The following is a 122416-nucleotide window of genomic DNA, read 5'->3' on the forward strand; positions in this document are numbered from 1 at the left end:
CTCTTAAGACCAGCTCATAATTTCCCAAATCCATATGCATCAAGTAATTTTCAGTTGTGTACTGAACATAGTGGATGATCCAAGAATAATTTCTGTTGTTCTTATTTTAGTAAGCAATTAATTTTGTTGCTCTCAAGCTGAAAAATCTTTTTTTTTTAAAGATTTTATTTATTCATTTATTTGAGAGAGAGAGAGAGAGCGAGCACATGGGAGGGGGGAAGGTCAGAGGGAGAAGCAGACTCCCTGCTGAGCAGGGAGCCCGATGCGGGACTCGATCCCAGGACTCCAGGATCATGACCTGAGCCAAAGGCAGTCGCTTAACCAACTGAGCCACCCAGGCGCCCGAAAAATCTATCTTTTGAGTGGCAACTAAAATATAAGTTGTATTATTTTATCCTCAGTTGGACTGCTTTAAGTCTGATCCACAAATGTATAGTCCAGGAGTCAGTCTAAGACTTGGGCAGAATTTGTATACAGAATTTGGAGCTTCTCATCCCTGACTCTCTTCTCTCCTGGAATCCCTCTTCACTTTCCCAGCAGTTATGATCTCTCTCATCTCTGTCCTCTCATTTTTCAGGCCAGAAAGAGTGGTGCCGCCTGTAAAAATAAGATACTCACACATGCCATTCCAGCCAGCCAAGTGTCAACTTCTACCCAGAATGGGTAGAATTTTCTTCATTATTTTCTTTGTCACTCACCAGTGCTGTATCTTTTTTTTTTTAATTTTGTCTGGAGTTATAATTATTATCTATAAGAGTAAGAGGTTACTTGGCCATACCAGAAGTCAATCTTGAGGTTATGAAATGTAGACCTGGTTCCTTTTGTTATTTCTTTCTTCGTTTTTCTTTCCATTGCCTTGATTATAGAAATAAGCTTTGAAGAACATAGTTTGTTTGATTTTTATTGTTATTTTAGTTGTTTTCATTTCTTTTTTACAAAGTGGATAGTTTCTCCCCTCAAACATATGAGGCAAATTACTAAGAGAACTGAGGTGTCTGGAGAGATTTTAATCAAAAAGAAGAAAATTTCATTCAGTAAAGTAGGAGATAATTCCAAATACATCAATGACACACCAGATTAAATGGAAAGGTGATTGATGTAGGAAAAGAGGACCAGGAAGAATTTGGCCAGAACTCACACCCAGGTTTGAACTACTCTAAGGTCGATGCTCTTGACGCCCCATGCTATATTGAGAAAGAATATTAAAACAAAAAATGGGAAAACACTATTTAACATGGAGGAGAGAGAGGGAGCCAATGCAGAATTTTTTCAAGAACATGAAGAAATCAGCGAAAAATATATCTTTAGAAAATGGTGCTGTGTCATCTACTAACGGAAACCAAGTTACAAGGGGGTTTCTGAATTCTAAACTTGAAATGGCAGTCTCTTGATGTAGAATTAGGCAAGGATCTTGAGTACTGTAGAGAAGGAACAATGAGATATATTAAATATATTTACAGAAGAATTATTTCTCTTGGATGTCATTTTTATTGCCCCTTATTATGATTTGCTATTATTGTGAAAAATAAGGTTAAGTATTCTGACCATCTACAAGAGCCTCTGGAATGAGTCCCAAGGGTAACTGCAGTAACTTCTTCTAATAGGAATATCTATTAGTTTATCAATAGAAAAACACTTTCTGACCACCTGTTTACACACATACTCTGCTGTTAAGTCACTGACACATTAAAGACCACATTGATGTAGGTTGACAGAAACAACTTACTGATCAACCTGAACAAGTGTTTGCATTAAATAATAATTTATACTATGCATAAGCAAAGGTAGGTGCATTCGCTATGGGGTGGCAGATACAGAGACTAGCAATTTCTTGTTTAGACAGAAAGATCTGACAAGGAAGAGCTCATTAGGGTCTCTGGAGAGTGGCTGACAGCTGAGGAGCTGTCGGCTCTGTCAAAAGACCTTTGAAAATAATTCTTGTTTTTGAATCAGAATTTTCTGAATCACCAGCAGGATGCCAGAAGCACATTGTTTGCTTCCTTGACTATTTCCTCATCCTTCAGTGTTATCAGAATTTGCCCAAAGCCTTAGCTGCCTTTGAAAACTTTTGTGCTTTGGCATGCATGCCCACAAAAAAACTGGAATTTGTTTTCTCGAAAATCCCTTTGTGTCCTTGCTTATATTCTTGCTAATTAATGTCAGGACTTCCTTTGAAATATATGGTTACTGAGAATATGTCATCGTGTGTGTGTGTGTGGTGTGTGTGTGTGTGTGTGTGAGAGAGAAAGAGAAAGACACATACATACAGAGAGACAGAGACAGAGAGAGACTGGGAGACTGGTTGACTTTGACTTCATGTCTCTAAGATGGACATGAAGACATAAGAAATAGAGTGCTGGACTTGCAAAAAGAGAACTTACTCAAATAACTGTTGTTCAAAAACATAAAAACAAAACAAAAAAATCCCTGCAGATTGATTCACTATAGTTACATACTTTAATATTCTGCCTCTCAGATCTTCCACTTTGCATAACAGGTTCTAATTTTCTATCCCAAAATCAGAATCTACTTCAAAATACACACATGGCATTCTCAGCACCAGCATTCCCAGACTTCATGTGTATCTAACTTTGGTGTCTCATCTTCCCATGCATCTCACCCCCTGCCCCCAACATACCCACTCTCAGTATTACCCTCACAGCAGTGTTACCAGAAGCACCCACTTTGTCTTGCAACCTTGTATTTCCTGACAGATTATTCCAGCATTTAGCTGGGGTATGACTGATTATGTTCCTAACTATGTTTATATGTCTTTTTGCGGGGGGAAAGAATGCATTAATAACAGTAACCATAAAAGGTGTAAGAATGACCATCTCCATTTTACAGTGGACAGAACTAAGACATTTTAATCTCTAGATCAAAGGGACATAGTCAATAAGAGATAAAATCTAGATTCCTACTCAGAACTGACTCCCAAACCTTTGTCTTGTCTTAACCACTCTTCTAGACTGCCACTCTGAAGCCTCGCTATCCTTAGTTGATTGTTGTAGCCTCCCTGAAGTTACAGAATATATGGGACTTTGCCTCCAAGATTCCGAGTAGTTCAAGAATTCCTCCTAGGTAACCCTACCACAGCTAGATGAATTCCTTTAATGAAACCATAAAACCTCTATCTCATCTTTAGTGTGTGGTTAGCTTGATTTTCCTTCACTATCTGACTATGTCAGAGGTGTGGTAGTGGCTGAACTACTGGTCAACCTAAAACAGATAAAATCATTATTTCTACATTATAGATGAACAAAAAAAAAAAAAATGAAGCTTAGTAGAGTCATGTGCAGCCAGGATCAAAGTCACGGTCTACTTGTCAACAAAACTACTTGAGGATAGGAAACTTATCTTTATGTTGCTCTGAGTTCCAATCCACACCCAGTATATTTGTTGACGTGAATTACCCTAAACAACTACTTTCAGTACAGTCTCTTTCCTGTGCCAATTCTCTCATGCTGAGCAGAAACCCCTATGTGTTCCAACACATTCTGATTTCTCGCAACATGTCCTTCATTTCTTCCTGTATCAGTCAAAATCTCTATGACAAAAGATAGCATACTCAAAGGTTTCAGATTTTTTTTAAGATTTTATTTATTTATTTATTTGAGAGAGAGAGAGAGCATGAGATGGGGGAGGGTCAGAGGGAGAAGCAGACTCCCCGCTGAGCAGGGAGCCCGATGCGGGACTCAATCCCGGGACTCCAGGATCATGACCTGAGCCGAAGGCAGTCGCTTAACCAACTGAGCCACCCGGGCGCCCCAAAGGTTTCAGATTTTTATAGAATTACTTTTTCAGGGATGTGAGTAGGGCTAAAAACACCATGTTAGATGGAGAAGTGCCCAGGAACTAGCAACAACAGGTATCTGTAATCACCTGCTGAGCCTAAAGAGGAGAGAGAGAAGGACCAGTGAAAGTTGGAGCCTTGGAAGAGGGGTTGTCCAATTCTCTCTCCCACTCCTCTATCTCCAATCAACTGCTGGGCCCTCTGAATCCAACCAAGAGCCACAGGATAAGGAAACTGGGAACTAGGATGATTCAGAGCACAGAGTGGGACAGAGAACAACAGAAAATGGATCCAGAGAGGCAGAGAACCGCCATGCACCTCCTATCAAAACCACCCTCCCAGTAAACAGTTTGGGCATTTTCTAGTAAAACTAAACATACGCATACCCTATGGTGCAGCAATTCTACTTCTTAGTATATGTCTAAGAGAAATTAGTGCACAAGTCCACCAAGCTACACGTACAGAAGTGTTCACAGCAGCTTTATTTATAATAATCAAAAACTAGCAACCCAAATGTCTACCAACAGTAGAACAGATAAACTGTGGTATATCCATAGAAGAGTATAAGCAATGAAAAAGAACAAGCCCCTGATAAACACAACAACATGAATGAATCTCACCAATATAATGTGAAGCTGAAAAAGCCAGACACCAAAGAGTACATACTGAATGATTCTATTTATAAAAAGTTCTAAAATAGGAAAAAAGCTGTGGTGATAAAAGTCAGAATAGTGTTTACCTTTTTGGTGTGTGTAGGAGGGAAGACAGAGCTGGGTATTAACTGAGAAGGAACAGGAAGGAGCCCCTGGGTGGTGGTTACATGGGTATACACACATGTAAAAAGTATTGAGCTGAACATTGAACACTGTTTCACTTTACACAGGTTGTATCTCAATTCAAGCAACAATAACAACCACCACTGCTACTATGATTACTCTTTCATGTAGCGAAGTCATTCAGAATTAGATTGTCTACCACATGTTAACAGCAAGTAATAATCAGAAAACACTATCTTCTGGTTTTAAACTCCACATTCCTCACTAATCACAAAAAAGAACAGATTATTGAAAAGCAAACAACAAAGACAAAAAAAGCTTTCAATTCCAGAAGATATTTGGGTAGTGAATCCAACTTTCAGAGATAACAGGAAGAGAGTAGGTAGTGTTTAATATTTTGAGGTGGGCAGCCCTGGGGGCCCCTCACATCATGCCTGACTGGCTAATGCCTCACAGCACTGTCCTAAAATGTTACTATGTCACACAGGGGTAAAGCTTCAGAGAACTGTGACAGATAATACATTTTTATGAAAAGTGGCCAGAAACCTTGCATGACTGATTTTCAAACATAATTTATTTTTTGCCTGGTAAATTGGGTAGAACACAGAATTGAGTGAAATTATACAAACCCTCCTGGCTTGCTGTTTTCTCATTTACTACTAGGTTGGTTTTCAATGCAATACTTACTAAGATTTCTAAACAGGAGTTACAATTACATGGCATTTTAATATCCTGACCCATAGATAAGAATTTAACAGGTATCTTTGCTATGCTGCTATCTCAATGGGTCTGATCCTATGGTGAAAAAAACCACACCCTGGGAATAAATTGTTCCCCACAAGAGTGGAATTAATGTTTCTAAGTACCATGGCTCCATTTTGTAAATTGCTTCCCCATGGTATGTTACTGGGCAACCAAAGAGAGATATATAAAATTGAAACACAAGAGAAAAGGCAACTGGAGTCGACACTACACGAAAGCAAAGATTTTAAGGTTGCTCTCAAGACCAGAGAGGAATCAGGGCTATTACTTACATGCAATTTGCATAACCCATGAACCCAGGGCCACAGTAGACTGTAGATTCACAATACACAGTCTTTCTCTGACCTATGCCCACTCTATCTGTGAGAACTTCACCCCAAATTCCTCTCAAATTCATATGGGAGTCCGCAGGAGTCGTGGAGGAGTACTCCGTGAACAAACCCGCAGGGCTACCATATGTCAATTTACCATTTCCCTCCTTTCTACCCAGCTCAATCTGGGCATGTCTCCTGTCGGGCCAGTACTGTTCTCTCAGCACTTATGTCTGTGCTACAGGGCGCTGTTTTCAGTTGGTGTAGTCTTGTGCACAATTTTGCTGCTGATGTGCCAGTTCTCTTGAAATGTCACAGAGAGATTTTAGTGAAACTGCTGGGTTTGTTTTTTTTTTTTTAGCTTCTCATAAAATATATGACACATACAAAAATATATACATATTCTTAAATAATACTAATAAACTGAATAAATAAAGCAAGCCTCCTGTACCCACCACTCAGCTTAAGAAATAATACTTAACCATAGGTTTGAGCCTCCTCTCCATCCCTAAGCCTTGTTCTCTGCTCCCTGCATTCACAACTAAACTTCATCCAGGACATATTATGTCAGGTATTATTGATTTTCAATGTGAAGGGAGATCTTTGTGACTTGCTTCAAAAAAGGTTAGCTAGGACAGAACTAGAGGGAAGCTCAGTCTGGAGCAGCAGGGAGGCGAGGGAGGCAGCTTGCCCTAAGCATGGATCCTGTAACACCACAAGTGGGACACTGAGCTTGAGGCCAGCACACTGGTGGTGAAGCCAAGTCTGATTAGGCTGCACATAAAACCTTAAGTCAGAAATGGTCCCAAGTCAGTGGTGTTTCCCAGCTACTTGTAAAAGCAGAAGTAGAAATAAAAGCAGATCCTCTATGGAGAAAGATACCTTAATTTAGGTGCATGGGCATCACAGGTATTAAAATCAAACAGTCAGTTCAAAACCAAAGGACACCAAGTACCCAATAAACAACAGTTATGGACACCTGCCCCATTAAGGAATGTTGATACTAGAATTATTAGGTAAAGAATATAAAACAGGTACATATGAAATGTTTACAGAGATAAAGGACACGAAACACAAAACAGGCAAACAACATGGATTATCCTTTTTTTTTTTTTAAGGGTTTGAACCTAGAGTTTTTAAATCTTTTTGTGTGTAAGGACATTTTTAACAACTATTTCCATTTCATTGATCTCTTAGGAGCATTCCTGTTTCTATATCTTTATGTGTCAGCTTTAATAATTATATTTTTCCACTAGATACAATATTAAAAGTTTCTAAACTTCTTGAGATAGAATTGCTCATATTTTTATTACATTTGTTATTTTTGCTACATCTTTAGTTACATGGTTTTCATTTATAGCACTGTTTCTTCTTTTTTTTCTTAAACTTTAGCTAGAGTTTTTAGTTTTTTCAAAGAATCAAAATTTTGTTTTTTGGTCTTCTCCATCAAATGTTCATGTCCTATTTTATGTTTCTACTCTTCCCTTTATCTCTGCCCTATACTTTCTTTTAGCTTACTCTGTTGCCATTTTCCAAAACTTTCCCATTGTACAATGTGCCAGGTATTAGATAAACTGACATTTGTTTTGCTTTGTCTATACTCATTGACTTATTAACAGTGAAGGGATTTCTAAATGGCTACTGACCAAAAGAAAGTCTACCGAATATCTGTACTGTTTTGAGCATTTAGGATTCATGCTAAAGAAAAATTATGAGTTGGTTCTTCGAGATTACACATAAAAATTAAAATACAAAAGTAGGCTCCTTATATATTAGCTTACAAACTCTTTTAAGTAGTGGCTATAAACTGAGGCTGATCATCAGAATAACCACAGGATATTTTTAAAACACACATTCCTGAGTCTTATTCTTAGATACTCTGAATGAAGTGGGCTCAAGTATCTATATATATTTAGACTTCTTTAGGTGAATTTGGATGATCAGCCTTGTTTTGGAGCCACTGCTTTGTATTACCTCTCAAGTAATCTTGTGATCTTGCATTCTTAAAATAAATCCCAAGTTTTCTCCTTTAGTTGTTTTTCTCCTTCATTGGCCTCAATATTGAAGTATATTTCACAAAGTCACTGTAAGCTAGTGCTTTAGGAGACAGGAGTTAAACAAAAACTCCTGCCTGACATCATCCTCCAAAACAAGGATCCCTTATTTTGTACATGATGTCCCTGACTATGCTTATTTCAGAATGAATGATAATGATAAGCTTGTGAAATCAACATGTTGGACCATGTTATTTCTATTTTATAAATGCAGAGTAAGTCAGGAATGCCAAATGGCAAGGTCACAATCCTTCTGTTCTGTGCCAACCTATTTGCTTATGGACTCAAATATGTTGCTCTTGAAACAGATGGCTCTCCCCACTCTGCAGGTTATTACATAAGAAAGTGAGGTGCAGTGGATTTGGTATGATTTCCAGGAAGACCAGAAGAATGCCTCTGACAAGGTCCTAAGTGTAGAGGAAAGAACAGAACTTCAAAGCCAGACATGTCTGGATTGAAATCCTGGCTCTGCCTGTTTCTGATTATGAAAACTTCAGTAACTCAGCTCATTTGGCCTCAATTTTCTCTTCTTTAAAAATGGAGATGATGATAATACCGCCATCATGTGCTTGTGGGAAATCTGAGTACTATGCATATAAGGTAACTGGCAAATAAACGGTGCACAATGAAAGATTTGCTTTTTTAGAATTTCACTTTCATCGCTAAAGAAGATTTAGTAAAACTCTGACAATAATAATTTTAAAAATGCTTCCATTAAAATATGTCTCTTTTCATATTCTGCTTGGTATTTTGTGTGCCCTGCATCCCTGTCCTATACGCAGGATGGTGTTTTCTTGACCTAAAGCTTCTGTATTGTTTTTAAATTTTTCATCTTTGTTTAAGCAAAATTTTAAGATGCTATTTGTGTCAAGTGCTTTTTGAACTGCACCTCAAATATTTTACTCTCTCCATGGCTGCCACAGTCAACTCTGGGCAGGTAAAACCTGTCGGCACTCTGCCTCAACTATACCCAGTTCTCTTACTTTCTGCCCTAAGACTTCCCCGACACGTGACATCAGATGTCTATGGAAACCTGATTGGTACCAATGCATGCATAAACCTGGAAGACCGGCATCCTATGTGATAATCCTTAGGTCAATGCAGAGTTGAAGACAGTGGCTAAATGCCTACTTTCCTGCCCCCCACCCCCCACTGACAATTCAGTCATGTATTCTACAGGACCCTAAGAGTGCCCCATTGGGACCAAGCCTCAGTTGCCCACAGCTATGACCAACTCAAAGATGCATCCTTATTCTAGAAATCCCTCCTTCCCCATTTCACTTTTCCTACTCTTCAGTCATGCCCCCCCCACCCCAAGATGACATCTTTAAGTAAACTACCTTCATAAAAGATGAGTCTCAGACTCTGCTTTCTCAGGTTTAGGTAGAATCACCAAGGCCAAACAATTTGTTAATCAAAATTGCTGAGTGCCTGAGCTTATAAATTACAGCAAGAATGGCTGGACTTTGTGAGAGTGTGTATTCTATCTCTCTAAGAAGTGTGTTCTGTTTTTTCTCCCTATGCTTTCTGCTCCTCTGAAGTAAGAGAAGCTGATATGTCACTCTGGTGGGATAGGGCTGATGTGCCACTTCTAGTGGGGTCTGAAATAGATTAGTCTTTGGGCCAAATGTGGAGTCAGGACCCTTCCTATGTAATACTCCACCTCTATTCTAGTAGAATTAGCTCTGAGACTCCTGTTTAACCACTTTACCCACGATATCACATTTACTCTCAAACCTAAGGTTCCCAAATCTATTTCCTACAACATCCTCTTTTGCCACCCCCTGTAAAACAAGAATATTTCCTCCCTAAAATTTTACTCAGTGTGGCTTTTATATTAGGGGAGCAATATTACCAAACACTCAGAAATAGAAAATGATGGTACCAAGTGGTACATTCTTGGCAAAATGTTCCTTTATCTTTTTCCACTCTCCTGCTAGAGGACATTCCAAGACCTGCTCTCCTCTCTCTCTGCGCTGATCCAGGGAGGGTTGTCTCTCTTGTGTTCATCTGTTTACATGTTAATAGGTGTTGTGCTTTTCCTTGGTGTATCCCTTAGGGGTGGGTGAGGAGAATTGATCTGCAAAAGAGTAGAGCCACCCATATTCTGCATATTTAGATCTGGCCTTGAAGAAATGACTACAGATGGGGTTTCCTTCGCTCTAAGCTCTATTATACCCCAAATATCTTCTGTTCTCTACCAAGGCCAGCTTTCTCCTTTAATCAGCCATATGTTTTTGCTGCATTTTGTTTTGATTTTACCACAGGCAATTTCTAACCCCCTCTCCCCTCTTCCAGAAGACTGAGGCATTTTCCCGTTTTGTTTGTTTTTTTTTTTAATCTTACGTCATCTCCCAATATGACCTCCTTTGTTCAATATTCCTTTTCTTTACTCCAGCACACAGAGGCACAGAAAGAGAACCCTGGAATCAGACTGGCTTGGGTTCTAATCTGAACTCTAGTAGTAATCATCTATCATCCGTGTGATTTTGAGCAGGTGTTTCTCCTTTTCACCCTGAGTGTCTTCCCCTATAAAATAAAGCTAACAATGTACATCAGGGAACCACAGAATTTGTGCTCAGGATAAATTAGACGCAGAGTAAATGTTCAGGAAATGACAGTTCGTTTCTCTCTCTCTTTCTCTGTTCGTAGCTGTATTTTACTTGAATGTATACTCAGTCATGCCTTATGGTTGTCCATGTCAGCTAAGCCTACTCTTCCCAGCCACCTCTGCTTCCTTTCTCCTATGTTTTACGTTCACTCTGTTTAAGAGTACCCCCTGGTCAGTTTTCAGTGAGTGTCCCTGGACTTCCACAACATGTATTTTTGTTACAGGACTTGTTCATTGCTGAGTAACAACAAACATTATTACCTCATACAGTTTCTGAGGGACAGGAAGCCGGGAGCATCTCAGCAGGTCTCACACAGAGTCTCAAACAATTGGCTGGGGCTGTGCGGCATCTCGAAGGCTGCTGGAGGCTGGAGGTCGTCAAACCGCACAGGTGAGTCCTGCCCTCCCAAAGCAGGGCGTTCCCAGGAAACCTTCGGGAAGCAAAACTGTCGTAAAACGAAGGGTGTTTCCCCGCCCCGCGCCCCCCGCCCAAGTTTGCGTCGCGCCTCTGCGCTGTTAAAAAAGACCTACGTTGGTACCTGTTTTCCCTGACGGAAAGAAATCCGAAGAGGGTTTTCACTTTTAGGGGAAAAAGCCGTTACTGTACGACTGCAGGTCTTTCGTAAAAGCGGGGTTGCCATAAGCAAGCTGTGTGACCCCCAAATTGTGGTTATCAGTTGCTTATTGAATTACTACTCACTGTGGGTCTACCGTCTGCCTCCTCCGACATACACAGGAAATCCCTAGCTTTGGATCACATTGTTCTAATTTGGGAACTTAATGGTTTGAAGTCTACAGAACCTAATGGTATTTTTGCCTGGTGGGAAGTCTACCCTGTCTCTGCGTAGAAACGACCTGCGGTAAAGCCAGGATTTTCCTCGTGGAGCCACTCTGCGTCCGTTCCAGCTGCTGAAAATGTGCCGCGCAGGTCCAGGACTCTGTGCCATCTAGTTGAACAGAGACAGCCTGGGCTTGCAACATATTCGAAGCTGATTTTAACAGGTCCCTCATCGGCTATGGGAAGACTAAGTAACTGTGATGCTGGCCGCTTTCTGTTTGCTTTTCCAAATCCACTTTTAAGTGTTCTGTGCTCTAGAAGACTGACCTGCATGTACTTGATCAGCAGCCTCCCTTGACCTCAGGCTTCTCACATAAGGTCTGGCCAATTGGAAGCACTGAGAGAGCGTTGAAAAGACCAGAAGACAGTGAGGTTGGGGTATTTATCCAGATCACAGCATTAGCTACATCTAATGCCAGAGGTCCTTTCCTCACAGCTATCCACCCCAAGTTCCTGAAGCCACGCCCTCTCCCTGCCCATTCGGACTTAGAAGAGGTGACTGCCATATTTATTAACTCCAGGTGCTTGATTATCACTTTTTCCCCTCAAACCCTGCCCACAACTTTTTAAATAGTCCTTTATTAAACTCTTTTCCATACTCAGTTTAAATGTGTCACCTAGCTACTATGAAGTGCCTGGTTTTAAACAGCTTAGCCTCCCAGGCTTCCTCCAGGTGTACATTAACTGTATAGTCATGAGTAATTAAAAATAATTGACTATTGAATTACCTAGTTGTTATCTGAATGAAGCTTAGTGACTGGCAGCAGTTTTCATTTCTAGAAGATCTATGTGAATAATCATTCACTGCCAAAAGCTATAAGACCTGAATATTAACTAATTGAGGGTCATCAATATTAAACCTAGCAAAATGCTTCATGATTTAAAATAATAGATAACTAGTATTAAGTGCTGTGTGACAAGCATTGTGTCAAATGACTTACACTTTTTAATTCCTACAAATTAATTTTTTCAAAATTTAAATTATTTTAGTCTTCATAATTATTGTGTGAGATATATTATTTTTTGCCATTTGACAGGTATGGAGACTGAGGCTTAAGGAGAAGTACCTTGCCCAATTCCATGTAGACAGCCACTGATGGAGCTTGTATTCAAACCCAAGCCATCACAATCCAGAGTCTACATGCTACTCGATTTCCTCCTCAGTTGATGAGAAGGTAACTAAAAAAAAATGACAAAGGTGTGTCTTAATTTAAATGAAAACTATTTGCTAATTTCTGTATGGTATAAATGGGCTCTTTTGAATTATAAATTATATGACTGCTTCTAAAACTTCTGTTTATTCCAAGCTTGTTAGTTGGTTTTGTGCAAAAAGGGAGCCAGAGCTATTGTGAATTTCAAGTGTGGGTCATAAGTACAAATAATTCTCAATTCACCAAATACACGCACACGCACACACGCACACACAGGAGTCTAACTCCTACAACTACTCAGCAATTCTTCAACTGGGAAGCAGTTGTCTTGGGTCTTTTTATAAATCTTATAAATAATGGTTGTGTTTACACAACCTGGAAATACTGGATTTTACCCTGAATGAGTCATTGCTTTGGAATAGTATAAACAGAGCCAGTGTTAAGGAAGATTTCTTTGTTAGTGAAGCTCTGAGCATTTAAACAGCTGTTTGATTTCAATCCAGAGGTGTTTGCATTTCATTGACAGATGGAGTAATTTCCGAATGGTTTTCAATCAATATATGCTAGACAAGTGGTTGAGAATTATCTCTTTAGGGAAGGAAAAAAAAATGCAATTTAACCATGGTGTCTTATTTATTTTTTTAGCATCTGTTTTTAAATAACTACCACAAAACCACATGTTGGGATGTGAAATTCTATGGAATGGTCCATATTTAAAGATGTTTATTTTCATGTTATTTGGTAGTTTTTGTTTGTGTAGTCTTGGTGTTGTTTTTGTTTTTATTTTTGTTTTCTTAAAGCAGAAGCACTATATGTGTCTAAAGCATGGTTTTTGCCTAAATTTATGCCCATGTTACTCTTGGCTTCTCTAAAAAGTGTCAAATTATATTTCTAAGTGTTATATATAATTCATATATTAGCAATAATGCTAGGGGTTTTTAAATAAAACCCACAAGACATTATTATTTATATTTTATATAGCCAATATTCACTTGGATTTACCCACATATTAATCATATTCTTTGTGCTTCATTTCTTCTTGCATTCATCTCAGACCATTTTCCTTTTGCCAGAAATACATTCTTTAGAATTAATTGTCTCAGTTGCTGGGGGAAAATTCTCTTTTTTTCTTTCTTTTTCTGTTTTGCCTGAAAATGTTTTTATTTCACATTCATTCATGAAACATAATGGATGGATATAGAATAGTTTGGCAATTATTTTTTCAGCACTTTTGTGGCATTATCACACTGTTTCTGACTTCCATTGTGGCTACTGGTAAGTTAGCTGTTAGCCTCACTGATCTGAATGAGAGTGGACTGTGTTCTCCGCTGCCAAAATCCCTTTTGGGGATAGAAGGAATTTTACTCGCAGATGCTGAGGATGCTACCAGCTGACAGCTTGTGGCTCTCAACCTTACTGGAATTTGCTCTCAACTGAGCAGACCCACCACAATTAAGTTCATGTTCCACTTTTAGAGGCTGCCTATATCTGAATATTCCTCTGACCCCTAAACCAGGTGACATGGGAGGCTGCCAGAGTTAGTGAGGGCCACAGAGGGAAATGGCTGTGGGACAAGTGATCTTGCCATTTGGGCCATTTGACTCAGCAGACTCCAAGTTAATAGATGCATCAAAGGTAAGAAAAGGTACATTGTGAAGTTTAAGGTAAGCCAAAATAGAAGAATCACCATTAGAGTTCTGAAACAAGGCAATATCGTTAGCAGCAGAAAATAATACATCTTTCCAAACCTGCTTAAATGTGCTGCTTGGCCCTGGCAAGAACTAAGTTCGTGACTACAAAGCACAAAGTGACCATGAATCCAAACGTTCCCAACAGAAGCCACGTTCTGCCTAACACACCAAACTGGGCAGAACAAGAAGTGATCAATCGTAGCTGAAAGTGAAATATTGGGGTCAAAGCCAAAGCATGGCCAGAGGTCAAATGTGAGGCACAAGGAGGTAGGCATATGTCACCCATCATGATCTTATTAGTGACAAGCTGTTGGAGAAGGAAAAAAGTCAAGTTTGGTTCACAGAGGGGCTATCTCATGACCTTGAATATGGGTCAGTACATGGGCAGAGCCAAAAATGGACTTTGGCCACAATGCATCCCTATTCAGTGGTGGTCTTGAAGATGAGGTCTATTAGGTGAAATTCCTCCAGTGGGGAGATCTTTGGGCAATGTGGCAAAAGAAGTGCCCTAATATTAAATGTGCGCGGACTAAATAAATAGTTTAGCTGATTAGTCAGAGATGTAGAAGAAAAAATATTAGAAGATCAGGGACAAAGGTCTGGAATTGAACTATGTGGATAGACTTTCAGGCTTGAAGAGAGACCCTTGTACCTTAATTACATCTTACCACCACCATACAATATCTTCCAAGGAAGAGGCACTAAACAACCAATAGAGAGAATGACTTGGCCTGCTGACATTGGTCAGCCTCAATCATCAGTTATCCCAGTGCTGGCACAATGGGTTTGTAAATGTAGAACATGGTAGGAGGGAAAGAGGTTATACCTGGGCCCACAGTCATGTGTTTCTATTCATCAAGGCTGCTGCTAAATATCCAACCTGCCAGCAACATTGACTGATGTGTATCCCCTTATAAAGGAACATACCTCAAGGACACCAACAATCCATTAGTGATATAAGTTGCCTCCAATGCTCCCCTTCTATCCGGGAAGGAACAAAGATTTATTTTGACTTCACAACACATTCGAGGTGTGAGTTTGACTTATCCACAGGGCCTCAGTCAGAACCATTGTTTAAGGTCTTAGAGAGTTCCAGCCACCCAAATGGATTTCTCACTGTATCAGAACAAGGAACCCACCTTATGAAAAATACTGTGGTATGATGGACAAATAAAGGATCCACTGGATTTATAACACATCACCCACAGGCTACAGGCCTAAGAGAATGATTAAATGCTGAGTAATCCAGGGGGTTGGGGGAGGCCTAGGGTCTGAGAAAAGAATATTCAGTGGGTCCATATTTTGTACCACAGGGCATGGGTAAGGCTGTGGATATCAATAGAAAATTCTGGTACATTCCCAAGGCCTTGCCAGTATAGTTCAGACAGATACAGCAAGGACAAAGTTCGTGCCAAAATACCAAGCAGAGGTAGTGGGAAACTGAAAAGGACGTGTGGACCAACCACATCACCCCCAGTATCATGATGTTTCTAACTTCCTGAGATGGAGGGAAACAGTAGGAAGATCCAGGCCCAGAACAGCCCTAGTAGGCAGTTTGAACTTTGAATTAATGAGTTTAAATCGTGAGTGGAATTAATAAGTTATAATTACTTGTCACTATTTAAACCAGAAGAGACCATACTGCTTTCCAGTGGCAAGATTAAGAGGCTTTTCACATCTGCAGAAATGGGGACAGCAGAGCTAAGTTGAGCTCAGGAGCAGAATAGGTAAAGGTGCACTTCTGCATGGCTAAGCTGTGATGATTTCAAAACACTCTGTGTGTAATCTTACATGTGGTTGCCCCAAAAAGCAGCTTTCAGAACTTCCTGGGACCCAACTCAGGATTAGCCATCCTGATCCATTCTCGTCACTAGGCAAGGGAGAATTTAAACAAAAAGGAAGAGATAAAATCATCTCATTTTTAAAAATATGAATCCGGTTTTTTTTTGGGGGGGGGTTGTGTGTTTTTCTGCCACCACCAAATGCCATTTAATGATTCACTTATAGACACGGACACTTATAAAACACTCTTAAAATTCTCCAAAACTCATCCTCATACGTTACTAGTGGGGATGTAGATTTGTTTAGCCATTGTGGAAGATGGTTTGGCAGTTCCTCAATAAGGTAAACATAGAATTACCATATAATCCAGCAGTTCCACTCCTAGGTATACCCAAAAGAGTTAAAAACAGGTATTCAAACAAATATTTGTACACAAATATCATAGCAGCACCACTCACAATAGCCTAAACCTGGAAACAACCCAAATGGGTACATCAAATGAGCTATACCCATACAACAGGATATTATTCAGCCACAAAAGGAATGAAGTAGGGGTGCTTGGGTGGCTCAGTCGTTAAGCGTCTGCCTTCAGCTCAGGTCATGATCCCAGGGTCCTGGGATCGAGCCCCGCATTGGGCTCCCTGCTCAGCGGGAAGCCTGCTTCTCCCTCTCCCACTCCCCCTGCTTGTGTTCCCTCTCTCGCTGTGTCTTTCTGTCAAATAAATAAATAAAATCTTAAAAAAAAAAAGGAATGAAGTATTAAAATACACACTACAACATAGATGAAGCTTGAAAACGTGCTAAGTGGAAAAAAAAACAGACACCAAAGGGCACAGATTGTATGATTTCCTTTATTTGAAATATCTAAAACAAATCCATAAAGACAGAAACAGATTTGTGGTTTCCAGAGGCTGCAGGAGGGGAGAAATCAAGGGTGACTCCTGACGGGTATGGGGTTTCTTTTAGGGGAATGAGAATATTCTGGAATTAGATAGTGGGGATGGTTACACAACATCATGGATGTACTTAATGCCCCTGAATTGTACACCTTAAAATGATTTAAATGTTAAATTTTGTTATGTATACTTAACCACATACAAAAAAAAAATCTCCAAAACTCAGTCAGTAGGTACTTTTCTTGTTCTCCCCAAACCACTTTAGGTATCAAGGAAAGTTTTCTGCAGTACTGACTGAAATGGGTCACCAGTTTTTCCCTGTGGGAGGCAACCCAAGACTCTGACTACACTAAGTGAAGTTGGTCAGCTGTTTTACAAGGAAAACACCTGGCACCAAATCCTGGGCTTTCTAAAGAACTGCTAGCTAAGCCTCTTCCCCAGGGTAAATTCAGGGAGAAGTGCTATGAGTCTGAGCTTGCCAGGTTCGTGCGGGCCACACCCAGCAGTTAACAAGTTGTTCGCAACTCTACTTGCCCCATCTTAATAACTAGTTCTTTTCCCAGCTTGTAGGTTCCCATAATCATGTGGCCACTCTAATGAGAACAGCGAAAACCACTAACAATTTGGAGACGAGACAGAGTCCAGAAAAGGAAGCAAAGTCATGAAAATATAAATTTAGCTTGAGGTGTTCCACGAACACCAAGCAGAGACCTAGAATTAGGGCTTGTTCTAAATTTCAAAATTGACAAAATAGTGGCTTCTCTGAAAGCAGAGTCATTTGGGTAAGGAAATCTCTCAAGTAGGCATCTGGATGAGCTCAAGGGAATTGATTAAAGATTGCAACACTTTCAGAATTCAAAACAAAAGATGTTGGTCCATCTGGTGACAACTGGTCAGGACAGTTTGCCATAACATAAAGCTGCGAAAACCGACCTGTGGGTAGCAAAGGAAACTGTAGCTTCCACTACCCCAAAATGATGGTTAAGTTTTTAAGTTAGAACCAGGCCAGCAGTCAGCAGAAAAAAAAAAAACCAAAACATATAAGTATTGGAGAAGTAGGTAGGAGCCAGATGATGTCAACCTTGAAGTCTGGGATTTCTTTGAAGCCCAATTAAAAGATATTGCAGAATTTTAAGCAGAAAAGTTGACATCATATAATTTATGTTAATAAAAGATCACTCTCTCTGGTTGTGGTGCAGAGGATAGGCAGATTGCAGGAATCTGAGGCAAGAATAATTGCCAGGACAGAAGATCAGAAGTTGATGGCTTGGACCAAAGGCGTAACAGCAGAGATCTAGACAGGTGAATGGATTCATAATGTCTTTAGGGGTAAAATTTATAAAACATGCTGATAGAATAGAATGTGTGGAAGGGGAACAGAAAGAGGGGAGTCGAGAGTTACTTTCACATCAAGAGGAAGGTTATAGCACCTAGACATTTTGTTGCACTAGGCAAAGCCAGTGTCCACCCTCTGGGAAATCTAGTGTGCATTTACCCCTTCATTCCTACAAGGTTGTGCTACCCAACCCAACTGAATCAATGCGGTATATATTTTTTTTCTAAATCTTTGCTAATCTGGGAAATAAAAATGGTTTCTCTATTATAGTTTTTAAATTAATAATGAGGTAAAACATTTGTTCATATAACTTGATCATTTGTGTCTCATATTTGTTAATTGTCTGTTTTTTCTTTTCTTACTGGTTTGTGAGATCTGACCACCAATCCCTTGGATGCCTTTTGTCTCCCTTAGACTTCCTGACATTGCCCTCCTCTTACCTCCTTGACAATTCCAGCTCTGTTGCCTCTATTTCTCCAATATCTGCCCTGGCCCCGCTCCCACCTCACCAAGCTTCTGTTCTCAGCCCTCTTCTCTTCTTTTTATGGTGTTCCTAGATGATCTCTTCTATTTACATAATTCAGTGATTTTCTCTACATTAATCATCCTAAAATCTCTATATCCAACCATGACCTCTTTCCAGATGTTCAAGCCAATGTTTCCCACTGTCTACTCTTCATTTTCATCTCTATGTCCCACAGACACATTCATTAAAACATGTCTAACATAAATCACAGGCACTCATTTCCTCCAGCCAACTTCTCCTTATTTCCTATTCCTATTCATAGTACCAACTCACCTCAATTTCTCAGACTATCACTTACTTCATTCATTTCTTCATTTTTTCAACAAATATATATAGAGCATCTGCTATTTTTTTTTCTCTTGCTACTATTCTATCCTTTTTTTTATTAACATATAATGTATTATTTGTTTCAGGGGTACAGGTCTGTGATTCATCAGTCTTACACAATTCACAGTGCTCACCACAACACATGCCCTCCCCAGTATCCATCACCCAGCCACCCCATCCCTCCCACCCCCCGTCCACTCCAGCAAACCTCAGTTTGTTCCTGAGATTAAGAGTCTCTTATGGTTTGTCTCCCTCTCTGGTTTCCTCTTCTTTCATTTTTCCCTCCCTTCCCCTATAATCCTCTGTCTTGTTTCTCAAATTCCTCATATCAGTGTGATAATATGATAATTGTCTTTCTCTGATTGACTTATTTTGCTTGCCAGGCACTGTGCTGGGCCCTAAAGTTTTTGCTCCCTAATCTCTTTCCCTGTATTAATTCTATTATTAAATCTTGTGAATTTTCTCTTTTTGATAACTCTCAAAGTTATTACCTCTTTTCTTGTTTTTGTTCCTCTTGTTGCCCTCATAATGCCTAGTCTCCCCAGCAGATGCTTATATCTCGTCCATAGCAATACCACATTCCTTAGTCCTCTCACCTGAGCAAGATGAATCACCCTAAAACAGAGCATTGACCACTTCACTTCCTCCCTCAAAAACCATCTTCGGTAGCACAATTACAAATAAAGAAAAAATCCCAACTCTTCAGCCAACATTGATGACCTTCAAACCATATCTCTCACTAATCCCTGCTCTCCATCCAGCTCTCTATGAAAGCACTTGAATATTTGGCTTTCCTCCAACTTTTTGTGTCTTATTCTTTATTGAATATATCTTTTTTTATTAAGATATAATTTATATACATAAAAATGAAAAAAGCTTACTCATACAATTTGATCAGTTTTGACAAATGTATACACTCATGAAACCCATACCACACAAATCAAGATACAGAATATTTCCGGTACCCAAAATTTCCCTTGTGCTCCTTTCCAATCAACTCCAACCCCAGCCACAGGCAATGCTGTTCTGATTTCTATCAACATAGATAAGTTTTGCCTTTTCTTGAATTCGCTATAAATAGAATAATATATAATATACTTTTTGGGGTCTAGTTTCTTTAACTAAACATAGTGTCTGTAGAATTCGTCCCTGTTTTTTCATCTGTCAATGGTCCGTTCCTTTTTTATTGCTGAGTAGAATACCATGATGTGAATATATCACAATTTGTTTATTCAGTTTCCTGTTGATGAACATTTGGACTGTTTCCAGTTTGAGACTACTATGAATAAAGTTGCTATAAATATTCACATACAAGTCCGTTTGTGGAAACATGTTTTCATTTTTTTCGTATAAAAATTCAGGAAAAGAATTTTGGGGTTCTATGGTATGTATATGTTTAACTTTATAAGAGATTGTTACACAGTTTTTCCAAATGGTTTTGTCATTTTACACTCCTACCATCAATGTATGGGAGTTCTAGTTTCTCGACATTCTCTCATATCTGCTGTTGTAAGTCTTTTTAATTTCAGTCACTCTAATTCTGGTGAAGTAGTAACTCAGTGTGATTTAATGTGCATTTCCCTGATGACTAAAGATGTTTACCACCTTCCATATGCTTATTATCAATTTGTAGATCTTATTTTGTTAAATACCCTTCAAGGTTTTTTCCAATTTTTATTGGGTTTATGTCCTTTTATTATTGATTTTTAGTGTCTTTTTATGTACTCTAGATACAAATCTTTTATCAGATGTATGGATTACAAAAATTTTCTCTCAGTCTGCATTTTACCTTTTCATTTTCTTAGCATGCCTTATGATTAGCAGAAATTTTTCATTAGACCAAGTCCAATTTATCATATTTTTTCTTCTAATGGTAGTGCTTTGTGGAATCTCTTTAAGAAATCTTTGCCTACCCAAGTAGGTATAAATTCTGATGCTTTTTATAGAAATTAATAAGCTGACTCTATAAGTTACATGAAAATAGAAAGGATTTAGAATATCAAAAAACTATCAAAAAATGAAAAGCAAAATTATAGGACAAAAACTTCCTAATTTTGCAATGCCTGGGTGGCTCAGTTGGTTAAGCATCAGTTTGGCTCAGGTCATGATCCCAGAGTCCTGGGATCGAGTCCCACATCAGGCTCCTTGCTTGGCAGGGAGCCTGCTTCTCCCTCTCCCTCTGCTTGTGCTCTCTCTGTCAAATAAATAAAATCTTAAAAAAAAAAACAACTACCTAATTTTAAGATTTCCTACCAAACAATAGTAATCAAGACAATAAAATGGCATTTATGTAAGAATTGACCAATAGATCAATGGAAGAGGATGAGATTGTGAAGTAGACCCACATGTACAAGATCAGTTAATTTTTTATAAGGGAGCTGAGACAATTTAAAGGATATGGGAAAGTCTATTCAGCAAGTTGTTCTAAATGACTATATATATATATATAAATAAAATAAACATTACACCACACACAAAAATTTATTTATTTCAGACCATACTGAAGATGAAAACTGAAACTATAAAGCTAGGAAAAAAAATCTCACTGTTTTCACCTAAAGGCTTCTCCTCCTTATCATTTCCTTTTGACAGATTACCCAGACTTCAAGGCTGAGCTCAAATATAACCTTCTTCAAGAAACCTTTTTTACCACCCCTATAAAAATAAATGCTTTAAATGCTTTACTTTCCGTAAACATTTAAACATTGTATTATGGTCAAGTGTGTACATGTGTGTACATGTATACATATCATAACCATCCTTCTATAACCATCCTTCATAACCAACCTCCCATGATGTGTTCCTTGACCACGTCTTGTTCTTCACTGAATCTCCTGAACCATGCAGCAGAGTATTCACCCATAGTAAAACATCAGTAAATAATTGATCTCGAAAATGTAATTCCATACCAAAGTATTGAAGAAAAAAAGAAGGAAAAGAAGGAAGAAAAAGGATCTGCTGCTTGCTTGTAGGCTAGGCAGAGGGATAGTAAGATAGAGGTAGAGATAGATCAAATGCAAATGAATTTTAATAAACATATCAACATACATTTATACAACTAATAGTCACTCTCCAGTAAGGACATACCTGCAAAATTGGACAGGACCTTGGCATGAGCAACTACAAAGCCCTTATCAAAAAATAATGTAAGCTTTACAAGCTTTTCTTTTGATTCAAACTAAGAACTAAGTAACTCTCCGGAGAAATCAATTGGCAATAAATGTGATCTTCCCCTAAAAGATATCCTATATACTTCTGTTTATAGAAAAATCTATGAGCTCAGTATTGTAAATAATTTCATTATCATTGCCATTGTTGAATATTTTGCTCTGAAAGGCTACTTACATGTAACTTCCAGTTTCATAAAAATGTTTATTATTTATTAGTATTATTTATTAAATGTATATTTATTACTTTATATATATTACATATATATATTTCTTTAGTAATTCTTCTTGCATTTTCTCAAACAAAATTCAGTCATGAATGCATTTAGCTTCATGTATCAGCCTCATTTGGAAGAGAGTATGACTTGGCAAAAGAACAGTTCTGAAGAGCACAACAGAGCAGGGAGAGATGATAAAGGATTTAAAGAACTGCTCAGATTTTTAATTTCAGTTGAACAATAAGGAAGCCCATTAAAATCTCAACTTATTTGTGAGACTCAATTAATACCTGTCTCAATATAGTCTCTGAAATCATACCTCTGTTTCAAAGACTGTGGATTATTCCAGTAATGTCAGTATCTTTCTTTTTATATAAAAATATATTTGTGTTTCTAAGTAAAATATTTTTGAATGGCTAAGAAAAATAATCTAAGAATGGCTGCAGCCTTACTGCCACGTACATTCATTTTAAAATACACATAGTCTATAAAGTACTTAGAAGAATGACATGATTGCCATCCTGTTATTATTACCATCACTGCTGTGAATACAGGAACACAGGAATAGAGGGCTAGGCCATCATTCATACTCCTGATGTGGTTTTGCAGCCCTCAGCCACCTTCCTGGTCACTCCCTTGTCCTCCCCCAGGCGTGGCTTCTCCTGGATTTGCAGCATGTCCCCAGGTTAGCAGGGATAATGGGGAGCTGGTCTGAGTAATCCAAAACTGCCCTCTTTGTCCTTTTCCTGAGAAGCCTTTAAATATTCGGAGCTCTTCTTTCTCTCTCTAGAGTTCATTTTCTCAGGACAAAATTCCTACCACTTCCTTTAAGTGGTCTTTATTTGATAGATTTTCTAGAAATAACACCTGCTGGCTTCCCATTGCACACATTGTAACTTAACTTTTAAAGCAAAATTTCCCTTGCCTCTTATTTACTTTCCATGTTATACATTAATATATATTCTTTCCATAAAAATTAGTTTAATTTACATGGCTATCATTTCAGAAACCAAAGAGATTGAGCATTCCCCTTCAAACACTCTTTGTTCATTCTTGATATTTTTGATATAAGGTTTTCATCTATGTTTTGGTCCTAATCCCAGTAAATAAGGAAGAAAAATTTTAAAATTTAATCGCATTTACATATGAGAAAATTCAGAAAAATTAGGATAGAAAATGCTTCTAAGAGCATCACTTTATAAATAAAGAATGCCCATGTAATGGATTACCATGTAATTCCTTTTTACATATAAATACATCCTAGTTGTGTTATCTGAAATACTTCCACTATTTATACTTTTTTTCATTGAGATATATGGATATGTAACATTATATTAGTTTCAGATATGCAGCATGATTTGATATTTGTATATATTGTGAAATGAAAGCTACAATAAATCTAGTTAACGTCCATCACCCCACAGTTACAATTTTTTTTTTCTTGTGATGAGAACTTTTAAGATCTACTGTCTTAGCAACTTTCAAAAAGCCAATACAATATTGTTAACTGTTGTCACCATGCTGTACTATATACTACATCCACAGGACTTATTTATTTTATAACTGGAAGTTTGTACCTTTTGACCCCTTTCACCTATTTTGCCCACCTCCCACCTCACTGCCTTTGGCAACCACCAATCTGTTCTCTGTATCTGTGAGTTTCAGGTTCTTATGGATTTTTTTTGTTTTGTTTTTGTTGGTTAGATTCCACATATAGGTGAGATCATACAGTATTTGTCTTTCTCTCACAATTTATACTTTTATTGTAAAAAGTAAACTATGGGGCGCCTGGGTGGCTCAGTCGTTAACCATCTGCCTTTGGCTCAGGTCATGATCCCAGGGTCCTGAGATCAAGTCCCACATCAGGCCCCCTGCTCGGTAGGGAGCCTGCTTCTCCCTCTCCCGCTCCTCCTGCTTGTGCTCTCTCTCTCTCTCTCTGACAAATAAATAAATAAAATCTTAAAAAAAAAAACCACATATTTAAAAAAATAAAAAATAAAAATAAAAAGTAAACTATCCTTTTGTTACTATTAAAAAACAAATTTTTTCTGAAAAAAAGTAATTCTGAATTTTGAATAGAACATCTTTGCAGATATACTTCTGTGTCTTTAAGTATTTATTTATTCAAAGTAACTTTTAATGATTGAAGATATGTACTCTGTGTATACATATTCCATGGAATTAAATATACCTTCTATATTGAGTCATGTCTGCTGTGGCATGTGACTGGTGAAGTCTGGGGGATGGAATGGGGAGCAGGGATGGAGGCATATATGAAAATTGTATAAGAATTTCTTAATAACATGAATATGGAAAAAAGGTTTAGAATTTTTATCTGCTAAGGCACAAGCCTGGATCTGATGTCAGTTTCAATGCTCATTTAAATATTTTATATATTTCACATCACGAATTACAACAGAATATGTTTTTAAAAAGTCATTCAGAGCATGAAGTCATATGACTGAAATAGCTAATGATTTTATTATTACTCTTATTGCTCATATATATAATGCTCAATTATTATTTTCTCTTAATGATAAAGAGAAAAAAATCTCCTAGGAGCTGAATGAATCAGGCTAAAACTGGGGACATGATGATTTACTCACCTATTCCTAATTCAACATTCAGTTCATTATTTCATTTAAGCTATAAAGAGAATCTTAGTCCAGGCTGAACACTTCATAGGACCAGATACTAATATGCACTCAATCATAAGACATTATTTTTTAGTCTATTTAATATATCCCCACCCCAATTTAATTTTACAGTTCCCAAGACCTCAATGTGTCCTATTTCTGCATGCTGAAAATATCTTTAGCCTAATCTTGTATTTTTGCCTGAGTCAGATAATTTATTCTTAAGTATGGCATGCTTCCCTCAAGTTACAAAGGGAAACATTTTCAAAAATAGGTGTAGCAAGAAGGAGAAAAAAAATTCCACATGTCTACAAGTAAGTCAAGGCTATGAATCTCCCAAATGATAAACTAGTTACCTGCTGGGGCATGTTAGGATCTCATTTTTATAACTCATCATATAATTAGCCATGTTCAGTGCCTTTCAGCACTATGTCAGACTGTATGTCATGACAAAGATAGTTTAAAATTTATTAAAGTTTGCTTTAGAAAACAGTGTACCTTATAAGTAAGAGAGAATGACTGTATACAATATTAATGAGAGCCAGAAATGGAAAGGGCACTCTGCTAGGCCAACAGTAACCAAAAACATGGCCTTTTTTTCCAAGGAAGTTACAGTCTAGTGGAGGAATGGGGATGAATATAAATCATTATGATACAAAACATGGTCTACGTGGCAAAAGCAATGTCTAAAGAGTGATTAATTTTGACAGGGGTGAGGGTTGAGAAAAGCTTCCCAGAAGGAAGTAACATTGAATTTGGCCTCAGAGGATCAATTAAGCAGAGAGAAGGGAAAGAACCCTGAAGACTGGGTTTGGTAATTTCAACAGAGATGCAAAGTCAGGAAAAAAGTAAGGCATATTTAGGGAGCAAAATTGTGTATTATGGGTAAAACACATGGCGACTTAGAGCATGAGGGTGTTTGAAAGGAGAGGTTGAAGGGCCTTGAGGAATAGGGGGAGGAATGTAAACTCCAGTCTATAATCAATGCTCTAAGCAGGGAAATAGCACAATCAGTTTGGGGTCCGACAAAGACAGTTCTAGTGGCACTGTTTAGGAACAGTTAGAATGAAGACTGACCCAAAGCAGACAAACCGTGAGAAGTCAGTTTCAATTGTTTGGTAAAGAGAAGAAGAGGTAACGTGGGCTTCAGCTGAGGAAGTAGCAATGAGAACAGAAGAGGGTAGATGTTTAAGAGACTATAAACTTGTTATCAATAGGATTTGGTGACAGATGTCATAGGAGCGAGAGGGAGGAGGAGTCCAAGATAATCCCCAAGGGTTCTCACCCCATTTATTGGATGGACAAAGAGCAGACACAGTCATACCTTTGTGACTTTGTAAGTGCTTCCTTCAGCCTGAACTATCCATTCCTCGTGTACCTCTTATAGATAGCACAGCCCTCTTTCTTTCTTTTTTTTTTTTAAAGATTTTATTTATTTATTTATTTATTTGAGAGAGAGCACACACAGAGTGGAGGGAGGGGCAGAGGGAGAGGGACAGAAAGAATCTTAAACAGGCTCCACAGCCGCAGAGCCAAGCATGGGTCTCGATCTCATGACCCTGAGATCATGACCTGAGCCAAAATCAAGAGTCCCACCCTCAACCAACTGAGCCACCCAGGCGCCCCAGCCCAGCCTTCTTTCAAAGCTTAGGGCACATCCCACTACCTGTTCCCAGATTTCCTGCCCTATACTCCACCCACAGCCAGAATTCATCACTTCTATGCTTGCACAAAATACTATCTTTACTTCTGCTTTTTGTCATCTCTTACAAGTGATTACTTACATGTTTGTTTTCCCATGGTAGGCAAGTGCCTTGAGACATCATGCTCCACTTGTCTCTGTATTTTTCATAATACCCAATATGGTGACTATCAACAAATAACCTCTATGGCTATTTCCATGTGTGTCATTTCTGGATATTGTCCAGAATTAAGGTGGTCCAAAGAGAGGCGATATTGAGCAATGATTCTCAAAGTGTGGTACATGTGTTACTGGGGAAATATGGAAAATAATGTTGAGTATGGAAAGATTTTTAAGGGTTTCTATTTTATATTCATAAAATGGAATAATACCCAGAAATAAAAATTGAATGAACTAGTGATATATGTAAACTATGTAAATTAATCTCAAAAATATTATGTTGAAGAAGCCAAACACGAAAAAACATATATCATATGATTTCATTTCTATGAAATTCACAAACAATAAAACTTAATCTTTGTTGATAGAAATCAGAACAGTGGTTGCCTGTAGAAACAGGATTTGACTAGAAGGGTGTGCAATTTCTAGAATCATGAAAGTATTTTATATTTTTTATTAGGTTATTGATTTTACAGGTTTATATCATTTTTCAAAAGTCATTGTATTGCATCCTTAAGTTTGGTGTGCTTCACTCCAAGTAAACTTTATCTCAATTAAGGAAACAAAATTCAAGAAAATTTAAATATCATTTTGGTTTAGTTGATACCAAGGAATTTTTCTTAACAATTTTATTACAGTATGATGATAGCATTATGTAAGAACATGTTCATAATATTTAGAGATATATACCAAAGTATATATGGGTGACATGATCTGATATAGATATCATAGATTGCTTTGAAATAATTCCTCAAATATGAAAATGATTCAAAAGGAGATAATTAAAGCAAATGTGTCATAATATTGATAAGTATGGAATCTGGGTGAAGAATGTGTAGGAGTTCATTTTATTATGCTCTCTAATTATGTGTATATTTAAATTTTCAAAATAAAAATAGATTATACAAGAACAACTTACTAAAAATCAAATTACCATGTGTATAGTATCAAACCCTGTACTCAATCCAACAGCAAATTCTGTTGCCTATAACTTGAAAATGCATCCAGAATATGTCAATCTTACCACCACCACCCCCCCCCCACACACACACACTGTTACCTCCCTGGGTCCAGCCATCTCTATCTGTCAGCTGAACTAGGTCAGTAACCGCCTGACCATTCTCCCCATGTCCAATTACCCCATGGAGTCTATGTTCCACACTAAATTCAGAACTATCCTTTTTTTTTTAAAGATTTATTTATTTATTTTAGAGAGAGAGAGTGAGAGAGAGCGAGTGGGGCAAGGGGCAGAGAGAGAGAATCTCAAGCAGACTCCCCACTGAATCAGAGTCCAATGCGGGACTCCACCCCATGACCCATGAGATTCCGAGCTGAGCTGAAATCAAGAGTTGGATCCTTAACCGACTGAGCCACCCAGGTGCTCCAGAACTACCTTTTTAAATACGAAAGTTAGGTCATGGTATTCTCCTTTTCAAAACCCTCTGATTTCCCATCTCTCGAAAAGTAAACTTCAAATTCTTTACATTGGCTTTTGAGGCTTGAAATGACCTTGTTTCCAGCTGCCCCTCTCAATTTACCTCCTACATTCTCCCCTTTCACTCTCTCTGCTCCAGCCACACTGGTTTCCCCGTCTCTCTCAAAAAAACAGAAAACAAAAACAAACAAAGTCAAGCCTCAGTCTACCTCAAGGTCTTTGAACTTGTTTTTCCCTCTGCATAGAAGCTATTTCCCCAGGGAATCATAGATTTCACTTCCTCACTCTCTGCTCAAATGTTCACAAGATCAAGAGGCTTTCTTCCACCACTCCATATGAATTAGCACCACCTTACCTAAGCTATGAACCCTCTATTCCCCTTTATTTGCATTATTTTTCTTTCAATCCTTCATCACTATCTGACATATTATATACTTTTTTGTCTGCCCTCTCTGACTAGAATGCAAGATACCCTGGGGGCAATTCTATTCACTGGGGAATCCCCAGCACCTAGACTAGTTTAAGACTCAGAGCAGGTACACAATAGTCATTGTTGAGAGAAGAATCAAATGGGTTCTAGTCCACCTTTGACTTTGAATTTATAAATTCAGCTTAGAACCCTGAACAAAAGGAAGTCTATATTCCTCTCACCCTAAACAGTGTTATCTGCCCAGGGGCAGGATAGAGAAGCCGTGGCTAATTAATTCACCTACGACATAGCAACAAGATTAGGAGCATAGACAAGATCTCAAACTAAAGAATGGCAGGTCTCCTGGGACTCCACTGGGGCCACCCATCCTCCAAAAATGATTCACTCCTCTCTAGCAAGGGGTGGGTGGTGGTGGAGGGGAATGCCCATGCTATCTTCCTAATACCCAAGAGGGCCAAATTCCCATTTGGGAGAAATACTGGGAAAAGGATAGAACATTCCCTACCACAACGAAGGTAATGATGATGAGTATAATAAAGAAAATAATGATGGGCCTTTTCCCAACCCCAATTCCCTTCTAGGCCTATCAGAAATAAATTAGATTCCAGGAAAATGGGCAGAGAGCACTGGTTTTTTTGCTTCTCCACCCTGGTTTACTCTCCATCATGTTTACTTGAAGCCCAGGGACTCTATCCACCCACCAGCAGATATGCACACAAATACAACTGGGTGTATTGTGTTGAAGGAGATGATGATCCTTTCTAAGAAGGATATGACTAAATGTTAGATAGCACAGTGATGATTAGAATTTGTGGCAACAAGTATATACTTGAGAATTTTCTAGAACCAAGACAGATTAACCTTACAATTTACTAACTGTATAACCCTACACTTTATTTAACTGATTCTGCATCTCATCTGTAGAACACATAAATAATGCCTCCTGGATAAAGTTGTTCTGAGGAATAAATTAGTATATATAACACACCTAGAAAAGTACCTGACACATGCAAGAACTCAATTACTATTATCAATATTTTGTTTTCTACAATCAACATTAAAATCATGTCTTGTGAGATTCCAAATGTTTCAGTATTCCTTTTCCCTTAGTGCCCATGGTTCTTGGTCATGCTGCTTCAAAGAATGAAGATGTAGACCAGACGAAGAGTGGTGGGCAGCAAAGCAAAGTTTATTGGGCGATAGTACAAAGCTCCCAAAGAGGGAGGGGACCGGAGATGGTTGCCCCCGGAGTTTCTAAGTTTAGGGGTTTTTATGAGATTGTTGGTGGGCTGTTTCAATCTGGTTAACCCTCCATGCCTGTCACCCATTCAGGTTTTTGTCTACACGTTCATCAGGTAATTGTTCACATGGGAAAGGGTGGAGGGCTCCTTCCAGGATGGTGTAAAATCCTTCTAAGGGTGGTTTCCTCTTAGGACTGGAGGCTGGTGGGGAGAGGGGAATCCTTTGTCCCTGCCTGCCTTTCTTCTGACTATCCTTCATTACAAGTGATGTGATTATATTTTTCCTCACTACAAACCATGGAATAGTTTTCCTTATAGTAGTGATAAACAGAAATTTTGCTTTGTAATTATTAATACAGGGACTCTGGTGTAACCAATGGAAAGTGGCAATGTTCTTAAATTCCTCATTAAAAAATAAAATGCATTTAACCGCTTAACCCCTTCTCCTGATAATTTTTTCCTGGGTGTTCAATAAGGAAAGAATGAGAGTGGTGCTGTAACACTAGAGATTTACTTCATATTGTCTTTTCATGAAGACATCAGGTAAAGCATTTGTGAGGGAGGAGCTTTAAGACAGTAGCTGGAATCCAATACCTAAGTTCCATCTGCAACTGAGCTATTTGGCGAAGATAACTTTATTTTGGCAATTTGTGAGGAAAGAAGAAGAAGAACGAGGTGCTAGGATACCATTCAGCAGCGCTAAATTCTAGCATAGCATCTATTCAACATCTCCTGTTAATGATTTGGATAGAGACTAAGGTGGCGTGCGTATCTAATCTGCCAGGACCACAAAGAATGGCAAGGTAATGAATAGCACTGATGGTCAACTGGAGAATTAAAAAGAGCAGGGCAGGCTGGAATGCTGGACTAAAACAAATGAGCTGTAATAAAAGATAAATGTTGAATGATATTTATAAAAGTGTAGAATGATGTAAATAGCAAAAGTGCCATATAGTCGTTAATCATTTATCCAGGTCCTTTGATAAGAGATACAGATACGTTTCTCACAATATGTATTCAGTCTAATTGAGGAGACAGAACCATAAAAAGAAAAGTGCAGTGATGGGCATATTCATACAAGCATAGAGAACTAACATCAAACTCATCCAATGGAGAGCGAAGGGATAAAGGCCAGTGAAATAGGCTCTCGAGCTGAGAAGGTTGTTATTCCAGCCGGAAAGGCAATGTAAGAAAGACACACAGACGAATGCTAGAATGGTGTATGCAGAAAATTTTCAGCACTACCACGCAGAGCAGGAAATTGTGAGAGGTGATACCAGAGAAGCAGAGTAAGCCATGGAGACACTAAGTCATGCAGAGGAGCAGGACTTTATTGCATAGGCATGAAGAGCTAAAGCAGAGATACAACAGGAAATTGACAGGTTCAGACTGCATTTCATGTGGACCATGCAGGGAGTAATATGGAGGATGATTGTGATGGGAAGGAAAGAGGGACAGAAGAAGGAGAGAAGACTGGGGGCACAGACCCAAGTCAGAGGAGTCAAAGACTTTTAATTAGTACAGTGTTGTTACTGTGGGCACTCTAGGCTCTAAGATCCAGAAAGAAGATCTGAAATTCATAGAATAATAGTAAAAGATGGTCCAAGAGATACAGAGAAATCTTCAAGGGTTCTGGGTCATGAAAGCCACAGAAATAGAGAATTTAAAAAAGGAAGAAATGACTTACAGTCTTACATGCCACCCATAAGAGAAGGACTGTAAAAATGACCTTCAAATTTCACAGTCAGATTGTTAGACTTAATAGGAACAATTTCAATAGAGTGGTTGACATGGAAGACACACTAAAGTGTATTTAAAAAGAATAAATGAAAGATGAGTGAGTGTAGCATGTACTTTCTTTAAGAAGGTAGTAGCTACAAGAGAGATTCTGTTTCATTTGTAATGAAAGAGATTTGAAACAATTTCAAAGCAAAGGTGGTGAAGCCAATGAAAGAGAAGAGAAGGGAAAAAAAGATAAGGCAAGGTCCCAGGGAAAAAGAAAAGAATGAATTACATGAACGGAGAGGTTAGTTTTGATAAAAAGAGGGTCTTTGTATCCTGTAAAAGATGGGGGGAGGGGTAAAGGTAAGTTGTGGCCAAGCCAATGGCTAGGGCTCCATGGAAAGTTAAAGATGACCAATTTTCTCAATGATATATTACTGCTGTGGTGGTAGTTCTTAAGTCTCACATTTCTTTGGGTTTTTTTTTTTATTTGTTTTTTGTTTGTTATTTAAACCATACTAATACAGAATTCAGGAGTCCTGGCTTGACAATATGACATATGAAAAAGATCCTAGGAGCCAACAAGATGACAGTAGTGTTAAGAAAATAACCAGGGTCCCAATATACTTCCATAGAAATAGAAATTTAGGTCTTATTCTAATTATTATGTTCAGTTTTGGAGGATCACATTAAAGAAAGACATTATGAAATAAGGTTATGTTTAGAGGGATATTAAATGACTGTAATTCCATAAACCTACTTAACAAAAAACAGGTAAAAGAGGTTAACATTTACCCCAGGAAAGGAAAATTTAGATATGAAACTATCTTTGAGCACAGGAAGTATATTTGCTCTAAAGTGCTACATGGAGCAGAAGCTGGATATGACAAAGAGATAAGTTTTATTTTAAGAGAAGGAAACACTCATTAATAAAGCCACCCAATTCTTCATCACTGAAAGTGTGTAAGAGGTTAGATGACCAAAAAGCAGGAAGGTTGTAGCAGGAACTCTGCATTTGGAAAAATCTGGATATCTTCCAACGTTGTTTCTATAACACTGTTTTTAAACATCATTTACCCATTTTTGAGAGGTTATGAAATGAGATATAGAGCATATCATTCTTAGTATCCAATGGGATGTTGAATGTATTGGAACAGGAAAGCAGATAAAACTGGAATGTTTAAGGTTTACACTATATGGATTTGGCATTGAATTTTACACTTGGTTTAAATGCATGAGCCACTAAAAAGGTAATTTACTGCTTTAGAGCAATGAATACCAGCCCGTAGCAAGGGTGACTGAGGAGGATGACTGGAAGTTTGTCAGGACCTGGAACGTTACATAATGTAAAACAAAAACAAAACAAAACAAAAAACCCCAAAACAACAAAACAACCTATTAATAAGACCTGCACAGTGTGTGTGGATGGAGTGGGGCAGAGTGGAGGTGTATAGAGAAGGAGAGAGAGGGGTGAATAAGGAAATACCTAATCGAGTGTCCAAACAACCAAGTTTACTGCAGAGGAAAAGATGAGGAAATGAAGTTGACAGGATACGAAAGGATCCTGCACAGCCAGAGAAAGTGGTCATGAGTGCAGCAATATTCCATGAGAGTTGCTGGGTTTGCCTGCAGGTGTTTTCTATCAACCAAAGAAATGATTGATTGCAACCCACAGAAAACCATTGAACCTAGCGTGAGTGGGAAAGAGGGAATTTATTACATAGATATAAGGGTGTCCTAAGAAGTAGGGCTTCAGGAAGGAACTGGAAACAGGAACTGGAGTAGGTCAAGAATTTGCATTTCTAACAAGTCCACAGGTGATGCCCAGGCTGCTGATCCAGGGACTTCACTTTGCAATCCACTGCTTTAGAGCTGGTGAAGCATCTTCCCAGGTATTATCTCATTTCATCCTTACCATAACTCTGTGGGGAGGCCCTAGTATCTCCATTTTTCAGGAGAGGAAGCAAAGGAATAAAGAGCTTTAACACCCAAACTCTTATACCTTCTAACCAGCAAAACTGAGGCAGGAATTTGGTTCTGATATAGCCAAGTTCCATCTTTCCCCCTTACCCCTCAGCTGTTTGGTGTAGGGTTGATGACCTGTATCTACCAGAGCCCGGTGAAAATAAATAGTGGCACATCGCTAATTCCATTTGTTTAATAATGACACAGCTAAGGAAAATGTCATTACGCTCTTTAAGAACAAGAGCTGTTACATTTTTATACTGCCAAGAGTAGAACTCAAAACTATTTGCTTATTTGTTTAGTGTGCTTTTATATCAAATGCAAATGCTGCAAGCTTAAAGAGAGCATGGAGACAGCTGCACTTAATAGACTAATTCAATATTCTGTAGTTATACTGGTTTTTTTCTTTTCCGCTGCCTTTTACCTAAATCTTGTACTAGCAGTCATAATTATGTTGAAACATTAAGGTGACCCTCAATGAAAATAATTTTCTGTGTGTAATTTCCCTTTGCAAAACCAACTTCTTTATTCTGTCCCTTCATAATTTTCAACAAACTATTATTAAAAATTAGTCAAGACATTGAGGCTATTTTTCCAGACTATTTATTTTCTAATATAGGATCAGTCCCGATTTTTAGTAATTGGATATAAAACAATGTTACATATTTGAATTGTATAACCACATAGTTTAAAAACAGCAAACATCATGGTTCTGAAAATTTGTAAATTGTTTTTGAAGGGGTGGGGATGGGTACGAAGAGCTGTCAGAGGGGGTCTTCGGACTTTAATTTCTAGAATGTTCAAGGAAATATAGGTGCCTGGGTGGCTCAATCAGTTAAGTGTCCAACTCTTGATTTGGGCTCAGGTCATGATCTCAGGGTTGTGGGATTGAGCCCCACACCCAGGCTCCATGCTCAATGAGGAGTTTGCTTGGGGTTCTCTCTCTCCCTCTCGCCCTGCCCCCAGCTCACTCGCATACTCATGCACATGTGTGCTCTCTCTCTCGCTCATAAATAAATAAATAAATAAATAAATAAATAAATAAATAAAATCTTTATAAAAAATTTAAAAATATTTAAGGAGATAAAGAAAGGAATACAAAATAAGGTAAAAAAAATAATTTAAAAGAAAGGATAGGCAGCTTTAAAAAAAATCAAATAGAAATTCTAGAAATAAAAATTAGACTAGGCACAGCTAAAAAGAGAATATATGAGAATAGATCTGAGAAATCATCCAGAATGCAGGTAAATTATTTCACCAGAAAATGAAGTAATACCAGAAAATGAAGTAATGAAGAAATATTATTGAGAAGTTAAGAGACATGAAGTATAGAACAAGAGGTTCTAACACATACTTAGTAGTTCCAGAAGAAGATAATAGAGGAAATGGTGGGAAAGGATATTTTGAGTACTATTAACTTCAATATATATGTGTATCCAATTCAAAGTGGTTACCTAATATCAAACAATAATTATAGTTAAGTCCCTGTATCAGTGCATAATAGTGAAAATACAGAGCAGCATGGATAAAGAAAGAATCCTTTATCTGTTCCTAAAAGCTACCCAAGAGAGAAGATGGATGGCCAATTAAAGAATGACAGTCAGGTACACATCAGTTTTCTCACTGGCAGCAACCAGAGTCTCCCCCACCTAAACCATCATTTAGGAATACAGGCAAAAATAGAGAGTTTCTCAGATGCACAAAAGATAAACAATTTGACTAGTCACAGGCCCTCATGAAAGAATGACTGAAGAACACACAATGGCAAGAAAGAAAATGAATTCCATGAGCAAAGGGAACAAGAAGCAATTATAAGCAAATAAATCAGTCTAAAGCATATGTTGACATTTAACATTATGCAAATGTTCATGATATTTAGTGTCGTAGCACTTTCAATACTTTTCTGTAATGCAGTTACTAGGTTTATTTTTTCAAAAGCAATACAAATAGCAACAATTAATACTTATAGATGCTTGCCATGTTCCAGGCACTGTACTGATTTTTTTTTATGGATTATCTCAATTATTTCTTACAACAATCTTGCGAGATATATCTACTTGTTATACCCATTTTACAAATGTTGAACCTGAAGCATAGAGTAGTAATTTTTCCAACATCATGTAGATAGCAAACAATGGAAATGAATTTGTGTGACCTAGGGAAAGTCATTTAGTGTTAAAGGGTCAAAGCCCAATTTTCTCATCTATGGAGTGAAAATACAGATGTTTGCTCTGACCATATTACAAGGTTATGTGAAGATGAAATAAGACCAATTAGTGTTAAAGTGCTTTAGAAATTGGCAAGCATTCTGCAATTTGAAATGATAATAAAAATAAAACAGAGTATGTGTGCCAGATTTTAAAAAGGAAATTTGGCCACATAGCTAATAGATGATAACCATTCATCTATTGAAAATATATTTTAATATGGCTTCAGTAAGTAATTATAATTTGGAGATTATATATAAAGTAGCGGTATTTCACTTATTTATTTTTTTGCTTATTTCTAATCCATGTTGTTCTAAAAAAGATTTTCAGGCAGCTAATAAGGGTATACTAAAAAAAGAAAAAACTCAATATAAAAGGATTCATTTTATTTTTTATTTTAAAAATATACCTTAGATTTGATTTCTAAATATGCACAGACTTTACAAAAGCAACTTGTTATTAATTTAAAATATAACTCCATTCCACATATCCTCTATTACCACCCCCACTGCAGTATACACACATAAAACAAATTTAAGCAGCAGGAAAAGTTCATATTGTCTATTCTAAAAAATGAAAATTGCTCATTTTCATACTGCTTTGGCATGGTTCAAGTTAATGATGTGCTAATGCAATATTAAAGTAGTAACTCCTGCAGTTATAACAGCCCTAATCGGGCAACTGACATCACAACAGTATTACTAAAGTGTTGGATTTTACTCGATTTCCATAAGTAAATGGAATCTGAAACTCATTGCCTATTAATCACTGCAGTTTAGTAGGTCCCTTATTTATTTTGGATAAGCATTTCATTCTCAAGTAAAGAATTAAGTGAAAAAATGAGCCAGAATTCAATAGAGACTTCCAGTGAGTAGCCATTTCTTTTGGTTTCCATAATAAATAGAGAATTTTTAAGCCTATAGAAAATGAGAACAGATGTGGATAATAACACAATTTGTTATTTAAGAATGCAAGCTTTCTCTGAAGATTTAGGAATTATCACGAGTACCATGCATTGAACCCCCCCAAAATCAATAGATATTAAAATCAGAAAACGATATTTGCATTATAATTTGAAACATGAAGAGTATTTACCCATCATGTCTTTGAAAAATCCATGATGTCCTGAATACTTATGAACTGTGTGTCATCAGATGATTCAGAGAGCTTCTCTGAACTACTTAGAATTCTCAAGCAGAACAGTAAGAACACATTCTCAATAAAAAAAGCCTTGTGCATTATTCTCTCTGAATTTTCACTGGCTCTATAGCTTAGTAAAAAGAGGACTGAATATGGAATTGAGAAACTGGGCTCTCATTTTGGCCTTGCCAGTTAATAGCTGATGTGACTTCAAGTAAGTTCCTTAAAGATGAGTTACATGTTCCACAGATGTGACATGACAATAATGACACCTCCTCCAAAGGGTTATTTGAAGAAAAAATGAGAGCAGAGCCTAGAATACAGCTAATTAAATATGATTTAGAATTGAGGATATTCCACAAAAGCTGAGCTTTGATTAATCTTATTACTATGGGGACTCGATATTGACCTGTATGAAGCTGATGACAACTTTTGGATGGAAATTAAATAACAGGTTTAAAAAAATGCATGTTGTTTCCAAATTACTAGTTATGATAACCATGGCTGTATAGGACCTGACTAGAAGGTCCGTATATACAGAGACAGCTGTTATGGCATATTGATTCAATCTGTAATATAGTAAGTTCTGAGCAATGGACTGGGTCATTAAATCAAATGGTGTCAGTCTATTGCTTTTATTATAAAGATTACATTTGGACCCATTCTGAGAAAGACCCAGTAAACAATTGATTTCATAAAAATCATCTAGCTGATACATTGTATCAACATCAATAGAAAGGAAAGTCTTATTCCAAAGCATCTTGGTAGTCATCTATCCCTATGCTCTGCTGAGTCTGGGACATCCCAAGAGGTGCCTCAGGCAGCTCTGGGAGGTGATGAGGGGGAGGTTGAGTGTTAGGGTTAGGATTAGGGGTGAGGATTAAGGTTAGGGTTAGGGGTTAGGGTTAGGGTAGGTTGTACTAACGTTGAATATGATGCTAGTTATTCTACCTGTATTTACTAATGACTCCAGTAAAATCTCTAAATTGTTTCCCCAATTGAAAATGAGGTTGATGGCACTACATCAAAACAAAAAGCTTCTGCACAGCAAAGGAAACAATCAACAAAACTCAAAGACAACCTACTAAATGGGAGGAGATACTTGCAAATGACATATTCGATAAAGAGTTAGTATCCAAAATATATAAAGAGCTTATTCAACTGTATAGCAAAAAAAAAAAGTATTCCAATTAAAAAATGGACAGAAGACATGAAAAGACATTCCTCCAAAGAAGACATCCAAATGGATAGCAGACACATGAAAAGATGCTCAACATCACTAATCATCAGAGAAATGCAAATCAAAATCACAATGAGATCTTACTTCATACCTGTCAGAACAGCTAAAATCAAAAATACAAGAAACAACAAGTGTTGGTGAGAATGTGGAGAAATGAAACCTTTATCACTGTTGCTGAGAATGCAAGCTGGTGCAATCATTGTGGAAAACAGTATGCAGGTTCCTCAAAAAACTAAGAATAGGGGTGCCTCGGTTAAGCATCAGCTTGGGTCATTGATCCTGGAATTCCAGGATCCAGCCCCGCTTAGGGCTCCCTGCTCAGCGGGGAGTCTGCTTCTCCCTCTGCCCCTCACCCTGCTCGTGCTCTCTCTCTCTCAAATAAAATAAAATAAAATAAATCTTAAAAAAAATAAAAATAGAATTACCATATAATCCAGTAATTCCACAGCTGGATATTTACCCAAAGAATGCGAAAACACTAGTTCAAAAAGATATATGCACCCCTATGTTTATTGGAACATTATTTTATAATAGCCAATTATAGAAGCAGCCCAAGTGTTCATTGATAGATGAATGGATAAAGGAAATGTGGCATATATGTATAATGGAATATTACTCGGCCATAAAAAAAGAATTAAATCTTGCCATTTGTAACAACATGGGTGGATCTAGAAAGTATAATGTTAAGTAAAATAAGTCAGTCAGAGAAAGACAGATACCATATGATTTCTCTCACATGTGGAATTTAAGAAACAAAACAAATGAACAAAGAGAAAAAGACACAGACCAAAAAATAGACTCTTAACTATAGAAAACAAACTGATAGTTACCAGAGGGGAGGTGGGTGGGGATGGGTGAAATAGGTGAAGGGAATTAAGAGTACATTTATCTTGATGAGCACTGAGTGGATTTATGCAAGTGTTGAATCACTCTATTGTACACCTGAAACTAATATAGCACTGTATGCTAACTATACTGGAATTTTAAAAAATTCTGTGCAAGAGAGTGATATGGAGAAGGTAGTCCTTTTCAAAAGTGTGTCAGGCAGCTTGAGACAGACTGAAGGTAAGAGAGACCAGAAACAAAGAAATGAAATATTAAATTATTAGAATAGTCAGGAAGTAAGGGTGCCAAGGACTACATGAGGATGCTAGCAATGCAAATGGAGAAAAACAAGGAACAATGTGGGAGACACTGTGGAAAAAAGATTTCTAAGACTAGTTGGCTGATTTGATAAGAGTGTTGGAAGGAGAGAAGAAATCAGATATGCAAGGCTTCAAGCAGGGGATAATGGTGGTGCAATTTTCTCACCAGTATCTTCAGTCCCCACCCCCACCCTTTCCAAGAGCTTTCTCCTCTCTGCTTTTAAACTCGCCCATGCTTGAATTAGCATAAATGTTTGGAAAAGGTAAAAAACATTTATCCTCAAAATGTTCTTGAGGTAAACCATTTCTGAAATATGAACCTGTTCGCCAGCCAAACCTCAATTTGTATTCAAACTGCGGTTTAAACACTCTGTCCGAACATGACAGATGTTGGAATCAATTGGTTTGCAAGTCTTATTTTTTTTTTGTCAGCTTCAATAAACACAATCTTCTTAAATTATCTTCTGTCAAATACATTTACCAAATCCTTGCAATGCGTATAGACCTCTGTAAAGTTAATTGAAAAACAAACTCTTGGCCTTTAGGAACTAAAAAGAAAGGTAATTTTTTAAAAAGGGAGTAGGGAAGGCTTTAAAAAATGCAAGAAAGTATACCAAAAAAAAAAAAGAAGAAGAGGAAGAAGAAAAATGAAGAGAAAAAAACAGCACACTCACACACACATAAGAAAAGAATTTTCTCTTGTTTCAGCTTCTCTAAAATTATTTCCTAACTGGGCACCTGGGTGGCTCTGTCGTTAAGTGTCTGCTTTCGGCTCAGGTCATGGTCCCAGGTTCCTGGGATCGAGCCCCACATCGGGCTCCCTGCTCGGCGGGAAGCCTGCTTTTCCCTCTCCCTCTCCCCCTGCTTGTGTTCCCTCTCTTGCTGTGTTTCTCTCTGTCAAATAAACAAATAAAATCTTTTTTAAAAAATTAAATAAAAATAAAATTATTTCTTAACATTTTTGCCTAAAGTTTAAGATTTCGGACCTAAGATCTTGTAGGATATTTTTATCAGATCCTATAAATAACATATCAAAGCTTGATATTTTTATAATAATTATATTCTAATTTGGTAATTTAAATATCTTTTTACTTGTTCATATTATCACTAATATGCTAGAGTCTGCCAAAGGTGGTAATACTGCATAAGTGAAATGAGTCTGAAACTGTTCTTATATATTATCATAAATAATAAATATCTTTTGACTCTTGTCTTGATAATGAGATATAACAACAGGCTAATTCAATGAATTCAAAAGGCATTAAGACATAAAATTCAGACCAGAGGCCACCTGATCTCTCTCTGCCTATTCACTCATCTATAAACTAGGGCTATTAATAGAGCCTAGTTTATGGGATTGTGGGGACTAAGTGAAATAATAGGTGCAGAGAACGTAGCATGGTGTCTAGCATATAGTAAATGTTCAGTAAATATTATATTATCATATCCCCTTAATTATCTAGTTATGTTCATTTTTTGTAAATATCTTCTCATGTTTAATGCCTATTGGAATCTTAACATTTTAATTCGGATTTCATATGTTCTTTGTGTATTAAAATATTAACTTACGTTAATTAATATAACTTGGTTATATTTACTGCAAATACATTCCCCAATTTTTTTTTTTTGCTTTCAACATAAGGATTTTTTTCCCTTTTGATAGAATTACTTCTTTTAAGCTTTTCTTCTTGATATTTACCATAGCTTTTATATGTAGAAAATCTTCCCTGTTCCAGAAATACATGGTAACATGTTTATTTGAGGTTTTTTCTTTTTCCTTTTTTGTGTGTGGTAATAGTTGGACATTTTACATTTAACTCTTTAGTACAGCTGAAGTTGAGGGAAGGGGATGAAGTGGAGACTGAAATTTTAATTTTTCATCAAATATTGCTTACAAGTTCTATATATTAAATAATCTTTTCCTTCATGAACGATTCATATTATGTGTTCAGCCTGTCTCATTGGCCTTAAAAGATTCAGTTGCCCAAACTCCAAACTCTAAAAATCTAGGTTCTTCTTCCCACTTTCCATTCTGAACCTGCTTCCTCTGGTCTGAGCACCTCGTCTAATCCTACTGCTTCACACTTAGATTTCCTTTCTCCTTGAAACAAGCACCTTGATATTCAACTTAGGCTGCATTCTAGGTCTCTGACTTCACTTGGCTTCTACTGACCCATCTGCCCAACACTGTGTGGGGGGGTGAGTGACCAGATCTAGTGCCCTATGAGAGCAGCCAGACACTACCACGTTTACTATGGATTTAGCAAGTTTGGGTGAACTCTGAACTTCCACTAACATTTCCCTTTGTACTGAGCTCTTCAAACCCCCAGCTGTGTTTGGTATCTTAATTTAAGCTAGATTGGCAAATGTCCTCAGGGCAAAGCGGTGATTTGCTCACTCATCTCTCTAAATCCTAGCTCTTAAATAATTCCTTATTCTTCCATGTTAGATCGTCAATGCTTTTATGAAAAGATTTTTTATTTTATCTAGTAATTTTAGTTGTTTTTAGCCTTCTCTCACTAGAAACAGACTTGCTGTAGATTACAGTTTAACTTTGCAATTAAATGTGTATGTCAATTCCCCATCTAAATTATGTTTCTTCAATGCAAGATCATTCTAGGTACCTAGTGCAGTACTTAACCCATGGCAGACACTCAAGTCATGATAATGATTATAAAGACAGTCATGACAACTCAGGCACTCAACTTCAGATCACAAAAATGGCCAAATAACTGTGAAAACTCTGAAACATTGACTCAAAAGTGCTATTTCTTACCATAGCATACTTTGAAACAATTGTGATTGTAGCAGGATTGGGGGGCGGGGGAGAGAAAATCCAGATTCTGTCTATAATATGCCTCTATTTATTCAATTCCAAAATATTTATGAGGCAAATGCAAAAGAAGTACAAATATGAAGGTTGGTGAGCAAGAGGAGGTATCATTATAGATCTGATTTGTTTTTTTTTTTCTATTCTCTAGCAAGAGTTTAGGAATGAACTACTTTGAATCCTTGATTTTATTAATAGTATTAATTATTAATAGTTTGGAGATCTCTTGGATGTTCCAAATGTTTGTGAAAACATGTAATTATGTTATTTACTATATGTCTACATTCTTTGCTAGACCAGAAGTCCTCAAGAAAAGGGATGGTTTGTTTGCTTGACTCTATTCACAGTACTGAGTATAATGCTTAGTACATAGTAAGGTGCTAAATAAATTTTTATTAAATCATTGAGTGGATGCAGTATATTCAGAAGCATAAGATGTGGCTCGGCCTCAGGGAATCTAAAATCTGTGTAGGGTGAAGACAGATGAGGGACTACCATTTGTTTAGCATTTAGCACATGCTCATTTTCACACATTATATCATTTATTGTTTGCAAGGACCTCATGAGACAGCTATTATTACCGTAACTTGTGAGCACTACTGTCTCTTTTTAAGATGAGGAAATCGAGTCCTAGAGAAGATATAAAACTTGCCCAGTTACATTGTTTTTAAGTGGCAAAGCCGGTGTTTGTCTGAATTCAGTGTTCATACTCTTTTCTTGTATGCCACAGTGTCTCTCTCTGAGTGAAACACAAGTGATAATATGCAACACATAATTAAATTTTAAAATGTCCAGGTGTGGCTATAAATGATCCAGAAATTCAAAGAATGAGAAGAGTAAAAACCCAGTAGTCAGAATAGGCTCATGGGGGCATTGGGATTTGAGTTAACTCCTCAGGTCTCTAGATGAAGAGTAGAACAGGGGTCATTTCAGGAAAAGCAATTTCAAAAATCCCATCAGGATTCTTTAAGGTCAATAATTTTTTTAATGGTATTGTTTGATTAGCACTATAAATAACGTGGTGGCGAGAAATGGTTTATCACAAGCCACATAACATGGCATAGATGTTACATGGCCACATGAAGTACGATATTGTTGAAGCCTTGGCTCTCCCCTCATAAGTCTATACTGAAAAATAATTGAATGGGAAATGCTTAGGATATTCACATGATATTTTACTAATCTAAATGATAATACTCCATATCTGAGTCCTTGTTATGCCTAATGATGACTGCATAGAAAAGCATGAAGAGCCAATAATGTGTTCTGATTCCTGCAAAGAGCTAACATGGTAATTTCACCACTTGATGAGAAAGGAGATGCTAATTGTCCAGTGCAAAATTGGCAATGACCTCTAAGATGCTTTGAAATCACTGGGCTCTCTCGATTCAGAGAAAATGTAGACAAGATACCTTATTAGTTAAGCATTTCTTTTTTCAAAGCAACGCTTACTGGCATTATGCTGATTCAAGAAGTCCCATTCTGACTGTTAATGAAAACTTAATGGAGCTGATATAAGTAAGATGATCTCAAGCCTGCCTCACTCTCTAAACTGCTTTTTTTTGTTGTTGCCTTCTGGAAAGTTGCTGGGTCATTGAACACTGATGTCATGCCAGAGTATGCAAGAAAAAACTGGTAAACAACACTGAGAAAGGTGAAGGAGGTTCAGAATATAGTGGGAGAAAAGATGGAGAAGTAGGAACCAGAAAATCAGAGCAAGGGCTAAGAAATTAGTAATTTGGAAGTGATCAGGCCCAATTTTACTTCCCAGCTCTACCACTTAATAGCTTCGTTAACTTGGGGAAAGTTATTTAAGTTCCCCAAGCTTCAGTTTCTTTATCGCAAAAAGTGATTATTAAAATACCATCTATGGCAAATGCTTATTATGAGGATTAACTGAGAAAATTCGAGTTAAATACTGACCATTGTGACTGACACATTTAATTTCTCAAAAGCCGATAGTTTGCTATCATCATCATCATTATCATCATCACTTACAGGAACAAGATAAATGTATAGAAATTAAGATATGTGAAAAGAAAAGGGGGAATAAGAAAGCCTAGTATCTCAAGACAGGCAAGGGTCAGAAATCTTGCACAGTAGATTCCTAGAGTCAAAAAACATTGGGAAGGAATTTAGAGATCATGGAGTCAAACACCTTTGTTTTACAAATGAGCAACCCAACACTAAAAAATGTCTCAGTTGGTGTAATTACTTTTGAAAACATTTTGGCAGTTTTTTATAAAGTTCATCATGGACCTGACTTGGGCAACTTAGTAATTCTGTTCCTGTTTACCCAAGAGAAATAAAGACTGATGTCTACACAAAGACTTGTACATAAGGGTACATGGCAGCTTTATTCATAACAGCCCAAACCAGAAACAATCAATTGTCCATCAACAGGAGGATGTATAAATAAATTTCAGACAATAGAATACAATCAGCAATAAAAAAAGGCATGAACTCCTAGTACACACAAAACATGGATGAATCTAAAAACATCATACTGAGCAGAAAAAGCAAAACAAATACATACTGCCTGATTCTATTTATCTGAAATTCCAGAAAATACAAACTATAGAGATGCAAAGCATGTAAGTAGTTTTCTGGAGCTTATATTGGGGCAGGGTGTGCAAGGGTTTGACTAGGAAGATGCACAAGGGAATTTGGGGGGTTGTGGAAATATTTTATATCTTTTATAAAATATTTTATGTTTTGATTGTGCTGGTAGTTACATAGCATATATATCTGTCAAAAGTCATTAAAACTGTACATTTAAAATGGGTTACTTTTTGTGTATTAATTATACCTAAGTAAAGTTGACTTTAAAAGAAAGAGCTGACTTGATGCCTTATCCTTTTCAGGGTCAGAGCTAGAATTTGCGTCTTTGCTAACTAGCTAGGTTGCTAAGCTAGCATTTAGCTAGTGCTCATCGAGCTGAGCTTTGCTCAGTTCATTAATGCAACATCTAGCCATGCCTGCTCTCATTCTGAGAGCTAGCCTGGTGAAATGGCATATGCCTTGGCTTTGGAGTTATAGGATGTGGTTTGGTATCATGGCTTCCCCTCCTAGTGGCTGTGTGGCCTTGGCCAGGTTGTGGCCTATCATAATCAATTCCTATCATAGGATTCCTATAAAGACAAAATGATATGATATTTTTTTTAAAAAATGACCAGAAAATGGAAGGCCCTCAATAAATTGTAGCTGTGGCTACTATTAATTTCTTCAAAAGAACGTGGCAGACCTGGAACCATGCAATAGAGAAGTCTTGTCTTGTGAGGTTGTGAGATAATGCCTCCAGACTGCATTTGTTCATTCATTCAACAAATATTACTCAGTGCCTATGATGTGCCAGGCACTGTCCTAGACTCCTGGGATTCAGCAAAGAAAACAAGAGTTGCACTCTAGTGGGGAGAGACAACAAATCGATAAGCCAATACATGTATCATTTGTCAGATGGCAATCTGTGCCAAGAAGAAAAATAAAGAGAGTAAGAGGCAAAGAGAATGGTTAGGGTTGATAGGAAGACGTCATTGTATACAGGGAGCTGAGAAGCAGCTGATCCACTAGTATAACATGTGAACTGAAATCTAAAAAAAAAAAAAAAGGAGAGAGAGAGAGAGAGAAAGAGTTAGGTAGGAAGATAGCTGGATGGAAAATCCTGCAGGTCAAGGGAAGAGCAGGGAAGAGGCCCCAGTGCTGGAGTCTGCTTGGCCCATCTTGGGATTATCGAGACCTGTGGGGCTGTGTGTATTGTTTTCAAGATTCAGAGCAATGCCAGTTATTTGTGTAACATGTGATGACATTTGCAATTTACCAGCTGCTCAGAATGTTGAACTCTACTTCTCCATTGTTTGTACTCAGATTTCCACATAAACACAAATCTTTTTGACAAATTCCTATTGCTGTTGCTATGCTTAGCTGATGGCTTTGGTGTCAGGATGAAGTTACTTATCTATATATATTTTGTAAGTAGTAAACACTACAATAAAATAAAAATAAGTAGATACTGGTCTAAATCAATTGCCTCTTTCACTAAGAAAGATGTAAATCCACACAGTCAGTGTGAGAAGGAGCTGCTGAACTTGAAGATGTCATTTTTGGTCAACATGGGAAATAATGTTTTCTATAGTCCCACCGTGACCTTGGGAGCAAGGAAGAAGCTGAATGTGGGGATGGAAGAAGGAAGTGCACAGTTCATTCTAATTTTCTCTTGTGTCTTAAGGATGAAAAACACACATCCAAAAGCACACTGTAACATAGTGCTTATATTATCTTGGGCATTCTCTGTTAATTTAGGTCCACAGAGCAGGATGCAATGAAATAAGCCCAGTGCCAGCACTGAAAGAGCAGAAAGCAAACTTCAAGGCTGAGGTCAGCCATGGACAGTGGCCCTCTCTAATTAGTGACACTAAGCCTTGAATATAATTCTGATTGCAATCAGTGACTTCTCTCACACCAGCTATTTCTAGTCATCCAAGGTTCCCTTCCAGGAGAAATCTTCAGAGGAAAGCGAAGACTGGAAGTGCTTCCTTTACTTCTGGTATGAGCACAATCCAGGGGAATGCTGTAATACTCTCTGGCCACATTCTGGGGCATTGTAGAATGCAACCCCAAGAAGCCTCAGGGCTCATTCCTAGGGAGCACAGTCTAAAGCCAGTCAGATTAACCAGTGGTGGTTAAGAAGTGCAGGCAGTGTGTTAACAGGCAAACCATAAAAAAATCACAAGAAAGAAATGTTGGCATCAGTGATACATAAGGATCCATCAGCAAAAAAAAAAAAAAAGAGAAGAAGAAGACACAGGTAGAAATTTAAAAGAGCAGTCCTGCTCAGTTCTCAGGGAAAGAATATGAATATTTTGGTGAGGATCCTTTTAAAGGGCTGAGAAATCTCCTTTTCAAATCTAATGCTTTGGACCTGAAAGTCACTTTTCACAGCTGAACTCATTCACTTTGGTAATCTGCACCTAAGCCCTGTTTTCATTAGTACAGACAGTGAAGCCTAGTTGTGTTAACAAATCTTCTAAAGGAAAAAATAACCAAGAAAGAGCGTAGTGAAGGACTCAGTTTTTTTGTAGGAGGATCTTGAATGTTTAGTCAATTCAGCTCACTGCCATAGACTGAACCCTAAATACACTGATTGCAGTTTATTTGTCTATTGCTAAACCACAAAAGCACTGACTTGAAATCCAAATTTAATTTGAGACAAATACGAAGACATGACACTGCTTAACTTTCTGAAGTTCATTGAGTGTCGCCTGTAACTATCCTAGACACGGGCAGACCAATGGTGACCACAGGGCTTCTCACGCCTGTGAGTAAAGGTCTAATAGAAGCTGCTGTGAATCTACAGTGATTCATATATAAAGTTATCAAAACCCAGTAAATTAAAAGGAAGTGGAAATATTACAAAGCATTACCTAAGTTCAATGATATTGTTTCTACAATAAACACATTACATAGAAAGCTCTGTATTTTAAAACTTTAATTCAAAATTAAAAATGGTCATAATGCTGATGTATAGCAATAGATATTATATGTATTATGTTTTAATAAGTATTCCACCTACCATTCATCAAAAAGAGCCCATATGAGCCATTAACTTCAAAGTGTTGCCAGAGAAGTTCATCTCATTTAATTCTCAAAAAAACAAAACAAAACAAACAAACAAAAAAAACCTGGAAGATAAATATTATTACCATGCCAGCCATTTTCCAAAAGAAACCAAGACTTTGATATGGTAAAGAATTTCCCCAAATTTCTACAGGCAAACATCAATGGCACACCAAGATTCACACAAAAGACCTTTGATTCCTACAGCCTTTCGACTTTCCCATTTTGACTTTTTCAGTAAAACCTCAAGACAATTCGACACAAATAAAACTGATGAAGACTCTCCCCATATGCAAGGCATATTTTATGGCCATAAATACTAAATAGGATTATTTGTGTGTTTTTGTGTGTGTGTTGGGGGGAGAGAGAGAGAGAGAGAAGTGGCCTTTCTCTACATTTTCCAAACACACACACTCTTCATACTTTTCTTTCTTTTTCTTTTTTTTAACACTTTTGTATCTTAGAGCTAGCTATCCATTGCCCTTGCCAAACTCCAAAGCTGGTTAGTCAACAATTCTGAAGCTTATAAAATGGTAGACCTCAACATTAAACAGGTTTTCCTGATATTCTGGTATAAATTAAATGGTGCATTTTAATGTTGTTCATCCAAGCAATGATAACTATGCAGTCTTATTTAATCATGCAGACTTAAGGTTTTTATTCATCTTAAATATATTATTTTTTAAGGTATATCATAGGACAACATGTGAGGATCCTATGTATAAATATATAGCAGTAAGTAAAACAGAATGCCGTGTAGCACAAAGATGACAAGGAGGTTTCAGTTGCAATCCTACCCTGACCAGGTGATAGTTGCTGCCTGGAGCACTGTTTTGTAAATTATTCTGCCACCAAGACCAGCACCAAAGAAAGAGAGTGCGGAGATTGATTAACAATGTCTGTCATGGTTCCAGGAGTGGGGAGTGACACTTCTTTTATGCTGAAGGTACTATATCTTGCCAGACTGAGAAATAAAATATTAAAATGTCTTTCATTAAAAGGCAAATTCATAATTTACATGTCAGCCTATAAAGAGATTCACATACTTATTTCTAACTCCCTGAGGTAGACTTATGGATGAGCTCCCAGTGATGGTCTTAATCAATGGCATGTTGGGTAATTTTAGAGCCCGAGACAGCCCCAGTCTAGCATCTGACTGGGTGCGCTTTAGCATGTGGGGCAGTAAAACAGAAATGTTGGAAAGAGAAAAGGGGAAGAGATTGTACTCCGGGATGATCAGGATATTTAGAGTGTGCTCGCTGAATGTCGGCGATATCTGACATGGATGCTCCCACATCAAAATTCAACACATCCGACCAGTCCAAGTGTTTATCCTGTCACTTCTCCTACCTTTGCCCCTGCCTTTGGTCCCTGGACTCTCTGTCTCTCTCTCTCTAATTCCCTTGTGACCCTGTTTGAATCTGCAGAGTCTCAGCATGAAGTTCATACATTAATAGGGAAATCCAAACAGGTTAATTAAATGAAAATTGCAAATAACTCTTACTTTTCTCCTAGAGTCAGTTCATGAGGTCTGTCCAATTTTGATTTATTTTTCTGAGACGGCCTCCATTTGCAGAATTAGCCTCTAGCTTTCTTGTTGGTTTGGACAGAGTTGCTTATTGGTTTATAGTATCTTAACACCTAGGAAGAAACAAAGATATGAATGAAAAGCTGAATGACTATCCAAGCCCTCCCTTCCCTCCAAAATACCAAGAAACTGCAAGGACTTCTGTTTCCCTGTTATTTGGCATTCATGAATAAAAGCAAATTCTTTCTAGGAGTTGGTGTGAGATGATGAAATCATTAAGGTTTACCTGACTTAAGTATCAAATGTGCTACGTTGACAAGCATAGTTTCAGAACTCAATCCCCTTTGATCATTTCAGCTTTCAAGAACTTTGGTGCTGTAGGTAGTTACAGGAATATTCAATAGACAGAATCATTCCTGTTTGTAGAGTTCCATAAGGGAGAAAAAAAAAAAAAAAAGCAAGCTGACCAAGTCTCCCTACTGTGGATTGTGGGCTGAAATATTTTTAGCCAACGAAAATGCAAGCCACAGAAAACACTGGGGAGAGGGGATAGCATGTATTTCTTGGCCAGGAAGTTATTGGGTCTTGAAATGCAAGGAGTAAAGAGGAACATTTGCTCACTGCATTCTTCTCCAATTAAACCCCCAGGAAAATGCTCTCTCATAAATCACTTGCTACTTCAGGCATGACTTTCTAGCTCATTATTTGGCGTTCATCCTCATATTCTTCTTTTCATCATATAATCATCTTTGGGGTACTGTAAACCTGGAAGCATGTTGGGGAAACATAAATAAACCAAGCTCTGCCTTTACAAGAGAGATCACATTTTTGTGGTGCGGAAAATAATGCCATTTAGTCAGGTTTTTGCCAATACATCCCCTCCTCAGAGCAGCCTTCCATCACTCTGCCACTTAAAAGAGCGATTCCCTGGTGTCCTCTATTCTCTTCTCCTGTGTTATTTTTTTTCACTGCACTTACAACTTCCTGGAATTACATTACATATGTACACATCTGTTTACTGTCAGCTTCGCTCAGTGAAACGCAAACTCCATGAAGGTAGAAATTTTATCTGTTTTGCTCAGTGTTGTATTCCCAGGGCCAAGAGTTTCCTCGTATATAGGAAGCCCTCAATGGATATTTGCAAGATGGATGAATGAAGACATGTGTGGCCTGCATATGGCTTTCATAGTAGTTAAAACTCAGGTTCTGCAGTCAGGCATCTGGGTTTGAATTTTGTTAAGACAGATTACCTTGGAAGAATTATGAACTTCCCTAAAGTCTCAGTTTTTATCTGTTATATGAAGATAACAATAATACTTGGTTCATAAACTGGTTGTGTATTGATGCCTAGCATGCAATAAATATCAGGTATTATTATAACAGAAGCATGGACACAACGCAAGGAAGCACAAAATCAGAGAATCTTTCAGCTGTGTCATAAAGAGAGAAAGGGGTACAACCGGTAGAAGGGATGGCATAGACAAAAGTACATGGACATAAAACAATCTAATTCTTTTGAAGGGCGATTGCAGAGCTTGAGGCAGCAATACGGTGCCCAATCATCTAAAGCTGCCCAAGGGTGATATCAAAATCCTGACAGTATCAGAGCCTCATAACATGCTTTCATCAGTCACAAAAAGAAAATTCTACCTTATCTCTCCAACAATAGGACTTAGCAATATTTAACAGGTTGGAAACTCTTAAAGAGTCTTTTCTATAGCTAAACACTATACCTGCCCTTAAGACAAGATGATGAGGTGGCAGGTGGCAAAAGAGAACGGATCTGAGCCTGTCCCACTAATCACAGACCCTTTCAGTTCCTTGGAATGTCCCCACCCCATGCACACACATCTGAAAGATGTGAGTTACAAAGAGCAATGATAATTGAAGAGAGTCATCTGGAACTTCCTCTTGCTCATTCTTGACCTGCTTGCCCTCTGAACTGTCTTCAGCTAACACTGAGTTCTCTCTACATGATTCAGTCTCAGTCCTTACCTCTTGCTTCTCTGACCATGCGGTTTCCACTGGGGTTTGGGCCTCCTCTGTTTTAAGAGGATCTTGGCTTAGTCCTTTAGGTCCCAGGATCTTTTACTGCAGTGGTAGAAGCATCTTGCTGGAGCCTTGGGTCTCAGACTCCAGGCCCTACCCCCATCCATGTAGTCTACACCCAAACAACCAGCTCCAGCCACCATCTTTCAACCTCACCTGCAATGACGAATGTAGAGTCAGGAGACAAGTGTTCAATTCCAGTTACTCCTTTTATAATTATATTTTAAGACCAGTATGGACTTTCCCTGGTTAAGAACTGCCCATCAGGCAATGCAAAGGACCCCAAGACCTGTGACCGTCCCTCACTTGCAGTGTGGCAGAGCAGACACTGGGGCCTAAGGGGGGTCCCTAATTGCCTGTATTTGAAGGAAGTGCAGTTGGGCTGGTAGAATATGTTACCCTGAGGAAGTGTATCAGGGAGCAGGTGAAGATTTACATAGCAATTGCTGTCAGGGGACTTCAACACAGAGTCAGAAGGCCTGGGATAAGGGGTACTTGGGACACAGTACTGTTTAGATGGGGGGACAAGCAAGCTGGAGAAACAGGGACATGAATCAGTAGGTAATAGAGCTCCAGCTTCCTGGTGACATGAAAGATCTAGTTTTTGTCTTTCTGGGATTGGAAAAAGCACTGTAGGACACACATTTGAGGCACAATGTTACCAAGGAAAGGACCCCAGCACAGACGGCAGTGTTCAAGTTCATTTACAGGATTGGAACACATAGGTGACGCGTAGAGATGATAATCTTGATTCCCTAGATTACCAGCTCTGCCTCTTGGCTATAGTTCCTAGCCTCTCTGTCTTCATTTCCTTACCTGTAAAACAGCCTGAAAATATTTTCCAACCTACTGAGTTTTGGAAGGTTTAACTGATATTCAGGTAAAAGTCTCAGAACAGTGCCTGGATTATAGTAGCACTCAGTAAATATTCTCTCTGATTATTAATTTGTAAGCAATAGTCTGTAAGATGTATATTGTTAATTAAGATTCATTAGCATTACTTTTTTCCACCCATGCTTCCAAGTGCTTTAAACCAATTGCTTTATTAAATCTTCAAACAACCCTATCAAGTCTGTACTACTATCATGTCCATTGTGTGGCTAAAGGAACTGAGTCATATCAAATGAAAACAACTAGTCCCAGGCCACACTGTTAGCAAAAGGCAAGCTGATGTAAGTCCGGGCAATCTAATTTCAGAGCACGATCTCTAAACACTCTGCTTACTCTGCTGCCTCTCTAAATAAAGAGCATAGCATTGGCCTCTGAGAGGTAAGCTATGGAGTCAGCACAGAGATGTGCAAAATCTCTCCAAGGAGGCAGAATGGCCATCTGGCTAGAGTAGGCCTTCCCTATAAACTCATTAGAGTTATTAATGTGATGGTCTCAAAAGGCAAGTTGGTCAACCATGGAACACAATAAAATGAGGGTCCCAGAGACGAAGACCAGCAGTGCATGTACAACCCTAACCAGGGGTGTGGGGCCTCTGATCTCCAGACAAAAACATTGAGGCAGGTGAGGCCGGCACTCCTCTACAAAAAAAGTGCTCCCAGCATCTTAGTTGAGGTATACTTCTTAAGACCAGCCAACTCCCTTTGCCCTGATGTTATGTTCACCAAGCAAATGTCTGATTAGTTTGCCTGTAGGGAAAACAAACAAACAAAACTGTATTGCTCTGGAGATTCAAATATGTTGGATAATTTTAAAAAATAGAAGTCTAGCTTAAACACCAGTCTTTTCTGTATTTGTTCAGTGTACTCTTGCCCTGAAAGCCTTCTCTACTCTCAGACAACAAAAAATCAGGTCTTTGAAGTGGCAGGCCAGACATATGCAACAACACAGAGAACCCATTAAGGTAAAGGCTACCTCACAAGGGGTCTTACAGCCAGCTGGTCAACGTTCCCTGGTGAAATGCCTGCATCCCCATCAGTCATCTTTGTGACTTCAGCATGGCTCAAGGTAGAGCCAAGCCAGCCACAAGACCATGAAGACTGAATCCTGGTGTTGGACTAGGGCATTATAAACCCTTAAAACCATCTGTCTTTAGATTAGGGTTGATGGGACTGAGCCTGCACATGGGTACTTGTGGCTTCCCAAATTAGCTATGGTTACATATCAGTAGGAGAAAATTAGAAGCAGAGAGGACAAGGTCCCTACCACCTGAGTGGCATTGGGCAAGTCATTGAACTGCTCTGAGCCTCAATTTCCTCACAGAAAGCATTTGAGATGAGCTATCTAGTACTTCACTCACCTCCAGGGCCTCGTAAGAATCAAAATCCACATGAAATTATTTTGTAAACTGTATGTAACTACATAAAGTTACCACTTGCTTGTGTGGACCTTGAGTACAGGATGGTTCTCATGTATGCGGTGCTTATCACACACCAGCTACTGCTCAAGCATATTGTACATGGTAACTTGTTTCATGCTCATGATCACCCTGTAGTATATGCTGTGAGGTGTCACCTGGAAACTTTCCTGCCTGCCTGGAAACATGACAGGCAGCCAAGACATGCATTCCACAGCTATCAAGATGGTGTTGGTGACTGACTGCTCAGAGCTGTGGTGTTCTCAAAAAACTGCTTTCAACCAAAGGGAACTGCCTTGCCAAAGGTTTTGAATCCTTGCAGGGTATAGCCCACTTCCAATGACTAGTTGTTGTAAGTGAGCCTGGACAAAGGCACAGCCCCTTTGCCTTAATATGAGACCACTCTAAAGGCACAGCTCCCCATGGGAAGGGCTGAGGACCTAGTTGTACCTGCATCCCAAGTCAACCCTCTCTGTCTCTCCTGCTCTTCTCACTCCCTTATAGTGCTATTCCTGAGAGCCTTGCCCAATGCACCATCTGTATACAAATATCTCCCTCAGAGTCTCTTTTGGGGTAGGAGGCACCAAACCTGAGGCAGACACTATGCAGTGGTATTACTATTATTATTATTTTCCTCATTTCAGAGAGGTGAAGTAACTTGCTTAAGTTCACATAGCTGGTAAATAGCAGAGTCAAGATTTGAAACCAGGCCATCTAGAAAATGTTCTTACTGTAACATTTGGCACAGGAATTTCTCTAAGTGAATGAACTGTTTGTTTTTGACATTTACTTTGATGAATGGTTAGGCTAGCAGCTGAGCCCCAGGACCTAGATATTGGTTGTAGCCTCAACTTCAAAAGAAGGGAAAATACTCTAAAAAAATAACAAGACAAATTTGAAACTGGATATTTAGAGATTAAACCAGGATGGGGGGAGATGAGAAGGAGAGAGAGTGAGGGGAGAGATGGGGCAATTTAACTGGGGAGGTGCTGTGGGCTGTGTGATGTGACCTCTCCCTATGATGTGCCTCCCCCCTCCCCAAATATCTTCAGTAAGATCTATTCAACTGAGGAAATATTTGGTGGTGTCTTCATTTACTAGGGCTGCCATAACAAAGTACCACAAACCAAGTAGTTAAGAAACAGAAATTTATCATCACAGTTCTGGAAGCTAAATGTCTGAGGTCCAGGTGTCATCAGTGTTGGGTCCTTCTGAGGATCCTTCTGAGGTTCCTTTCATCCCATGCCTCTTTGCTAGCTTCTGGTGATTTGCTGCTATTCTTTGCTGTTTCTTGGCATATAGAAGCTTCACCCTGATCTCTGCCTTCATCTTCCTAAGTGTTCTCCCTACATCTGTATTTATATTCAAATTTCCTCTTTTTATAAGGACACCTATAAGATAGGAGCCCACCCCATCCCTATATGACCTCATCTTAATTTAATTGCATTTGCAACAACTCTATCTCTAAATAAGATCACATTCTGAGGTATCAGGGGTTAGAATTTCAACCTATGAATTTTTGCAGTACACAATTCAATCCATAACTGGTATAAGTGGGCTTTCCTGTGGAGACTTGTAAAGGGTTTGACATCTATGTCCAGGTTGACATGGAAGTAAGTAGAAACCACAATATGTGGACAAAAGGACGGTGAGAAGAAATTCTGGATTAGCCTAATGCTTTCTCAATTTGAAGAATTGAGGTTAGAAGTTAGCCTGCCCATGTTTCAAGGACTGACAGACCCAAGTGAAATCTGGGCAGCAGTGCCTTGAAATGAAGTGATTTCATGGGCTACTATCAATTGCCTCCCCACTATAACCTTCAGAACTTATGGCACCAGCTCTACCCTCCCCACCCATAAATATTCAGGTCCATTAGGAGGGAGCATTTCTTCTACTTCTTTTACATCTTCAACATGTCTAGCACACAGGGAAACATCTGATTAAGGATTGACTGCTAGAAGATTTCTGCGGGGGAATTTATACTGCTTCTGAACACATACCGTTTTCTTGGTGTCTGACTTAAAGAAAAACTTATAGTACAAAACATAGAGAGGTATATAGTATAGGAATTTTCTACTCCCATGGCCTAAGCTAAAAATCCAGTCCTGTCACTTATCAGCTGTGTGACTTCGGGCAATTTCCTCAGTCTGTCTGTGCTTTGGTTCCCTTGTCTATAAAATGAGAATAATAATAGATCTCATCCAATGGGCTGTTGTGAGAACCAAATGAGTGCTGACAGTCAGCTCTTGGCAGCTATTATAATGTCGCAGTGGTAACTGTCTCTCATCCTATCAAAATACAATACAACTAGAATGATGATAAGATATGGTCAAAATAAGTATACTATTATCCTTAGGCCATCGTACATATTTCAGATAGAGATCACCTGAGCCCAGTACCCATATTATCAGCCAAAACAAAAATTAAAATTCACGGCTTGAGCTGTGAGGATAAAAATTTAATTGTATGTTTAGTCCGTTAACATCATCAAATAGATAATCTGATGACTTAAGAATATAAATACTAGCAAGGATGCAATTTCAGAGGAACCATTATCTTTTTGTCATTTTAAAAATGTCTTAGGGAAAAAAAGAATGGCACCTCATAGACCATAGCTGTTGTGAAAAAATTGTAATGCTAGGTGAGGCTTCTGCCAAGTAATAAAAGCCAAAGATCTGCTTTATTCACCAGGTTTGACTCTTTAAAAAAAAAACCTCCATGGGGCACCTGGGTAGCTCAGTCAGTTAAGCGTCTGACTCTTGGTTTTGGTTCAAGTCCTGATCTCAGGGTCATGAGATCAAGCCCTGTGATGGGCTCCATGCTCAGTGTGGAGTCTGCTTGAGATTCTCTCTCTTCCTTTCCCTCTTTCGCTCTCCCTGCTCACACGCACTCTCTCATTCTTTCTGTCTCAAATAAATAAATAAATCTTTAAAAAAAACCCTCCAAAATGGTGGGGTTCCTATCTGAGCAAACCTGTCCATGATCTCAGCTTTAGAAATACCATCACTCAGAAAACAGCAAAGTTTTCCCATCTGTAAAATGAGAAAATAAAGATAGGCATTTCCAGGCATCACTGGAGAATCAAAATGTGATAAATTAAATAAAAGGAATTTAAAAACCATATAATGTGCATAAGGTAGTTGTTATTATATTTATAAAGGGAGTAATGACTTCTCAATAATTACCAGATACTATTATGTGAAAGTAAATTAAGTTGAGTATAATGCATAGAACAAGTAACATTTGTATATTACTATTTGACAGCATTTTTTTATTATTAAACATAGGTTTATGTACTTGTGTCTTATTACAGAGAAATTAAAGATAAATTTGGGTCTGTTAATAAACATATTTTATGTTTTATTAAAAGACTGTACTACAAAAAAGCACATTTCTAAAAATTTTTAGATTTATTCAAAATTTGCAAATTTAAAAAATGTTGATATGACAGACTGCTCACAATTGCTTACTACTTAGATTTTACTAAAAATTAAGGTTTCTAAGCATTAAGAATTCTAATAAATATAATTAAAATTCTGGAAATCCTAAGGGAAATAACTCTGTATGCAAGAAAAGTAAGAGATGTGTTTTGGTAAGAAAGGTATGAGAAATGGGAATATAATTTTGTGGAGGGAAAAGAAAGTAATTTTATCCTAAAATGAGACTGGTTGTTTTTTGTTTGTTTGTTTTTGTTTGCTTGCTTCAAGTTTTTATTTAAATTCCAGTTATTTAACATATAGTGTAATATTAGTTTCAGGAGTAGAATTTAGTGATTCATCACTTACATATAACACTCATTGCTCATTACATCAAGAGCCCTCCTTAATCCCTGTCACCCATTTAGCCCATCCTCCCCCCACCTCCCCTCCAGCAACCCTCAGTTTGTTCTCTATAGTCAAGGGTCTGTTTTATGGTTCGCCTCTCTCTTCTTCTTTTTTTTCCCTATATTCATATGTTTTGTTTCTTAAATTCCACATATGAGTGAAATCATATGGTATTTGTCTTTCTCTATTTCACTTACCATAATATACTCTAGTTCCATCCACGTCATTGCAAATGGCAAGATTTCATTCTTGTTGATGGCTGAGTAATATTCCATCACACACACACACTGCAAATGGCAAGATTTCATTCTTGTTGATGGCTGAGTAATATTCCAGTAAAGTTAGTGAAGTCCATGTCACCCCCATAAATTCTCACCTATTATCTTCTAGGGAGAACCCAAACTAAGACTATAGGAACCCTATAAATTATGTAGATCCAACCCACTCATCATGTAGATGGTGAGACTGAAGCTAAGAAAACAAATCACTTGGCTTAAAAACCAGATGGTTAATGTCAGAGATGAGAACTCAGAGCTCATGACTGCCAGCCCAGCCCCCCATGTCTTAACTCTAACACATTGCTACTAAGAGTATATTCTGTGGGCCAGTAGCATCAGCATCCCATAGGAGCTTGGAAGAAATGCAGAATCTCGGATCCCTATCCCAGGTCTACTGAATTAGAATCAGGATTTTAACAAGATCCCCAGATAATTCGTACATGTATTAAAGTTGGAGAAGCTCTAGGCTTCCTAATAAATGTTTAACAGCAGAAAAAAACCTTAAAAAACTTATTTAGTTAAGAGAATATTCCTTTGGATATATTAAAACTGAAACCATGTTTTCTACACATCTTGCACTAATTCATTTAACAAATACCTCCTGAGTACGTACTCTGAGGTGTGATAGAAACATCAAGAACAGGTCTTGCCTCCCAGAGCTCACGCTCCAAAAGGAAATCAAAGTCCCTTCCTCTTTTCCCATGCTCTCCTTTCTTCCTCTGTGCCCTCTCTTTGCTCTTTACCTTCCCAACCTCCTCCCATTCCTCATTTTTATGATTCCATGATTGAACTCTAATTTCGGAAGTTGTTGGTTTAAGAGCAAAGTATTTTATTCATCTGAAATTCCAATTTCAGAATAGTGATTTAAGATGTTGGACAAATTTTATTTGGCTCCCTTCCAAGTAGCTTATATTATAATATCAGCATGACTTTGAAACTGTGTCTAAAGGAGACTAAAAGCTCTGGATACTTCGGGAGGAAATTCTATATGAATATAGTACAAATTAATCATATGCTTCAGTTTTTGCTTTTGTTTTGTTTCCTAATGCAGGCTTTTCCCTAGGAAGAGAAAAAGTTGAGATGCTGAGATACTGGAATAAAAATAAAATAAGATTGTATTTTTTCCCTCAAATATTTAGAGCCAGCACATCTACACCTATAATAAAACATTTATTTTTTTCATTGAGAAACAAAGGAATAGTTTTCAGTATCAACAGATTAATTTCATTCAAGAACTTAATATGAACCAGAGACAATTAAACAGAAATTCAGCAAATTAACTATTTTCTGATGAGTAATATGTAGAATGAAGTCCTTACATTAAACAATCAGATCACAAGTTATGGTTATGCAATTATACTCAATTTTTTTCGAGGCTTAGATACCCGGCATTTTAAGTTCCAGTGATTGAAAGTATTATACCTTTCTCACTCTCTCTCTCTCTTTGTATACTCCCTCATAGTCCTGAAAAGCTCTGAGCTCATTTCATTCTTTCCCTGCCTTGTCTTCTCCCTCTTCAAAGATATTCCATGATGATTCTGCTTTTCAAAATCAAGACTGCTTGAACTTTAGCTGAGAGTAATGAAATTTCAATCTTTCACACAATGGCAACTACATTCTCTTTCTGCTCTCTTGGTGTAGTCAGAATAGCAACTGCCCAGTGTGAACAATAGGACTACTTTTCAGTTCTAAGGAATTGGCTGTTGCTGAACAGCAGTGCATGGAAATAATCTTTGGCAATCCCATGGGTGACATTTCTCATTCCTTATCACCCATGCTGCACACAGCTGGAACTTGATAAGACACCCAGAAAGAAGATAATGGCTGCTATCAAGCTGTCTAGGTAGAAATAATAATAATAATCTGTTTATAGAAAAGCAGCTGTCCTATTGTTTTGGATTTCATGAAATCCCAGAGTCAGATCCTCTCTCCCATGCCAGCCCCATCCCCGTTACTGATGCCAATCCAATCACTTTGGGGCTTTAATGATGGGCATTTTTTTTTCATGATCTTTTGAATAGACAAGGATGCATGTAATATCCCATAATCATATTCAGTCACAAAATGTATTTAAAGATAAGACAGAGGCATTTTATAGGAAGATTTGGAGGCTGAGAGGACTTTGTAATGAATATAGGAAAGCCCAGTATCCCTTTTTAAAAATATGCACAAAATTCAGAATCATTGCAAATGAACATTCCAGTGATCATTCCATTCTGAAGTCTTAGCCTCCCAAATTTCAAAAATAAGTCTCAGTTTCTCAGAGTGAAACCCCAGAGTTGTGATATGGTGGTTACCAACAATGCCAGTTGCCTCTATGTTGACTGCCTTTCATTTTTCCCAAGCAGAACAGCGCAAGATTCAGAAACATACCAGCTATAATGTCATTGTTCTTCGTTTTGAGCAGGGTTGCTCCCTTTGCTGGGACTGAGTGGGTGATGACTTTATTCCCAAATGTTCAGATAGGGCATTCCCTTTACCACAGTCATCCTCATATAGGGTTGTCTTCCTTTCTTTATCTGTCCTCCATCTCTGGTGAAAGAATTAGGCATCCATGCTCTTCAGGGTGAAACAATACAACTAAAGGGAACCAAGTAGGGGCGCCTGGGTGGCTCAGTCGGTTAAACATCTGCCTTGGGTTCAGATCATGATCCCAGGTCCTGGCATCGAGCCCCTCATTGGTCTCCCTGCTCAGCAGTGAGTCTGTTTCTCCCTCTCCCTCTGCCCCTCCCCCTGCTTGTGCTCTCTCTCTCTCTCTCCCCTCTCTGTCTCTCTTCCTCTCAAATAAATAAATAAAATCTTTAAAGAAAATAAAAACATTGAAAAATAAAGAGAACCAAGTGTATCGGCTCCTTTTTCCCTCCACATGGTACTAAGACAAGGCCTGCATCTTCACTTCCAAGGCTGGTAGATACCTTCGTCCTGGAAACAGTTGTCCCATAAGGGTCCCACCATTGCTGCAAGCAGAGGGATGGGGCTACCTTTGTCTCTTTCCTGTGCTTTCCATAACAGTCATCATTACCTCTAATTTACTCAGGCTGAAGTCATTTTCTCCCTGTGTCCCCTCCTAGTAAGGTGTGGCAATGTCATGGAGAATAAAGAAGACAGAAGTATGGACATGGTAAGTGGAGGAGCACCCTTAAAGAATTTCCCACTGCCAAGTCCTCTGTCTCGTATCATAGAATCACTATGTGAGCCAGAGGTCCCTGTGTCTCTGAATAAGTCGAGGTTTCTTCCTACACAAAGTACACCCAACTGTACCGCCCCCACCCCATGAATATCCCATTCCACGGAGGCATAACTCAAGTACCGCTTTCTCTGTGGGGCCTTCCTCTACCCCCTCCCACCTCCTCCCACCTTCCAACAGAACTAGTTAGTCATGGTATTCTGTACCTAGCTATGTTACAGTCTTTCTCATTCTGTACCACATGTCTCTCTCACCAACCAGAATGTGAATTCCAAGAAATTAAGTAAATGTCCTTTATTTTTTAAACTCACCTTTAGGAAAGCAATTCAGCAAAATGCATAAGGGAATGGGTTTTGTATCAGACAGAGCTGGATGTAAATCCTAGCTCTGACATTCACTGGCCCTTGAGTTTTCTGGAACTCAATTTACTAAGACATAAAATGGGGCTATTTCATTAAGTTTTCTTTTAAAGGATAAAGTGAATTAAAGTATGCGTGTGTAAAATGTTGAACATAATACTGACATGCAAAAATAAATAAGAAATGGTAACAATTATTATGATTGTAATTAACTTGGTATCCTCAGACACCCCACAGTAGACTAGCACTAAATATAAAAGAGTAAAGTAAGGGGCCTGGGTGGCTCAGTCGGTTAAGCGTCTGTCTTCAGCTCAGGTCATGATCCCAGGGTCCTGGGACTGAGCCCTGCATCGGGCTCCCTGCTCATAGGGAGTCTGCTTTTCCCCCTGCCTGCCGCTCCCCCTGCTTATGTTTGCTCTCTCTCTCTCTCTCTCTGACAAATAAATAAATAAAATCTTTAAAAAAGATAAAAAGTAAAGTGAAAGAAAAAACGAAATACAAACACACACACACAGTATACAACACATGCTGTTACCCTCCCACTATAAACTGCAATGCTCTCTGTTTCTTGTAGCTCTCAAAATGGGATTCAGTCTGTCGACCTACAGGATACATACAGAGAGGAAAATCTGATCCTAAAAAGAATTCGCAGGAATTCTTTCTGGCAGCTTTACTCCAGGTGATGGCCTCAAGGAACCAAGGAACCTGCAGATTTGCCTCTGTGAGTGCTGAACTTGACCCTGTCCTTGGGGCAGCCAGCTGCAGACCCAGGTAGGGTGGGAGGCAAGAGCGGTGTTTTTCTCACCCACAACCAGCAGGCCTGCAAAGGGAAAAACAGAGGTAACCCTGTCTATGTCCACTGGCCAGAATGAGTCATGGCAGAATTCATGAAACAAGGAGATGTGGCCTTGAACTTGCACTTCCTCCTCACGATAGGCCTTTTTTTTGTGCAAGTCATTATAAATCGCCTGTTCTCACACCATGAGCGACTGCAAAATCCTCGAAGTGTCTGGCTTCAGACTTGGCATTTCCCCCATAAGACACCAAAGGGGTTAACGTCTGGCCAGTAATCAAGTCTGGCAGTTCCTACCCCATGCATAATGGGCATTGTTGTTCCTGAGAGTTTGTCTGTTTTTTCTGGCATGCCTTACTGTTTGGAACTGATTCTAAAACAGAAAAGGAAAGAGTCAGTCTGCTTTTTTTAAGCACACATGCAACAAAACATAAGGCTGGTCATAGAGCTCTTGTTTTGCTAGATTTCCAGGAAAGTTGTTGGCTTACTATTCAGAGAAGATGAATTATCAACTTAAAATATACTTAAGGAATTCATTTATATATGTACGTGAGACATACACAATATCCCGAGGTGGCCGCCTTCTCTCAGATATGAAGCGACACATTACAACTGTATTAGCTGATAAGCAAGCTGTGGCTGGCCCATCCATCTGCATATAAAATCCATTTGCGTGACATTATCAGTGGGCTCACCATCAACCTTCCCAGGTCACTTGCCATCTCAGGACCTGCTTGTCACTCCCACCTGATGAGCCCCCAGATGTTCCCATCTGAAACCATACCAAGTATATCTAACTAAGTTGCCAAGACAGCAAAATCCCATTACAAAACGCCAGATTCTTTTCCAGTGGGAAGGATCAGAGGTTTTTGTTGTTGTTGTTGTTTTTAATCCGTCCTAAACCAACACTTTTGTATAAACCAAAATCATTCACCTGGATGTCAACAGCACATCAAAATTTTATAAATATTTCTATACACTGAACTCTTGCTTTCTGCACTTACTCTGTCCGTGGGTCAGGAAGAGTTCATGGATCACACTGGCCCATGGACCACATTTTGCTGGACCATGGGCTGCTTTACTATTGTTACACTATATTCTAGATCAAGGTACACAGACTTTTTCAGCAAAGGGACAGAGGGTAAAATTTTAGGCATTGCAGGAAATAGTCTCCTGTGACTACTTAATTCTGTGGTTGTACTGAGAAAGCAACCATGAACAATAAAAAAATGAATGGGCATGGCCATGTTCCAGTCAAATTGTGTTTACAAAAGCAGGCCACGGGCCGGATTTGGCCCACAAACTGGTCTGTCAGTCCCAGGATGAGGAGGAAGATGATAATGATGATAATGATGATGAAGATAGCTAACATTTACTGACCAGCTATTATGTATCAAGCCCTTTCTATCCTCCACTGTCCCATAGATTGGGTAACATTTTTTTTTTAATTTTACAGACAGTGAAAATATGACATCAAGAAATCATTTGTTTATTCTGAAAATAGATAGATGGTCCAGGATCCAAACCACAGTCCCTAGGCTCATATTATACCCCATATATAAGATGAATGGGGCCTCTTTTTCACTATGAATGGAAAACTTATAATATTAGTGTCATCCTGGTCATCTTTTTCCCTTTCTCATCTCCCTACCCATCATCCACCTCAGCAGCACCAAGGTCCTAGCATTTGATCGTGCTGTGGAACCCATAGGAGTCAGGACCAGTTTGTCTACAATGAACACATTCATCCAGACATTTACTTATTCAACAAAAACGTGTTCAGTGCTTACTCTGTGCAAGACACTATTCTAAGAAAGGGGGCTATAGCAGTGAGCAAAATACACAAGTTTTTGCCCTTAGAAAGCTCGTGTCTAGTGAGGGGAGGTAGACAATAAACAAAGATATCATGTTGGAGGGCAGTAGGGTAGGGGAGTCAGGCTTCAAAGAAAAATAAAGCAGTGTATGAGGGTAGAGGGTAGCAAGGAGATATTTCTTTCTTATCCAACCCTTCTATCTTTTCTTTGCCAACTAAAATATGTAAACTCCAAACAGAACTATATTCTCAAATATATCTACTAGGTATAAACATATTTATAGAATGTTGGGATCCGATTTTTACCAGTTTTCTTTCCCATAATTGTATGGGAAAGGACATGTATGAAAACTAGTCCATTCATTCATGCTGCAAATGTTTATTGAGTACCTATTTTGTGTCAGGCACTGGTTTTAGAACAGAGAAACCAACAGTGAGCAAAATAGAAAAAGACATCATGGCTTCCATGATGGCCAGGGGAGTCAAAGAATAAACCAAAATACATAATAAACACAAGCTAGAAGGCAATAAGTATAACAGACCGGGGCGGGGGCGGTGATGCAGGGGGAAAGCACAGCAAGATAAGGAGACCCGGAGCACGTAGGGGAAGGGGAAAGTTTGTAATTTTAAATAGTCCGACAACTTTCCTTCGATAGGATAATATGGGACCAAAATAATGCTTATTTGAAAAGCAAGTCCTGGTTTAGTTCACCCATCCCTACAGTTGGAGTGCCATCAATTAAAAGAAAACACAGGATGTTTTGTGTTGAGTGCTCTATTTAAGTCCATAGAAAGAACTGTTATTCTTTCAAAGTCCTTTTTGCCCTTCCCTTTCCCTTGCTTTAGAGAAAATATTAGGGGGCTGGCAGCTGAAACAATGTAGGGATGGGAAAGGGGAAAGGAAGGAAAACTGAGGGCCAGCATTCACGCCAGGTGACTGTTTTAACAAGGATGTCACTGTGACCCAGCCCTCCTGGGTCCTAAGACGATCTTGCTAAGGAACCCACAAAACAGAGCTAGCAGACATTGAGCATTTTCCATTAAGTGTGGCATTCACTTTTTCAGAAAGTAATGAGATGTTAATATAGATTTGAATTTTAATCAGATCAAACTTGGGAACGGGGTGTTTTTCTGCAAAATGTGAAATACTTCTAGGCTTTTAGGAAAATGTCATCCATATAAAGGCTAACTACTGTTTTACATATAAAACTGCCATTCTTCATTGTTTTCCAGGAAAGGAAAATATAATAATAAAATGAAACATTGTTGCAAAGACTCCTTACTTTCTTATGAACATTAATTTTTTCTGAGGGATTTTTTTTTAATAGTTCTGATAAACTAGGAAGAATGCTTGTAAGCTTGAGGCAAGAATTAGGGAATTTCAGTTCATAAGTCAGGAAAAGAGACAGAGGTGAAATCTATGCTTTGATAATAAGAGTATTAATTTAAGAGATCTCAACAAATTCTTTTAAATTGTTAGTAATCCATAGTGTGAGGAATGCCAATATCAGTAATTCCGCCTAAAATCAAAAAGGGACTCAAAGTGTGCTTCCCTGGCAAGCATGTGGTGGTAACCAGCACACCATGCTACCAGCAGAAATAGTGCTGTTAGCTCATACGTACTGTGTTAAAAACTCCTCTATTCCCAGAATTTCACTAAGTCTTTTACGGAACATGCTTTAGCAAATCCCTATGACAACCATGTGAGAAAGGTATTATTCCCACAGAATGTATGAGGATTAGTCCCATAGAATGAGAAGACTGGCCCAGAGGCATGAAGTAACTCCATGAAGGGCACAGGACAGTAAGGGTGGATTCTAATCCACATCTCTGGTTCTAAAATTAGCACTCTAGCTCAAACTTTCTCCTTTCATTTTCCCACGTTCATCTTCCACCCCCCTCCACATAGTGTCTTCCATGGACTTCTCTCACAATTAAAAACAAAGTTCGTTTTCCATAGTTGTTTTGTATTCACTCATGTAGCTGATCACCAGTCAGTTTATTCTGTAAACCTCAGAATAAAGTCCTCTGGGGTGTTACGGAGCAGGCTGGGTCCTACGAGTCACTATTACCTCCCTTGGATAAATCGAGCTGTTTTCCAAATGACAAGTCTATCCCACAATCCACTGGTCAAACAAGGGATAGGAAGGCCCCCTCCCCAATCCACTTCCCACCCGCCCTCCAGAGAACTCTTGTAGGGCCTCTAAAAATCAAAACAGGGGCGCCTGGGTGGCTCAGTCGTTAAGCGTCTACCTTCGGCTCAGGTCATGATCCCAGGGTCCTGGGATTGAGCCCCGCATCGGGCTCCCTGCTCCGTGGGAAGCCTGCTTCTCTCTCTCCCACTCCCCCTGCTTGTGTTCTCTCTCTCGCTGTCTCTCTCTGTCAAATAAATAAATAAAATCTTTAAAAAAAAAAAAATCAAAACGACCGTGTCAGAGCCAGTGGCTGGTAGAAACTAGCAGGCTTGGGACAAGAATTCCCTAAACCTCCCACACTCAAGTCTGACTTTCATATTCCATAGAAAAAATAGAGGCCAGTTCCACTGACTGTCTGTGTTTGGAGGATGACCCCTTCCTGCAAGCTTGATATTCTCCATCTGTGCATGTACTTAGATGTCTAAGCATGTGTTTGTAACATGTGATCCTATTATTAAACATCCAAAGTAATAGGACAAATGCATTGGAGGAAGGGGCATTTATTTACTCTAATAAATGACTTTTCACATTAAAATATAAATTCCTATTGTATTTGTTTGCAAAGAAATTGCCTAACACTGTGAAATGCCATTTTTTTTTTCTAACCCAAATAAGACAGACAGACCGAGAAACTAAACCTGAGGGACTATGGTAGAGGAGAAAGGGAACTCACACAAATGGGGAAAAGGTCTGACAAGTGTTCTGATAAGCCCCTCTCAAAACCACTGGCCCAAAATATCTTAAGTGGATTTCCATTTCTATAATTAAATTATCCATTTAAAAAAAATCACACATATCGCCTATAGAAAGATCCACCTAAGTAGTAAACTTGAATATTTGTATCAGTGAAAAAGAACACTGGTCTATGGGTATCAAGTTTGGTATGGAGCAGAAGCTCTGGGGTGGTTTTCAACTTTACACAATCTGGGCACCACAGCTGGCAATTCTGATTCAGGGGATTTGGAGGATCTGGACATCAGCATACTGCCTCCCATCCCACCACCACCACACACATGGACATGATTCTGAAGCCCACCTGATTCTGAAAATTTGCTAGCTAATGGAAAATAATAGGGAATCCCTTCAGGTTGGGGGAAACAAGGAAGACACTCCATAAGAGAACCTGGAGGCAAGGAATCATTCCTGACTTTTCCAAGACATTGATTAGAAAGGTGAGTCCAGACTTTATAAAGAAAACCTAAAGGCTACACAGCTCGTTACCATAATGTATTTGGTTTATAAAATGTATTTGGTTAAAAATTAAAAGGGGCACTGGTATTCATCTCTGGAAACCTTTTGTCACTCACAAATCTTGGCCCTATTTTTATACTGTATTACCCATTCTCCATAGTTTTATTATTGCAATTTCTGACACAGAAGTTCAGGTGAAGATCAATATGTGCTTCTAAGAAAAACAAGAAAATGGAAACCATTATCCCTCCTCAGTGCACATTAACCCAATGGGCTCCTATGCACTGTGAGTCAGCTCAGTCTGCCGTAACAAAATACCACAGCCTGGGTGGCTTAGACAACAGTAATTTATTCGTCCCAGTTCTAAAGGCTGAGAAGCCCAAGATCAAGGTGCTGGTTCCTTTGGTTCTTGGTGAGAGCTCTCTTCCTGGCTTGCAGATGGCAGCCTTCCTTCTGTGTCCTTACATGGAGGAGAGAAAGATCGAATATGCTCTGTATGTCTCCTTCTTACGTAGACACTAATCCCATCATGGGAACTCAACCTCATGATCTCCTCTAAACTAATCACCTCCCAAAGACTCTGCCTCCAAATACTGTAACATTGGGGGTTAGGGAGACTAACATTTTGGAGGAACACAAATATGCACAAAGATACACTTTATATTCTTCAGAGGAGAGACCATGAGCACCAGCCGACATATGGATATGTCAGGTCATCTTTTCCCTAAAATGAGTCCTTCAAGGTAAGAATGCCAACATATTTAAGAGAATAAAAATTAATCTTATTTCCAAAAAAAAAAAAAAGATGCTGATGTAGGCTTCCACCATATCAAGTGTTTATAGTGAGATAAAAACAAACAATGAAATGCAAGAATCTAGCACTCAAGTTGTTTACTTGGTGATAATTGCTAGGTTAGTGACATGGGCTTTACAGTGAAGCTGTAAAGAATAAATGAAGTCATCCAACCACCTTTTCATTCTATAACTCTATCCATGAATTACCCACTCTACCTCATATAGTGGTCTTTTGGAAGATAGGCAATCTTTCCCATTTCATTTTTTCTCTTACTTCAGACACTCTATTCTACATATTTTATGAAAATCTGTACAGGCAGGTAAATTTGAAGGATATTTATATTTAGACATGCCAAAGATAGGACAGTTTTCTTCTCCTATATTCCCATAGTTGGTGCTTAAAAAGGCTGATGAAATGGTGTCTCTTCTGTCATTGTATTATCGGCGCGCTCCCCTCCAGCCATCATTGGGAAGATTTTGCGCACAGACACGCTATCAGATCTGTACTCCTGGAAATGAGGAGTTTGTGCAGTGAATAGCAGTTACATTCTAATTATATTAATTCAGACTGCAATTTCTTTGAAATAGAAAGGACCTGCTGTCGGGGTGGTGTGGACAATGGAGGCTGAACATGTCAACGACATGACAAATTCCTCGAGCAGAGTGCCAGATGTATTGTTGCCCAGGATTCTTTTCTGAGAGCAAATTCAGCAAGCACTCTCAGTGTCAACTCTGGAGTAAGGAATCAGTTCATTTGTTAGCTTTCCAAGTTGCAGGTACATCTGCCAGAAGAGTCTGCCAACAGATGAATTGGTAATTAAAATCATTTCCGTGGTTGGAGGAGTGATTCGAAAATCATTCTTCTTTTCTTTCCTTCTTTTCCTGTGTAGGGACAAAACTTTGGTGAATACTGATATTGATTTGCCGTGGGCAATACCAGAATTGTGTGATTCACTAGTACCTCACTGCCCACTTCACTGCTTGAACACGTTTACCAGGATTTGCCCATTAAGCTCTACTTACAGAATATTAAAGTTCTGTTTCTTGCTAGCACCGTAGCCTCATTTGTCTTGTAAAAGTTCTCAGCAAATGTTAGCGAAACCTAACAGGATTGCTCAGTTCACAAAAAAGGTAGAGTGTATTCCTTCCCCATGCCTGTTACTGTGCTAGAATGAATAATAGATAATGATGATAGATTTAAAAATATATTAAGGTTGATAACAACTCATATATACTCTATGTAATTATTATACGTTATATATAATACAGATGCTAGTTCAGTACCTGCCCCTAGTAGTTACTCAGCAAATCTGTTTGGCTCTTCTTTTCTTTTAAGATTTTATTTATTTATTCGACAGAGAGAGAAGGAACACAAGCAGGGGCAGAGGAAGAGGGAGAAGCAGGCTTCCCACGGAGCAGGGAGCCCGATGCGGGGCTCGATCCCAGGATCATGGGATCATGACCTGAGCTGAAGGCAGACGCTTAACGACTGAGCCATCCAGGCGCCCCTTGCTCTTCTCTTCTGAGACACTTCTTTGCCACCCACATATTTACACATCATTATCGTCATCACCACCATCATCACCATCATAACAAGGACAAAATCAACTAGCATTTATTGAGCATTTATTGAAGCAATCTAAGCGCTCTATATGTATTCGTTTATGTTATCCCTACAGGCCTGGCCTGATTTGGCCCTGATGCACTGATAAGAAAGCTGAAGCACAAGCCAACCCAACTAGGAGGTATCTGAACTGGAGATTTGACCCAAGCAGCCCAAATCTCCAGGCCTCTTGCTTAACTATTTCACAATAACATCACATGCCACTATATAAATAAATTCACTATAATCATTTTCCCAGACTACGCACTAGCCCATGAATTACATGGCTTATCTTTTATGCTCATTTGTTTGCTCTGTTTTTCTTCCTTCTTTTCTCCTCCCTCCTTCCTTCTTCCTTTCCTGCTTTTATGTCTCTATAAATAGCTGTTTATGTTTTTCTAGCAACAAAGCAAGGTTTTCTACCATCCTCGGAGACTCAGGGGAATCTTTATAAGAGTCAGTAAATGGAAAAGAGTGTTTTAAGATAAAATTTTAAACTACTTTAAAAATTACTTTTTTGGGGGCGCCTGGGTGGCTCAGTCGTTAAGCGTCTGCCTTCGGCTCGGGTCATGATCCCAGGCTCCTGGGATCGAGCCCCGCATCGGGCTCCCTGCTCCACAGGAAGCCTGCTTCTCCCTCTCCCGCTCCCCCTGCTTGTTTTCCCTCTCTCGCTGTGTCTCTGTCAAATAAATAAATAAAGTCTTTAAAAATAAATAAATAAATAAAAATTACTTTTTTTTAAATTGAGGCAGCAAAATAAGGTAGATGTATAGACATCGGTGACCTGGAAGTCTACCACTGAGTTATTAGCATATGCATGTGTATCCACACACACATATACCTGCATATATAGTAGAACACTGAAACACATCAAATATGTTTAAAAACATGAGCTCTTAGTGATGCTAACAGTAAAAACCGTACAGGAATTTATGTTCACTTCAGACAATACCAGAAAGAACCAACTCATTATTCTGCCAACTGGTAGATAAAGGGAAAGAAAAAGCATTTATCCTGGGTTTCTTATATGAACTTCATATAACCAACTATGGAATGAGGGGAAGTCTCTCCTTAAAGGAGTATTCTGGTTAGTAAATGAAAAAGAAATCATCCGTATGTATTTGTCGAAACCCACTGAATGTTCGACCCCCAGTGTGAACCCTGATGTAAACGACGGACTTTGGGTGAGAAGGATGCGTCAGTGTAGTTTTGTTCGTCATAACAATGCAACGCCATGGTGATGGATGTTGATAGTGGAAGAGACTAAAGGCAGAGAGGTGGAGATATTTGGTAACTTTGTGTCCTTTCCACTCAGTTTTGCAGTGAATTTAAAACTGCTCTAAAAAATAATTTCTACTTTTTTTTAAACCACAAAATTAGAATATGGCAACTTTGCAATAGCTAAGGAAAGACTGAATCTAGGCAAAAAATCCTTAATAGTTGATAACATTACACACACACACATACATTCCCACTTATGGAAATTATGCCACTACTTATGACCTAGTCTTGCAAAAAATATGGAACCAGAATCTGATAAAATTTCTAGCTCTAACTGTAAATTTATAGGAAGTGCAAAATACAAGATGATAAATATATTTGAGATCACCTCAACAAATGGAATTGAGAAAATTCAGACTGTTAGAAAATCTTCAGGGAAAACAACCTCGTTTCTTTAACCAAGAAGTCCAAGAAAAAAATTAGAGAAGAGGGAACCTACAGATTTAAAGAGGCGTGAGAGACTCATCAAGCAATCACAGTGCAGGGATGGTGTTTGGATCTGGATTCAAACACACTTAAAAAAAAATTATATTGCAAGACAATTGGAAATCAGCGAACATCATGTATTGCTTGCTGTTTGGAATTCTTGTTAACGTTTCCAGGGTGTGAGTGATAAAGATACTGTGGTTATTTTATTTTAAAGAATCTCTACCTCTTAGAGACACATCTGAAAGATACACAGAGGAGAGGACGTGATGTCTGGGATTTGCTTCAAGATAATGGGGTGTAGTAGATGCTGACAAAAAAGACTGACTCTGAGTGGGTGAAGTACAATAAGACTAGAGGTTCATTATACTGTTTGATCTTCTTGTGCACATATTTGAAATGTCTTATAGTAAAAGTGTGTGTAGCTTATGAATTTGCTGAACCTGCTCAAGCTTCAGTTTTCAGCTATGAAACAGAAATAACAATATCTGTGGTACAGATAATATCTCCTTATAGGTTTTTTTGAAAATTCAAATAGTGTATTTAAAGCTCCTGGCACAGAGTAGATAGGAGATCATTTTTAGGACCTTGGTGTGATCCATTTATTACCGAATTGATTGGTCTAAGCTTAATGGCGTTTCCGTACCATGCCTGGAAGGGGACTTCCTCAACAGAGGAAGGCTGAGGAGTATGGGGAAGGGACACAGAGAGCTTCTGTCCTCAGGCACCACCCTTTGGGGCACCACCAACAGGCTGATCGGAGTTGTGCTTTTTTAAATTTGCTGATCCCAGAACACATGTAGGTACCTGGGTTTGCTAAATATTTGCTCAATCAGAGGCAACTCCAGGAGCAAGGAGAGAGGGTGCGAGTCTATCACATCTCCCGAAGCTGTTCTACATATCTTCAGGCAGTTTTCCTTTATGAAATACCCAAAGCATCCGATTATCTTCAAAACTAAATCGTTCTAAACCCACCAGTTTCCCCAACCCATCCCAACTCTCCGTGATCATTCTCTTTTTGCTTTGCATTCTTGTTCTGCATATCCTCACAAATCCCTATGAGACCGAAGTTTAAAGGAAAAAAACCCAGCAAAGTGACGCACAGGGGCCCCGTGGCCGGAAAAGGTTAGATAGCACAGAGGCCCAGTCCACTCTCAGAGATGATAAGACTCAAGGAGGAATTCTTCCGGTTAGTTTTCCAATGGCTGAGTTTTTTTGGCTCTTTGGGTCCTGCTGGAGACTTGAGTTTGTCAAGAGCTGACTCTGGACTTTCTCCAGCTCATGGCTGCGTGTCAATTCATCTGATTTCTAATAAAGCCAATTCTTAGTTTTCTAACTTGCTTCCAATTCTTAAATGTAGCTCCAAAGAAAACAGAAAGTAATTAAAATGTCAACACTTCCCTGACGAGGAACATAAACTCTCTTTGGATTTTCTTCCCGCTGCAAACACTGCTTTTCTCCAAGGCCCCAGCCCAGTGCGGCAACCAGCAGCCCACCCACCGCAGAGCTGGTCGGTGGGCAAGGCACAGAAGTCCCCCTCTGTCCGTTGCCTTGTTTGCAATTCTTCTTCTCCCTTGCCATTTTCCAAATGGAGAGATCTTATAAATGAAGTACTTAAGGCTGTCTCTTATAATGGACTAATATCTACTCCACTGTAATATATCCAAATTTTATGCGATATGGAATAAGCTCCAGCAGCAATAAGCTATTTGATCTAACATGAAGAAAGTAATGTGGAGCCTAACAGCTTATTATTCAGTGCAGTGCAATAAATTAACTGAGCACCATTTTGCATAATGGGAGCCTGATTATTCCTCTTACCTTCATTTGGATTGGTTAGATGGATCATGACTCTCTTCAAAGTTAATCAGGTTTATGGGAAACAACTTCTTTTTTAAATGTATTACATTAAAGGATGAAATAAGGGGGATGAAAACATGTGCCATCGCTTTGTGATTTTGTGTTTTGTAAGGTGAGTCCTTCCAAAGAGATTTTCTTACTAAGAGGAAAATTTTGTGACTATTGGTCCAAGAAGGGTCTTCTTGGAGATTCAATTTGGGAGAAACAAATGTTCATCCCCCATCCCAACCTTTCCCACTTTCTTCCTGTATATCCCTGCCATTTCCTTGACTTGACTTTGAAAAGTACTTTTGGTAAAACCCTTGATTCCTTCTTTCCAGAATCTCCCTGATCCTAGCATCTCCCCTCTGCATGCCCAATACTTAGCACTTTGATGCACATATCAGGCTGACCAACACTGTTGGTCAGGGAGTCCAGAGGCTCCATCTGGGGCCATGGCCCCACCTACCACCAAAGAACTCCAGAATGCCTCAAAATGTATCAAAACACACTCCAGGGGTGTCTGGGAGGCTCAGTCAATTAAGCATCTGCCTTTGGCTCAGGTCATGATCTCGGGGTCCTGGGATGGAACTCTGCATTGGGCTCCCTGATCAGCAGGGAGCCTGCTTCTCACTCTGCCCTTCCCCCTCCCCTCTGCCCCTCCTCCTCTCCCTCGCCCTCCCCCTGCTCATGCTTGTGCTCTCTCGCTCTCTCTCAAAAAAAAAAAAAAGACAAGCCAATGATATCGGCTGCCACAAATCATCACAACCATCATTTTTGAGAACTATGCATGAATCAAGCATCTCTTTGATATTTATAGCAACTCTATAAAATAGGTATCCCCTTCCAAATTAAAAAGTGGAAACTGAGTCTGATTGAGATTAAATAACTTACCAAATTTGCATAGCAAGTGAAGGCATTAAATCTGGAGGACTTCAAAATCTGTGTGACATGTTTCATCATCTGCTAAAAAAAAGTGTCCGCAAATAGTATCTCTACGTTTCTACATTACTGTCAAGGAAAAAACAACTCAAAAGTAGGTGCTGTATTAGCAAGGAGGCTGAAACTTCATAATCATGTAGATGGAGTTATTTTTACAGTACTTAAAATAAGACACATACATGGTCTCTCTATTCTGCTTTTTACAGAGCCATTTGCATTTCTTTTCTGAATTATAAACTGCTTGAGGCCAGGACATTTATTTTCTAAATAACAGGGCATCAGTGTGATATGGTGTTTGAGTTAGAAAACCCTAGGTTTCAATTTTGACTCTACTTGCTGCTAGCTGTAGAGTGAGTTCCAGTGTGTTTAACTCAAAAATAGGTAAATATACTACAGAGAGTTGTTGGAAAGTTTAAGTGAAATAAATTGTATAAATACATAGCACAGGGATTGTAATCAATAAATTCTAGTTCGCTCTCTCTCCTTATTCACCCCACCCTTAATATTTAAATGTTGGTTTTCCACGCATGGAGATATTCCATGGAAATGTCAATTGGACACAAAAGTGTTGAGAGGGAAAGATACCCCAACTGAAATCTTCCTCTTGCATTATTTTCTCTTACAATTATTCATTGACTCGCGTTTACCCATCTCACCGAGATCAGATTTTTCAAAGATGATTTTAATTCTAAAACTTGGAGTAATGAAGTAAATAAAGGTATCTGGCATTCATATCTACATCTCTTTTCCTCTAATCTCTCCTTCTTCAGTGCTTCACTTCTCCCCAGGTTGGGACAGTAAGTGCTGTTGATGGCATGAGAAAAGTTTGGGTCATGATCAAGGCTTTATAATTATCAACTTTTATCTCCTCACTTCTCTGACATGAAACTTTCAGTTGGGAGGGGGGCGAGCTCTATAAAATAGCAAGGGTGAATCTTAAATTTTTCAAAAATGCAAGGAGAAATGGAGGGGAGCATAAGAAAAAAAATTACACGCTAAAGCTTTGTTAGGTTATAAGTGGTGTCAAGCTTTAAAGATATATAAGGAGGGGTTATTTTTCTTTGGAAATGGTTTCATCTTGTTGAAGTTTGAATACAGTGTTTGATAACAAAAATATTGCTTTAATGAGTGACGATTTATTTCATCTTTGGTTTGTGACATCTTTTCCCCTGGAGAGCTCAGAGAATTTGATACATTTCTTCGAGTTATAATAGGAACATTATTTGACAGAATTTAAGTTGATAAAATGACAGCTCAGAGGAGTTAAGTGAAATACACAGGATCACACAGCAAATTAATGACAGAAATTCAATAATTTGTAATGGAGAGAGTAGGGAAACTTTACAATGAGATATCAGTAGATAGTAAGTAGAACAGCATGCTTGAGGACAGGAACTTTGCTGTTGAGTTTTCTTCTCCTGACCCTAAAGGAATACACTATCTAATTGGAAGTGGAGGGAATTGGGGCATATATAAGATAGTACTCTGCCCAGAAAGCTGGGAAGCAGTACTTAAGGTGAGCCTTGCAGAACAAGCAGGACCTCCCAAGGTCAACACCGTGGAGTCAGAGTGGGGAGGGAGAGCATTCCAGGCAAACAGGATAGCTGTGCAGTAGCTCAAAAACATGCCTGGAGATGAATTTTGTTGTGAAGATGAAAGGGCACTGAAGATGGATGTTTCTGTCTCCAGATTCATATGTTGAAACCTCATCTCCATTATGATGGTATCTGGAAGTGGGGAAATTGAGAGGGGATTAGGTCCTTAGTGCCCTAATAAAAAAGACCCCAGAGAGCTCCCTCACCTCTTCCACCATGTGAGGAAGCAGCAAGAAGACAACCAGATTATCTATGAACCAGGAAGAGGACCCCACCCAATCATGCTGGTGCCTTGATCTTGGACTTCCCAGCCTCCAGGATTGGGGGAAGTAAATTTCTGTTGTTTATAGGCCAGCCAGTCCGTGTTATTTTGTCACTGTAGCCCAAATGGACTGATACAAGGGGGTAGACACTAGATCCTGATCAGGTTTGCCTTGGAAAGATGAAAATGGTGAGAGTAAAGGATGGAGCTAAAGCTGAGAATAGAGAGACCAATTAGGGAGCTCTTATAGTCATCAAGGGGCTGGGGGTGGGGGGGGGTGGGGTGGGGTGGGGAGAGAGTCCGTATTGTAAAACTCACTCAGCTGAGTGCCGCAATGTGAATTCTGGGTGGCTGGCCAGGATCACTAATCAGAGATTTCCCTCACCCTTGTACATCACACTCTCACCACATTTCAATCACATTCACATCTCAGCATATTGCAGAGTATGTTATATACCTTGGGGATTAATCTATATGACAAATCCGTAGAAGCCATTGTTAAAAGGAAAATAAAACTGAGGACAAGATCCTGAAGGACACCAATTTATAAAGGGATGAAGAGAAGAGAAACCCATGAGGGCTACTTAGAAGGAATAGTCAAAAAGGAAGAAGGGAATCTAAGAGATGGAAGTCAAGAGAAGTATGGCAGACACAGGAAAAGGAAAGTCATGGGCACCAAATGTTGGGAGGCTGTCAAGTAAGAAAGGGCAAAGAGAAAAAGTCTATAAAAACAGGGATTATGGAGTCACTGGTGGACGTTGAAAACAAGTGTGTGTGGAGTGAGAGTAGAGAGGCCCTATTACAAGTAAATTGGGGGAGCGTAGAGAGAGACAGCATGAATGGAGCACCTTTTAAAGAAGGTTAGCTATGAGAGGAGGAGAGGGAGAGGCTATGGTAAAGAGGCATGTAGAATAAAAGAAGGGACTTTTTTCACGTTATTTCCTAAACAGTGGACAGCTTGCTTTGAACGTGTTTAAGTAATGAGGATAACGAGTCTAGGCAAAAGGATGTAATCAGGGAATGTTCTAACTAATAGAAATATAGATGCTAAAAGTGAATGGTTCGGGCAGGGCAGGAGGTGGTTATCAGCAAGTTAGAGAAAGAGGAATCCCATCAAAATGCAGCAAGGACAACCCTAGTTTCTGGTGATAATAGATAGCATAGCACAAGTGGAAATTTCTTCTTAAGCACCAGACACATCCAACGTCCAATCCCAGCTCTATCTGTTAGGAGCAGTGTCCCCCTTGAACAGCACTTCCCCTTTCTAGACTCAGTTTCCCCATCCATAATCATGACAAATATACCCACCTCCACGAGCAAGGCAAGGGTTCAATCTCACTGCTCTCTACTTTCCAGCTTTATTTTTCTCCTTCATATTTGTATCTTTCTCTGTCTCTCATTTATGATCTATCCCTCCTATGAAAACACACACCAGACAAGAGTAGGGATTTTTCCTATTTTGTTCAATATCATATCCTCAGCAGTGTGGTGACTGGCACACAGTAGGTTCTCAATAAATAATTGTTGAGTGAAGAAATGAATGGATGATTAGGATGCTGCACTATTGATATTTGGAGGCAGATCATTGATTTGTTTGAGGAGGGAGGCTGCCCTGTGTTTTGTAGGATGTTTAGCAACATCCCCACCTCTACCCATGAGGCGCCAAAAGCACCCCACACCCAGCTGTGACCAGCAAAAATATGTCCAAACATTGCCAAATATCCCCTGAGAGGCAAAATATCTCTGGGTCGAGAACTTCTGCTTCGGGAGAAAGAGCTAAAAATCGTAGTTTTTAGTATCATTTGTTATAATGGAGGAAGAAATTAAAAATGCAAGTAACGCTTGGTCACCAAATTCTCCCACAACCTGCTTGATTTGAGGTGGAGAAAATTACTGCTGTTGAGGGGCTGTTGGCCTCACAGCGCACCAACATTTTCCTTATGATTTTGCCAAGAAACATGTTTACAAGAAAACAGTTCATAAATCAAGAAGATGCCTGCTGAGTCTCTCGTCCGTTAGTTGTATGTGAGAGATTTTCTTCCTTGTGACCGCTCTGTGCAAACAGTAATAACTCAGATAACGACCCCTACCCCTTGAGTCTGGTACCATCAAAACTAATAATGTAGGACACGCAAACTTTAAAGAAAACGATGTCTCCACCTCCATGTTCTAATTAATAAAGGATTATAAAAAAGCAGAAGATACAGCTGCAGTTTTTCTCTTCAGGATTACCTTCTCTTTGGTTTTCCATTTTTTATCACCCCATTTCTTTGCTTTGAATAGAAATCAACTGTCTTGTATTAAAATGGCTAAAATGACCTTTCAGAAACACGAGGATCTCATAAAGTGGGAAATGTTCTGAAAATTGCTATTGGGAACATTAAAAATAAAGCCTCAACAAGACCCAGCAACGACCTGGCCCCAGGTTCTCCACCAGAACCCCAACACTGTGAACCAGGGAGCAGACGAACAGAGAGAGCTTGTGGTTAGGGCCACCCTATGTCTGGCTTTGCCTGGAACATCCCAGGTTATGCCTATTGTCCCTGGATAGCCCTTAAGAGCAGCCTCTTTCACTTTCAAAATGTCCAGGATTGGACAATGAAGTATATGGTCGTCTTACTCAGAGTTAAGTAGCATCTGACGGGTCCCACAAAGGAAAGGCGAAGATTGAGAACTGGCTGTCTGCTTTCCTATCCGTGTGCCCTGAGCACGTCTCAGACTTCTCTCAGCCCTCTGGCAGGCCTGGCTACTGGGATAGTACTTTCTATAGCCCCAACTCAAAGATAAACAATCTGTGAGTCAATAAATGAGTCAGCCGTCCACCTAGCTTATTGATCTACATATCGTTTATCTCTCAGTTTCCAGGAAAAGTGAAATGGTAATGAGGTTATCATGTCACAAAGTCTGGCTTTCCCAGGTTTTCCATAAGGCATTTAGGTTCAGAGAGGCCCAGTGGCCTCGTAACTTCAATTTGCCAAAGAGAGTTCAAAAATAAAGCTGGAAAGTAGAGAGCAGTGAGATTGAACCCTTGCCTTGCTCGTGGAGGTGGGTATATTTGTCATGATTATGGATGGGGAAACTGAGTCTAGAAAGGGGAAGTTGAAAGAGAGTTGACTCATCTGTCAGCCTGGCCTCGGATTCCCAGGCCTGCTCAAAGGGCCCTGGACTGCAAAATGCTGGCCAGAAGAGACCCTTGATGAGAGCCTCCTTGCGCCATAGCCCAGCACCCCCCAGAGGAGGGTAGGGGTGGTATCTAGACATAGCCGCCCAGCCAAGAATGTCCTACCTTGGTACTAGTAAGATAAGTCTTTCTTACTCAGCACCAAGAACTCAGCTTCAAAGATTATGAAAGGGTGAGGGTTTAGCAACATAAGCACATGCCCATCAGATCGGGAGTCCTAGGAGTCAGCCTTACAGCAGGGCCTGGCTCCAAAGCCAAGCTGAGGCGGAGGGGAACGAGAACCCAGCAACAGCTGAGAGACAGCCTGAGAGATCAGACAGTCTCTGCGGGATGGGCTCTGAGCCCTTCCATGACTAACAGGCCTGCTCACCCCAGCCTCCTCTCACGGTGATCCCTTCACATTCCAGAACGAACTGCTCTGTTCCCAGAATGCGTCAGAGTTCCCCTCCTCTCAATGCTTTTACATATACTCCAAGCTCTAATCCGCATTTTATGTATCCCTCTGGTCTCAGAAATCACAGATGTGATTTCCTCCAAAGAACACTCCTTGAACCCCCAAATTGGAATTCAGGGGTCCCTCTTAAACATCCACTCTGTATTTCCCACTGTCAGTGGGCTCATCCCACATGGTTATAATTGTCTGTTTACTTATCTATAACCTCTCCTAATTATAACCCCTTTGATGTTAAGAACTGTCTTGTTCTTTGCTTCCCATTTCCCCCCCAACCATAGCAGATACTCAAAGAACATATTTTGAATGAATGAATGACCAGTTTCACTTTGGTGGCAGGGGCTGTGGGGGATAATGGCATGAAAAATGGCTCCTGAGAATTAAATAAGTAAGCACTTACTCCAAAAACGTGTTATGGGGAGCGTCCAGTATTTTGTCATTATTTATAAATTGCCCACCATGGACCAGACATTTTGCTTGCAACGTTATTGTGAGGATTACATTGGATAATGCACATATTTGATGTTTAACAAATAGTAGCTTATATAGTAAGTTATATAACTTAAGCCTCACTACAACCCCGTGATGTAAGTAATAACACCTGAGGGAAAGGAGACTCAGAGAGGTTAAAGTGCCTTGACAGAAAGTGGTTAAGTCAAGATGCTAAGTAATACCTGCCTGCCTGTAAAATCCAAGCTTTTTTTGCTATAGCTTATCACTTCTCTGAAACAGAAGGAAGGAAAGAAGGAAGGAAGGAAGGAAGGAAGGAAGGAAGGAAGGAAGGAAGGAAGGAAGGAAGGAAGGAAGGAAGGAAGGGAGGAGAGGAATGGGGAGGGAGGGGTGGGAGGAATGGAGGGAGGGAGGGAGAAATTAAAAAGGAAGAAAGGAAGGGGGCTTGATATGATTTTTCTTTTAACCCTACATAACCTTAATCTTTGCACGATTCTTCAAATGAGTATCATTGCGTTGCTTTTCGTAGAGCGTCCAAGCTCCAACTGTTATAGGTATGATTGATGAAGGAAAATTACAAAAATGATCCACATCTCTGATCTAACTGAGCTGTGACATTGCTGGGACATAACAAGCATGTAGAGACTGAAGCCCTGTCCACTGGCTCTTCTTGCTGGTGTCCTCAGCAGCACCCAGCAGCTGTTGGCTTCATCCTGACTCTGGCCTTGCTCCAGCTTGCTGGAGTGAGCCACACTGCCCCTGCAGAAGATGATGAGGCAGAATGCTTAGCCAAGTATTTTGGCAAATTGAAGTTACGGGTCTCTATGAAGAGTCATAGAAGTTTGCATGGAGGTAGGGAAGGAGGCATCATCAATGAGCTTGGTTTGCAAACAGACAACAAGCAGGAAAAATAAATAGCATCCAAACACTGTCTAACACTTAGTGGCTGTGGAAATGTATCAAGCCAGATCAACACCATCTCTACTCTCCAAAAGAAGGAAGCCAATAACTAAGAAAATGCTTTCCCATCAGTGATATAATCCAGAGAATTCGGAAAGACTATACATGAGTCTCATGTTTTCTTTATGGACACTTCCTTGGACGAGTCTAAGATGATATATGGCATCTGATACAGAACCATCCTGGCCAGACTACTGAAACATATTTCTTCCTTCAAAGAATAGATACTAGGTGCCAGGCACTACATGAAATTCTAGGATTAAACCATGAACCAAACGTTTGGCAATGATCTCTGCCCTCATGGACTGTATAGTCTAGTGTGAAAACAGATCATCAAATAATCACAGAAAATATAGCTGAGTATAGGGGCGCCTGGGTGGCTCAGTCAATTAAGCGTCTGCCTTCGGGTCAGGTCATGATCTCAGGGTCCTGGGATCGGGCCGTGTTGGGCTCCCTGGTCAGTGGGGAATCTGCTTCTTCCTCTCCCTCTGCCCCTCCTCCTGCTTGTGCTCTCTCTGTCAAATAAATAAATAAAATCTTTAAAAAAGAAAAAGAAAATACAGGTAAGTATAAACTCTAACATTCCTATCAGAGAAAATAAATTTTTTTTATTACATAATGAGCACATTTTAGGAAAGAGATCTAATTGAAATGTTGTCTATAATAAACACAAAGTTGCCAATAAGTTCCAAAAAATAAAGCCTCCTAGGTTAATGAAGAAAAAAAAATATTTCTAAATGTAGGTAGTATCCTCTAAGGCAGGCAACTTTCTGGTGCATTTCTTTCCAACAAAGTGATGTAGCAAATCATTTGGACATTGACGGCTACTATGTATAATCTATTTGCTTTGTGAGGATCAGTGAAGTAAGACTACACATTTTATTTCAGAGAATTATGAAACTTTTGAGTTGGGTGAGGTTTGAAATTAAATTTTATTCTCCCTCATTCCACAGATGAAGAAATCAAGACCCAGAGAAAGCAAGTGACTTGCTCAACACCACACAAGTAGGCACATCAGAGCTGGAAGTGAAATTCAGGTTTCCTCATTCAGTGTTCTTGACCCCAAACCAAGTTGCAATAAGCCCTTCACTTTTTGTGTAAGGGTGCTAATTACCAAAGAGAGGTCATAGTTTGCTTCTTAAAATTCTCTCAATCTCTCTCATTCTCTCCCTCTCCCTCCCTCCTTGCCTCTTTCTCTCTTTCTCTCTCTCTTCCCCTCCTCCCCCCCACACTTTCAATAAAATGATAAGCTTAAGGCAAAAACTATTGACTAAATAGTAAGCTGGATTTCCACTACTAGTGTTACATAGCAAACAGAAAAAATATGCATTCTTTGTTAACTCAGCCCCTAAAAGAGGCCTTTAGACAAAGCCCAGTTGATGACTCCAGATGCTTTGCTGTCTACTTGTGGGTCTGTTTGATTTTATACAGAAAACCGTTTAGTGTTTAAACATAAAAGCCTAAGTTGAACAGACCGGAACTCTTTCAAGGACTCAAAATAAATATTATATTATTATACTTAGTCTTTGGCAAGAAACACTTTTTTCCAAGGTGACATTCATGTCACATTCCATAGTGTGGTTATTCGGAATTTACCTTAGCAGCTTACTGTATTTCATTTACTCAAATAGCATTACCTCAGGTAATGAAGAAAAAAAGACAATGCAAAGCCACAAATTTTCAGTGTAAATTTCTTCAAAAGCAAGGTACAAATTTGATACACATTATCTACATTCTAGAGCTAAAGACATTTTTAGATCTGAAATTTGGCATCATCTTAACTTGAATCATCTGGCTTGAAGCAAGGACAGAAACGAGATGCCAGAAAGGCTACTCCACCTACCACTGTACATCCCTTCTTGTTAGTGCCAGCCAGTTGTGAAAATTTAACCAGGCACTTGTTTTTCTAGGTCTAAATTTTCTCATGTAAACAATGAAAAATCTGGAAGAAATTACCTTGTTAGGCCCTTGCAGCAGCAAAATACCCTGTTCCTTTTGGTTCTCATTTTTATTATTTGCCCCCAAATCTAAATAAGACAACACATGTTCCAGAGACAAAGAGGTCTGGCAAAAGGAGGATATACATAGCAAAGGAGGCTCCAGGTAAAACCCAAAAGTGCACATGAATCACACATAGGCCTTAGTACACAGATCATACACATTAAGAGAAAAATGGTCCAAGTGGGAGTCCAGAAGTCTGATGTATCTTGAGAGGTTGGTACAACCATTCTCTCAAAATACAGACCTCAGGTTGTGAAAAGCATTAAATAGATCTTTTTCTTTTCTTTTCTTTTGAAGCAAACTACTGTTGTTTATATACTGATCAGTTTTCCTGAATTTACATGAATGATAATTTTGGAATTGGGAGCGTGTTAAAGATGAGTTGGAAGAGCATTGAATTAATTTAGGTCAGCCACACTTTATAACATGCATACAGGACATGACAAAAGAACACTAACCCCAACCTTAACTCTGATGCTGAAAATGCCTAAAATGAAATTTTATGCATTAACTTTTATTCCAGGTTTTTGCACTATAATTTCAAAGATGGAATTCCATGGCAAAAGTAATAATTGGCCCCAGTAAATAAGAACAATTTACCTTAAAGCACACAGACATATATGTTTAGAAATCACATTTTTTAAATAAAAAACAGTAACTTCCTCATAGAATACTAATTATTCTTTGCATTGATTCAAATATGAAACAAAAAAAATTGATAATAAGGTTCTAGAAAATGGGGTGATCGCCAATTCAAAATGTGTGAAGAGAAAGCATCCATTTCCCTGAAGGAACATACAGAGTCCTTTCAAGACAAGTACACTTAAAGAAAACTGTTTTGGACAACACTGCTTCCATTGTAAGCTTCTGGCTCTCTTTCATATTAATGTCTTACAGATGCCCTTAGTACCAGTGGGGTATCTATACTGGAAATGCATTCTTTGCCACTTGGCAAAGTATACATAGTAAATAAATATCAGAGTTAAGATTTTAGTAGTGGTTTTTATCTGTAGCTGACTAAAAAGATAAACGTTTAGCTTCAGATTGGATTATACTAAATAACAACAACAACAAAAAAGATAAGCAGGTCTAAAACAAACAAACAAAAAGGGACAAAACCAAGGGGAGGAAGACCAAATCAAAAATTATTTTTGAAACAGCACAGCAATGGTAGATGAGATGAGCTGGTTAGCTGTGATACTAGGTTAAACAAGTAAATAAGTATATATAATAGTATATACATAGATAAAACCAATTATATATATGTGTATATATATATATACAGCATATGCATACACACACAGCATATATGTAAATTATATAAATAAATATATAAAACAGCACTGGAAAACAAGAGTGATGCCAATACCAAAGATGTGAGATAATCATAAAAGATATAGTGTAATTTCTCCAAAGAAGATACACAAACAGCCAGTAGAACAATGAAAAGCTGCTCAAGAGCAGTAACTGTTACAATAATGCAAATCAAAACCACAAGATGCCACCTCATCCCCATCAGGGTGGTAATGTATATAAAAAACAAAAACAAAAGCCAAAGAAAAATAACCAGTGTTGGTGAGCATATGGAAAAACTTGAACCTTTGTACCTTGCTGGTGGGAATGTAAAATGGTAGAGCTACTATGGAAAACAGTACGGTGGTTCCCTAAAAAAATTAATCATAGAATTACCAAAAAAAAAAAAAAAAAGATATACTGCAGATAGGATTAAATTCTTAGAGAAACGAGGCCAGAGAACACCATACTGGACAGAAGCAGAGTGGAGATGAGAGTGATTACGATTACGGGGAACTTCAGATGGAGGAGGTCTGGGAACAATTGTCATCTTGATTAATGGAGACAATGCGTGTAGAGAGACTGGATTTGTCAGCCAGGCTCCACCTCCTGATATACTGAGCCAGAGAGAGCAGCCAGTACCCACAGGTGAGTGTGGGCTCAGAGACCAAAGAGATGGGGCCATTCATTGTCACAGATAGCTAGAGACACCTCTGAGACCAGCTAGAGTTTCAAACCTCCTTGAAGGATGTCTTCTTCTTCCCCCCCGCAATCACTGGAGAGAAACTCCTGCAATCTGAACCAACTTCACCAATAAAACTAAGAAGCCAAGATAAGGAAAGAATTATGATGTAGGAAGGGGATTTGGGGAGGAAGACTGATGATAGATAAATCATGTATTATTAAGTTTCAGTCACTTTGATGTAGCAAATATCAATAATATAAAAAAGTTATTTTTTGATTGATTGTGATTTAGACCGAAAATTACAGATGATCCCATTTGGGGAGGTGGTGAGTCACGAGGAAATGAAAAAAAAAAAAACATGAACATTCTCATTTTGTTTTCCTGGAGTTCATAAATGCTGATGAGCTCTAGTTATCGTCAAAAACTAATTGTGCTTAAAGATTCATCTTAATAAATATAAAACTTATGGTTAAACATAGTGGATGAAATAACTTTTTTTTTTTTTTCTCATTTGAAAGGCTACTAAAATTTGCAAGGAAATTAAGCACACATACACACACATTTTAAACCAATCACAGCAAAGAGAATTGGAGAGGAAATGATAGCAAATGAGGCATATAAAAAAAGAGAGGAAAGAAAACAGTTGGCTACGTGGTAACTGACTCAATAGATCAAAGAAAACTGAATTTTATGCCTGAAGAGAGGGACTGCTGACAGGAAACAAGACAATGTGTGCAGAAGAAACCCAGACTGAGTTAGGAATTTGAGGTTTCTAGTATCTCTAAAGGTAAGAGTGAAGGGTGGAACTGAGGAAAGAAATCTCACAGAAAAGTCTGGGTCAGGGGTGGTCAGACCCCCAAGTGTCCTATTACGATCGCTAGTTAGGTGAGTACCTCTAGCCCACCCAAAGAAGATAAGAGAGTAACAGATTTTGAAGAATGGGAGAAACTCTGCATTCCAAGGACATGAAGCCCAGCTGATAGATTAAATGACAGGCTACAGAAAAAACTCTGGGACCCCTCCAACCCTGGCAGGAGGGTTATCATCCCTGTCTCACTCCAGATAAGACACTGGAGAAGTCCTCTCTGAGGAAACCATCCCATCCAAGAGAAAGACCCACTCATGCGGTTGAGTCCAGCTGATATACACAGGTACCTTTTGAGTGTCTGGCTATCTTCTTTGGTTGAATGATGTCCATGCCACATCAATTATTTAATACCTTTTTTTTGAAGTTTTTATTTATTTACTTGACAGAGAGAGACACAGCGAGAGAGGGAACACAAGCAGGGGGAGCGGTAGAGGGAGAAGCAGGCTTCCTGCAGAGCTGGGAACCTGATGCAGGGCTTGATCCCAGGACCCTGGGATCATGACCAGAGCCGAAGGCAGACACTTAATGACTGAGCCACCCAGGCACCCCCAATTATTCATACTTTTAATACTACCCTTGGAATCCCCCAGTAAATATTAGTTCTACTCTAAGTTATCAGGAAGCCTGACCTCTTGCACAGAATGTCCAATCAACTATTGAGAGTCTCTTTCTTAAATGTGAATAGCCAGCCACGGGTCACCAAATATTGGAAGGAAGACCCCAACACGAATAGCAAAGACAAAAAAAATAATAATAAATAAAAAGGACTTGGATGAAGCAAAGGGAATTCAGGGAGCAGAAGAAAACTTCAAAAAGGTTACACTGTCAGAGAAATATAAAAAGATTTTTGTAGCTATGAATGAAACAAGAATAGGATACTATTTTTTTAAAAAAGAAACATCAGAAATATAAGAAAAGATTCTTTCTTCATGAACAGAAAAGTTAAGTAAATAGAAAGATTAGGAACATAAAGTAGAAATTAGATCAAAATAATAGAGATGGAAAATAGAATAGAATGGGGGGGAAGCCAATTACAGGATCAATCCAGAAGGTCAGAGATCTGAATTAATGTTTCAGGGGGAAAAAAAAAATTGAAAGGGAAAAATATCAATAAATTAATATAAGAAAATGTGTCATAACTGAAAAATTACACAGGTGAAAACCCTCAAAATGACAACAAATATCCCCGAGTAACACTGCAGTGTGTCGAAACATGGGTTTTGCTGCTAAAGATCCTTACTGAACAGAGATAGTCGTGAGCTCAGCTGCTTTATGGTAAAGTAATTAGCAATGAGTCTTCCCGCAGTTGAGGATTTAATCAGTCAGGAGACCACATTATGTCAATTTTTCATAAGCAGTTGAGTTGGAAAAACTGTTTTCTTGTGGCTCAAGGAAATACTGCTTCTAGATAAGAGGGCTGATATCTTTCATTTTAAGACCAAGTCACTTTTAGAACTCCAAACATCAAATGTTTAAGTCTAAAAACTTATGACTTCCCCAAAGCAGTTACCCTCTAACTGGCCTGAATAATGCCTAGAATCTGTTTCTCTAACTATCCAATTTTCATCCAGAACGAGAATCTTGAACAAGGCTAGAGGGACACCTTCACCAAGAGCAGCATGATTCTTACCAAACTTTCCTTGAGTACTTGCCATGTGAGCAGACTTACCAGGTTACAGGAAAAGAGAGATGAGCAAAGCAACTGACTTTGTCTAAAACTTTTTACATGGAAAATTTCAAATATGTGCAAAAGCAAAAAGAATAAAATAATAAACCCCCACGTACACAGCTTCAACAATTTTCAACTCATGATCAATCTTATTTATACCCACATCCAATTCTCCCTGCCCTCAAACCCAGTGGATTATTTCAAAACAAAACTGAGACATCACATTTCATCCGTTAATATATATTATATATTATACATAATATATAATTAGATATGCATATATGTAAGATATGCATACATATGTATTTTAGAAAGAAAAAACTTTGTCATAAACATAATGACAATTCATTATCATAACTAAATATAATTAACAGTAAGTCCATAATACTAACTAAACAAATCAGTGCTCACATTTCCCCAACTGTCTTATAGTTTCATTTTCATTTTGCTGATTTGAATCAGAAACTATTTTCCCTTTGGTTACCCCACAGTATGGTACGTACAGAAAAGACAGGATAAATGTTTGGTTCTTTCTTTTCATTTATTAGCTTTCAAATTTTTGAGTTGGTTACCTAGTGTCCTCCAAAGAGAACCAATGATTTGGGGGTTTGGGGGCATTTTTTTTTTTGACTCTTTGGAGTGTGTGTTTTAGAATCACCGTAGGTTTAAGCATAATGGATGTGTTTTAAGTCATTGCAGTTATTATTTTATCGTTGCTCAAATTGTCCTATCTTTGGCTACAGAAAGCCTTTCCTAGTTGGCTCCAGAGTATTTTAGACATAACCCCAAAAGTAATTGATAGTGTCCCTGCTTTACGGTAGGATAAATTATTCTAGGCTCATTGTTACACATTTCCTGCCCCAGATCTAGAATCAGTTCTGTCCCAAGGAACTCCGGTTCTTTTTAGGAGGGAATAGTATTGAGAGACCACAATCTGGGTTTTGAGCCTGGTTAATGAAGATGTTCATTTTTACTGAGCTTGTCACTGTTTCCAGGTCTTTGCAGTGAGTAGAGCTAGGAGATCTGGTTTTTGTGGGGTTTTTTGTATTAAAACACATCACAATTTCAGTTGACAATTATAAATTCCATACTACAAGGTTTTTACTTAACATCCTTGATCTTACATTTGAATTGCCTTTTTCCATTCCCCAAATCCTAATTCCCAACACAAACAATTTCTTATTTGTTTTATCCCATAGTACATACAACTATCTCAAAAAAATGAATAGAAGGAAGGAAGGAAAGAAGGAAAGAAGGAAGGAAGGAAGGAAGGAAGGAAGGAAGGAAGGAAAGAAGGAAGGAAGGAAGATAAGTCCAAACAGTAACAATACTATCACCAACAATAAAATTAAGAAAAAGAGTTGACGAATTTTTGACAATTTCTTAGAGTCTATCACTAGATAAATTCCTTTGTCACCTGAAATAATTCCTCTCTGTAATTAGTCCAGTAATCTGAGGCTCAGGTTCACTTGTGTCATTTTGCTCTCAATTTTTAGAGATTGCTTTGTCTCGTGATTAATTTTGTTTTATAATCACATTAAATATTTACATGTTTTTTAATCCAAAACAAAAACAGAATATATTCAAAGATATCTAACTTCGAATTCTGTGCCCTCCACCTCATTTCCCCACTCCCCCATAAATAACTTTTTCCTGAGAGCTTTTTTTTTTAATATAGCCAAATTTATATTCAAATGACCTTCTCAGATAAATAGCAGGGTGCCATAAACTCTTCTTTCCTCCATGATTTTTTTTTAACTTAACAAATTCTGGAGATCATTCCATAACCTTATTAATTTTTTGGAAAGTGTGTTTTTGTAGCCCAGGTGAGAAATTTGGCTTTAAAACGGGACAATTAGTAAGCAGCTGGTGGCAAAAGAAAGATTTAATCCTAATGTATTATAAAAAAAAAATGCAGATTGGAGCTTTGTAGTAAACCTTCATAAAATGACTCACCGAATTCACAGCATCGTGCTGGGAAAAATCAGAGTAGGTGGCTTTGCTTCTGAGAGGTATACACAGTGTGCAATTTTACCCTGCATAAGGCTTTAGCTACTACAATTTTCTTTTGCTTTGCCTTTTTGAAAAGTAATGTTCCTTCCTATTTTAGCAGCACTATTTGCATTCCTATTATTCACTCTGAACTGGGATTTGCATTTTTATCTTTCCTTTGTTAGTTGTTTTCATTCCAGCACTTCTCTTTGTGCTCTTTGCCTTCGGTCTATCTTGCCCTTAAATGGAGGCCTCATGCTACGGGAACAGAGCCATGATTTTCCTTGCCATCATGCCAGGCCTTGTCCCAATTTAATGATATAAGTTCCCTTGAACTATCGCCAACAAAGCTAGGACATCCCACACGCATTTGCTATGGAAACACCTTCATGACTAATGGTCTCTCAAATTAAGGCATTTTAAAATTGAAGATAGAAGTGGCTTTCATTTAAAAAAAAAAAAGATATTCTGCAGCTGTGGGAAAAAAAAAAGCAATTCTCTACAAGTTGTGAGTTGCCATGTCAATATACCCACTTATCTGAGAGGTAGATTCCTACAACCCCAGTCCCAAGGTACGGACGTAATAAGAAAGCAAGAATTTACGCATACTCATCCCTGTCTTTGAGTGAGCAGCCGCTGTTCTCTTCTGCTGGGTGCTTCTAAATTCAGGTGTTGGGCTTGTGCCAGGTTCTTTTCCTTAGAACAGACGTAGGGACAGTTAAGAGTCTGTATGATTTGGATGCTGCCAACACCACATTGTGTTCCCTTATTTCCCCTCTCATGTCATAATAGCAAATTACATAGACTTCTACCAGACCCACCAGGCCATTTTGCCTTTGTTCAACCTATTGCTTTTGCTCAATAAATGATGCTTAATTAAATGATCGAATGAGTAAATGAGCACAGGATGTGCTCTCCTAGGTGGGAAAGAGAGGCTAGGCTACCACCTATATGCATATTACATTGAAGTGTCTGTGTTTAGATTTCCTCTCTTTCATGTCTCTGAAAGGAATGGGGTTTTAATAGGTATCTTTGATTTCTGACTTTGAAGAATAGCATAAAAATGGTGAACACTACAGACAAATGCAAGATTTGTGTTTTCACTTGGAAGAGGCCTAGTGGGCTTTGCCGCTCTCTGTTCAAACCAGTCTTCAAAAGCCCTCAGAGAACCATACCAAGAATCCCCTTCAGCCCACACAGGGTCTTCCTGTAGAATGCCTCCTTGCCACCTGCCATCCCGGTCTTGCTTCTGCCACGTCCTGCTCATCTCCACCTTTTGTCCCTAATCAAAGGCTGACCTGTCCTGCCAGTCATGTCGACAGATCTCAGATGGTGAGTTGCTACTCTGATGAATTTGTCCCAATGAAGGAAGACTGGAGGAATGGTTCCCTGGTTGATGATAAGAATCACCTAGATAAAATTATAGATGCCCGGGGCTTGTTCTTATGCATTTTTAGTTGGTAGGTGTGGGTTTGATAAAGGATCTGTCTAGCCTTTTGAAAACACCTTCGTGATTCCAGGGCCAAGGCATGTTGTGAAACTGCCGGATAAGAAGCACAATCCCAGGATGCACATTTTCTCTCTAAGGAAAGCCATTCAAAACACACCCCCTGCTGCTGTTGTCTGTCTCCTGGATGGCAACTCAGTGGCGAAGACAGAAGAGAAGCACCTTTCTTCTGGTCGAGCCACAGAAGTCACTGCTGTTTTAGTTGCGCCTTCAGAATCCCAAGTGCAATGAACTAACTTGGGGTCAGCTCCCTGACCATAGAAGTGACATGTTATTTTTTATTCCATGTGTGTCTTTGTTGTAGGTGTGATCTTTAGACACAAATTCATTGGAAGCTGATAAACATATCATACAAAAAAGGCATCTCTCAGCCCTCCAGCCCCCTCCAGAAGGGGTGGAGGAGAAGTCATCATTCCCAGTCCCTAGCACCGCCGATGACTTCACTTACACTGTTTTTCCTCAGTATCAGGTTACCATCACACCTTTCCCCACAGCTACCCTTCCTTCCCTGACCATAGCCGCAAGGTTCCACAGAGCAGATCGCTCTGATGTGAAACAAATGACTTTTTTTCCCCACTCACTAGTACCCTCTGGGCTTCCAGTAAATTTATGTTTGCCAAATATCCCAAAGGAATTAAAGACCTAATTTTAGAGCCCAGGGAAAGTGCATTCTCAAAGCAACTGGGAGTACCCATCCTTAACCGTAAGAGTGACAAAGGGGGAGCAGGAGTGGCCCATTTCCTCAGTCTCACAGGACAGCATCTTTACGAAAAATGAACTCAGCTGTTAACAGCCTGTGGAGGGGCTGCTATCTACCACATCACAGGCAGCAGAGAAGAACAGGATGTTATGAGTACAGCGTGAACCTCAGAGCTAGAGTCCAAACCGGGCTCGGGGCTTCCCAGGCCTGAGTTTACCTTGTTTTCTTCAAACTTTAAGAAAGAACTCTCCTGAGAATGGAGCAACGCAGAACTGATAAATCTCCTTGTTTTTATTTTATTCCTGAAAAGAGAGCCCACTCTGGTTTATAACAACTATCACCAAAGTAGCCTGTGGCTCCTCCTTGATTCTTTTTTTTTTCTTTGAAGATTTTACTTATTTATTTGTCTGCGAGAGAGAGAGAGAGAGCAGGAGCAGAGAGAGCAGCAGGTGCAGGAGAAGCAGACTCCCCGCCCGAGCAAGGAGCCTGAAGCAGGATTTGATCCCAGGACTCCGGGATCATGACCCAAGCCAAAGGCAGACACTTAACTAACTGAGCCACTCAGGCACCCCTCCTCCTTGATTCTTAAAGGACTCATGGTTTTTCTCCAGGTCCACTCGCTTGCAGCCGAAGCAAGCCCCAGAGAAGTTGTAGTGTCCGGACCAGGTCAGCTCGTCTCCCCCAGACTTTTCGACTATAAAATAAACATGGTTGAGCTTCTTCTGTTCAACACTGCCGGGTCGTCAGAAAACAAAACAAAATAATAACAGGGGGAGCACTGACAAGGAAACTGAAGGTGAAAAAAGTTTAACCTCTAAATTTGGCCATGCTTCCTAAATACTCACTTATTATCCTCAGCCTCTGTAAGTTGTAGTTAAAAATGAACCATCCACCAGCTGTCAGGTCTAACTTTCTTCAAGTACCACTGCTCCATGGTAGTAAGCTAATTAAGAGCATAGGGTTTTAGATATATCTGGGTTTGAATATAGATTTATTATACTTGCTGAGGGATCTTATGCAGGTGACTTACCCTTTCTGAGTCTCAGTTTCCTTTCTTAAAAAGAACAAATGTAAGAATTATTATTTAAAAAAAAAAATTTTTAAGATTTTATTTTTATTTTATTCATGAGAAACAGAGAGAGAGAGAGAGAGAGAGAAGCGGGGGAGAAGCAGGCTCCGCGTGGAGCAGGGAGCCCAGGTGGGACTCAATTCTAGGACCCTGGGATCACGACCTGAGCCGAAGGCAGACACTTAACCAACTGAGCCATCCAGGTGCCCCAAAAAGAACTAATGTAGGAATTAAATAAGAGAATGCACATACAGGATTTACACAGGGTCTGTGACTTCACAAGGGCTCAGTAAGTGTTATTCTTAAACCAGTATATCAGTCAGGACCCAATTGGCTGTAAGTGAAACAAACCCAACCCAAAGTGGCTTAAACAAACAAGGAAAATGATTGTCCCACACAGTTGAAAACTCCAGCAGCAAGTTTGGTTCCAGCCCCTGTGAATCTGGGGGCCCAGCTGAAGCCTCAGGCCTTGATGATGCCCAAGCCCAACCCCCTTCTGCCTTCTCCCATCTTGGGGCTCTGCTGTGCTGTTTGCTTTCATTCTTCTGCAGGCTCGCTCCACAACAATTACAGGCTTACGTTCTTCCAGCTGAGAAATCTTGGTTGGAGAAATCTCTATCAAGAGCTCCCTCTTTGTATCTCATTAATGGGATCTTTATGCCCATTATGGGACCACTCCCTGTGGCCTCAGAGAGAGAGAGAACACTCCAAATTGAGCAGGTCTGAGTCACATGTTCATCCTGGAGCTGCAGGGTGATCCTGCCTCGCAGAAGCCATGGCAACCGAGAGTGGGAGAAGGGGCTTCCCCACACAGAGATGAAGGTGACTGCTACCCAAGAAAGGGGGCATGGATGCTGAGTAGATATCTCTGCAGCCCCCTAATGAATTTCTCTTTCCTTAAAGACACTTGCCAATAAATAGAAGATAGGCAAACTTCGGGGTGCCTGAGTGGCTCAGTCCATTAAGTGTCTGCCTTCCAGCCTTTGGCTCAGGTCATGATCTCAGGGTCCTGGGATCCAGCCCTGTATCAGACTCCCTGCTCAGCGGGGAATCTGCTTCTCCCTCTCCTCTGCCCCTCACCCCTCTGTGCTTTAACAAAATGAAAGATATGCAAACTTCACCTTCTAATTGAGACAGCAAGGTCTGCAAAGGTAGAACAAGTTCTCCCAGATGCCTCCTAAGGTGAAAGAAACAGGAATGTCAGACTCATAATCTCTCAAGACACTGAATAGACAGAGGTACCCTAAAGGCCATTCCAGGAGAGGAAATGCTGTTGATGTGAAGCTAAAGTTTACCTAGGGACTGGCTTTTCTTGGTCACCATGTGTGATCCTGGTATTTTTTTAATCGGCTCTGATTCTTTTAAATCTTAAAATGTTTTATCTGTGTACTTCATGTTAAAGAAGTTTGTTAATATTGTACCTCTTTATTTGGCCCTAATTAAATCTCACTCAGAAATAGTGTCCCTTCATCCCAGCATCGCTTCATCCTAGTATTTCATCATTTACTAAACAAAGAGGTGTGCTAAAAATGTCCTTGGGTTCCTAACACACTTGCCAAAACGAATTACAGCTTTTTTTTAATTTAAACAAACTTGGATGACATATTTCTTCTTATAAATGAAATTTGTATATAGTTATAGAAAAAGTTGGAAGATACAAATAAGCACACAGAGAGACTATAATATCATCCCCCAGAGAAGCTATTGTCAGCATCTTCAAGTTCAGTTACCTATGATGGGGATCCGAACACGCTACCCCAAAATATGGCATCCTGGCAAATTGAATATTTCAAGCTGAAGAAGTTTGAGAAAACAGCAGAGGCAGGAAAGTCACTCTGACCTTTTCCCCGGCACCCTTTTTTTATCCCTGAAACAGGCCATAAAATCCTCATGTGAGAGGTGCCCTCCCTACACCCAGAGGAAAGGAGCACCTTATCTCAGGAGACAAAGGAGACACCAAGAAAAATACAAACAAACAGGCCTTGAAACGTTTTCCCCAGTTTACTACACCTACCTCATACTTCTTAACTTATCCTACTACTCCGCAAATATGCACTCTTCACCAAACTTAGCATAAAATACTCGGGTCTAATTGTTTCTTTGGCTGTTCATTTCCTTTAGAAGTCGCTCATGCTACGTAAAACTTACATTAAATAAATGTGTATGCTTTTCCCCTGGTAATCTGTCTATGTCAATTTAATTTTCAGACCCAGCCAAGGATCTTAAGAGAGTCAAGAAAAACTTTGTCCTTCCCAAACAAAACAAAACAAACAAAACAACAAAAAATGTTAAACAAAAATGAGATTTTAGTCTTTTATAACCTGTTCCTTCCACTATTCCCTACACCAGAACTGTTAAATATTATTTCTACTGTTTATTGTATTAAGTATCCTTCACCTTTGAATGGGAGACAAGTTTATGTTGAAATCCCCTGATATTATATGAAAAGGTTGAGCCTGCAAGTATTTTTCTGGGGAGATGGCTGCTAGCTTCCATCAAGCTCTTCAGGATATCTACCATCTAAAATAAGAAACCCACTGTTTTATACCCTCGTTTTAAATGGTGGGAATAGATATATGTGGCAGAGAAAGAGACATACAAGCAGACATCATGATTCATTTAACCAAATCTTTCTTATTGGACAGGTAGGTCCATTCTAGGTTTTGGCTGTTACAAATGATACCCAGTCAATGTAACTGTTGCTTTTAAGTTTAACCACATAACTATTTCCCCATGATGCTGCAGGATATGAAGTTGCTGAGAATTTTTAAAGTGTGGAGTAACCCAGACTGACAAATTGCCAAGCCCTTGGAAGGTGGCTTTTCGCCCAGTGGAACCCTTATTGTTCAGGCACTACGGCTTAACGCCCTGGAACTGTTCAGTGAGAGAGCCCACCTCCTGGAGGCACCAGCTAGCTGTGGGGGGAAGGAGCATCACTTCCTGCCTTTGTCGGGGGTTCTGACTGACAGAGACCTGCCCCTCACTCTGGGGCCCGGTTGCAGCAAGCGCCTCTTGCTTACATTTTTGCGAGGACACGTGGGCAAGCCCCGGCTGATCCCCACAGCACACTGCACCTTGGTCACCGAATGAGCACCTGGTGGTTCCCTTTGGGGAATTAGGATGATCTGAGTGTTGGGGGCCTGCCAATGGGAAATTCACACAGCTGAAAGAAACAGGTCTCCTTCTACCAGTTTCAATAGGGTGTAGGAGGGAGGGGAAAGGCAAGTAAATAAGCAAGGAGGTGGCCGTCAATAAGGGGTTCCAGTGAGTTGGCTTATATGTCTGAAGAGATTCAAACCCGTGTTTTAACATCCAGGCACTGGAAGTTAGTAGGGAAGCAAGGCTGTTCTCTGAATTCAGATATATTTTCATGCCGGGGTCTTATTAAGGTGTTTACTAAAATAGCTTTAATCATCCGAAAGTAAATATTGTGTATGTTTATAAAAACATATCTGGTCTTGGAGATGTCAGGCAATCTAGATCATCACAGAGGACAACAAAATCAGAGGGTGCCAACCTCCACATTTTCAAGGACTGACAATCTCGCCATTGTTAGGGTCGTGCGCAAAGCAGGTACAGGGCTGTGTTCAACCTCAAAGTCCCCCCAAAGCGGCAGAACACAACTACCAAAAGTGCTGTTGGTGATTTATCATCTGGAGCTGAGCTCATAAGAATTTGCCTTTTTAAAAATTGTGGGTAAGTTTAATTTGGACTTTTGAATGACCTTCTCATGATTTTAGTTTTTCCCATGGGGAAACTCCAGCACCATCCATGTCAGAAGCCACCTCCAAATGCATGAAATACGAGGGATGACCCTCCCTTCCCTCAGGTCTGATATTTCCCTGGCGAGGACTTTGGCTCAAACTCCCCTGCCGTCAAGTTGCTCCAGATTGCAATCTCTCTAACAAATAGTGATGTAAAGGTTTTTGCAAAAGCCTCTCCATTAGCACACCTACCCTAACCTTCCTAATAGCACTTTTCTTAGAAGCCCAGCAGGTGTTATCACACCTTGGCAGATGGAGAAACAAAAACACAAAAAGATGAGACAGCCTATCTAAGATGACCTAGCAAGTCATCCACCAAGCGCGTGACTCCTGACAATGTGTGACACACAAATGCTCTGATAACTCGACCTCACCCTTGTTTCTGTGCAGAAAAATACAGGGAGTCGTTTACTGGCCCCAAAGACCTCACAATGCTATGAAGATGGCAAATTCAATCCAACCCTAATTATCTAGATCCAAATCAGGCCTGACAGAGTCTTCATTAGATCTAAAAATCCTGCCTGTTAGAACTCTGGGTCCACTGACTTGCTCATGTCACCATAAATTGGCTGTTCCAGAGTCAGGAAGGGTTCTCAACAAAGTGTTTACAGATGATGGTCATCATGTATGAAATAAAAAAGAGGTTTTTTTAGAAAAAATGAATAATTATAACAAAACAGTGCAGCAGTGGCAAGATCTCATCAAAGAAACAGTCTCTAGAATGGCCTAGACATGGGCAAAAGATAACCCAGCTATTTAAACAAACTGACCACCCAAAAAAGGAAGTCGTGAAGATATTATCCCAATCCCATCATGGAAACTAATGCAAACTTCTCTTTTGAAGCCAAATTTCATGTTTGCTAAGTTGCATTTCATATTATTTTATGTCCCAGGTCAGAAAACGGCACCCTCCATACTGAAAGAATACCTCCAACCTCAGACAAGCCATTTTCTTTTCTTTTTTTTTTTTCCACAATGGAATCAAACTGTCACTTTTTTCAAATGTGGTGCCAGTGAGACCAGCCCTTCAGATAAGCAGAGTCAATGGCCATTGAGTTAATGTGACTTCAGGGGAGCCAAAAAGCCTGCCTGCCAAGCAGCCGAGGGCTCCCACCCTTAAAGTCACTCGGGTAAATGGGGCATTGCATTTCCAAAAATGCTCCTGTCACAGATACTAACGTAGGCTAGAGCCGTGCCCGGACCGTCAGAGCCACTCGATGCTTACTGAACGAATAAAAGGATGATTGTTACCCAAGAAGTATAATAAGCTGTGATTACATTGGTTAGAGTCTATGCCAAAAATATAAAAGTATCTGGAACATATTAATTCATTTGCTCCTTCTGTACATGGTTGTGAAGTCCGTCTTCAGATCTGCCATCTGCTAACCAGCCCCGGCTAGTGCTTAAAGAAATAGGACATTGGAAAAGAAAGCGGGCAACCAAGGCAGCGGACTATGGGGTCAGGGGCTGGAAGGATGCTGAGCTTTGGTAGAGGGAGAGGAAACCCAGTAGGTAAGCTCAGGGTCCCTCCAGTCGGTATAGATCCGTGTGCGTAAGAGATAGAGCCGTGCATTTGCATTTATATTCCTGATTAAATTGGCGAAGTCCTGGCCCTCTCCTGCCTCAGTTGCTCAACAGAAGAAATGGAGAATAGTGGTATTTGTCTCATGTCACTGAGGAAAGGAGTTAGATGAATTCATCCCCAGATAGAATCTGGAATGGTGTCAAGCAGATAAAAAGTATGATTATTGTTATTTCATGTATGTGTGTGTGTGTGTTCCCCACATTTTTCTAGTACAACATTGATAACCAATTTTCGATTAAAAACAAAATCTACTGACACGTGGATATTTGCCGTACTTGATTCTTTCACAGGGTGGAATACAACCATGACTGGTGGGAAAGGTGACGGGCACGCTGGACGTCAGGCTCTGCGTTCCCTCTGAACGGGTCTGAGTGATAAATCCGTGCCCCAACCACGATGAAGGTCACCTCAAAAGCTTATGAAAAGCCTTATGCTCGGGCTTGTAGCATAGGGCGAGACACGGCCCCGGAATTAGCAGTGCTCACTTCCAGGGCTGCCCTGGGCACCCGTCTAGAATCACGAATTGCGACCCACCTCAACACCCTCAGTAGCCGTTGAAGGCAAGAGATTAACATGCCCGTTTTATTTCCAAATCAGTGAAAGGGATGGGCTCTTTCCAACTCTGGGGAAATGCAGAAGCAGGAAGGGGGCGATAAGCAAAGGAAACAAGGTTGGGTTTTTTTTTCTCCTCCGAATTGTAGAGTCAGTGTCCTGCGTAAAATGTTATTATTTCCTTTATTATTCTTATGCAAGCTTCCCTCATCTAGTGCATCCAGCTTTGAAAACGCAAAATGATTATTCGCAGCATAACTTCTGTAAAGGAAATAGACACCTATATGTCTACAAGATACTAAGGGTGGGTGATCTATTCTAACCCTACAACTTCTACAAATACACCACAGATAAGTCGTGTCACTGTCTCAGCAGCTGTGGGCCCAGCTTAGTACCCAGGTGTCTGTACGGTAGAGATAGAGAATTGCCTGGTGCGTTCCAACTCCTCAGTACTGTCCCCAAGTTAAGGAAATGGCAGTGCCCTGTAATAGCGACAGCAGAGAGATGTTTGCTCATTGATATGCAAATGACAATAGCAGGCATTCTGCTGTGTTTAAGGAATCCCATGACTGGTTTGACCACAAGCAGGTTATTAAAGTGAAACAAGGCTATTTTGTGCATTATGAAAAAGCACTGCCCTGTCCCAGTGAGTGGCACATTCAGGGCTATTTACATTTCAACGGACAACCAACAATAAATCAATATAAATACTCCTTCAAATCCATTTTCTTTCTCAAAGAACAATAGCTGTTCAAAATCACGGGGTTAAACAAGAATCTGAATCAAGCAGCAATCATAAAAAATCCAGCATCTGGCCAATCCTATGTCTGTTAAATCATTCATAAGTAAACCCCCTCAAAGTGCTGGAGTTAAGAGAAATCTCCATGTGCAGCCCTAGAAATTGAGGTCCACCTCTAAATAATAACAATAATAGTGAGTAGCTCCACGTGTCATGTACTATGTTTATATGTATTTACTATGTGATGGAAAATACTGTATGCCAGTCCGTATCATTGAAATAGGTGCATTGCATGCGTTACATCATTTAATCCTCGCAGTGACCCTGGGAGGTGCGTACCATTATAATCCTCATTTTACAGATAAACTGAGGCTGAAAGAGGTTCTGTAACTTGTCCAAGACCAGGTGTGTGGAAGATCCAGGTTTCTAATCTTACCTACATTGGAGTGGGGCTCTTAACAACCATCCTCCCCAAAGATGCAGCAATGGAATTGGATGACAGCTAGTAAAATATCCTGGGGACTTAGAATATTTTGCCCAAGTTTGACCACAGATTAAAAGCTGTAGTTCAGTCTGTGAGAATATTAATAACTTTGATTTAAAAATCGTTGGGAATGAACCACTTATCTATAATAAATTCTACCATTCATTCAGTTTTACATCCAACACATAATTATTGAGTCGTTAGTAAGTGTGAGGTGTATGTTAGAACCTGAGGCTAGAGCAGTGAACCAGACAGATAGAGCCCTGACTTCATTTAATTTATAGTCCTCTGGGGGAGAGAGATACTTAAAAATCATCTTTCATTACAACTGTGACAAGTATGCAGAAGGAAAAGGCCTCAATGCAAGGAAAACAGATAAAAGGAAGACCCAGCCTAGTCCGGGAAAATCAGAAAAAGCCTCTCTGAAGAGGGAACAGTTAAGAGGCTTGGAGACTAGATAAGAGTAAGCCAGTTATAGGAAGATCAGTGCAGGGAAGGAGCAGGGGTATCAGATGCTTTAAGCTGTCTGCAAGTCAAATAAAATCCCCTGCAAATTTGCTTAAAACACTAAAAGTTATTTATTGGTATAGCTTCAGGCACAGTTTGATCAAGATCTGGTTTTCATTTCTCTAAGAGTCTCACTGTCCTACCAAATTTTATATGTTCATTTTAGTCACTTAGTTTCTGTCATGACAATGTCTACCAGTGACAGTTTATTTGCTCATAGTCGCAGAAAGAAAGAGTTCCCTTCTTTATGCTGATTAGGCAACCCCAAATCAATCTTTCTAACTAGTGGATGCCTCTGTCTGACTTAAGTCTTGGTTATCTGCACCGATCATTTTGGTAAGAATGGGATTTGTGTAACCTTGGACCTTAGGGGTGGGTCCATTCCATCCAAATCATATGACCACTAAACATAGGTGGGATAAACATGGAGGAGGCAACAACAATTCCAATTCTAGACAGAGAGCTATTCTAATCAAAGATAGAAACAGGCGTGGAGAACCTTAGTTGGTTAGATTAGATGTTGGAGAATCTAAGTCCCATGGGAAAAATGAAGAGGGGATTGGCATGAGGGAGACAATGTTGTAGAGGTCAGGTGGGGCCTTGAGGGCCATGTTGAAAATCTGAGGTCTGTTCCAAAGGTTAATGGAGAGTTTCTGTTTTTTTGTGATGATCAAACTTACGTATTAAAAACATTCTTGTATAGAAGAAAGATTTCATCAAAAATATGTGTGTATACATCTGATACATCCATGTATATACATAGACTATGTTTGAAAATATACAATACACTGGTGAATGTGGTTGCTTACAGGAAGAGGTCCTTGGAAACCAGAGAGCTGACCAAATAGAGAGACTTTTCACTGCATGCACTGTTGAGCTTGTCTTTTTTTTTTTTTAAACCTATTCTTACCTTGTTCTTAGATTTCAAAAATACCAAGTTAATTGTTTCCAGTGAAAGCTCTGTCCACTGTATGGAGAGAAAAATCAGAGGCGGGGAAGAGGGCAGGGAGAAGAGACAAGCGTGGTAGTTGCCTGGTTTCTGATGGGACAGAAACAGGTCACCTGCGGCTGAAGTTCCTGTCCTTCTCCACCGCATAGCTAAGCCTTCTGTCCCCACAGAAGGCACACAGACGTAGGACAGAGTGAAACGGCTGCCGAGTCAGTTACTTCTGAGCATGAGATGCAATAGGAGAGGAGGCTTGAGAAAGAGCCAGAAGCCACGGAATGGTTATAAGAAGATGATGGGGGCCTGGGGAAAGGGAGCAAGTTTGTATTTGTGCAGAGGCACAAACTTATTTGACTTACCTGAGCTACTGATATCCCCAGCTGTATAATTATGCAAATGTGACGCCTCTGAAAATGGGACTCTGCATCTGAGTCGAACCCCTGGGATTCCAGGTTGCAGAACGGGAGCCTGGAAACCTCTCTAGGAGGCAGCCCACATCCAGTTAGAAAATGGGAAGCTGCAGCCTACTCCCACCCTGCAGCCTGACTTCACATCCGTGCTGGGTCAAGTTGAACTGAACAGAATGCAATGTGTCCACCTTGCTGGCACAAGTAAGTAATGAAATGATTATCAAAGGGACAAATGAATGTCAGTGGCAATTTTAGTGATAACTGCATACAATTAGCAAAATATTAGTAAAATGTAAAATGGATTTTGAGAGAACACAAACATTCAATCCATGGCAACAGGGAACTCTTTGTATCATGCTTCTCTCTCACTGTGTTTAATCCCTCCCATGTCACAATTCACATCCTCTGTAAAGTCCCATTCTTACCCTTTACGTTGGTTGTAATCACACCTTTGAACCTCTCATCATTTTGTGATACTCCCCTAATCTCATTTATGGGTACACTACAGCATAGCGGTAACGAGTGAGCCATCTGGAAAATTGAGTTTATACTTTTGGTCTCCCATTTACTGCCTTTACAAGCTGTGTGACCTTGGACAGTTTACTTAACATTCCTGTCAATCCACTTCATCTGTAAAATGGGGACAGTCATGTCATGTACTTTACGGTGTGGTTGTGAGGAATGAATGGGTTGATATGGATGTGATGTAATATATATTATTATATATATAATTATATGTATTACATATATATTATATGTATATATTAGTATATATACATACCTATCAGTTTGGGGCACATTATAAGCTCTAGGTGGGAATTGGTTATTGTTACTATTACAACTATGCATACTAGTTATTGGTATATTTGTCATATCTTTTATTTAGATTATATGTGTCTCAAATTATCTGATAGATTCTTTTTGTAACATAATTGGTCATCTAATATACCATGTGACAAACTACCCCAAAACTCACCAGTTTAAAACAACATGTATTATCTCACAGTTCTTTTTTTCAAAGATTTTATTTTTCATTTATTTGAGAGAGAGAGAGAGAGAACAAGCAGGGGGAGCAGTAGAGGGGGAGGGAGAAGCTGACTCCCCGCCCAGCAGGGAGCCCAACACGGGGCTGGACCCCAGGACCCTGGGATCATGACCTGAGCTGAAGGCAGACGCTTCACTGACTGAGCCCCCCAGGTGCCCCTGCCTCAGTTTCTGTGAGACAGAAATCTGGGTATGGCTCAGAGTCCCCCAGGAGGCTACAACTGAGGCGCCCACCAGGGCAGCAGTCATCTGAAGGCTCAACAAGGGAAGGAGCCACTCTCAAGCTCAGTCGTATGACTGGGGAGCCACAGGTCTCCACTGGATGCTGTCTGGAGACGTCAGTTCTGTGCTGTGTGGGTCTCTCCACTGGGAGCTCGGAACATGGCAGCTGGCTTCCCCCAGAGCAAGGGCTCTGAAAGAGAGAGAGAACAGAATCACAGGTTTTAGCAACCTAATCTCAGAAGTGACAACCCATCACTTCTGCTATTTTCTGCCCTGTTAGAAGTGAGTCAGTATGTCCAGTCTACACTCAAGAGGAAGGGGTTACACGAGGACGTGAATATGAGGAGGTGGCGGTCATGGGACCCCATCTCAGAGGCTGCCTCCCACACATAGTAAGAAAGAGGAAAATGAGCATCTGGGGAATGTGCCAAACTTACCAGATAACCCTTGTCGTTCTGAAAGACCATCATCTAACGAACTGAGCCCAAGAGCTGCACAGGTCAATTACATCTAAGAGAATATTATTTAATAAACCCTGGCCGATCCCCACTTTTATGTCAGACACTGTGTGAAAAGGAAGGATACTAAGATTTTAAAAAATAAACTTTAAAGCTGGATAGGATCTGGCCCAACTTTCTCACTGAACAAATAAGGAATTTTAGGCCCAAAGCAAACAGACTAGTTGTCCCGAGTCACACAGTAACACAAACACTTCCAGGACCCAAATCTCCTGAGCGGGCGCTTTCTCCTCTGATGGAAATACCGGAGTTCCCTGCTGCTTTGTCCTGTGCGGCCATCCCCCGCCTTCTGTGACTTGAAGAAAGACTATAAAAAAGAACTGAATCAATGGGACATTCGTTATCCTTAAATGCATGTAGTTTTTTTTTTAAGATTTTATTTGTTTGTCAGAGGGAGAGAGAGGAGAGCGTGAGCACGCAAGCAGGGGGAGAGGCAGGCAGAGGGAGAAGCAGGCTCCCCGTGGAGCAGGGAGCCCGTTTCGGGACTCGATCCCAGGACTCCGGGATCATGACCTGAGCCGAAGGCAGACGCTTAACCAACTGAGCCACCCAGGCATCCCTAAATGCATGTGGTTTTATTAAATTCAGTCCCTCATATTAGGACATTCTTTAAATAAAGACAAACTATTAACCCTGAAGTTCCTACATGCCTAACAGATTTTTATGGGCTCCAATCTTCTGGTCCCCCCTGTTGTTCCTTGTGCTGACATTGCATTTAAGCTTCCACACACCATCATTGGAGCGGGACAAGCTCAGAGAGAGAGCCAAATGCCACTCTGCTGGGGACGGTACACAACTTGCCCCCAAACCATCCACGCTACAGTTCTCTCCTTTTGCCTCCCGACTAAAGCTGATGTTTATTTGTCTCTTTGTTTGGCTTGCCTTCAACCAGAAAGCACTGCTTACATGTGTCAAACTCAACAAGGCCACTTTCTCCTTTTGGAAAAATAAAATAACTTCAGCCCTAGTCATGTTTGGGAATGGAATGCACTTCAAGAGGAAAATACAAGAATTTTATTTGATATAAATAGACTCCATCAATTCAAGGAACGGGTGTGGAAACTGAAACATTGACAGGTAATTATCAAAAGTACCTTAGAAAAGCAAGTTTCTGTGGACAATAGCCACAATTTATTATTATTATTGTTGCTAGCCTCCCTGATGTTCTCCATTTATGATGCCAGTAATCTTGTCTCTTTTGATGAATGTACCTTTTGTTTTTCATTAAGGTGTCAATGCATTAGACAAAAGGCCTGCTGAGTATGACAAAACTCATGGTCACCTGACAGAGGAAAACAGGACTTTATACCTGTGAGCCAAAACACAATTGTCCGCACAGGATGACAGTGCATATGTACAAACCCACGCGTACACACATGCGCGCTCACACCCATGCGCACAGACACAAACCTTGCTCTTGAAGTCCTGGAGATGATTTTAGGAATCTTTTAGCCAGGTTAAAGTGCTATATGTCAGGTTTGACAGCTCCAGACCACGCATAACTGAAACCAGCCTCCTCCAAGCCTACTGACATCTTTATGTCTTGCTTTGTTGTGATCTTGCTGAATCCCTAGACCAATCTGAAAGGAGTATGAATCTCTCTCCTTCAAAAATCCTCAGGTCCCTTCCCCTAATTGGAGATCCTGAGCTATACGTGGTGGGCCTTGAAGCATTATTTACTCCTAGACAGTCCGCTCTGATGCTCCAAAGCAGCTACTTTTCAAACCCGTCCCAGCTCCTATGGGGGGGGTGAAGGGGAGAAGTGGTTCAGATGTCAGTCGATAAGGGTATGAGATATGAGCAAATGGGACCCAGTGCTGGGTGTTTAGGCAAGCATTTCAGTATGTTCTTAACTAGTCAATCCACTGGGGTATGTGGATTTTTTGTCGGTCTAGTATCCTGGGCCAGTGACACAATCTTGGAGAGTTGTCAAGAGCTAATAACTTTTCACAGTACTACCCTCGACAGGGAAGGGGAAATGGGATTTTCCAGGGCTCAAGCCTGAATGATTGTAAAAAATTTTTTAAAAAGATAGCAATTCAAAAAACACTTAGAAGAAAAGAGAAAGCAAATCAAACTCCCCCCCAGTCCCAACATAGAAAAAATGTTAAGCTTACGTGTGCCACAAAGGAAAGAAATTTTTCAAAGGAAAGCTCAGAATTTTAAATGTGTGCAGAACATTAATTTTGAGGTAATTAGAAAAAGCTATTTTCTATTCATCAAAAATCAAAGGTGTGCACATTCTGGATAAAGATTTGGCTACCAATTAATAAATTCATAAATACCCATGGAGTCTGAAACATGCCATCCATATTATGTTGCACTTTGAAACCTACTTGGTCCTAACAGAAATTGTAAAAGTGGAAAATAGATTTTTAAAAGAAGCTATTTTTCCCCTGTGCAATCTCCACTCCCATCCCTGTGTACTCACTCAAGACAATATTTTAAAACAAAGAGTGAAACTAGAAATCGCATCCACTGCAATATTCCAGCTTTGTTTCTGTTCTTTTGTTCATTCATTCACTGGCTAAGCATTCACAGGGCTTCCCCTTTGGCTAGGCACTGTAATAGGAAATAAAAAATGAGCAAGTTACACAGCCCCTACTCAGAGGATCCCCCCTCTAAGTGAGAGTGACACACATAGAAATAAACAATTGTGCTCTAAATGCTACATCAAGACACAGCATTATTAAAGTCCAAAATGCTGAGTGTCTAAGACTAGGGGATTTAAAACTGTCTCTACAGAGGAGGCAACATTTAAGCTGAGTCTTAAAATACAAGTAAGAGTTGGCTAGGTGGCAAGGGGGGAGCTTCACATGTATTTCAGAGAGGACGAGGCATTTGCTTTGATTGAAGCAGAGTGTGCATGCGGACGGATGGAGGAGGCAGGAGGAGATGAGGAAAAGTAGGGGCCAGTCTGTAATTGACTCAAACGCCATGCTGAGGTATTTGAACCTTACCCCACATGCAACAGAAAAGTGCCAGAGATTCCTAACGAGGAAAGATTTCCTTTATACTCAGATAAATTCAGGTGGTATCACAAAGGATGGAGGAGAAATTTCGGTTAGAATGGGTATACATGGCTTTGTAGGAAGTCCCATCAATGCCAAGCTTAGTTTCTGCCCAAGCTGAATCCTGTGTGTTACCACATCTCCCTTTTTTTTGATTTGTAATCTTCATCTCATTCACCTTTATTTATCTTCTGCTGATTCGTTCAATCAAGCATTCCAGCATTCAACAAATATTTGTCGAGCCCTTACCAGAATGCCAGACACTGTGTAGGGACCAATGATGAGCCCCTAAGAAGGACAGGCCAAGCTTAGAGGCTAGCAGTGCTGGCAGATTTATTTAAATACAAGTAATTGAAACGATGTATAAGGAGCAAGATGAAGGGAAACTAGGGGGGGCTTCCCTAAGGAAGTGGTGGTTAGTCTGTGACCTGAAGGATGAGTAAGATTTAACCAAAGTTCATGTGTTGGAAAGAGGAGGGGAGAAAGGCAGAAATTACCTTGCAGCTGGGAAATAACCAAAGGCAGGAGGAAGCATGGTACCTCGGAGGAAGTGAAAGGTGCTCCACCTGCCTGGAGAGTTGAACAAGCTGAGAGATGGACTGGAGTTGGAGCTTGCGGGACTATGCTCGCCATGTGCACCAACCCAGTAGGCTAGGCTGTGCTGTAGAAATAGAACCCTAACACTCAGGAGCTTAATCAACAAAGATTTATCTCTCTGTCAAGTAAATTCCAGTGCAGTTCAGATGATATTCCAGGGCAGTTCTCCATGGAGTAATTCAGACACCAGGGATCCCACTATCTTTTGATGTTGCCGTCCCAACATGTGGCTTTCAGGGTCACTCCAAGTGGTGAAGAGCGTATACGGCAGTGGCTCCTAAATACTCTGGCCCAAAAGAGTCATGTTCATCCACTGCTGTCCAGAACTAGTCACAAAGACCCAACTAACTACAAGAGATGCTGGAAAATGTACCATGGGCCATTTGGTGATCTCCAATATCTCTGTCAAGGATTAGCAGGCTTTATCCTAAAGATAATGGAGAACCACTATAGCCTTGCAAGCAGGAGACTGCTGGGATCAAGTTTAGGTTGTAGAAATTACTCCAGCAATATTGTGGAGAATGAGTGGGATGCACAAAGAAAGACCAGTTAGGAGATTTTTCAGAAGTTCAAATAACAGAAGATGGTGGCTTAGAATACAGTGGTGTCAGCCTCCTAGTTTAATAAACACCTACATTCAGACATTTTTGTAAGAATCCTAACAAGAAATTGGTTTCAACTGGTACTTGTAGTAGTATTTTCTTAAGAATAACAATAACAGGGGCTCCTGGGTGGCTCAGTTGGCTAAGCTTCCAACTCTTGATTTCAGCTCAGGTCATGATCTCAGGGTTGTGAGATTGAGCCCTGCCTCTGGCTCACACGCTGGACATGGAGCCTACTTAAGATGCTCTCTCTCCCTCTCCCTCTGCCCCTCCCCCACTTAAAAAAAAAAAAGAACAATAACAGTATATGTAAACTATTGGCTGAATTTACCTAGTAGTTTAACTGATTACAAAGAGCTGAATTCTCTTCCCATAGGTTGGGGAGCAGGAGATGCTGGATAGCAAAGGTCCTTTGGCTCTAGTTCTGCAGAATGGTAAAACACAGTGAGGAAATCATGGTACTATCTGACAGAGTATCTTGAAGCTGAGGCTAATGCCGACATCATGGAAGTATGCAGACCAGAGATTCAGATGGCGAGCTGAATAATAAACCAGAAAAAGGATATACGGCTTTCCAGAACCAGGCAGGTGGGTCAGAAGTCAGATTATTGAGCCAGGGAGCAGAAGGATGGGCAAAGGCGCACAGAGGACAGTGAGTGCCGCCAAAAAGTGGGGACTCCAAATTGTTTTTACATCCTTTCAGTAACCTGGAAACTGCAATCACTGAGCTAGAGGGAGGGCAGGCAATGAAAGTTCCTCTAAATAATTTCCCCATCAATCATCTTCTTATCATGTCCAGAACTCATTTTTTTTAAATTTCAGCTTTATTGACATATAGCTGATTTGATTTGCACGTAGCTCCCAGTCTTCCCCATCTCAATAAAAATCATCCACTCTCCACTCAAGTGCTCCTGCCATAAGCCCTTCTTAAATTCTCTTTTTCCTCCTACACTACTTCTCTATGTCTGATCCATCAGCATGTCCCTTGACTCTACTCTGATATATGGTCTTATTCCAACCACTTCCTGTCATCTCCACCATAGCCCAAGCCATACCATCTCTTATTTTGACTACAGCAGTAACTTCTTAACAGGCTCACATCCTCTGCTCCTTCCTCTTAAACTATGTTCTCACCACAGACAGAAAGATCCTTTTTGAGATATAAATATAGTCATATTACTCCCTTCCAATGGCTTCAAGTCCCACTTAGAATAAAACTGTGGCCAGGGTGCCTGGGTGGTCCAGTCAGTTAAGCGTCCAACTCTTGGTTTTGGCTCAGGTCGTGATCTCAGGGTCTTGAGATCAAGCCCAGCGTCAGGCTCAGCAGCTCAGCTGCGAGTCTGCTTGGGATTATCTCCCTCTCCCTCTTCCTCTGCCCCCCACCCTCGTGCATGCCCATGCTCTTTCTCTCTCAAATAAGTAAATCTTTAAAAAAAAAAAAAAAGGAATAAAACTATGGCCAACAATGCTCTTCAATGTCTAGGCTGTGCCTTCCTTTCTGATCACATTTCCATCTCTTCTCTTTATTGCCCTTGTTCCCTCAACATGCAAAGCTCTTCTTTAAATATTAACTTAAATTAATTATTAAATTATATATCACCTCCTTAGCCTCACGTCTGAACATCTGATCTAAAGCAGCCACTCATTACAAAGCAGTAGATCTATTTTGATGCTCTGCATACATTTTTTTGCTCTCTAATATTTTCTTTCTAAGTTACTTCCGTGGTGTTGCTATCGGGCTTTCATCATGGTTAACTGTCTGTTTCTCCTAGCAGAATACACCCCCAGTGAAAGCAGCAGCCTACCCCGCCTTGATCCTTGCTGTTCCTACAGTGCATGGAACGGATCTCAGTGTGTAGCGGGCACTCTATTCTAATTATGTGAATAAATACATGAGTGAAGAAATACATAAATGAGTGAATTCCCCTACTTTCCTGGGCCTGAAACCTCTCCCTCTTGATTGTCTTCTTTCCATCAGCCTAGAACCTTGAAGTTTCTTAGACCTCTGAAAAAGGAAAGTCCTCCCTTGATCTCATGTTGCTTTTCTCCATTCTTTCCTCTTCCTTGTTGATAAAAATGTTTTTTTATACAAACACTCTACAATTATTGCATAACCTTCTCTAGCTTCTGACTCTCTGCTCAGTGGAAACGGGTCCAGCTCCTGGTTGCCAAACCAGCCTTTGCCTTAGTGACCCTCGCTGCCACCTCCCCTGCCTCCCCTTCTTCTGTTCTTGACCCCCAACTGTCTCTTCTTTCTGCTGGGACTCTCTGACCATTCCCTCTCTGTTCTCGTCTTAAAACAATTCCCTGGGCTCCTCCACACTATTTTCATGCTCCTTCTTTCTTCCTTTCACCATCTGCTCTTCATCACATGGCTTTTGCACTCTCCCTCCCCCTCCCACTAAATTGGAGTGTGCCGGTCACTGAATCCTGGGGTCCCTGCCTTTCTCACTCTCTACCCTCTCTTTCTGGCTGATTTCATCTCCTCCTCGGACTTCAAATACTTCTCCAAAATAGATTTTTAAAAAATCTACACCTCCAGTCTATAGTTCTTCCCCCCACTACATATACTTGGGTAGCCCACAATCTCTTCAAACTCGGCAGGTCCAAATTTGTAAGGTACTGTAATAAGGAAATGGGGACTCAGAGGTTTGGCAGTTTACCTAAGAGCACTTGACTAGGGAATGGTAAAGCTGGAATCTAAATTCAATTCTCCCGGACATCAAAGCCCATATTGTTCCTCCATGTCCCTTTGTCATTGTGTTACAACAGCAGAAAGCTGAACAGCCAAAATGTCTTTCTAGAGAGTAGTTCACTATAATTGTGAAATGGCCAAAAGATGAAATTCGATGCCACGATTAGAAAAGATGCTTTAGAAATATGGTTAATAGCGTGGGGAAAAGTGAAACATGAAACTATGTATAGTAAGATCCTAATCTTATCATTATGATTAGAATAAAGTCTGGAAAGGAAACATAAAAGGCCAACTGCTATCTTCCTGTGGTGGCATGATTATGGTTGAAATAATTGTCTTTTTTTCTGTACCAGCATTCATTCCTGCACTCCACTGGTGCCCCTGATTTCTTTTTGGAAAATCGCCTCTTCTTCATGTGTGTCGTTTTTTTGTTGTTGGTGGTGGGGTTTTGTTTTGTTTTTGTTTTTGCTTTTTGTTTTTATGTGTGTATCTTGATGGGAAAATAATGAAGTTTCCTCAGTCAGATCCTTTTGCTCACCTGGCCGGTATAAGCCAAGAACCTTGCATATTGGCCAAGATGAGCCAATAAGACTTTTTAGCTGAGTTACACTGGGAGAGAAAAATGTCAGATCCCATTCAATCCTATAGTGGCACCAGAACTAAGGAATCAATTTCCCCCTATATTAATTCCTAGAGCTGCCCTGCTTGTTTTATTTCTAAACCGATTCTCTGGCCTCTTGTCCATTCTGGACGCTTCCTCGCATCCCTTCAATACATTTTTTTTTCTTGGCTAAATTAGCTCTTGGTGGTCTCTGATACTTATGACCAAATAACCTTAACTGACACATGTCTGTATGTTCTATTTTCTACAATAAATACATTTTGTCTTTATACTCAAAAATAAAGAGGGAAATGAAAGTTAAAAGTGTAGTAACAGTAAAAACAGTACAAGGTACCGGTCCGAAATATGGTTGACTGTAATAAACCTGGGTGAAAGGTGGGGTTTGACCTCTCCTGATCCATAACTGCTCCTAGTAAATCACCCACTTCATGTCGTGATTTCAAAGTGACCGCAGATCAATAGTATCCTCTTCCTATACACACAGAAAATATTTTTATTTCTACTGCTAATAAGTTTAGGGTCAATGAGAGCCTACCAAAGCAAGACTTGGATTATACTGGAAAGAAAATATATTCATTTTTTCTTCATTTGATACATGTATTGAATGCTTCCTCCATGCCAGCAAGTTGGTCTACAAAAATGAATGGTACCCGGTTTGGGCTCCTTAGGTACTTCTTCCTGCACAATGAGGCAAATGCATGGCAGATAAATTGTAAAATACATAGTAAATGCTACTATAGAGATAGGAGCAAAGTGCCATCTCTCAAGACAGAGATGAACTAGCAGTTAAAAGATTCTAGATGATTAGAAGGAAAATAACAAAGACCCAGCACTTATTGTTTTAGCTGAAAAGTGTGCTACAGCAACTTTGCAAGGAGGATGATCATTCCAATGAGAAAACACGTGGCAAAACCATGTTCTATTCATGGCAAAACCATGTTATAGGTTGTAATTTTCATTCCTTTTTTTAAGTGCATCCAATAAACTGTCAATATAATCATTATAATTTTTACATTAAATACATTTAAAACACATTGTAGCATCTTTACGATCAACTTGCTTTAATAAAATAACAGAAATTGCGGTGCCTGGGTAGACTTTGGCTCAGGTCATGATCCCAGGGTCCTGGGATCGAGCCCCGCATCAGGCTCTCTGCCCAGCAGGGGAGTCTGCTTCTCCCTCTCTCTCTGCCCTTGCTCGTGTGGTCTCCCTCACTCTCTCTCTCAAATAAATAAATAAAATCTTAAAAAAAAATAACAGAAATTCACCTTTGGCACCTCCCTCTAATCAACCCCATTAATATTTACCTTTGCTTTTCTAAAATCCATTTCCTAACTTCTCAGTACCTTGTACCTCCCACTGAAGAACCTACCCAGCCTCTGTCTCAAAACCATGCTTTGGGTAGGATGGAGAGATTCCTCCCAAATGTATCTTCACATCCATTCTTACCCATGGCGGGTTTCTTTCTCTTGAGACATTATCCGATACCTACCCCCACCAGTGTGTCGGTACCTGTAATGACTCAGTGGGATGCCGCTTCCTGCTAGCATGGTTGCATCGGAAATGAGGCCTTCTGGAGAAAAGAGCTTAGCCAAAACAAAGACTAGTGATCGCACTAGTGAAAGTTTTGATGCTGATAGGCCAAACCAAACCAAACCACCCAAACCCTACTCCCAGGTGTTCTAAATCAGTAGTTCTAATGTGAGGCCTTAGAAAAATAAGTGCTTCTATATAAAAAATATTAAAAAAAAAAAGTCTGGATCCTCAAGGAATGATGACATAAATAAGCACTGCATCTTAGTCCAGTGTCAGTACATAAATTCCAAGGAAACTCAAGCCCAGGAACATGCAGAAGAGGTGTTTGGGGACGGGCCGCGTGCAAGGTGTTTGCCTCTGCCAGCCTCCTACCTCCCCTGTCTCTGCCCTTCTGGGTCATCTCTAGTCCTCCAGGAAGTAGTAAGCAATAAAGACAGAGGATGAGCTTTGGAATCCAACAGTCCTAGGTTGATCAATGGACTCTGCCACTCACTCACAGTGGGATCGTGGGCAAGTTACCAAATGCCAGTGAACCTTAGTCTCCTCATCTGAGAAAGAACAACAGTAATTTCTTCCTTGCAATGGGAGAACTAAATGATGTCACGGAAGCCTCTGGCACATAGAAGCACAGGAATCGGCGGCTGTGAGGATACTTGGAGTCTTGCTTTGCCAACAGTAGCAACACACCCAACCCTGCCCTTTCCCTAGAATAACCTATGATTCAAACCCCACGATAAACAAACAAACACATCGACGCCTTCCCCCATGGTACTCTAAACTAGTTTCTACAAACCTTAAAGTGTCAGGGGTAGCCTAAGTTACAAAGAGCCTCTGTTGAAGAGAAGATGCTTGGAGAGCCAATGTTCATATTTGAAGAAGTGTGTGTTGTCTCCTGCTGTTCTGTCTCCTCACTTGTTCCAGAAAAACTGGGCCTGCCACAGGTCTACAATATTATCTACACCAGGTATGGGTAGGCTCACAGGCTTCTGAGAAAGAACGAAAGGAGCAGGTCTCAAGTCTCTCTGCAGCCACGCTGACCGCTCTGTGTGGCCTGTGGGCGTGGAGGCATATGTGTGTGTGAGGAGATCTTAAGGAAGATTCCCATTTCCTATTTCCATATTTATCCTGTGCTCAGGCAGGAACGCTAAGTACATTTGTTGCCCGTCCACATTTTTAGAATTGGAAAATGGGACGGCCGAGAAAGATCTTAGAAACTGACCAGCGCTGCATTTCTCAAGATGTGCCCTGTGGACCAAGTATGGCATCTCTAAAGATGGGGCCAGAAAACCACCTTATTGAACAAGCACCTCAGGGAATTCTTAAACACTTTCAAGATCGTGGGGCGCCTGGGTGGCTCCGTTGGTTAAGCATCTGCCTTCAGCTCAGGTCATGATCTCAGGGTCCTGGGATTGATGCCCACGTCTGTCTCCCTGCTCAGAGGGAGTCTTCTTCTCCCTCTCCCTCTGCCCTCCCCCTGCTTGTGCTTGCTCTCTCTCTTTGTGTGTCAAATAAATAAAATCTTTAAAAAAAAAAAAAAGCACTCTCAAGATCGAGAGCCACTGAGCTAGCCCAAATGTCCCCCTTTCAAAGTGAAGATATTAAGGCCTGAAGGAAATGAGTGATTTTCAAAAACAGAGGGTCTTAACTTCAGCACTACTGACATTTGGGACTGAGTAATCCTCTTGTTGCGGGGCTGTCCTGTGCATCGCAGCATATTTAAGGGCATCCCTAGCGTCTTCGAACTAGACGCCACGAATGTCCTTACAGCTGTGATAACTAATTATGTCTCCAGACAAAGCCAAACATTCCCTGAGAGACAAAATCACCCTGACTGAGAACCCCTGCCTAAAGTCACACTGATAATCAGAGGGGGATGCAAGACGGCACTCAGTGTCCTGATCCACAGCCCAGCAATCTCCCCGTAGCTACCGACTCCTCTTCTTCTGCTATGAGAGGCAAGAGGAGGGGACAGAGCACTCGAGCCATAAGGGTGGGGTAAGCAGGGGCCACCGCACTGCCGTTCCCTGGGAACCTGGGACATTACCCCCCACTCTTTCCCTGACTTACTGTGCAGCTAGTCATCCCTATTTCTGTTTCTCCACCTGTTTAAACCTTGATCTTCCAGGAGAACTGGCAGGATTCCGACTGGCAACACCTTGGAAACCCACACAGAAGGGTGCCATCCAAGAAGCTTTTCTGAGACTGATTTAAAGGTACCCCTGTGTAGAAAACAAGAGTGTCGTGTTTTCGATTTAGTGCCATGCCAGGAAGAGGAGTGCCGTGGGGAGCAATGCAAAAGGGATCAAAAAGGTGGCTTCTGGTCCCAGCTCTTTCCCATCTGCCTTTGTGGCAGCTCTCTGATCTAGAAGCAGTTTCCCTATCCAATGAAGGGATTAAAATATGTCGCTGCATCCGGGCTTGGACTCACCTGTGACCTCTGTCCAAGGGGCCCTGTCACTGGTCATCAAAAACCCAAACCCCACCTTTCCTCCAATCCCCAGCTCGCTCACTAGTCCTTATTTTCTTCAGTGATAGGAGGTTATGCTTATGGAGGCCTTTATTCTTAAGAGATGCTCCCTGAAGTATTTAGGAATGGAGTGTCATGATATTTGTAACTTACTCCCAAATGGTTCTCAAAATCATGTACTATGTGTATTACATATACACATATACATGTATGCATAGATTCTTATACATAGAGGGAAAACAAATCTACCAACTTATTGCTGAGAGTTGAATCTTATTGAAGGGTATATGGCTGTTCATTTTATGATTCTTTCCACTTTTCTGTATGCTTGAAATTTTTTAAAGTCCGATGTTGGAGAGAAAAACAGCTCCAGCTCTGTCTCTTTCACAAGCCTTTCCCAAATTAGCTGAAATAATTCCTCCAAATTCCCGCAGCACTTATGTACTCTGTGTTTATCACTTTCTACCTTGTGTTATAGTTATTTAAGTGCTCGCATAGTGGGTCATAAAATTGCTAAGGCAATACTCAGCTATGCGGAGAACATTTGTTCTAAAACTGCTCTTTAGGGTGCCTGGGTGGCTCAGTCGGTTAAGTGTCTGCCTTCCGCTCAGGTCATGATCCTGGAGTCCCAGGATCGAGTCCCGCATCAAGCTCCCTGCTCAGCAAGGAGTCTGCTTCTCCCTCTGACCCTCCCCCCTCTCATGTGCTCTCTCTCTCGTTCTCTCTCTCCCAAATTAAAAAAAAAAAAAAAATCTTTAAAAAAAATAAAACTGCTCTTTATTTAGTCTCCAACGTCTCTGTTCCTCCTCACAAGACCCCACGTGGCTGGAAGAGGGTAAAAACCAAAGTAAATTTTAGTCCAATCTCGTCATCTCAGATTGATCATAGAATTTAAATAGTCGCTTTAGGTAACTCAGTCCTGTTTGGACAGAAGCTGGGCCCTGAGCTCTGCTCCCCCCTGATTCCCCAGGATGGCATTTGGGAACTGACTGGGTTCGGGAGACATCCTGGGAAGGGGTCCCCAAGATCAGCTTATAAAACTGGCTAGTGATATTATACCCGTGATGCAAATGCTAACGCCGCATCTGGTAATAAGGTCCTTGAGTGATGTGTCAGTGTTCCGAGAAGCAGTCATTGCTGTTGCTGGAGGAGCTGGGCAGTGCTCCATACTTACAGGTTCTTCCTAAATATCTGGGTCTACCGTCTCTCTGGTCTGTTGTTCCTACCTCCACATTGTGACTTCTGCTTTCATCACTCACCAAAATGTCACAAAGTGATAAATAATAATTTGATACTAATAATTACTAATGGACTGAGTGCCAAGCTCTTTGCATGTAATATCTCATTTAATCCTCAGAGCAACCAGATGAGTCAGTACAGAATTATCTTCTAAGGACAACCAGTGGTCTCTTCATTGCCTGATTGTTGACGTCACCTTTTCTCCAAACTCTGCGGCAATAGATATCGCATGCCACGCTGTCTTGGAAACTCCCCATTTGCTGTGACCTCCTAAGTTACCTAGCCCACTGCTTCCTCTCCAGCCCTATCATTTTACTTCCTTCCAGTTCAGCCCAGTTCCTTCCATTCCAGCAAGTCCTGTAAGTTTTCTGGCCATCCCACCTTTTTCTTTTTTTTTTTTTTTTAAAGATTTTATTTATTTATTTGAAAGAGAAAGAATGAGGTACAGAGAGAGCATGAGAGGGGGAGGGTCAGAGAGAGAAGCAGACTCCCTGCTGAGCAGGGAGCCCGATGCGGGACTCGATCCCGGGACTCCAGGATCATGACCTGAGCTGAAGGCAGTCGCTTAACCAACTGAGCCACCCAGGCACCCCATCCCACCTTTTTCAATCACCTTCTATGTTCCCTCCGGGGTCCATCATGCCCCTTCAAGGGGCCAACTTGTGTTCATTCAACACACTTTATTGAGCGCTGCTTTGTGCTCAAGCCCGTTGTCCTCAGTCCTAGAAAGACAAGGCTGAGAGAAAGAAAGGCAGGCCCAGTCCCCATCATCATGGGCTCTGCAGTGACTGTCTGTCTGGGCTTCCATCTTGTCCCAGTTATTCAAGCAAGAAACCATCCTCCCGGCACCTCCTTCCAAGGCTGTGTGCTATCTGTATCACCCATTTGACACTTACCAAGTACGGCTTTGTGGACTTATTCGTCCTATTCGGGGACTGTTTATTCAGGGTAATCATCATAACACGAATACTTTTACAGACCGAGTGTCTCCTCTACGCCAGGCACTCCTATTCACACAGTCTCTAGTTCTCTCACCAATACTGCCTGAAAGGGGCAATTTATCTCTTGGTACTAATGCAGCACTCCAGGTTCAGAGATGATAAGTAACCTGCCCAAGGCCACATAATTAGTAAATGGCATGATCAGTGGGAGAATCAGGACCCCTGGCTCCAAAGGATCTCTCCAGGCTGAGCTGTTGACTTTCTTGTGGCATCATGTGCTGAGGTAGTAAACAGCCAGTGATGGGTGAGGCAGGGAAGTGTGAGTTAGATTTGCATTCAAGTTCCAGCTAGAGTGCTTACTGGAGATATGACTTTAGGCAAATTCCTGAACCTCTTTGTATCTTAGTATCCTTGTTTTAAAATTACCATTGCAAAAATTAAGCAAAGCCACTCACCTCACTAGGATTATATGAATGAGAAACACCTAGCAAAGCACCAGGTATTATCACAGGCTCTTTCCCATCTCCCTTTGTTGATGAAGATCATTTAAAACATTGTCATGTCCCTTATTGTGGCTGGTATAAATGCCTAAGTGTGATGTTAAGAAATATCTGCAAGCAGGCCTTTCAAGGATCTGCGAAGATATTAAAGAGGCAGGGACTGACCCAGGGTGGTAGAGGCAGTCCAGTTGAGAGGAGATGGAAAAGCAATCCAGAAACCAGGCAATGGGAGGGAGGTGTTGCCGTTCCTTTTGTTAGGGAAGGTTTTCCAAGGCACAGCCCCTGAAGCTTTTGTGTGTCAAAAGCATTTTAAATGCTTGCCACAGGTGCGCTCATATGAGATTCCTTCTGTGGCAAAGAAAGTGTGGGCTTATCAAAATGCTAATTGATATTGTTCAGAAGGAATCTGGAGGCATCCGGAATAGAATCTTGCAAACAAGCTCAAAAGCCCACTCTTTTTCTTTCTCTATAAGCTGGCTACCCATTCCAGAACATAACATAGCTCATAAACTAAACTTCCACACTTATGAAATCTTTACTAAGCGCTCTGAGAGATCTGCATCTCCCACTTCATTAATCCTTTTTAAAAAAGCCCTATGAGGTAGAGATTATTGTTTTGTGTGTTGCAAGTGAGCAAACTGAAGCCCAGAGAGGCTACATATCTTGCACAAAGGTCACACAGCTAGAATTATTGATGAGATTTGAGCTGATTCATCTACTGATTCAATAAATATTTGTTGAGTGACTACTCTGTGCCAGGTCTCTATGATTTGGAAAATAATGTTCTTCCTACCATCTAAGTCTTCCTAATAAAATACATGATATAATAGGGATCCCGAACATTGACAACATTCTGTCAAAAAGTGAAAGCAGTTTGGCCAGAACATGATATGCTCATGGCTCAGGAAAGATAATCAGGCTGGCTGGCCTGGCCGGGCTAGTGTCCGCATGCCTGGGCACTACTCCACATGCGTCCTTCTCCAAGCTGGATGCTTACAGAGAGTGGTCCAAGTGCCATTCTCAGACAAGGGTATGTGAGTATCTGCGCTCAACTGCTTATCAAACTTGATGAGGATGATACACTTCAAGACGTTTATTTATTAGAAATTTGGAAAGAGGCAAAGATTGGTGCACACAACTCACTAAAAGAGGGAAAATCCAATTGGAACAGCGCCTACCTTTGTTTAAGGCAGGATCCTGTTCAGTGTACTGTAACATAAATGCTGCCATTTTAGCCTCATACAAGCTTGTGAGATCTAGAAGGTGATGGTGATTGTACCCATTCCCAAGGAAACGGAGTTTCAAGTTGTAAAGGTCACCAGTACTTTAGAAGTGTCCAAGTTTCCATGTCTAGTTAATGGCAGAACCAGGATTTGAAATTAAGTTCTTTCTGCTCCTTCCGGTATGCCGTCGGCATTGGTCAGGATGAGTTAGGTTAGGCTGCAGTAACAAATGGCCTTCAGATCTCAGGGACTCACCAAAATCAAGCTTGATTTCTTACCCACATTCCGTGGCAGCTGTGGCTTTGATCGATTTTGTGTTTCTGGCAGGACCCAGCTGACAAAGCTGCCTCTACCTGGAACTTAGCCCCTCATGTAGCAGAGTGGAAAGCAAGAGTGGTGGACCCCACACTGGCTCTAGAAGCCCCTGATAGAAACTGTCATCCTCAGTTCATTGGCCAAAGCAAGTCATGTGGCCTTATCCACATACAATATCACAGAGATGTGTTACCTTCCACAGGAAGGGGCCCCAAATAGGAATAAAAACATTCCAATTTATATTAAGATAGTAATGTGTGAAGTCGTCTTGAGCCTCCCTGCCTTGTTCCATGAAAGTATTCTTTAACAAATGTGATTCTGATTAAGAAATATTTCAGGTATAATCAGCCAAGCAGTCATCTTAAAAAATGGAAAAATTAAATAATGAAATGAATTTAGTATTAAACAAGTAACAATTCTAAAACATGCCTATTGAGCATGAAACCTGCATTTGCAAAGAAAGCAACTTTCACTCTGGGAATAAACTTTCCATTTCTGGCAGGAAAATTGAATAACAGCACTGAAGTTATCCTGTGAATGGGCATCAGGGTGTCATATCTGAATGTGTAATGAGTACACATTGGCAGAAACCCCCTTTGCCACATGACTTCAAAACAAACACCAGTCAGTAGGGAACTACCAGCTGTGCTGAGTAGAAAAAAAAAAAAGTGCACTCACACCCCCTCCGTCCATGAAGCAAAAATCCCCTCCGAAATCACCACTTCCAAGAATGCAAGGGCACAAGTGGATTCTCACACATGTTCAAGTACAAAACCCCATCCCTGGAAAGTCCTCCAGGCAAAGCCATTTAAATAAAGTTCAGAGGAAGACAGAAGTAGGACATGAAACAGAGTTCAGGCATTCACAGAATTTTGCCTTCCCTTAAAATCAACTGGCAGCTTAAAAAGAAAAAAAAAAAAAAAGAGCATTTCACAAGAGTTTAAAGAAGCTGATTTCTAACGTTGGCTGATTTATAATGTCCCTTACAATTCTAAGATCTTATGATTCTGTAAGTTTCTGTGATGATGAGAAGCAAATCTATTTTCTTATCTAAGTATAGGAAAGAAAGGGAGAAGGATATGCTTTATATAATAAAATATATATAAAGGAAAAACACGAAAGAAAGAAAGAAAGAAAGAAAGAAAGAAAGGAAAGAAAGAAGAAATAAGGAAGAAAGAAGAAAGAAAGAAAGAAAGAAAGAAAGAAAGAAAGAAAGAAAGAGAGAAAGAAAAAGAAAGAAAGAAAAGAAAGAAAGAAAAAAAGAAGAAAGAAAGAAAGAAAGAAGAAAGAAAGAAAGAAAAATGTTCTAGAAAATATAAAGCTTCTTGGGTTAGGCAATGTATGTATAAAATTATGTTCCTTAAAATTTTTTGGCATTGAGTCAGGACTTGATTTGTAGAAATGAGACTTCTCCAATAACTCTTTTAGAGCCAATGAGGAAAGGAGAAATGAACTGACTTAGATTGTTACCTTAGCCTTTTTGTAAAGGTCACCAAAGGGAAAGCCCATAAAGAACCACGGCTCTTTAGTCATTTACCAGTCTGAGACATTGTCCTAGGATAAAGGGGAATCATGATCGCATGTCACATTTTAGATTAAGTCATTCAACTGTCTTGCTTTTTTTCCCACGACTCTAAATATAATTCAAGTTGGAATGAGTCTGGATTATTAGGAATTGTTTCTAACTGTGCTTTTCTGAAGTGCTTAGATGTTAACTCTGAAATTTTACTATCATAATTGTTGCTAGTGAATCTCCACAACTGATATTTAAGTTTTAATGTAACTATAAGTAACATTAGATCTCAGGTGCCAAAACAGGATATCTGAGTGAAAGAAATTAAGGAAAAAACAGAGTTGGAAATATTAACACTTTCCTATCTTCTCTGACACCCAACTTGGTACGTGCTGCTTCTCTGACTGCCTCCCATAGAAAAAGTCAATAGGCATTGTGTGGAAGCTTTCCAGTCTACCTGGACATGAAGAAACTTCTGTAATAGTAATAGTGATAAGTAGTACAAGAGAAACATCCACGAGAACAGAGTGGTTCATTTTGAGAAGAGAGGGTGGGTTATGGTGTCACAGGATCAAAATGTTTTAAAGGGAGGGCTTGGGATCAATGTGGGCTTGAACATAGCTTTCTTGTCTTCTGCAATTAATTCAGATTTCTCCTTGATTCCTGAATCAAATGGTTGATGGGGCCTTCAGGTCATAGTAGAAGTCAGTGAAACTACCCAATTAATTATTATATGTACACATACATATGACTCCATGTATATATACATATATATGCGGGGGTATATGTAAATATATATGGATGCATATACGTATGTGTGTAATACATATGTGTATGTGTGTATATATACATACACCATATACACCCATACATATATGGATATATCCACAAACATATATGTGGAGAGATATATATATATACACATACATATATGAATATATGTGTGCACACACATTCACATATGTATTTAACTGATTATGGCACAGTCATTCATTGAATTTAAAAAAAAAAAATAAACCCCAATCTTATGCCAGCTACAAATATAAATGCCTTTTGGATTAAAGATAACTGTAAAAAAAATAAATACTTCCAAGAAAATCCAGCTTATTATATGCATGTATATGTACAATCTGTAGATTGAAGGAGACTTTCTTGACCTAGGCATTTCTTGATCAGATGGAGAAGCTATAAAGAAAAAATAGACATTATCATATACGAATTTAAAACTTTTTTTTTGGCAAAAGAAAGATTCCATAACAAGTTCAGTAGACAAATGATAGGTCCCAAAATATTTGTACTATAGATGACAATCACTTTTTTTGTTTCTTTTTACAAATCAACAAAGATAGACAAATGAACTCATGGAAATATGAATAAAGAATTAGAATAGGAGGGGCGCCTGGGTGGCTCAGTTGTTAAGCGTCTGCCTTCGGCTCAGGTCATGATCCCAGGGTCCTGGGATCGAGCCCCGCATCGGGCTCCCCGCTCAGCAGGAAGCCTGCTTCTCCCTCTCCCACTCCCCCTGCTTGTGTTCCCTCTCTCGCTGTGTCTCTCTCTTCAAATAAATAAATAAAATCTTTAAAAAAAAA

At 39.7% G+C, this 122416-nt stretch overlaps 2 long non-coding RNA genes across 2 annotated transcripts; one reads left to right on the plus strand and one right to left on the minus strand.

Annotated features, from left to right (window-relative positions):
- Positions 1-10204: 10204 nt before the first annotated feature.
- On the plus strand, positions 10205-94998 carry LOC145721862 (uncharacterized). Its single transcript, XR_014145833.1, has 4 exons — positions 10205-10698; positions 12183-12320; positions 92338-92522; positions 94672-94998. It is a non-coding gene; the product is annotated as an uncharacterized LOC145721862 (long non-coding RNA).
- Positions 94999-102809: 7811 nt separating this feature from the next.
- LOC145721863 (uncharacterized) lies at positions 102810-120395 on the minus strand. The gene is made up of 3 exons (XR_014145834.1): positions 116936-120395; positions 105998-116716; positions 102810-103238 (listed from the first exon to the last, which is right to left on the minus strand). It is a non-coding gene; the product is annotated as an uncharacterized LOC145721863 (long non-coding RNA).
- Positions 120396-122416: the final 2021 nt, after the last annotated feature.

Source organism: Leptonychotes weddellii, chromosome 5 (assembly GCF_054177405.1).
Source record: "Leptonychotes weddellii isolate Sample4059 chromosome 5, ASM5417740v2, whole genome shotgun sequence".
Classification (NCBI taxonomy): domain Eukaryota; kingdom Metazoa; phylum Chordata; class Mammalia; order Carnivora; family Phocidae; genus Leptonychotes; species Leptonychotes weddellii.